Raw genomic sequence first — 141,558 nt, forward strand, 5'->3', positions numbered from 1 at the left:
GTGCTCCATCCCCACTCTGATTGTATTGGAGCCTGTGTGTGTCATTGTTACACTGAGACTCTGTCACTGTGATTATTGGACAAACAGCAAGTTACCGTCACAATGCCCAGCTGATTGACGGCAGCGCGGACCAATGGGAAGAGGGGGCAGTACTGGAGGCCCGATCTGGAGCGGTCGGTCCTCCAACCAATAGAAGTGAATGAGGGGCGGGGCCAGCTTTGACTTGAGCATGCGCAGTGTGAGTAATGGCAATGGAGGCGGCTTTTGTTTTGGGCTCGGAAATCTGTTCGAGGTGATTGGCGGTACGGAGAGAGCAATGGATCGCCCAGGTGGGTGGAAACGCTGCGTAAGCATGTTGTGTAAGCCGCAAACCGCGGAAGAGAGCTTCCCGGACCCAGTTTGTATCGAGCAGGAATGCAGCTCCTCATGTTCGTTAACGTTCGCCATCTTTATTGGGGGCAATATGCAGCAGTGCGCACGTGCGGCCGCCATGTTTGTAGAGGGCAATGTTGTCAATCAGTGGGAGGCGCTTGTTCCCCAGTGTTCAGAATGGAGACAACTTGTCCATCAAACTGCATCAACCCTCTGAGTCCCAATGTCTTATTGATGAGGCAGAGCAGTGACAGAGAAGGAAAAAGAAAGGGAAAGTAAAACAGAAAATGCTGGAAAATCTCAGCAGATTTGATAGCATAGAACATAGAATGTTACAGCGCAGTACAGGCCCTTCAGCCCTCGATGTTGCGCCGACCTGTGAAACCAATCTAAAGCCCATCTAATCTACACTATTCCAATACCATCCATATGTTTATCCAATGACCATTTAAATGCCCTTAATGTTGGCGAGTCCACTACTGCTGCAGGCAGGGAATTCCACACCCTTACTACTCTCTGAGTAAAGAACCTACCTCTGACATCTGTCCTATATCTATCACCCCTCAATTTAAAGCTATGTCCCCTCGTGCTAGCTATCACCATCCGAGGAAAAAGGCTCTCACTGTCCACCCTATCTAATCCTCTGATCATCTTGTACGCCTCTATTAAGTCACCTCTTAACCTTCTTCTCTCGAATGAAAAATTACACCATAGATAAGTAAGCCCCACCAACGCCTCTACTTTCTCAGAAGACTAAGGAAATTCGGCATGTCCGCTACGACTCTCACCAACCTTTACGGCTCCCGAGTCAAGGTCAGGGTCGGAGGATAAACATTCTCTCCACCTCCGGCACCACCCCCGCGCCCCCCCCTCCCCCCGTCCCCGCACGCCCCCAAAGGTCTGCACTCACTGGGGAGTGAGAATAGAACCAACGTTTCGAGACTGGACGACCCATAGTCAGAGTGTACACGCGTAAACAGAGCATGTAAACTTCAACACCCTCCACGTACCCTTGTACACCTCTATCAATCTACTTTGCTCCAAGGAGAACAACCCCAAGTTATCCAGCCTAACATTGTAACTATAATTCCTCATCCCTGGAACCATTTTGATAAATCTCCTCTGCACCCTGTCAAGGAGCCTCGCATCCTCCATAATGTGTGGTGTTCACTGGTTTGCACAGACCCAGGTATTCTGTGTTCCTGTCTGTGATCTCATCACATACTTACAATTGCACAGTGACACCACCCCCACTCCCTGGGGATTTCCCCAACTGGGAGATTTTTCTCTGATGCCAATGCTTCTGATATCTTTCCAGCTGCAGGCTCCAGCAGGAGATTTTAATATTAAAATCAGTTAAATTGTTTCAGAGGTGAGTGTTTGTGACCATTCACAGGCACGGGTTCTCGTCATAAACCAGCTGGTCGCCTCCATGCTGTGGTACCGGCTGGTCCCTTTGACCCCTCCCCCTGGCTTTGTCGCTGATATCCAGAAAACCCTCCTGCGGTTCTTCTGGGGCAATCGACTGCACTGGGTCCCTGCTGCGGTTCTGCATCTCCCGCTTGAGGAGGGCGGACAAGGTCTGGTGTGCCTCCGCACTCAGATAGCGACCTTCCGCCTCCAGGCCCTGCAGAGGTACCTTTACGTTGAGCCCCCTCCACAATGGTGAGCCATGGCGACGTATTTCTTCCGCCAGTGGCACAGCCTCAATTATGACGTGCAGCTCCTGCATATCGAACTGGGGCGTGCTCCGACCGCCCTGCAGGAGTTGCCCGTCTTTTCCAAGGACCTCCTCACTGTCTGGAACAAGGTCGCCTCGCGACACAGCTCTCCCCCGTCAGGAGTAGCAGCTCTCGTGCGAGAGCCGCTGCTCAGGAATCCGCTCCTCCAGCCGTATAACTTCAGGTGGCTGGCGGAGAGGGGGGCTGTGGACGCCGGGGTGACCAGAATCGGGGACGTGCTCGATGGCGGAGGAGCGGGCTGGATGAGCCCCCACGTGCTGGCTGAGCGCGCGGGGACGTCCGTCCGGCACGCGGCCAAAGCCATCCTAGACCTTAGGACGGTCGTGCTCGGCCCCAAAAGTGCACGCAAACTTGAGGCGGCGCAGGCGTGCGGTGGGATCCCGCCCGAGCGTTCCCCTGTTCGGGCGGAATTCCACATTGGCCCAAAACTTCAACCCTCCTCCTCGGGTCAGGTGCCCCACAGCCTGAGCCGTCTCGCGGAAATGTCCTCCGTGCCTTTTTCTACCGCGCGGAGGCGTTTCCTGTGCGGGCTGCTGCTGCACACCTTCCACTATCGCCTGTCGCCCGGATACACCTTGGCGGGCCTTGTTTCCGTAGAGGTCCCTCTATGGAGAGATTGCCCCAATTACATCGGGGACCTGGGGTGAAGGGTGATGCATGCAGCAGTTCCGCACAACTGTAGGATTCACTGGTTCACGGGCTATGAAGCTTGCCCTTTCTGTGGCCTTGTGAAGTCCGTGGACCATGTCTATGTTTGGTGCCTTAGGTGGCACTCTCTTTTTGTTGGGGTCGGGATGGCGACCTCCTCGTGAACCTGCTCCTGGGCCTGGCGAAACGCGCCATTTACCGGTCCAGGCAGCGGGCGATCGAGGGGGCCGTCCATCCTGACTGTCTGCCCCTCTACCGCAGCTACGTTCGCGGCCAGGTGTCCCTGGAGAGGGGGCATGCGGTGTCCACGGGCGCGGTTGACGCCTTCCGTGCCCGTTGGGCACCGCAGGGGTTGGGGTGCGTTATTGACCCGAATAATCACATTTTAATTTGATGTTTTTAAGTTTCCTTTGTACTTTGATTTTGTTCGGGCTGTTCCCCCTCCTTTTGGGGAGCTGCCCCTTTTACTTTGTCCTGATTTAACTTGAGTTTGTTTATTTGTTTTGACCTAAAAGAGGCCAACATTCGTGAGTAAAACACTTTCTTTTCTCATTCTGGGGGAAATTGGGGACTTGCAGCAACTGAAGGGAAAAGACGTGAATCCAGGGAGGCTGCAGACTCTGTGAAGATTGGCCCAGGTCTCTCTCTCTCTCTTAAAGACATTGATATAGAAACATAGAAGATAGGAGCAGGAGGAGGCCATTTGGCCCTTCGAGCCTGCTCCGCCATTCATTACGATCATGGCTGATCATCCAACTCAGTAGTCTCATCCTGCTTTTTCCCCATAACCTGTGATCCCATTCGCTCCAAGTGCTTTATCCAGCCGCCTCTTGAATACCTTCAATGTTTTGGCACCAACTACTTCCTGTGGTAATAAATTCCACAGACTCACCACTCTTTGGGTGAAGAAATGTCTCCTCACCTCCGTCCTAAATGGTCTACCCTGAATCCTCAGACTGTGACCCCCGGTTCTGGACTCCATCGGGAACATCCTCCCTGCATCTATCCTGTCTCGACCTGTTAGAATTTTATCAGTCTCTATGAGATTCCCCCCTCATTCATCTGAACTCCAACGAAAACAATCCTAACCTGGTCAATCTCTCCTCCTACATCAGTCCCGCGATTCCCTGAATCAGCCTGGTGAACATCCTTTGCTCCCTCAGCTTGACACATTTATTTGTCTGTCTAAAAGGATGGTCTTTTTCCTCATGTTCACATTAAAGGACAGCTTTCCTCAGGAGATGGCTGACATTTAAGGGGACAGAACGTTAATATAGGACAGAGATATGTCTGGTGTTATTATATGGTACCCAGATTAGATATATTATTTATGTTTCTGTAATAAAATACTTTTATTATTAGTTCTTGCATTGTAATATAATGCTGTAGCGATGTTATACATTTCCAGTCATAAAGTCATTACAGCACAGAAGGAATCCATTCGGTAACTCGAGTCCATGCTGACTCTCTGTATAACATTCCAGTCCCAATCCCCCTCTATATCCCCATTCTCCTGAAAGTTTATTTCCTTCAAATGCCCAACCACTTTCATTTTTAAATAGAATCCATAGATATGGATGGAGAGTTACAACTTTTTGGGAATGAAATAGGAAAGAATGTTCCATAGAAACTAGAAATGTCTGCTCTGAATTTCTATCCTATACTGACTGTGATGACTTTTGCAAACTCATTTCAGAGGATATTGAATGAGGAATCAAAGGCAAAAATCTCAACCGTCACGTCTAGACAGAGTCATATTCCTTGGGATCTGAATATCTTGTAATATGGAACTGTAGTTACGTTATATATTTCCAGACATCTCTTCCCTCAGAGGGTTGTTAGTCTTTTGGATTTCTCTTCCACAGGGACCAGTGGAGGCTGAGGATCATTGAATATATTCCAGTTAGACAGATCTTTGACTGACAAAGGTGTCAAGAGTTATGGGGAACAGACAAGAAGATGGAGCAAAAGCTAATATGTGAGGGGATTTCTTCACTCAAGGATGTGCTAAAGCTTTGGAATTCTCAACCCCTGAGGACAGTGAAGCCTCAGTCATCAACTATTTTCAAGAGAGAGATTGATTGGTTTCTAGATATTGAAGCTATCAAGGGATATGGGTTTAGTGTGGGGAGAATGATGCTGAGGTAGATGAACGAATTATCTCATTGAATAGTTTAAAAGGCTCGATGGACCAAATGGCCGACTGCAGCTCCAATTTGTTATGGTCTCTGTGTCCAGGACAGGAAGCAGTGAGCATGGATCTGTCAATCAGCCTCAATCAGCACCTTCAGGAGAATTGGGAGGGTGAATATTAGATACAGCAGAGTGAGAATGGAGGGAGAGTGTGTGGGATGGAGATTCACAGCTTTTTGGGACTGAAATAGGAAAGAATGTTCCATAGAAACTCGAATTGTCTGTTTTGAATTTCTATCCTGCACTGACACTGATGACTTTTGTAAACTCATTTTCCAGGATACTGAAAGAGGAATCACAGACTGAAATCTCAAACTTCACGTCTAGATCTGACAGAGTCATATTCCTTGGGAGCTGAATATCATCGGCCTTTGAATCCAGAAGGAGAAATGATTGCCCGGTCTGTTGATTTGAAAAGATTTCAAACATCAGTGTGACTGGAAAAGCATCGACACACTGCCACACTAGAGTGAGAGTGTTCCAGTGCACTGACTAAAGAGCTTTAAGCAGTTACACAGCCTGAATAAATATCACACCATTCACAGCGGGGAGAGACTGTACCCGTGTTCTGTGTGTGGACGAGGCTTCAACTGATTGGTCACCCAAGGGAGAGGCAAGGACACCTGCACCATGGAGAAACCATGGAAATGTGTGGACTGTGGGAAGAGGTACAGAGTCCCATCTCAGCTGGAAGCTCATCGGCGCAGCCACACTGGGGAGAGGCCGTTCACCTGCTCTCAGTGTGGGGAGGGATTCACTCGGTCATCCGAACTGCAGAGACACCAGCGAGTTCACACTGGGGAGAGACCGTTCACCTGCTCTCAGTGTGGGGAGGGATTCACTCAGTCATCTGACCTGCAGAGACATCAGCGAGTTCACACTGGGGAGAGGCCGTTCACCTGCTCTCAGTGTGGGAAGGGATTCACTCGATCATCCTACCTGCAGTCACACCAGCGAGTTCACACTGGGGAGAGGCCATTCACCTGCTCTCAGTGTGGGAAGGGATTCACTTGTTCATCCAGCCTGCGGATGCACCAGCGAGTTCACACTGGGGAGAGACCATTCACCTGCTCTCAGTGTGGGGAGGGATTCACTTGTTCATCCCACCTGCGGAGGCACCAGCGAGTTCACACTGGGGAGAGACCATTCACCTGTTCTCAGTGTGGGAAGGGATTCACTCGGGTATCCAACCTGCGGGCACATCAGCAAGTTCACACTGGGGAGAAACCGTTCACCTGCTCTCAGTGTGGGAAGGGATTCACTCGGTCATGCAACCTGCGGACGCACCACCGAGTTCACACTGGGGAGAGGCCGTTCACCTGCTCTCAGTGTGGGAAGGGATTCAGAGTTTCATCCGACCTACTGAGACACCAACAAGTTCACAAGTGATTCCAGGGGTTGGATTCTGCTGTTATTGTTTCTGCTCTCAATTCCATCCAGGACTGCATTTTGTTCATTCTCACAGTTGGTCAATGGGGAGGATGCTCTGATTGTGGGAAGGGATTCACTGATTCATCCAACCTGCTGAAACACCAGAGAATTCATAACGGGGAGAGGCCATTTATCTGCTCCGAGTGTGGGATGGGATTTACTCAGTCATTCAACCTGCTAAAACACCAGCGAGTTCACACTGGAGAGAGGCCATTCACTTGCTCCAGTTGTGGGAAGGGATTCATTGATTCATCCACCTTGCTGAGACACCAGCGAGTTCACACCAGGGAGAGACCATTCACCTGCTCTGATTATGGCAAGGGATTCAGTCAATCATCCAACCTGGTAAAGCACCAGCAAATTCACACTGGGGACAGGCCATTCACCTGCTCCGTGTGTGGGAAGGGATTCACTCAGTCACCTCACCTGCTGAAACACCATCATGTTCACGAGTGACTGCAAGGACTGAATTTTGCTGTTAATCACATCGAGGTCCCAACCATTTTCATTGGTGTCTGTTTCTGCTGATGTTAATAAACCCTGGCCCAGTTGTAAGATTTGTATTGTGGATTGTCTTGTCTGAGTCCTGAACTCGTAAATAAAAACAAGAAGTGCTGTAAAAACTCAGCAGGTCTGACAGCATCTCTGGAGAGAGAAACAGAGCTAATGTTTTGACACTGAAGAAGAGTCACATTCAACTGGAAACATTAACTGTTCCTGTCTTTACAGATTCTGTCAGACTTACTGAGATTTTGCAGCAACTTCTGTTTTTAGAATGACGGTGAATGCTGGATACATGAATCAGAGATTGGTGTAAAACTGGGATCTGCTCCTAAATCAAAGTGAAACAGCAGGTTAAAGTTTCCAGTCTGAAAAGTACTTTGGTTATTATACTATATCTACCATTTTAAGGCTGGTTTTAACTCATTTAAAATAAACCTATTTAAAATATATTTGTTCAAGTCAGTATTAAAATACGAGTTGGATGAGTTCACAGGAGCCTGTTAACCGCTGGGACAATTATTCAACAAACATTGGATCTCCAGATAGAGAAGAAGCTGCAGTTTGTTTGCAGGAATTCCCTGTTTTATTGATGTGCGTGTGTTAGACATCAGGATAACTAAAACTACACAAACCTGGACATCAATGGTGATCTGATTGACAGTTACTCTGGGAATCACTCCCACTGTGAAACTTCAGCACTGACACTGCTGAATTTTGTCGGCTCAGGGAGTGGGACCTCCAGGAGTGGACTGTAAGAAAAGCTGGGTTTCAGTATCCTGACTAATATATGGTGAGGAACCAGAAAAATCCTTACTGAGGAACTGTCTGGGGTTTTACCAGTGTAGGTTCAGGGGCGAATGATTCCTGACTCCCTGAAATGTCTGATATTGAACCCAGTTTGGAACAAGATTCATTCAGTTTCCAGGAGAATAGGGACAAATATCACCCACAACTGAGAGAGAGAAAAACAGCCACCTTGATCAATGACTTGGATGAAGCCAGAATTGATGATACAAAGATAGGTAGAAAAGCAAGTTGTGAGGGTGTTACAAAAAATCTGTAAGGGACACAGATAAGTTACCTGAATGGACAGAAAAATGGCAGATGGAGTATAGTGCGGGAAAGTGGGAGCTTTTCCACTTTGGCAGGAAGAATAGAGAAGCAGAAAATTGTTTAAATATACAGAAACTGAAGAATACTGCCGTAGAGAGGAATCTGGGTGTCCTTGTACATGAATCGTGAACAAGTAGGATGAAGGTACAGCAAGTAAAGAAGAAGGCAAATGGAGTGTTGGACTTTACTGCAAGGGGGTGGAGTTTGAAAAAGGGAACTTGCTGCACCTACACAGGACATTGCTGAGATAGCAGCTGGAATACTGTGTACGGTTCTGGTCTCCCTACTGATGGAATGACATGTTTTCATTGGAATGAGTTCAGAGAAGGTCCATTCCTCAGATGAAGGTGTTGTCTTTTGAGGAAAGATTGTAAGGTGTAGGTGAGAATTCTCCCATCCCGCCCACCACAGGTATCGTCGCGGGCAGAGGGGCGGGACCACAAAGGCCCATTGACCTCGGGCAGGATTGTCCAGTTTTGGGGTGAGCGCGGCCGGAGAATCCAACTCATTGTCTTTTGAGGAAAGGTTGCACCTCTAATCATTAGGTTTAGAAGAATGAGCAGTGAACTTTCTGAAACATATAAGATTCTCATGGGGGGTTGACAGGCTAGAGGCCAAGAGGATGATTCATGAAGGAGTCTTGAACTTGGTGCCACAGATCAACAAGAGTCAAGGGTATTGTTTCAGCCCTTACAGACACCAATACTTTATCCTCAGTTTTAGTCATGTTAGCTGGTGTTGTCCACCCAATGGGACAGGCTCTGTTTCACGTGAGAGTTTTTGATTTGATTTGATTTACTATTGTCACATGTATTGGGATACAGTGAAAGGTATTGTTTCTTGTGCGCTATACTGACAAAACATACATTCTAAAGTACATCGGGGAAAAGGAAAAAAGAGGGTGTAGAATATAGTGTTACAGTCATAGCGAGGGTGTAGAATAAGATCAATTTAATATACGTTGGTCCATTCAAAAGTCGGATAGCAGGGAAGAAGCTGCTCTTGAGTCAGTTGGTACATCACGTGGGTGGGTGGGTGGGAGGATGGCTGCGTGTGTTAGTTTTTGTGCATGAGGATGTTGGTATCTGAGTGAAGCTGCTTCTCATCAGCTGCAACACAACCTTCGTCCAAGCAGACAATGATAGGTCTCTGATTTTCCAACTGAGTGATTTGAGTGATCCAGAGATTCTCCATCCAGGCTGACTGTGTGCTGCGTAAAACCTGACATCTACACAACCTGACCCCACTTCTCCTGCAACAATATGAAGTGTCGGCTGCTTTCCTGATCCCTTCCTTTCCCCTCACCATTATCCTCAGATAGTTCACAAATTCCATTGTACCTCATCCTCCAATGGTCTCCATTTTAAATATTTCCATCAGTCTTGCCAACAGATAGCAATGGGATTGCTGCTATCACAGTGATAAACTCTGAAATACTGCCTCTCTGATCTAGATCTCCCCACCATATCATCATGTGTTCCACTTTTTAATATGAGGAAATTAATATAATTTAACTTTCAACAGTACCTTCCAACACTGCGACCTTTACCTTCCAATCCTACAAACTCTACCACCTCGAGACAAGGGCAGCAGATAATTGGCAACATGGACAACTGACGTTATCAAAGAATGAAGAACAGTACAGCAGAGGAACAGACCCTTCACCGAAAAACAATGGCACCCAAGACATAAACAATCCTGACTTGGAATCATGTTGCTGTCTTTTCACTGTCGCTGATCAAAAATCCTGGAAATCCCTTCCTAACAGCATCTTCGACTGCGGCAAACTTATAAATATAGGAGAGAAGATCATTCAGTCCCTTGACCCATTTAATTAGATCACGGCTGATCTGACAGTAACTTCAAATCTGCAGTTCAAGAAGGCAGCCCCAACCACCTTCTCAAGAATAATTTGGGGTGGGCGACTGATGCTGGTTGAGTCAGCAATGCCCACATTGTATAAACAAATATAAAACCCCATTAAAACTGATTCAGCGCACCCCCTCCCCACAGAATGAAAAAGATTGGCTTTAAGATCAGTTAGAACCACAGAACCGTAGGACATTACAGCACAGAAACAGGCCATTTGTCCCTTCTTGGCTGTGCCGAACCATTTTTCTGCCTAGTCCCACTGACCTGCACCTGGACCACATCCCTCCACACCCCTCTCACCCATGTACCTGTCCAAGTTTTTCTTAAATGTTAAAAGTGAGCCCACATTCACCACTTCATCTGGCAGCTCATTCCACACTCGCACCACTCTCTGTGTGAAGAAGCCCCCCCCCTAATATTCCCTTCAAACTTTTCCCCCCTCACCCTTAACCCATGTCCTCTAGTTATTTTCTCCCCTAGCCTCAGTGGAAAAAGCCTGCTTGCATTCATTCTATCTGTACCCATCATAATTTTATACACCTCTATCAAATCTCCCCTCATTCTTCTACGCTCCAGGGAATAAAGTCCTAACCTTTCTCTGTAACTCAGTTTCTCAAGACCCGGCAACATCCTTGTAAACCTTCTCTGCACTCTTTCAACCTTATTAATATCCCTCCTGTAATTAGGTGACCAAAACTGCACAAAATACTCTAAATTCGGCCTCACCAATGTCTTATACAACTTCACCATAACATTCCAACTCCACACACAGCCTTTCTATTTGTGATTTTGCATGAACTATTAACATCATTTATTTTCACCAACGCTCCACTATCTGCTCTGGCACTCTGGTTCCCATCCCCCTGCAAATCTAGTTTAAACCCTTCCCAATAACACTAGCAAACCTTCCTGCAAGTATATTGGTCCCCTTGTAGTTCAGGTGTAACCCATCTCTCTTGTACAGGTCCCACCTGCCCCAGAAGAGGTTCCAATGATATAGAAATCTGAAACCCTGCCCCCTACACCAGTTCCTCAGCCACGTGTTCATCCGCCTGAGCATCCTACTCTTACCCTCACTGGCACGTGGCACAGGTAGCAATCCTGAGATTACTCCCCTCGGGGTCCTGCTTTTTAACTTCCCACCAAGTTGTTCCTTTGTAGTCACTGATATTTAACTGATATTCCTTTATAGTCACCTGATGAAGGAGCAGCGCTCCGAAAGCTAGTGGCTTTTGCTACCAAATAAACCTGTTGGACTTTAATCTGGTGGTGTGAGATTTCTTACTCTATTCTCTCTCCACAGATGGTCAGTCCTGCTGAGATTTTCCAACATTTACTGTCTTTATCTCAGTGATAAATGTTGATGTGTTTGCTCCGCACCCACAGGGCTCCATCTGTTTGCTCCGCACCCACAGGGCTCCATCTGTTTGCTCCACACCCACAGGGCTCCATCTGTTTGCTCTGCACCCACAGGGCTCCATCTGTTTGCTCCGCACCCACAGGGCTCCAGCTGTTTGCTCCGCACCCACAGGGCTCCATCTGTTTGCTCCGCGCCCACAGGGCTCCATCTGTTTGCTCCGCACCCACAGGGCTCCATCTGTTTGCTCCGCACCCACAAGGCTCCATCTGTTTGAAGCCACAAACAGAAAGGTCCAGTTTTCTCCTGGAGTTTCTCTTCCCCGGATTGAGGCGCGAGATGGCGGACAACCAGACTGAGAGAGCTTACCAAAAGCAGCCCACCATCTTCCAGAACAAGAAGAGGGTACTTGTGGGCGAAGGCAGCAAGGAAAAGCTTCCCCGCTACTATCGTAACGTAGGCCTGGGTTTCAAGACTCCACGCGAGGCCATTGATGGGACCTACATTGACAAGAAGTGTCCATTCACAGGCAATGTGTCAATCCGGGGCCGGATCCTGACAGGTGTTGTGACTAAGATGAAGATGCAGCGGACCATTGTTATTCGCAGAGACTACCTGCACTACATCAGGAAGTACAACCGCTTTGAGAAACGACACAAGAACATGTCTGTTCACCTATCGCCCTGCTTCAGGGATGTACAGAATGGGGACAGTGTGACTGTGGGGGAGTGCCGGCCCCTCAGTAAGACTGTGCGTTTCAATGTCCTCAAGGTCACTAAAGCCGCAGGAGCCAAGAAACAGTTCCAGAAATTTTGAATATGATGTAAAGAAAATCAGCCGCAAAAAATCCTTTGTGAACAGACAAAACAAAAACAGCTTTCACAATGATGCAGTTTCAGCCAATGAGGGAGACCCGGACTCAGCCCCGCCCCCATTCACTCTGGTTGGTTGGAGGACCAGCTGCTCCTGCTCGATCCTCCAGCCCCGCCCCCTTTTCCTTGGTCCGGAACCGCTGTCAATCACTGTCCGGTCATTGTGATGTGGAGCATGCGCAGTGCCGCTGGGAGCTCAGGATTGCGGCGGTGGGAATTTTCAGCTGATCCGACACCGCCGGGTGGGGAATGAGGGGGGGATGGAGCCGGCGGGTGGGTAATGAGGGGGGGATGGAGCCGGCGGGTGGGTAATGAGGGGGGATGGAGCCGGGGGGTGGGTTCGAGGCTTCATAAACACCCCGAGTCGGCCCCAAGCACCGAATACAAAGCTCGGGTGCGGGTTGTGAAGCGGGGAAATCAGCTCCCGCTTTTCCCCGGAACAGGCCCAGAATCCCCGCCGCCGTCTTCATCGGGAGCCTCTCCGGCTCGACGCATGCGCACTGAGGAAGCCTCGAGCGAGGCTCCTCCCCTCATTCACTCCGATTGGTTGGAGGACCAGCCGCTCCCGCTCGGTCCTCCAGCCTCGCCGCCTCTTCCTATTGGTCCGGACCTGCTGTCAATCACCCCGGGGCATTGTGATGTGGGCGGGGAGGATTCACAAACACCCGCTGGAGGCCCCAACACCCCCAATAAGACCCATTGGTATTATTGTCAGTCTGCAGACAGGAGCTGGAGAACTGTTCACAATAAGAAGTCTCAACACCAGGTTAAAGACCAACAGGTTTATTTGGTAGCAAATGCCATAAGCTTTCAGAGCGCTGCTCCTTCGTCAGATGGAGTCTGACGAAGGAGCAGTGTTCACCCCAGTCCAACGCCGGCATCTCCACATCAGAACTGAACACAGGCAGAGGAGAGGGAGGGAGAAAACTGGGGGTGGAGGAAAGAAATGGTGGAGATGGGTTTGGATTTCAGCCCAGGGAGGAGGGAGAGTGTGTGGGATGGGGATTTACAGATTTGGGGGAACAAGAGAGGAAAAAATGTTCCAGAGAAACTAGAATTGTCTGTTCAGAATTTCTATCCTGGACTGACGGTGATGACTTTTGTAAACTCTTTTTACGGGATCTTAGAAACGATGATTGCAGATGGGAAACTCAAACCAAACTTAAGTTTGACAGTCAGTTGGTTCATCATGACCTGAATATCATCACCTTTGAGGTTGAAAGGATAATTGTTCGTTTGTTCTGTCTGAGGGAAAATATTTTAAACATCAGTGTTACTGGAAAAGCACCAAGAGACACACGCACAGCTGAGTGAGAATGTTCCAGTGAACTGATTGCAGAAAGAGCTTTAACCAGTTCCACAGCCTGATAAAACATCACACCATTCACAGTGTGGACGAGCCTTCAACTAATCATCCAACCTGGAGAGACACAAGGACACCGGCACCATGGAACTGTGAGGACTGTGGGAAAGAATTCAGTTATAGATCCCAGCTGGAATATCATAGACACAGTCACAGTGGGGCCGATGCCTTGGAGAAACCGTGGAAATGTGAGGATTGTGGGAAAGGATTCAATTACCCATCCCTGTTGGACAACCACTGGCGCACTCACACTGGGGAGCGGCCATTCACCTGTTCTGTGTTTGGAAAGGGATTTACTCAGCCAACTGGCCTCATGTTACACCAGCGCATTCACACTGAGGAGAGGCTGTTCAGCTGCACTCACTGTGGAAAAAGGTTCAGGTCTTCATCAGACCTCAGTCAACATCATCGCGTTCACACTGGGGAGAGGCCATTCACCTGCTCCATGTGTGGGAAGGGATTCACAAAGTCCTCCAACCTGGTGACACACCAGCAAATTCACTCTGAGGAGAAGCTGTTCAGCTGCACTTTCTGTGGAAAGAGGTTCAGGTATTCACACAGCCTCGAAGAACACCAGCGAATTCACACTGGGGAGAAGCCTTTCACCTGTTCAGTCTGTGGACAGGGATTCACTCAGTCATCCAGTCTGGTGAATCATCAGCGAGTTCACACTGGGGAGAGGCCATTCAGCTGCACCTCCTGTGGGAAGAGTTTCAAGCAGGCATATGCCCTCATTGAACACCAGTGAGTTCACACTGGGGAGAGACCATTCACCTGCTCGGTGTGTGGGAAGGGATTCACTGTGTCATCCAGCCTCAAGGCATACCAGCAAATTCACGCTGAGGACAAGCCATTCAGCTGCTCTGACTGTGGGAAGAGTTTCAGGACTTCATCTGCTCTCTTTGTACACCAGCGAGTTCACACTGGGGAGAGACCATTTGCCTGCTCTGTGTGTGGGAAGGGATTCACTCGGTCCTGCAACCTCGTGACACATGAGTGAATCCATATGTGACTGAGAGATTGGATTCAGCTGTTTCTGCTAATGTTCATTACATCCAGGATTGATAGTTGGACAATTTTAAGTTTGTTCCTGTTGATGTAACAACCCTATAACTGGCTGAAGTTTAATATTCTGTAGATGTCACTGACCTTCGAGGCTACAGTGTCCCTTTTTAAAGGCACCATCTGTGATCTTTCAGCTGAATTCAAGAACTCTCAACGGAAATTTGGTTGCAATAAGACTGAACTTTTTACTTCAATCCTAAATTGACCTTTGATGCAAAATCTACAATTCATTGTCTCCCAAGAATGTGGGTTCTCATCAAGTGGAGGTGACTTTGCCAGCTTGGGTACATTCACAGGATAGAGGATGGTCACTCCAGCGGCTCAGCAACAAGAGCCAACATCGAAAACAACAACCCACAACCAGACCTGAGAACCACTTCATATGTGGCACTTGAAGCAGAACCACCTCTCACAGATTGGTCTCTGCAGCCAACAGTATCAGTGAACCAGGGAGTGGGTGGGCCTTGAGGGTGCCAGTGACCAGGAGAGAAAACAATCTTCTTGATTTTGCACAGAGGGGCAAGAGAACTGAAGCCAGACAGACTGGAGGGAGGGAGGAAACAGGGAGTGGAGGACAGAAATGGTGGAGATGGTGAGATGGGTTTGGATTTCGGCCCAGGGAGGAGGGAGTGTGTGTGAGACGGGGATTTACAGATTTGGGGGAACAAGAGAGTAAAGAATGTTCCAGAGAAATTAGAATTGTCTGATATGAATTTCTATCCTGGACTGACCCGTGATTAATTTTGTAAACTCTTTTTACAGATCTTACAAGGGAAAGATTTTTAGATGCAAAACTCAAAACGAACATTTTGGTTTAACTCAATTATTCATCAACCTTTCAATGTGGAAGGAGAAATGTTTATCTGTGGAAAATATTTTAAACATCAGTGCAACTGGAGAAACACCGAGACACACACACCCGGGTGAGAGTGTTCCAGTGAACTGATTGCGGAAAGAGCTTTAACCAGTTACACATCCTGAAAAAAACATCACACCATTCACAGTGGGGAGCAAACTCGTGTTCTGTATGTGGACGAGGCTTCAACTGATCTCTAGGCTGGAGAGACAGGAAGAGACCCAGACCATGGAGAAACCTTGGAAATGTGGGGACTGTGGGAAGGGATTCAAGTCTTCTTTCCGGCTGGAAATCCATCGACGCAGTCACACCGGGGAGAAGCCATTCGTCTGTTCTGTGTGTGGGAAGGGATTTACCAAGACAACCTACCTGATGTTACACCAGAGAATTCACACTGAGGAGAGGCCCTTCAGCTGCACTCACTGTGGGAAGAGGTTCAACAGCACATCCAGTCTCGCTACACACCAGCGGATTCACACTGGGAAGAAGCCGTTCACCTGCTCTGTGTGCGGTGAGAGATTCACTCGGTCATCCGGCCTTTGGACACATCAGCGAATTCACACTGAGGAGAAACCGTTCAGCTGCACTTCCTGTGGAAAGAGTTTTGGACAGTCATCCACCCTGACTGCTCACCAACGCACTCACACCGGGGAGAGACCGTTCAGCTGCTCCATTTGTGGGAAGAAATTCTCCCAGTCATTCGATCTGGTGAGACACCAGCGACTTCACACCGGGGAGAGACCATTCACCTGCTCGGTGTGTGGGAAGGGATTCGCTCGGTTATTCACCCTCCAGTCCCACCACCGCACTCACACTCAGGAGAATCCATTCAGCTGCAGTACCTGTGGAAAGAGTTTCAAGCAGTCATCCAACCTTCTGACTCACCAACGCACTCACTCTGGGAAGAGGCCTTTCACCTGCTCCTTGTGTGGAAAGGCATTCACAAGTTCCTCCAGCCTGCTGAGACACCAGCAAATTCATAATAGACTGAAAGGATTGGATTCTGCTTTTAATCACAGCCAGGATTGATAGTCTGACAATATTAGTTCGATTTTCCTGATTAACATCCCTATAACTGGCTGGAGTTTAATATTCTGGAGATGTCATAGAAACATAGAAACCCTACAGTGCAGAAGGAGGCCATTCGGCCCATCGAGTCTGCACCGACCACAATCCCACCCAGGCCCTACCCCCACATATTTTACCCGCTAATCCCTCCAACCTACGCATCCCAGGACTCTAAGGGACAATTTTTAACCTGGCCAATCAACCTAACCCGCACATCTTTGGACTGTGGGAGGAAACCGGAGCACCCGGAGGAAACCCACGCAGACACGAGGAGAATGTGCAAACTCCACACAGACAGTGACCCGAGCCGGGAATCGAACCCGGGACCCTGGAGCTGTGAAGCAGCAGTGCTAACCACTGTGCTACCGATGTCACTGATTTTCAGGACTGCAATGTCCCTTTTTAAAAACACCTTGTGTGATCTTCCACCTTAATTCTAGAATCCTCAACAGAACCTGTTTAAACTAAAATTATGAACTTTACCTCAATCCTAAATTAATCTTTGATGCAAATCAGTGTGTGAATCATTCCTGATTAACATCCCCTATTGGAAAGTGCTGATTAATCCTTGCTGACAATTCTGAGTGACGTCTTCTCAATGACACCTCCATTATGAAGGAACCTAAACAAAATTCCATGAATTCCAATGAAAGGTTATACAGACACGGTAAACATTTACATAAAAACTTTAACAATCAGCATTGATATTGATGAAACTTGGAAGTTGCTGAGTTCAATCATTTCTGACACAGCAGCAGCAACATTTGGTAAAGGTGGAACCCACAACAAAGACCGGTTTGAGACCCACTCAGCAGAGATGACACCTGTCATTGAAGCAAAAAAAAGCCAACCTGATAGACAACATAAACCCAACAGCTGGAACATTGCATCAGTTGAAAGAAGTGTTGAAACAGGGAGATACGCGGCTAATAAACACCGGACAATCCGACACCAATAATTCCAAACTGCCTGTGATAATGAATATCTCTGTTGTGTTTGATGGGATCAAGAAAGTGGTGCTACCAGCACCAAACTTGGCCCCCTGAAATTGGCAGATGGTGATGTTTTCATCGACAGAAGTCCCGCTGGTTTGAAGTTTAAAGTTTTAAAATTTATTTATTGTCACAAATAGGCTTACGTTAACACTGCAACGAAGTTACTGTGAAAATACCCAAGGCGCCACATTCCGGCACCTGTTCGGGTGCACTGAGCGAGAATTTCAAATTGTGGGAGGAAACCGGAGCACCCAGAGGAAATCCATGCAGACATAGGGCGAACATGCAGACTCCGCACAGCCAGTGATCCAAGCCGGGAATCAAACCTCAGTCCCTGCGCTGTGAGGCAGCAGTGTTAACCACTGTGCCACCGGGCCTGTGAACTATACTGAGACACAGACATCACACAGTCTCTGTTTGATTCTCCTGCAGTTTCCTGTCATGGTTGAGTTCTGATGTGGAGATGCCGGCGTTGGACTGGGGTAAACACAGTAAGAGTTTTAACAACACCAGGTTAAAGTCCAACAGGTTTATTTGATAGCTAATGGCATTTGCTAACAAATAAACCTGTTGGACTTTAACCTGGTGTTGTTAAAACTCTTACATGGTTGAGTTCAACAAGGAACCCTCAACATTTGAGCTGGAAAAGGCCATTGATTGCTGAGCAAGTAGAAAGGCTCCCAGCAAGGATGGAATTCCAGCTGAACTGCTCAAACACAAAGTCCCATCCACTGCCACATCTTCACAACCTCCTCCTCTTTTGGGGTGTGAGACTGGTTCACAGGAGATATGTGACATGAAAATTTTCACAATATACAGAAACAGCAGTGATAGAGATTGCAACAACTACAGGGACATCTCACTCCTTAGCATCACTGGGAAGGCCTTCGCAAGGGTCATGTTTAAAAGACTCCAGCTACTTGCAGACTGAGTGTATCCAGAAGCACAGTGCGGTTTCTGTGCTGACAGATCTGCAGCGAACATGATCTTCTCCACACACCAGTGACAAGAGAAGTGAACAATTGGTATTGAATCTAAAATGCTGCCAGCTCCTGTGCTGAGAAAAGTGAAATGTTCTAATTACTGAGTGAAAGTGAACCTGAAAGTGAATCACAATTTACTTGTACAATTGGAAAAGGTGCGAAAATGTTTGATTCCCTGAAAATCAACTTCAGCTTTGAAGTTTTGTCTCGAAACTCACAAGCTGTGAGAGGGTCCACCCTCTTTAACTCTTTCGTCTAAGAAGGTTGAAGAGGTACCTTTTTTGGTTTATTTTTTCTTGAGTTATACCAGTTATTTGGAAAGACACTTGAAGAAAAACAAAAAAAACATTTGGGCAAAATAAGATCGAAATGGTGATAGGTTCATTTTTGACCTGAGAATCAAATTGACACAATTGTGCATACTTGTGAGCATTTGCTTCACCCTTTTACGATCAGGCAGCACGGTGACAATTTAATCCAAAGATTCTGTTTTTGAAGATTTTATTTCATCTGATTTGTTGTCATTTAAGACAGAATTCCTGGGAACGGGAGATTTGAGTGTTCCCCCCCCCCCCCCCCCCCAAACTGATACATCTGTCTCTGATCTCAATTACACCATTGTGTGAGAGTCTAACTGGACAGTAAAGTTTCCGCAGTCTCCTGAAACAGACAGAATGGGAAGCCCCATTTGGAATCAAAGATGGAAAAAATTCACACCAGCGATTGGGATTTGGAATAATTCACTCTGGGACTCGTTCAATGGAACAGACGAACTGGATATCCACGTACATTCTAGTGAAGTTAGGAAAGTGGAGATGAGACAAGTAATAGTTTTCCCTTGGAGATGTTTGTATTCTTGCTTGTGAACTTAAAATCAAAACTGAATCTGATAATCTGGCCACTACCTGAAGGAAGAAACTATTGGAACCAAAGAGAGAGATAAGCAAACATCTTCATAGAGAGACCACCTTAATATCACTTGAAAATTTGAGTGACTGTCTTAGACAGCACATGGACCCATTATTTTGGGATACCGGTGTGAGTGTGCAGATGTGATATGTTTCTCGGACCGGGGACACAGATTCAAGATAAGTGGCAGTAGGTGTAGAGGGGACATGAGAAAAAACTTTTTTATGCAGAGGGTGGTGGGTGACTGGAATTTGCTGCCTGAGGTGGTGGTGGAGGCAGAGACCCTAAACTCTTTTAAAATGTACCTGGATCTGCACCTTAAGTGCTGCCAGCTACTGAGCTATTGGCCGGGTGCAGGAGGTGGGATTAGAAAGGGCAACGGGGTGTCCTCGGGCTGGCATGGACAAGATGGGCCAAATGACCTCCTTTTGTGCTATAACTTTTCTATGGTTCTATGTGGTGTAACTAACTCTGCCATTCGATCATGGCTGATATGCTCCTCATCCCCATTTTCCTGCCTTCTCCCCATAATCCTTCATCCCATAACCAATTAAAAATCTGTCTAACTCCTTAAATTTACTCACTATCCCAGCATCCACTACACTTCGGGGTAGCGAATTCCACAGATTCACAATCCTTTGGGAGAAGTAGTTTCTCCTCATCCTTATCCTGAGACTATGATTTCTCATCCTAGAATGCCCCACAAGAGGAAGCATCCACTCCACGTCAACTTTATCCATACCTTTTATCATCTTGTAAACCTCAATTTGATCTCGCCTCATTCTTCTAAATTCCAGAGAGTATAAGCCTAAACTGTTCAATCTCTCTTCATACAACAAACCCCTCATCTCTGGAATCAATCTGGTGAACCTCCTCTGAACTGCCTCCAATGCAACAACATCTTTCCTCAAATAAGGAGGCCAAAACTGTGCACAATACTCCAGGTGCGGCCTCACCAATGCCTTGTACAGTTGCAACAATACTTCCTTACATTTATAATCTATTCATTTAACTATAAATGCCAACATTCTAATTTGCTTTCTTTATTATCTGTTGTACCTGCATGCTAGTTTTCTGTGACTCATGAGGACACCCAGATCCCTCTGCACCGGAGCATCCCTGAGTCTCTCACCATTTAGATAATAAGTTGCAAGGGAGAAGATGGAATAGAATCTGGAGAAAGGTGAGAGTTCAGAGCTCAGAAAAAGAGTCTGGTCCGGCTGGTATAGTGGAAGGGAGGGAAGCAGCAGAGGCAGCTGATCAGGTTGTCTCAATCTTACAAAGAAGCTCCATGAGCTCCTCACACTTGTTAGAGGTGAGGATGGAGGAGACAGGGGAGAGGGAGAGATTTTTAAAAGGAGCTAACTCGTGTTAGAGATATTAAAAAGACTCGACACACTGCGTGTTTAACACAAAGCTGATTTATGTGACTTTTATCCAGAACATTATCCCCTGTAACTGGGCTGGCATTTATAAATACCAGCAGAAACAGACTCCAATGAGCATTGCTCAGTGCTGGATGTGATTATCTACACAATCCAATCACTGTAATTACTTGTGAACTCGCTGGTGTCTCAGCAGGTTGCCTGAGTGAATGAATCCCTTCCCACACTTGGAGCAGGTGAATGGTCTCTCCCCAGTGTGAACTCGCTGGTGTACAGTGAGTTGAGATGATCGTCTGAACCCAGTCCCACAGTAAGAGCACCTGAATGGCTTCTCGTTAGTGTGAACATGTTGGTGGGACACCAGTTCCCCAGAACTTTTAAAGCATTTCCCACAGCCTGGGCATTGAAAAGGTCTCTCATCCGTGTGAACTCTTTGATGCGACACTTGTTCCCGAGAACTCTTAAAGCACTTCCCACATTTTCTGCATTTAAAAGGTCTCTCATCAGTGTGAATCTGCTGGTGTTTCAGCAGGTGGGTTGACTGAATGAATCCTTTCCCACACTCGGAACAGGTGAAAGGCCTCTCCCCGGTGTGAACCCGCTGGTGCAGGAGCAGGCTGTATGACTGAGTGAAGCCTAGCCCACACTCGAGGCAGATGAACGGTCTTTCCCCAGTGTGACTGCGTCGATGCGTTGCCAGTTCAGACGGGTAATTAAACGCCTTCCCACAGTCCCCACATTTCCATGGTTTCTCCTTGCTGTGACTGCGAATGTGTTTCGCCAGGCCAGATGATCGACTGAAACCTCGTTCACACACACAACACGTGTACAGTTTCTCCCCACTGTAAATAGAGTTTTTTCCTTCCATCTTCAAAATCCAATAATATTCAGGTTATGATAAACTCCACAACTCTGTCAGATTTTGATGTGATGCTTGGGTGGAATTTCCCAACTGCAAATACTCCTCTTCTAATTGCCTGTGAAATTGATTTAAAACGGAAAAAAGGGAGTGAGAAAGAGCCCACAAAAACACAAAGGCAGATTGTGAAATTGAGCTGAATGAATCTGGTAATTTGTGGGGCCGGCACAAGGAAAAAGTGACCATGAAAATTGCTGAATTGTCATAAAAACCAACTGGTTTACGCATGGCCGTACCTGGGGTTAGAGAAAATGGGCAGGGTTTTTGCTCGCTCTCTGCGCTGTGTTTTGTGGAGATGGGAGGCCGCAGGCCGCCTGCTGGTGACAGGATCTTATGATCTCACCGTTGTCAATGGGGCTTCCTGTTGAACACACCCCTCACTCTGGGAGACCCGCAGCAGGGGTGCACTGTCGGCGGAACCGTAAGATCCTGCCGGTGAGAACAGCAGCAAGATTTCGACGAATGTTTCATGATGTACATAATGATTTCCAGGAGTAAAAACAGTGCAGAATTTGATGGTCAATGTAAGATTAGAAGTGGAAGAGAAATGGACAAGAACACAGAAATAAACCATTCCTGACTGAAAAATACTGTGGGTTAGGTTGATCGGCCATGGTAAATTGTCCCGTAGTGTCAGGGGATTAGCAGGGTAAATACATCGGATTACAGGGATAGGGCTTGGGTGGGATTGTTGTCGATGCAAGCTCAACAGGCCAAATGGCCTCCTGCACTGTAGGCATTCTATGATTCTAAGATAAAGCTACTAAACCAGCAGCATAACTAAAATACAACCATTATTAGAGGCAGAGGAAGTTAGACAATGACAGAGAGGTGATCAGGGAGGGCAGAGGTGAAACAGAGCAATGAATGGACATGGAATCAGATCCACAGTAGTCAGAACAGCCCCAGAGAGGTGGAACCAGAGTACAGATAACAGAGCACATCATTTAAAACTCTAAATTGTGGGTGAATGGTCACAAACACTCACCTCTGAAACAATTTAACTGATTTCAATATTAAAATCTCCTGCTAGAGCCTGCAGCTGGAAAGATATCAGAAGCATTGGCATCAGAGAAAAATCTCCCATTTGAAGAAATCCCCGGGGAGCGGGGGTGATGTCACTGTGCAATTGTAAGTATGTGATGAGATCACAGACAGGAACACAGAACATCTGGATCTGTGCAAACCAGTGATCACCACACATTATGGAGGATGTGAGGCTCCTTGACAGGGTGCAGAGGAGATTTATCAAAATGGTTCCAGAGATGAGGAATTATAGTTACAATGTTAGGCTGGATAACTTGGGGTTGTTCTCCTTGGAGCAAAGTAGATTGATAGAGGTGTACAAGGGTACATGGAGGTGTCAAAGTTTACATGCTCTGTTTACACGTGTACAAGCTCTGACTATGGGTCATCCAGTCTCAAAACATTGGTTCTATTCTCTCTCCACAGATGCTGTCAGATCTGCTGAGATTTTCCAGCATTTACTGTTTTTATTTCCCTTTCTTTTTCCTTCTCTGTCACCGCTCTGCCTCATCAATAAGACATTGGGACTCAGAGGGTTGATGCAGTTTAATGGACATGTTCGCTTCTCGGCCTTTTGGCTAAGATCAAGTGTAGTATTGACATGCTGTGCTTGGTTGAAGTCATGAGGTTACATTTTAGCTGCATTTGAAGCAATTTTTAAAAGCGGCATCTCGGCCTTTTGGCTAAGATGCAAATGAGATCAAGCCTTGGAGGAGGAGCTATGCCTACTCCAATCAGCTTGGATCAGGTAGATCAAGCCCAATAAGAAGTTTAACAACACCAAGTTAAAGTCCAACAGGTTTATTTGGTAGCAAATGCCACGAGCTTTCGGAGTGCTGCCCCCTCGTCAGGTGGAGTGGAGATCTGCTTACAAACAGGGCATGATGTGGAGATGCCGGCGTTGGACTGGGGTAAGCACAGTAAGAAGTCTCACAACACCAGGTTAAAGTCCAACAGGTTTATAAACCAGTTGGACTTTAACCTGGTGTTGTGAGACTTCTTACAAACAGGGCATACAGAGACATAAACTCAATTTACAGAATAATGATTGGAATGCGAATCCTTACAGGTAATCAAGTCTTAAAGGTACAAACAACGTGAGTGGAGAGAGCGTTATCACAGGTTAAACAGACGTGAATTGTCTCCAGACAGGACAGCCAGTGAGATTCTGCAAGTCCAGGCAAGCTGTGGGTTTACAGACAGATCAAGCCCAAGACAGGAGGTGAGAGCCCTGTCTTGTCAGCTTGGATCGGGAATGTCTCAACTTGTTGAGACTCTGAATTGGACTTAATTTGATTGAATTGGAATAGAAACAAAAAAAATGGACAAGCTGTCTCCATTCTGAACTGGGGGAACAAGCTCCTCCCACTGATTGACAACATTGCCCTCGACAAACATGGCGGCCGCACGTGCGCACTGCTGCATATTGCCCCCAATAAAGATGGCGAACGTTAACCCGGGACGAACATGAGGAGCTGCAGCCCTGCTCGGTACAAACTGGGTCCGGGAAGCTCTCTTCCGCGGTTTGCGGCTTACACAACATATTTACGCAGCGTTTCCACCCACCTGGACGATCCATTGCTCTCTCCGTACCGCCAATCACCTCGAACAGATTTCCGAGCCCAAAACAAAAGCAGCTGTCCATCGCCATTACTCTGTGCGCATGCGCCGGTCAAAGCTGGCCCCGCCCCTCGGTGCTGGAGGACCGGCCGCTCCAGATCGGTCCTCCAGCACTGCCCCCTCTTCCCATTGGTCCGCGCTGCCGTCAATCAGCCGGGCATTGTGACGGTAACTTGCTGCTTGTCCAATAACAAGTGACAGAGTCTCAGTGTAACAATGACACACAGGCTCCAATACAATCAGAGTGGGGATGGAGCACAGAGACAACACAGCAAACACTGACTTACTCTGAATGTAACAAATACAATGTTTGTTCAAATAATAAGTCACGTTGCAGTATGTTCGTGAACACAGCATTAGATCCAATGTAATGGTAATACAGTCAGTATCTAGTGCACCATAACCAGAGTTTAGGTTTCATTTGATAGTGTGAGTGAGTCATGGTCCATTGATATAATGTATTTAGATTCCGGTGTGTGTTACTCTCCCACTGTCAGTATCAGACAATAACCTGTCTGTTATTCCAATTCTGCTGTATTTTACAACTGCAGCTCCTGGGGCTGATTGGAGTCTGGTATAATAATCACAAAGGTCGGTTTCAGTGTCTCTGAGGTCATTTAACTGCAGACATTAAGGGAGACAAGAGGCCCAACAAACATTTGATTACAATAGGAGAACAAGGTGTAAGGGAGCAATGATATTTTAAGGTGTCTGTGTTATGGTGAGTGATAAAATAGAAGTGGAAACATCATGACAGATACATGTGACTGACTCGGCCTGACTGAGAGCTGTTATACTCGAGGCGAGACTAATGAGGACATGGGGAACTCCAGGGATTTCTGATATCTGAGGTGTGTCTGTTAGAGGAACTAAAAATAATCAGTTCCTTCTCATGGTTATCTGCAGTTCTCAAGTTACACAGACACACAGGAAACAGGTCTGATAGCTCATCAAACCCAATGTTTTAATATTCAGTTTGAGACACATTGTGACTGAAAAGATCAAATATTAAAACCTTAGGGGAGAAACATTCAGAATGTCACAAAGATGAGTGAACTGTCCAATTAATCCCATTCACCATAACTCTGCCAATTTACCTTCTGCAAGTATTTATCCAATTCCCTTTGAAAGTTAATATTAAACCTGCTTCTAGCACCTGTCAGTTTGTGCATTCCAGATCATATCAAGTTATTGTGTAAAAAATTCTCCTTATCACCCCTTCCAGTTCCGTTGTTAATTATATTAAATCTCTGTGTCCTCTGCTTACAGACCCTCCTGCACCTGGGAAATAGATTCTCTCCATCGACAGACTTCCTGCTCCTGGGAAATAGTGTCAATGGAGAGAAACTATCATAAATCATTTGTCATTTTAAACATCTCTATTAAATCACCTCATCACATTCCCTAATCTAAGATGGAAAGCCCATGTTTTTCCTGCCCTGAAGAATTATATGGACTCAAAATGTTAACTGTTTCTCTCTGAACAGATGCCGCCGGACCTGCCGGGTTTTTCTGCTTTTCTCCCTGCTTTTCCTTCGAAAATCAATCAGAAACTCTTCATGATTTTGAACATCTTGATTAAATAGGAACACACAGAGCCTGAGAAAGATACAGAGGGGGAGAGAGAGACGGAAAGACTGAGAGAAAAATTGAGGAAGAATTTAAAAAGCAGAAAGATGAGGTGGTCAAAAATAAAAGTTGAGAAACAGAAGAAACAAGCAATACAGAGAGAACAATCTAGAATAAAAGGGAGCAGGCTATCAGTTCCCAGCTGTGGGGAGCAGAGGGAACTCAGTAACTGATCCACAGACACAGCTGGTTATATCTGCGAATGGAAACTCTGAACAGAAATAACAGGCTCATTTGTAAATGTCACCACAATGTGATCTGTGTGACTCTGCCCTGACTCTGTGGACAGATATAGGTCACATTGACAGATGTTCTCACCAGATTGTGGTCCCTGGATTTATTTTCTGCTCAGAAGTGAGATGTGAGGTTTGGAACCGGCAGCAGAGAAACAGGAAGTTGTGTTACCTGAGAATGAAACAGCCGGTGTCAGTTTGATGTTATCACCGTGAACAGTCTTCCTGTCTGTGAGGGTGAACTCACTCTGACAGCACCAAGAACAACCACACAGATTGCTACCGGTCTCAGCATTACATTCACCTCCATTCCCATTTTAAACAATAAAGAAAGGAGATTATTTGGACTTTTAACACATTCACTGAATTGGGAGATGGACTGAGGGTCATCACTGGGAGAAATGAGGAGGAATTAGAGAACAAATGAGTTTTCCCAAAGAGGGTTATTAGAAAAGAGGAGATTTAAAGTGAGTCAGGGCCTGTCAGAGGAAGTGGGAGAGAGAAACAGAGAGGATTGAATCTCCATCAATTAGATGTTTTCTCAGACAGCGAAGAGAGATGAAGTGTGTTTGTGCTTTTTCAGAGAGAGGTAATGAGAGAGAGAAAACAATGAATAAGTTTAAGCAGATCTGAAATAGGAAGGTTAAACGAGTGAGTGTTTGAAAGAAAGATAGAGAGACATTAAGTGACAAAGACAGTTTCTGAGAGGAGTGCGGTTAAGGATGGCAGTTCAGGCAGTATGCTGCATCTCCTGTGGGATGTATGTGGTGAGGAAATCCAGTAGTGTTTCAGGAGATTTTAGTTGTAAGAAGTGCATTAGATTGCAGCTTCTGGAGGAGCGTGTAAAGGAGATGGAGGGGGAGTTAGAGGAACTCCGCATAATTCGGGAGGCAGAGGTGGAAGTTGATAGGAGTTATAGAGAAATAGTAACTCCTAGAAATGAGGCTTGGGTCAATGCCAGGAGGAGGGGTAAGAAGCAATCGGGAAGACAATCCCCTGGGGCGGTTCCCCTCCATAATAGGTTTTCGGTGCTGGAGGCTACAGTTGAGGAGGAATCAACTGAGCATAGAGAGCAGATCTCTGGGGGTGAGCCGAGTGAGAAAGCTCAGGTGGTTAGGGGCTGTAAAAGACTGGGCCTTGTGATTGGGGACTCCACAATTAAGGGGACAGATAGGAGGGTCGGAACTAAAGGTAGGGACTCAGGGTTGGTGTGTTGCCTACCAGGGGCTGGGGTCCGGGATGTGTCTGACAGGGTATTCAGGACTCTTAGGGGGGAGGGAGATAAACCACAAGTTATTGTACATGTGGGGACACACGACATAGGGAGGATAGGGGAAGGGGATATTAGGCAGGGATTTATGGAGTTGGGGTGGAAACTAAAGGCCAAGACTGACAGAGTGGTTATCTCTGGACTCTTGCCTGTACCACGGGATAGTTTAGAGAGGAATAGGGAGAGGGAAGGTTTGAATTCATGGCTGAGGGGATGGTGCAGGAGGGAGGGGTTCAGGTACTTAAGCAATTGGGGCTCGTACTGGGGAAGGTGTGACCTCTATGAGAAGGATGGTCTACACCTTAATCAGAAGGGGACCAATATCCTGGGGGGTAAATTTGCTAAGGCCATGCAGGGAGGTTTAAACTGATTCGGGGGGGGGGAGGGATCCTGAGTAGTGGGGCTGAAAGTGAGGGATGCATGGATGGGGACTGCAATGCACGGCATTGCAGAGGTGGGGTGGAGCAGGGTTTGAAATGTGTATACTTCAATGCCAGGAGTATTCGCAATAAAGTGGGTGAACTTGCAGCGTGGATCAGTACCTGGGACTTCGATGTTGTGGCTATTTCAGAGACATGGATAGAGCAGGGGCAGGAATGGATGCTGCAGGTCCCGGGGTTCAAATGTTTTAGTCGAAGTAGGGAAGGAGGTAGAAGAGGGGGAGGGGTAGCATTATTGGTCAGAGATTGTATCACAGTGTCAGAGAGGAGGTTTGATGAGGACTTATCTGTTGAGGTAGTATGGGCGGAGATTAGAAATAGGAGAGGAGAGGTCACCCTGTTGGGAGTCTTTTATAGACCTCCTAAAAGTTCTAGAGAGGTTGAGGAAAGGATTGCGGAGTCAATCCTGCTTAGGAGTGAAAGTAATAGGGCAATTGTTATGGGGGATTTTAACTTGACTAATATTGACTGGAATTGTTATAGCTCTAGCTCGTTAGAGGGGTCAGTTTTTGTTCAAAGCGTGCAGGAAGGTTTTTTGACTCAGTATGTAGACAGGCCAACTAGAGGTGAGGCTATATTGGATCTGGTGCTGGGAAATGAGCCAGACCAGGTGCTAGACTTGGAAGTTGGTGTGCATTTTGGTGATAGTGACCACAATTCGGTTACGTTCACCTTAGTGATGGAAAGGGGTAGGCATGAACCTCGGGCCAGTGGTTTTAGCTGGGGGAAGGGTAATTATGAGGCTATTAGGAGAGAATTAGGAAACATAGGTTGGACTAGGAGATTACAGGGACTGGGAACGTCCGACATGTGGAGTTTTTTCAAGGAGCAGCTACTGCGAGTCTGTGATAGGTATGTCCCTGTCAGGCAAGGAGGAATTGGTAGGGCTAGGGAACCGTGGTGCACCAAAAAAGTTTCTTTGTTGGTTAAAAAGAAAAAGGAGGCTTATGTTCGGATGAGACGTGAGCACTCGGGTAGTGCACTAGAAAGCTTTAGATTGGCTAAGAGGGAGTTGAAGAGCGAGCTTAGAAGGGCTAAAAGGGGACATGAGAAGACTTTGGCGGATAGGGTTAAAGAGAATCCTAAGGCGTTCTATAGGTATGTCAAGAACAGAAGGTTGGTTAGGGCAAGTTTAGGGCCAGTTATAGATGGCAGAGGGAAGTTATGTGTGGAACCGGAGGAGATTGGTGAAGCATTGAACCAATATTTCTCTTCGGTGTTCACGCAAGGGGACATGAATATAGCTGAGGAGGACACTGGGTTGCAGGGGAGTAGAATAGACAGTATTACAGTTGATAAGGAGGATGTGCAGGATATTCTGGAGGGTCTGAAAATAGATAAATCCCCTGGTCCGGATGGGATTTATCCAAGGATTCTCTGGGAGGCAAGAGAAGTGATTGCAGAGCCTCTGGCTCTGATCTTCAGGTCGTCGTTGGCCTCTGGTATAGTACCAGAAGATTGGAGGTTAGCGAATGTTGTCCCATTGTTTAAGAAAGGGAACAGAGACTTCCCCGGGAATTATAGACCGGTGAGTCTCACTTCTGTTGTCAGCAAGATGTTGGAAAAAATTATAAGGGATAGGATTTATAGTTATTTGGAGAGTAATGAATTGATAGGTGATAGTCAGCATGGTTTTGTGGCAGGTAGGTCGTGCCTTACTAACCTTATTGAGTTTTTTGAGAAAGTGACCAAGGAGGTGGATGGGGGCAAGGCAGTGGACGTGGTATATATGGATTTTAGTAAGGCGTTTGATAAGGTTCACCATGGTAGGCTTCTGCAGAAAATGCAGATGTATGGGATTGGGGGTGATCTAGGAAATTGGATCAGGAATTGGCTAGCGGATAGGAAACAGAGGGTGGTGGTTGATAGTAAATATTCATCATGGAGTGCGGTTACAAGTGGTGTACCTCAGGGATCTGTTTTGGGGCCACTGCTGTTTGTAATATTTATTAATGATCTGGATGAGGGTATAGTTGGGTGGATTAGCAAATTTGCTGATGACACCAAAGTCGGTGGTGTGGTAGACAGTGAGGAAGGGTGTCGTAGTTTGCAGGAAGACTTAGACAGGTTGCAAAGTTGGGCCGAGAGGTGGCGGATGGAGTTTAATGCGGAGAAGTGTGAGGTAATTCACTTTGGTAGGAATAACAGATGTGTTGAGTATAGGGCTAACGGGAGGACTTTGAATAGTGTGGAGGAGCAGAGGGATCTAGGTGTATGTGTGCATAGATCCCTGAAAGTTGGGAATCAAGTAGATAAGGTTGTTAAGAAGGCATATGGTGTCTTGGCGTTTATTGGTAGGGGGATTGAATTTAGGAGTCGTAGCGTTATGTTGCAACTGTACACAACTCTGGTGCGGCCGCACTTGGAGTACTGTGTGCAGTTCTGGTCCCCACATTACAGGAAGGATGTGGAGGCTTTGGAGAGGGTGCAGAGGAGGTTTACCAGGATGTTGCCTGGTATGGAGGGGAGATCCTATGAGGAGAGGCTGAGGGATTTGGGATTGTTTTCGCTGGAAAGGAGGCGGCTAAGAGGGGATCTTATTGAAACATATAAGATGATTAGAGGTTTAGATAGGGTGGATAGTGATAGCCTTTTTCCTCTGATGGAGAAATCCAGCACGAGGGGGCATGGCTTTAAATTGAGGGGGGGTAGTTATAGAACGGATGTCAGGGGTAGGTTCTTTACCCAGAGGGTGGTGAGGGATTGGAATGCCCTGCCAGCATCAGTTGTAAATGCGCCTAGTTTGGGGGCGTTTAAGAGATCCGTAGATAGGTTCATGGACGAAAAGAAATTGGTTTAGGTTGGAGGGTCACAGTTTTTTTTTAACTGGTCGGTGCAACATCGTGGGCCGAAGGGCCTGTTCTGCGCTGTAATGTTCTATGTTCTATGTTCTAAGTGAATGTGAGAGAGGAGCGAGGTTAGAGTGTAAGAGAGGTGGAAGGTAAGGTGTGAGTGAATGCCTGGAGAGAGAGAGCGACGTTCAGTGAGTGTGAGAGAGATGAGAGATGTTGAGTGATTGAGTTTCTGAGAGAGAGGAGATGTTAAGTGAGTGAATGTCTGAAAGAGAGGAGAGCAGGTTCACACCCAGGGGTCACTGAGAATGATCAAAATAAGGAGATCACCCAGAAAACTACCAACAGGAAACTTCAGCTGAACACATCACTCATTCTTAAATGGTCAGTCGGGGCTCCGATGCTGCTCAGCTTCTCTCTGTTCTGTTTATAATGGTTAAAGGCTGATAGGAGTGAGGTTTATTTAAAAGGATAGTGTATGGGAAGCACACAACAAAACTGAGAATTCTTGGACACACACTGCAGCTCCTTCTCTGTCTGGGAATCAAATTGTTGTCTAATTGTCCCAGCAGTTAACAGGCTCCTTTGAACTTCTCCAGCTGCTACTTTAATGCAGACTTCAACCAATTTATTTGAAGCCAGTTTCTGTTCAATAAACCAGGACTGACACACACACATTAAAATGTTTTAGACTTTTTTGCATTTTTAGTCTGGAAACATAATCCTGCCGTTTCACTCTCAGTCAGGAATAGATCCCAGTTTTACACCAATCTTTGACAGCACGTTTCCAGCATTCACCACTGTTCTTCCTGACTCTAAACACAGTTGTAAAGGAGCTTCTTTTCCGTGTCGAGGAGCTCTGAACCATGGAAAAGAACGACTGGGACACATTTCTCACACACCTCAGGATTCACCCACACGGGGACTTTGCTGTCAGTGAAAAGTGACGAAAAAGACCAAAGTGCTGTTTGTCCCTCTCAGCGTGACCCTGAAGGACTGTGTCAAGAATGAAGTTCTGTTCCTACTGTGTGATCCTCCCTCAGATTGCCCTTTCTGAGCTCCAGCCTGGTGACGTTAAACACTCAAATGGAAAAGACAAAAATCTACAACAATGATTCAATCAAATGTCTATTTCACATTTATTCAGAATATCAAACCTCAACAGAAGAAAAAAGTCAGAGTGAAGATGATTCAGACCTGGATATGATTAACAGCATCAATAAGTGTAGAATCCAAACCTTGCAGTCGTTTGTGAACTCGCCGGTGTGTTAGCAGGTGGGATGACTGAACAAATCCCTTTCCACAGACATTACAGGTGAACGGCCTCACCCCAGTGTGAACTCGCTGGTGTTTCAGAAGATAAGATAAATGAGAAAATCCCTTCCCACAGACAGAGCAGGTAAATGGCCTCTCCCCACTGTGAACTCTCTGATGTGTCAGCAGGTTGGATGACTGACTGAATCCCTTCCCACACATGGAGCAGGTGAACGGCCTCTCCCCAGTGTGAACTCGCTGGTGATTCAATAGGTTGGATGAACGAGTGAATCCCTTCCCACACACGGAGCAAGTGAATGGCCTCTCCTCACTGTGAACCTGCTGGTGTGTCAGAAGGTTGTATGAACGGGTGAATCCCTTCCCACATTCAGAGCAGGTGAACGGTCGATCCCCTGTGTGGAGTTGCTGGTGTATCAGAAGGTTGGATGAATTAATAAATCCCTTCCCACAGTCGGAGCAGGTGAAGGGCCTCTCCCCAGTGTGAATTCTCTGGTGGTTCAGTAGGGCAGATGGACGGCTGAATCCCTTCCCACACACACAGCAGGTGAATGGCCTCTCCCCAGTGTGAGCATATTGGTGCGTTAGCAGATCCTTTTTGTTTTTAAAGCTCTTCTCACAGTTAGAACAATGAAAAAGTTTGTTATCAGAGTGAACAAGTTGATGTGTCTGCAGGTGGGATGACTGAATGAATCCTTTCCCACACACAGAGCAGGTGAACGGTCTCTCCCCAGTGTGAATACGTTGGTGCATCAGCAGATCCTTTTTGCATTTAAAACTCTTCTCACAGTCAGAACATGGAAACAGTCTCTCATCAGTGTGAACAAGTTGGTGTGTCACAATGTGGGATGAGCGAGTGAATCCCTTCCCACACACAGGGCAGGTGAACGGCCTCTCCCCAGTGTGAACCCGTTGGTGAGTCAGAAGGTTGTATGAATGGGTGAATCCCTTCCCACAAACAGAGCAGGTGAACGGTCTCTCCCCAGTGTGACTGCGCCGATGAACTTCCAGTTGTGATGGGAAACCGAATCCCTTCCCACAATCCACACATTTCCACGGTTTCTCCATGGTGCTGGTGCCCTTGTGTTTCTCCAGGTTGGATGATCAGTTCAAGCCTCATCCACACACACAACATACACGTAGTTTCACCCTGCTGTGAACTGTGATGTTTTTTCAGGCTGTGTAACTGGTTAAAGCTCTTTCCACATTCAGTTCACTGGAACACTCTCACTCGGGTGTGTTTGTCTCGATGCTTTTCCGGTCATACTGATGTTTAATTTCTTTGCCCACAGGCAGAACAGACAAATATTTCTCTTTCTAAATTCAAAGACCAATGATGTTCAGCTCCGAAGGAACTGAATGACTTTGTCAGATGTGATGTCCGGTTTGAGTTTTCTGTCTGCCAATCTTTCACTTCCAATATCCTGTAAAAACAGTTTAGAAAAGTCATCACTGTCAGAACACGATACAAACTCTGAACAGACAATTCTAGTTTCTCTGGAACATTTTTTCCTTTCTTGTTCCCCCAAATCAGTAAATCCCCGTCCCACACACTCTCCCTCCTCCCTGGGCTGAAATCCAAACCCATCTCACCATTTCTTCCCTCCACTCCCAGTTTTCTCCCTCCCTCTCCTCTGTCTGGATTCAGTTCTCCAGCTGCTGTCTGCAGACTGACAATAAAACCAATGGGTCTTATTGGGGGTGTTGGGGCCTCCAGCGGGTGTTTGTGAATCCTCCCCGCCCACCTCCCAGGGTTTCCTTCCTTCCCAGAGATCAGAGTCCTCATTGATTTGAGGTCAAAGTGTAACCTCTTATTTATTGTCCCCCTCCCCCATCCTCTGATGTGAACCATCCTCCAGTGGCTGAGCCAGGATGGGGCCGTTAACCTGGGCCTGTTCCCGGGAGGGAGGGAGGGAGAAGCCCCGCAGCTGCAAACCAGGGAGCTGACAATGATTCTGAAGGGTTTGCGGATCCACAAAGTGTTTCCAAATCCTCCCAGCCACCGCCTAACGCTGACTCCGCTTCTCCGGGACAAACAAGCGCCAAGGACAGCAATGACACTGCGCATGCTCCACATCACAATGCCCGGGCATTGATTGACGGCAGCTCCGGACCAATAGGAAGAGGGGGCGGGGCTGGAGGACTGAGCGGCAGCAGCTGGTCCTCCAACCAATCGGAGTGAATGAGGGGCGGGACCTGAAGCATGCGCAGTGCGGGTAATGGCGACGGACAGACGGACGGTTTTCATGTGGAAGCGAGATCAATCCGAGGTAGAGGGCGGCGTGCGGGGAATGATAAATGTGGCGGGTGGGTGGAGAGACTTTGTAAACATGTTGTTCAAACCCAAACCCCGGAAATGAACTTCCCGGTCCCCCCCTTTGTACCAAATGGAGCTGCAGCTTGTAGTGTTAGACCCGGGCTGACTGCCGCCATTGAGGCTGCATGTGGGAGGCCGGCAGGGATTGTGATCTGAGAGTGAAGCCCTGACGTCACAATGGAATGGGTGAGAGTGTGACATCACAATGGAATGGGTGAGAGTGTGACGTCACAATGGAATGGGTGAGGGTGTGACGTCACAATGGAATGGGTGAGGGTGGGACGTCACAATGGAATGCGTGAGGGTTCCAGATGAGCTGAGACTGGGCTGGAGTCGGGCAATGGCACTGACATGTGGCCCGGTGCCACAGTGGTTAGTGCAGCTGCCTAACAGCGCCAGGGACCCGGGTTCAATTCCAGCCTCGGGTCCCTGTCTGTGCAGAGTTTCTACATTCCCCCCGTGTCTGTGTGGGTTTCCTCCGGGTGTTCCGGTTTCCTTCCACAGTCCAAAGGGCCCTGGCAGATATATTTAAAATGTTGGTATCCACGGGTGAGGTGCCGGATGATTGGAGGATAGCTCATGTTGTTCCGTTGTTTAAAAAGGCTCAAAAAGTAATGTGGGAAATTATAGGCTGGTAACTTTGATGTCAGCAGCAGATAAATTATTGGAAGGAGTACTAAGAGATAGGATCTGCAAATAGTTGGATAGACAGGGACTTATTAGGGAGAGTCCAGCTTTGTGCGTGGTCGGTCATGTTTAACCAATCTATTAGAGTTTTTCGAGGAGTTTACCAGGAAAGTGGATGAAGGGAAGGCAGTGGATGTTGTCTCCATGAACTTCAGTAATGCCTTTGACAAGGTCCCACATGGGAGGTTAGTTAGGATGGTTCAGTCGCTAGGTATACATGGAGAGGTAGTAAATTGGATTCGACATTGGCTCAATGGACGAAGCCAGAGAGTGGTAGTGGAGGATTGCTTCTCTGATTGGAGGCCTGTGACGAGTGGTGTGCCACATGGATCAGTGCTGGATCCATTGTTGTTTGTCATCTATATCAATGATCTGGATGATAATGTGGTAAATTGGATCAGCAAATTTGTTGTTGATACAAAGATTGGAGGGGTAGTGTTTAGTGAGGAAGGTTTTCAAAGCTTGCAGAGGGATTTGGACCAGCTAGAAAAATGGACTGAAAAATGGCAGATGGAGTTTAATGCAGACAAGTGTGAGGTATTGCACTTTGGAAGGACAAACCAAGGTTGAACATACAAGGTAAATGGTAGGACACTGAAGAGTGCAGTAGAACAGAGGGATCTGGGAATACAGATACATAATTCCCTAAAAGTGGCGTCACAGGTAGATAGGGTTGTAAAGAATGCTTTTGGTACAATGGCCTTTATAAATTAAAGTATTGAGTAGAAGAGATGGAATGTTATGATGAGGTTATATAAGACATTGGTGAGGTTGAATTTAGAGTATTGTGTGCAGTTTTGGTCACCTAATTACAGGAAGGATATTAATAAGGTTGAAAGAGTGCAGAGAAGGTTTACAAGGATATTGCCGGGACTTGAGAAACTGAGTTACAGAGAAAGGTTGAATAGGTTAGGACTTTATTCCCTGGAGCGTAGAAGAATGAGGGGAGATTTGATAGAGGTGTATAAAATTATGATGGGTATAGATAGAGTGAATGCAAGCAGGCTTTTTCCACTGAGGCTAGGGGAGAAAAAAACTAGAGGACATGGGTTAAGGGTGAAGGGGGAAAAGTTTAAAGGGAATATTAGGGAGGGGGCTTCTTCACGCAGAGAGTGGAGGGAGTGTGGAATGAGCTGCCAGATGAAGTGGTGAATGCGGGCTCACTTTTAACATTTAAGATAAACTTGGACAGGTACATGGATGAGAGGGGTGTGGAGGGATATGGTCCAGGTGCGGGTCAGTGGGACGAGGCAGAAAAATGGTTCGGCACAGCCAAGAAGGGCCAAAAGGCCTGTTTCTGTGCTGTAATATTCTATGCTTCTATGTGCCGGTTAGAAAGATTGGCCATGATAAATTGCCACTTGCTATCAGGGGGTTAACAGGGAAATATGTGGATAGGGCCTGGATGGGATTGTTGTCGGTGCAGGCTCGATGGGCTGAATGGCCTCCTTCTACACTGTATTTTATTATTCATTATTATTAATTAATTACTATTAATGATTCTATGAATGAAGGTGGTCTTGATGATGATGTGGACGTTTGGCTGGAAGCTCATCTTGGGATGAACTATTTCACCCTGGTTGTGAACAGCCTGGTTCAGCCTCAGACAGTTGCCAGGAGGAGAGATAAAGTTGTTGGCGAGGGAGTGGAGTTTGTAGTGGGGACTGAACACAATGGGTTCAGTCTTCCCAGTATTTATATGAAATAAATTTCTGTTCTTTCAGTACTGGATGTCAGACAAGTCAGGATGGTGTGTGAGTTGGATAGGAACTTGGAGCTGATGGTGTTTACAGGGTTTGGAAATTCTGTCAAAGTTCCTGTTGAGTTGTAGATGTATAAAATCTCTCGCCTCACCTCCGGCCTCTCCTAATTCTCTCTGTTTCCACTCAGAGTGTGGAGATGCCGGCGTTGGACTGGGGTAAGCACAGTAAGAAGTCTCACAACACCAGGTTAAAATCCAACAGGTTAATTTGTTAGCATAAGCCACTAGTTTTCGGAGCGCTGCCCCTTCATCAGGTGAGTGGGAGTTCTGTTCACAAACAGGGCACAAAGACACAAACTCAATTTACAGAATAATGGTTGGAATGCGAGTCTTTACAGGAAATCAAGTCTTAAAGGTACAGACAATGTGAGTGGAGAGAGGGTTAAGCACAGGTTAAAGAGATGTGTATTGTCTCCAGCCAGGACAGTTAGTGAGATTTTGCAAGCCCAGGCAAGTGGTGGGGGTTACAGATAGTGTGTCATGAACTCAAGATCCCGGTTGAGGCCGTCCTCATGTGTGATTGACAGATCCATGCTCACTGCTTCTTGCTCTGGATGCAGAGAGCTGAAAATTTCCATGCAGGCTGCCAGACAGAGAAATGTCTACATTACTGGAGTAGAAATGTGTGGAATATACAGACCGAATTCACTTCATTCCCTTCAGTTGCTGCAAGTCCCCAATTTCCCCCAGAATGAGAAGAGAAATGGAAAGGGGGAAACATTGATTTCCTCCCAGGTGTGGCCCAGAGGAGGAAGTTTCACTCTGAAGCTCATTGGTCAACTTCCACATTGTGATGTCACAATGGAGCCCTGCCTGAATCAGCCAATAGGAATCTCTCTGCTCCGCGGTGACGTCTCCGGGTTCCAGTGCGCAGGCCCGGGCGCGCGGACCCGGGAGCCCCGCCCCCACCCATTGTTCCCCCTCCCCCTACACCTCCATGAGCCAAGGTTTCCAGGCAACCGGCTGACGGCTCCGGCCAGAGCGAGAAGCCGCTCGGTGAGCTCCCCCTCCCCCCGGCCCAGGACTGCACATGTCTAAGGGAGGGGGAAGCTGCGCATGTGCGGGGGAGAGCCCACCCTCTGATCTTCATACTGAGATGTTGACCAATGGGAAGAGTTGGAGGACCAGAAGGACTCTGGTCTTCCAGCCAATCAGAGCGCGGGTTTTGTGTGAATGAAGATTGATCTTCAGACAAACTCAAACCTCCTCCTGTCTCCACATCGGAGGTCCCGGCTGACCTGCGGAGGATGTGAGAATGCCAGGCGGTGTACTCCGCCGCGTCCTCTGCCAGGATCAACTGGGCTAAGTGCTCCGGACTCGTCGGTCCTTGGGAGACGGAGCTCAGGCCTTTCACCTGGAGCAGGACCAACCTCCTCTACTTGGGGGCCCATCTCTGCCCAGCCGAGGAATCCTGGCCGGCGAACTGGCGGGAGCTGGAGGCCAAAGTCTCCGCCCGCCTGAGTCGCTGGACAGGACTGCTCCGAGTGCTGTCCTACGCGAGTTCGCGTCATAAACCAGCTGGTCGCCTCCATGCTGTGGTACCGGCTGGTCCCTTTGACCCCTCCCCCTGGCTTTGTCACCGATATCCAGAGAACCCTCCTGCGGTTCTTCTGGGGCAATCGACTGCACTGGGTCCCTGCTGCGGTCCTGTATCTCCCGCTTAAGGAGGGCGGACAAGGTCTGGTGTGCCTCCGCACTCAGATAGCGACCTTCCGCCTCCAGGCCCTGCAGAGGTACCTTTACGTTGAGCCCCCTCCACAGTGGTGTGCCATGGCGACGTATTTCTTCCGCCAGTGGCACGGCCTCAATTATGACGTGCAGCTCCTGCATATCGAACTGGGGCGTGCTTCGACCACCCTGCAGGAGTTGCCTGTCTTTTACCAGGACCTCCTCACTGTCTGGAACAAGGTCGCCTCGCGACGCAGCTCCCCGCCCCCCCTGTCAGGAGTAGCGGCTCTTGTGCGAGAGCCGCTGCTCAGGAATCCGCTCCTCCAGCCGTATAACTTCAGGTGGCTGGCGGAGAGGAGGGCTGTGGACGCCGGGGTGACCAGAATCGGGGATGTGCTCGATGGCGGAGGAGCGGGCTGGATGAGTCCCCGCGTGCTGGCTGAGCGCGCGGGGACGTCCGTCCGGCACGCGACCAAAGCCATCCTAGACCTTAGGACGGTCGTGCTCGGCCCCGAAACTGCACGCAAACTGGAGGTGGCGCAGGCGTGCGGTGGGATCCCGCCCAAGCTTTCCCCTGTTCGGATGGAATTCTGCATTGGCCCAAAGCCTCAGCCCCCTCCCCTGGGTGAGGTGCCCCACAGCCTGAGCCGCCTCGCGGAAATGTCCTCCGTGCCTTTTGCTACCACGCGGAGGCATTTCCTGTGCGGGCTGCTGCTGCACACCTTCCACTACTGCCTCCTCGCCTGTCGCCCGGATACACCTTGGCGGGCCTTGCTGCCGCCGGGCGGCGGAGGTCCCCGCTGGAGGTCCCTCTACGGAAGGATCTCCCCCAATTACGTCGGGGACCTGGGGTGGAGGGTGATGCATGCAGCAGTGCCGCACAACCGTAGGATTCACTGGTTCACGGGCTCCGAAGACTGCCCTTTCTGTGGCCTTGTGGAGTCCGTGGACCATGTCTATGTTGTGTGTCTTAGGCTGCACTCCCTTTATGTTTTCCTGAAGAACTTTTTATTGATGTTTTGTCTGCACTTCAGTCCCACGCTCCTGATCTACGGACACCCGGTGCGGAGAGGGGAGGGTCGGGATGGCGACCTCCTCGTGAACCTGCTCCTGGGCCTGGCGAAACGCGCCATTTACCGGTCCAGGCAGCGGGCGATCGAGGGGGCCGTCCATCCTGACTGTCTTCCCCTCTACCGCGGCTACGTTCGCGGCCAGGTGTCCCTGGAGAGGGAGCATGCGGTGTCCACGGGCGAGGTTGACGCTTTCCGCGCCCGCTGGGCACCGTAGGGGTTGGGGTGCATTATTGACCCCAATAATCACATTTTAATTTGATGTTTTTAAGTTTCCTTTGTATTTTGATTTCTGTTCGGGCTGTTCCCCCTCCTTTTTGGGGAGCTGCCCCTTTTACTTTGTCCTGATTTAATCTGAGTTTGTTTATTTGGTCCTGCAGCCAATCAGAGCTCCCCATTGTCTGAATGCGGAAGTTAGTTGGCCAATGAGCTTCAGACCAAACCTCCTCCTCTCAGCAACACCTGTGAGCAAATCCAGAGGTGTTCTGTCAGTTTATTAAGAGCAGGAGGTATCGCTTCTCGGCCTTTTGGCGAAGATCCAGTGTAGTATTGACATGCTGTGCTTGGTTGAAGTCATTTGGTTACATTTTAGCTTCAACTGAAGCAATTTTTAAAAGCGGCATCTCGGAATGCACAATGAATAGTCAGATCCTCGGAGGTACAGAGGATCAGAGGGACCTTGGTGTGTATGTTCATAGATCTCTGAAGACAGTAGGACAGCGACATAAGGTGGTCCAGAAGGCACATGGGATACTTGCCTTTATTAACCGAGGCATTGACTATAAGAGCAGGGAGGTTATGATGGAGCTATATAAAACACTGGATAGGCCACAGCTGGAGTACTGTGTGCAGTTCTGGTCGCCACACTATGGGAAGGATGTAGTTGCACTGGAGAAGGTGAAGAGGAAATTCCCCAGGGTGTTGCCTGGGCTGGAGTGTTTCAGCTATCAAGAGAAACTGGATAGGCTGGCGTTGTTTTTCTTGGAGCAGAGAAGGGTGAGAGGGACCTTATTGAGGTGTATAAAATTCTGAGGGGCACAGATGGAGGGGGACAGGAAGGAACTTTTCTCTTTAGTAGAGGGGGCAATAACCAAAGGCATGGATCTCAGTTCAGGGGCAGGAGGTTTGTAGAAGATGTGAGGAAAAACTTTTCACTCAGACGGTGGTGGGAATCTGGAACTCACTGCATGAAACATTTAAGAAGTATTTAGATGAGCTCTTGAAATGTCATAGCATACAAGGTTACACACCAAGAGTGGAAAATGGGATTAGAATAGAAAGGTGTTTGATGGTCGGCGCAAACACGATAGGCCGAAGGGCCTCTTTCCGTGCTGTCAAACTCTATGACCACCCTCACAGGCAGCAAGTTCAAGACTATCATCAGTCACAACCCCCTGTATCTTCACTAATTGAAACAATCCATTTAAAACATTCTTAGTCGAGGAATATAGTCATATTTCTGTTCGGCCGGAAGCCTGCATGGAGATTTCCAGCTCTCTGTGTCCAGGACAGGAAGCAGTGAGCATGGATCTGTCAATCAGCCTCAATCAGCACCTTCAGGAGAATTGGGAGGGTGAATATTAGATACAGCAGAGTGAGAATGGAGGGAGTGTGTGTGGGATGGAGATTTACAGCTTTTGGGGAATGAGAGAGGAAAGAATATTCTATAGAAACTAGAATTGTCTGTTCTGAATTTCTATCCTGTACTGACTGTGATGAATTTTTCAAACTCGTTTTACAGGATATCAGAAGGTGAGGATTTACAGACAAAAACTCAAAACAAACATCACGTCAGCATTCAATTTATCGGGACCTGAATATCACTGACCTTTGATTCTAGAAGGTGAAATGTTTCTCTGTTCTTTCTGCTTCAGAAGATTCTCAACATCAGTGTGACTGGAAAAGCACCGAGACACACACACACACCCGAGTGAGAGTGTTCCAGTACACTGAGTGTGGAAAGAGCTTTCACCAGTTACACAGCCTGAAAATACATTGCAGCATTCACAGCGGGAGAGACTGTACCCGTGTTCTGTGTGAGATTTAACTGATTGTTTAACCTGGAGAGTCACAAGGACACCCGCACCATAGAGAAACCGTGGAAATGTGGGGAATGTGGGAAGGGATACAAAGCCCCATCAGAGCTGGAAACTCATCGACGCAGTCACACTGGAGAGAGACCGTTCAGCTGCTCTGTGTGTGGGAAGGGATTCACTCAGTCATCCAGCCTGCAGAGACACCAGCGAGTTCACACCGGGGAGAGACCGTTCACCTGCTCTCAGTGTGGGAAGGGATTCACTCGCATTTCCCACCTGCTGAGTCACAAAGTCACTCACACCAATGAGAGACCCTTTAAATGTACTGACTGTGGGAGTGGATTTAAAAGTTCTCGAGAACTGGTGTCCCACCAACGCACTCACACTGAGGAGAGACCGTTCAGCTGCTCTCACTGCTCAAAGAAGTTTAGAACGTCATTCCACCTGCGGAAACACCAGCGAGTTCATACTGGGGAGAGGCCATTCACCTGCTCTGTGTGTGGGAACGGGTTCACTCAGTTATCCATCCTGCTGAGACACAATCTCATTCACAGCAATGAGAGACCCTTTAAATGTTCTGACTGTGGGAGCGGATTCAAAAGCTCAGTGGATCTGGTGTCCCACCAGCGCATTCACACTGAGGAGAGACCGTTCAGCTGCTCTCACTGCACAATGAGATTTAAATGGTCATCTGCACTGCGGATACACCAGCGAGTTCACACTGGGGAGCGGCCGTTCACCTGCTCTGTGTGTGGGAAGGGATTGACTCGGTTATCCAACCTGCAGAAACACCAACAGATTCACAAATGATTATCGAGTTGGTTTCTGCTGTTAATCACATCCAGCACTGAACCATGTTCATTCTGACAGTTGGTGAAGTGGAAGGTTGAAGGGTTTTCTTTCTGCTGGACTGGCTGGTTTCACCCCTCTGCTTCCAATGAGCTGAGGCTCTTTGAGCCTGGGAGAGCACATTTCCAATGAAATAAGAACAAAGAAAATTACAGCACAAGAACAGGCCCTCCAAGCCTGCACTGATCATGCTGCCTGACTTAACTAAAACCCCCTACCCTTCCGGGGACCATGTTCCCCTATTTCCATCCTATTCATGTATTTGTTCAGATGCCCCTTAAAAGTCACTACCGTATCCGCTTCCACTACCACCCCCGGCAGCGAGTTGCAGGCACCCACCACCTTCAAGAACAAAGAACAATGCAGCACAGGAACAGGCCCTTCGGCCCTCCAAGCCCGTGCTGCTCCCTGGTCCAAACTAGACCATTCTTTTGTCTCCCTCCATTCCCACTCCGTTCATATGGCTATCTAGATAAGTCTTAAACGTCCCCAGTGTGTCCGCCTCCACCACCTTGCCTGGCAGCGCATTCCAGGCCCCCACCACCCTCTGTGTAAAATATGTCCTTCTGATATCTGTGTTAAACCTCCCCCCTTCACCTTGAACCTATGACCCCTCGTGAACGTCACCACCGACCTGGGGAAAAGCTTCCCACCGTTCACCCTATCTATGCCTTTCATAATTTTATACACCTCTATTAAGTCTCCCCTCATCCTCCGTCTTTCCAGGGAGAACAGCCCCAGTTTACCCAATCTCTCCTCATAACCAAGCCCCTCCATACCAGGCAACATCCTGGTAAACCTCCTCTGTACTCTCTCCAAAGCCTCCACGTCCTTCTGGTAGTGTGGCGACCAGAACTGGACGCAGTATTCCAAATGTGGCCGAACCAACGTTCTATACATCTGCAACATCAGACCCCAACTTTTATACTCTATGCCCCGTCCTATAAAGGCAAGCATGCCATATGCCTTCTTCACCACCTTCTCCACCTGTGACGTCACCTTCAAGGATCTGTGGACATGCACACCCAGGTCCCTCTGCGTATCTACACCCTTTATGGTTCTGCCATTTATCGTATAGCTCCTCCCTACATTATTTCTACCAAAATGCATCACTTCGCATTTATCAGGATTGAACTCTATCTGCCATTTCTTTGCCCAAATCTCCAGCCTATCGATATCCTTCTGTAGCTTCTGACAATGCTCCTCACTATCTGCAAGTCCTGCCAATTTTGTGTCGTTCGTAAAGTTACTGATCACCCCAATTACACCTTCTTCCAGATCGTTTATATAAATCACAAACAGCAGAGGTCCCAATACCGAGCCCTGCAGAACACCACTAGTCACAGGCCTCCAGCCGGAAAAAGACCCTTCCACTACCACCCTCTGTCTTCTGTGACCAAGCCAGTTCTCCACCCATCTAGCCACCTCCCCCTTTATCCCATGAGATCCTACCTTTTTCACCAGCCTACCATGAGGGACTTTGTCAAACGCTTTACTAAAGTCCATTCTAAAGTACACTCTGTGTAAAAAATCCGCCTTATACATCTCCTTTAAACCTTGCCCCTCGCACCTTAAAGCTGTGACTCTTCCACCCTGGGAAAAAGCGTTTGACTATCCATTCCACCCATGCCCCTCATAATATTGTAGACTTCAATCAGGTCGCTCCTCAACCTCTGTTGTTCCAGTGAGAACAAACCAAGTTTCTCCAACCTCCTCATAGCTAAACAAACAAATAAACAAAATGATCCACAAAAATTGATGAAAGGCATTTATTTTATCCTGGATAATAAATAGTGTTTTTCCTCCACTGCAGGTAGATCTAAAATAAATACAGAAAGAACTGGAAAAACACAGGTCTGGCAGGCATCTGTGGGGAGGGAAACTGAGTTAATGTTTCACGTCCAATGTAACTCTACTTCAGAACTAGAGGGAGAAATGTGATGGGTTTGATACCGGTGAGAAAGGGGGAGGGTCAGGTCGAACAAAAGGGAAAGTCAGGGATTGGTTAGAGGGCAACGAGATTAAATGTCAAAAATGTCCTGGAACAAAAGGCAAAGGGAGAGGTAATGGTTGTAGTGAAGAAAGAAAGCAGTTTTGTCACTAGATTAATTGTATCCTCAATTACTTGCCCCATTTTCTGTCATTATCAGGAATACAATAGAATAATTTCACACCATCACTTTATCTGATTCTATACAATCCCTGTACAAATGTTGAGGCTAATCAGAGCTGGAAGGTCTCTCTCGCCAGTACATTTATCTTCACTGCACATTCTTTACATACACAGCAATTAAGCTTTTACATTTGACTGCAAATAAAACTCAATCTTTCATTATAACTACTGATTCATTATTGATTCATTAACTTTAACTCAATTATGGCTCACAACTTATTCAACCATCTGTTACTGACTGGTAGCTAATTATTACAGTAATCTTTAATTAATACATTTGGTTAATACAAGATACAATGGTTCAAAAATATACTTTGTGAAAGACACAAAGCTTTCTTACTAATCTTGATCAGGTTGAACAATCAGCCTCATTCTTGAGCCAGACTTTAGCAGAATATAGTGTCCTCTAACTTATCAAAATGATTGAAGAATTCCTTAATTGCTTGCTCAGCAGTGTCTGGAAGCTTTTAGCTTTATGATATAAAGTTCTCATCACATGTTAGAGTTTAACATGGCTTCCTTGACCTAGTTATATTTAACTGTTAATACAGATGGAAGTGATCATTTTCATTTCTGAGGCACCCCTACATTTACCCACATCACAACAGTGACTACACTTCAAAATAACTTGACCGTAAAACACTTTCCAAGATCTTGTGGTCATGCAAGAAGCTGCAGAAATGTAATTTCCTTTTTAGGAATAGTCCCCAACTTGGATACATCACACTCAGTCCACTCATGGAGATCATTAATAAAGACTGAGTCTCAATTTTGAGTAACAACCATGTCTTTCACTCCGTTTCCAAATCCCCTGTGAAAATCCAAACACAATATATCGTGAAATTATTTGGTTTAAAACAGAATGAGTTGTTGTGATTTGGAATTCACTGTCTGAAAATGGTGCAGGAAGCAAATTAAACTGGATCTTTCAAAAGGGAACTGGACAGATTCTAAATGAAATATGGGATTAATGGAGGATCTTGTTCAAAGGGATATCATGGGTACAATGGCTGGAATGGCCTCCTTCTCTGCTCTCAGATTCATTTTCATTTGATGAAAGTGATAAATATCTGGAACCCACTTCCTACGATGGGCAGAGAAACAGAGATGATGGAATCTTTCCAAAAGGAAATTGGATGGGCAATTGAGGGAAATAAACCGACAGGGGTACGGGGATAGAACGGGGCAATGGTTTGATTCACAGGGAACCAGCATGGACTTAATGGGGCGGATGGCCCCATTCGTGACCCTAATTCTTGACTGATCTAAAGAGAGTATAACCTGATGCATAACCATAAAGCAAAGGCTGATGGTTAGAAGAGCTAACTCTGTATCAGGCTGAGTACTGTGGGAGGATCAGGCTGAAGGAGTTCTGCACTGAGGAATGGACACAGGAGCTCATTGATTGGGGGCAGTCGCTCTGCCTCGAACAGACATTGAGTGAACATAGACCCTTGTGTGTTGTGCTCCTGAGAGAAATGCCACCCCCTGAGAGAGGCATGACTCCCTCAGCCTTTGTGACTAAAAGACAGTGATCCATATGACCATAAGATATCAGGGCAGAATTAGGCCATTTGGCCCATCGAGTCTGCTCTGCCATTCAATCATGGCTGATATGATTCTCATCCCCATTCTCCTGCCTTCCCCCCATAACCTTTGATCCCCTTATTGATCAAGAACCTATCCATCTCTGTCTTAAAGACACTTAATGACCTGGCCTCCACAGCCCTTTGTGGCAATGAGTTTCACATTTGCCACCCTCCTCTCGAGAAATTCCACCTCATCTCAGTTTTAAAGGAGCGTCCCTTCACTCTGAGGTGTCCCACTAGTGGAAACATCCTCTCCACGTCCATTCTATCTCGGTCTCTCAGTATTCTGTAAGTTTCAATTAGATCCCCTCTCATCCTTCTGAACTCCATCGACGATAGACCCAGACTCCTCAACTGCTCCTCATATGACAAACCCTTCATTCCTGGGATCATTCCTGTGAACCTCCTCTGGACCCCCTCTAAGGCCAGCACATCCTTCCTTAGGATGGGGCCCAAAACTGCTCACAATATTCCAAATGGGGTCTGACCAGAGCTTGATACCGCCTCAGCAGTACATCACTGCTCTTGTATTCTAGCCCTCTAGAAGTGAATGCTAGCATTGAATTTGCCTTCGTAACTGCCAACTGAACCTGCATGTTAACCTTAAGAGATTCCACAACCAGCACTCCCAAGTCCCTTTGTGCTTGAGATTTCCGAAACCTTTCACCATTTGGAAAATAGTCTATGCCTCTGTTCTTCTGACCAAAGTGCATAACCTCACACTTCCCCACATTATATTCCATCTAGCACTTCTTTGCCCATTTGCCTAGCCTGTCCAAGTCATTCTGCAGCCTCCCAACTTCCTCAACACTACCAGTCCCTCTACATATCTTTGTATCATCCGCAAATTTAGAAAGGGTCAAGACCTTTCAGGTGTCCAGATCACCAACAATCTGCCCTGGTCCCCCCCATGCTGACACTATAGTTAAGAAAGCCCACAAATGCCTCTACTTTCTCAGAAGACTGAGGAAATTTGGCATGTCAGCTATGACTCTCACCAATTTTTACAGATGCACCACAGAAAGCATTCTTTCTGGTTGTATCACAGCTTGATATGGCTCCTGCTCTGCCCAAGGTCACAAGGAACTACAAAAGGTCGTAGTGTAGCCCAATCCATCATGCAAACCAACCTCCCATCCATTGACTCTGTCTACATTTCCCGCAGCCTCGGCAAAGCAGCCAGCATAATTAAGGACCCCACGCACCCCGGACATTCTCTCTTCCACCTTCTTCCATTGGGAAAATGATGCAAAAGCCTGAGGTCACGTACCAACCGACTCAAGAACAGCTTCTTCCCTGCTGCCATCAGACTTTTGAATGGACTAACCTTGCATTAAGTTGCTCTTTCTCTATACCCTAGCTATGACTGTAACACTACATTCTGCACTCTCTCATTTCTTTCTCTGTGTACGGTATGCTTTGTGCGTATAGCGCACAAGAAACAGTACTTTTCACTGTATGCTAATACATGTGACAATAATAAATCAAATCAAAACAAAATCAAATCAAAATAAATTTAGCAATTATGCCCTCATTCCATCTTCCAGATCATTAATGTGTAACAGTGCATGTTCTGTGAATATGTGACTGAAAGCACATCTCAGCCAGCGAGACCCCGAGCAGAAGAAGATAAAGGAGATTTGCCAGTGTTGACCTGCAGGAATAACCAAAGCACAAAGAAAGGTCCCCAAGTCTGGGACTCAGAAATATTGGAACAAAAGCCTATCGGCAGGGAGCCTGATCAACTTGCCTTTTTGGTTTGATTTGATTTACTATCGTCACATGTATTAACATACAGTGAAAAGTTTTGTTTCTTGTGTGCTAAACAGACAAAACAAAACATTCATAGAGAAGGAAATGAGAGAGTGCAGAATGTAGTGTTACAGTGATAGCTTGGGTGTAGAGAAAGATCAACTTAATGCAAGGGAAGTCCATTCAAAAGTCTGACAGCAGCAGGGAAAAATCTGTTCTTGAGTCGGTCGGTACGTGACCTCAGACTTTTGTATCTTTTTCCCAATGGAAGAAAGGGGAAGAGAGAATGTCCAGGGTGCGTGGGGTGCTTAATTATGCTGGCTGCTTTGCCGAGGCAGCGGGAAGTGTAGACAGAGTCAATGGATGGGAGGCTGGTTTGCGTGATGTATTGGGCTACATTCACTACCTTTGGTAGTTCCTTGCGGTCTTGGGCAGAGCAGGAGCCGTACCAAGCTGTGATATGGTGCATCTGTAAAAGTTGGCGAGAGTCGCAGCTGACATGCCAAATTTCCTTAGTCTTCTGAGAAAGTAGACGAGTTCCTTGCACTGGGTAGTATTTGAGTCCAAGCTGTGAGTTTTGTGTTTTTTAATCAGTATTTTAGCAAGTGTTGAGTAAAAAGGCAGTTTCAATGGTTTTTGAATGTTCGAAGATAAGTTAAGAAAGGAATAGTTCATTGGTGAACCCTTCAGCATGCAGGTCAGCGGCAGCACCCCCGCACATGCGCAGCTTCCCCTCTCCCTTGGACATGCGCAGTCCCGGGCCGGGGGGAGGGGGAGATCACCCAGCGGCTTCTCGCTCTGGCCGGAGCCGTCAGCCGGTTGCCTGGAAACCTTGGCTCGAGGAGGTGCAGGGGGAGGGGAACAATGGGTGGGGGCGGGTCTCCCGTGTCCGCGCGGCGGAGATCCCACCCCCTGACCTTCATGCTGAGGGGTTGACCAATGGGAAGAATTGGAGGACCGGAAGGACTCTGGTCCTCCAGCCAATCAGAACGCGGGTTTTGTGTGAATGAAGATTGAGCTTCAGACAGACTGAAACTTCCTCTGTGCAACATCTGTGAGTAAAACACTTTCTTTTCTCCCCCTTTCCATTTCTTTTCTCATTCTGGGGGAAATTGGGGACTTGCAGCAACTGAAGGGAAAGGAAATGAATCCAGGGAGGCTGCAGACTCTGGAAAGGTTGGCCCAGGTTTCTCTCTCTCAAACCAGAAAATGATCCATTTCTGCCCACTGTTTGCTGTTAGCCAATTTTCTATCCACGCCAATATGTTATCCCCACAGCATGAATTTTTATTTGCTGCAATAATCTTTAATGTTTCACCTCATCAAATGTCTTCTGGAAATCTAAGTACAGCACATCCACTGATTCCATTTATCCAATTCCCAATGGGGAATTTTAGAAAATTAAACAACACATCAATGATCTCACTCTGTTAAGACCCGAGAATGGAGCCCAGCAGGACCCGAGGACTCATCAGCCCACAGCTCCAACAGTTTGCTGAGGACCACTTCCCTGGTAATTGTGCTTTTTCAGAGTTCATCCCACACTTCTGTTTTCTGATTTCCAGCTGTTTCTGAGTTTTAACTGTATCCTCTATTGTGAACACCGAGGCAAAATACTTGTTCAATTAATTTCCCAGCTCCTTATTTTTCATTTTTAATTGCTGGACTCACTTTCTATAAGACTCTTAAGAAATGAAGTAGGGCAAGTGAATGAAGTGTCAGTCGGAGAGCACTTTGTGTCCAGTGACCAGAACACTATTAGTTTTTAAATAGTTCTGGAAAAAGATAGGAGTGATCCACAGGTTAAGGCCCTAAACTGGAGCAGGGCCAATGTTGTGGGCATTAGGCAGGATCTAGCAGATGTTGATTATGTGAGTCTGTTTGAAGAGAAAGGAATGACTGGCCAATGCGAAGCTTTTAAAAGTGTGATATCAAGAGTCCAGGAGAAGTATATTCCTGCTCAGATGAAGGGAGAGAATGGTAAACACACATTTATATAGATGATCTGGAGGAGGGGACGGAGTGTAGGGTAACGAAGTTTGCAGACGACACAAAGATAAGTGGAAAAGTGAATCGTGTGGAGGACGGAGAAGATCTGCAGAGAGATTTGGACAGGCTGAGTGAGTGGGCGAGGATATGGCAAATGGAGTATAACGTTGAGAAATGCGAGGTTATACACTTTGGAGGAAATAATAACAAATGGGATTACTATCTCAATGGAAACAAATTAAAACATGCTACCGTGCAAAGGGACCTGGGGGTCCTTGTGCATGAGACGCAAAAGCCCAGTCTGCAGGTACAACAGGTGATCAAGAAGGCAAATGGGATGTTGGCCTATATTGCGAGGGGGATGGAATATAAAAGCAGGGATGTCTTGATGCACCTGTACAGGGCATTGGTGAGGCCGCAGCTGGAATACTGTGTGCAGTATTGGTCCCCTTATATGAGGAAGGATATATTGGCATTGGAGGGAGTGCAGAGAAGGTTCACCAGGTTGATACCGGAGATGAGGGGTTTGGATTATGAGGAGAGGCTGAGGAGATTGGGTTTGTACTCGTTGGAGTTTAGAAGGATGAGGGGGGATCTTATGGAGACTTATAAGATAATGCGGGGGCTGGATAGGGTGGAGGCGGAGAGATTCTTTCCACTTAGTAAGGAAGTTAAAACTAGAGGACACAGCCTCAAAATAAAGGGGGGTCGGTTTAAGACAGAGTTGAGGAGGAACTTCTTCTCCCAGAGGGTGGTGAATCTCTGGAATTCTCTGCCCACTGAGGTGGTGGAGGCTACCTCGCTGAATATGTTTAAAGCGCGGATGGATGGATTCCTGATCGGTAAGGGAATTAAGGGTTATGGGGATCAGGCGGGTAAGTGGTACTGATCCACGTCAGATCAGCCATGATCTTATTGAATGGCGGGGCAGGCTCGAGGGGCTAGATGGCCTACTCCTGCTCCTATTTCTTATGTTCTTATGTTCTTATGTTCACAGCCATGGAGCATTAAACTTGCCTCGCAGGGCCTCTCATATCAGCGCAAAGACAGCTGCTTTGTGAGACTGCGAGCAGCACAGACAAGTCAGAGATAAGAGTGTCTTGAGAAGAGGGATTCATTGTGAAGGCTCAGGGACGGTTGATAAGATGTAAGAATTCTATTATTTTAATGAACATTCTTTCCTCTCTCGTTCCCCAAAAGCTGCAAATCTCCATCCCACACACTCTCCCTCCATTCTCACTCTGCTTTATCTAATATTCACCCTCCCAATTCTCCTGAAGGTGCTGATTGCGGCTGATTGACAGATCCATGCTCACTGCTTCCTGTCCAGCAGTCAAAAAATCATAAGATTTCGGAGCTGCAGTTGGCCATTCAGCCCATCGAACTGCCTCAAACATTCATGGAGAATTGGCTGATCTACCTCAGCACCATTTCCCACACTATCCCCTAGATAGAGAGAGAATAGAGCCAACGTTTCGAGTCTGCAGAGAGGAAGGAATGTTCAATAGAAACTTGAATTGTCTGTTCTGAATTTCTATCCTGCACTGTCACTGATGACTTCTGTAAACTCATTTTACAGGGTATCGAAAGAGGAATCACAAGCTGAAATCTCAAACGTCACATCTCGATCTGACAGAGTCATATTCCTTGGGACCTGAATATCATCAGCCTTTGAATCTAGGAAAAATGGTTGTCTGGTCTGATGACTTGAAAAGATTTCAAACATCAGTGTGACTGGAAAAGCGCCAACACATTGCCAGACTGGAGTCAGAGTGTTCCAGTGCACTGAGCTTGAACCAGTTACACAGCCTGAATAAATATCACACTGTTCACAGCGGGGGTGGGGGGACTGGTCTGTGTGTGGACGAGTCTTCAACTGAAGAGAGAGGCAAGGACACCTGCACCATGGAGAAACCATGGAAATGTGGGGACTGTGGGAAGAGATACAGATACCCATCCCTGCTGGAAGCTCATCGGCGCAGCCACACTGGGGAGAGGCCATTTACCTGCTCTCAGTGTGGGGCGGGATTCACTCGGTTGTCCCAGCTGCAGACACACCAGCGAGTTCACACTGGGGAGAGACCGTTCACCTGCTCTCAGTGTGGGGAGGGATTCAGTCAGTTATCCAGCCTGCAGACCCACCAGCGAGTTCACACTGGGGAGAGGCCCTTCACCTGCTCTCAGTGTGGGGAGGGATTCAGTCAGTTATCCAGCCTGCAGGCACACCAGCGAGTTCACACTGGGGAGAGACCGTTCACCTGCTCTCAGTGTGAGAAGGGGTTCAGTCAGTTATCTAACCTGCAGACGCACCAGCGTGTTCACACTGGGGAGAGACCGTTCATTTGCTCTCAGTGTGAGAAGGGGTTCAGTCAGCTATCTAACCTGCAGACACACCAGCGAGTTCACACTGGGGAGAAACCGTTCATCTGCTCTCAGTGTGAGAAGGGATTCACTCATTTATCCAGCCTCCAGACGCACCAGCGAGTTCACACTGGAGAGAGACCATTCACCTGCTCTCAGTGTGGGAAGGGATTCACTGATTTATCCACCCTGCGGAGACACCAGCGAGTTCACACTGGGGAGAGACCATTTATCTGCTCTCAGTGTGGGAAGGGGTTCAGCCAGTTATCCAACCTGCAGGCACACCAGCGAGTTCACACTGGAGAGAGGCCATTCATCTGCCCTCAGTGTGGGGAAGGATTCACTCGGTCATCCAACCTGCAGACACACCAGCGAGTTCACACTGGGGAGAAACCATTCACCTGCTCTCAGTGTGGGAAGGGATTCACTCGGTTATCCAACCTGGGGACACACCAGCGAGTTCACACTGGGGAGAGGCCGTTCACCTGCTCTCAGTGTGGGAAGGGATTCAAAGTTTCATCCCACCTGCTGAGACACCAAAAAGTTCATGAGTGATTCCAGGAGTTTGGATTCTGCTGTCATTGTTTCTGCTCTCAATTACATCCAGGACTGCATTTTGTTCATTCTCACAGTTGGTCAATGGGGAGGGTCGGAGGGTTTCTTTCTGCTGGACTGGCCGGTCTCACCACTTTGCCTCCAGTGGGCTGATGCTCTTTGAGTCTTGTTGCGAATACCTGGTTTCAAATTTCACACGGATCACAGAGTGACAGGGTGTTAGGAAGTTAGGAATCACTATTTCTGTTTGAAACTTCCCAAATGCTCATCCAATTTCCTTTGTAATTGTTTATTGTCTCCACTTCCTCCATCCTCGTAGGCAGCGAGTTCCAGGTCATTACCATTCACTGCATCAAAATATTCTTCCTCACATCACCCCCTGCATCTCTGACCCAAACCTTAAACCTATGTCCCCCTCATCCTTGTCCCATCAACTCATGGGAACAGCTTTTCTTTGTCCACCTTATCTAAACCTGTCAGAATCTTGTCCACCTCCATCAAATCTCCCCTCAACCTCCTTTGCTCCAAGAGGAACAACCCCAGCCTGACATCGACAATAAAGAACAAACTAACAGAATATGTTAATACCTGAAATCAAATGGGAATGTTTAATTTCTGTTTTAAAGATATTGTGAATATACTTTCCTGGACAATAAAGGAATTGGAATAACTCATCTTGGGAGTGGTTGAATGAAATATATCAATCTGGAACTATCTACAGTCTTGTGAAAGTCTGGAATGTGTAGCTGGAAATCCCTCCCTCACAGTACTGTGGGTGTACTTACACCTCAGGCATTGTAGCAGTTCAGGAAGGCAGTGTTGGGGTTGACCATGGCCGAGGCAGCTACATACAGCCACATATTCTGTTATAATTGATTCATTGTTTGAAATTTACAAGCTGTGAGAACCTGTGTTTCATTTGTTTTATGTGGATGTTTGTAGATGTGTTTATCATTGTTTTGGGCGACATTTGTTAAGGTTTATCTTCCTCGAGAATTAACTTTATCTTTAATTAAAGGCATTTCTGAAAGTTTAAAAACAGAACCACAAGAACGCTTAAGGAATTCATTCTGGTTGTTGTTGTAAAGCACATGCTAAGTTTCTCTGCTTGTGTGTGGATGATATTTGTGGGTTGCTTCAAGCTTTGAGGTTTTCTGTCTGTGATTTAAATCAAACAGATTTTTTTTAAAGTAAGTGTAATTGATAAAGTTTTTTTTTCAAAAGTTATGAACCTGGAACAATAGTTACATGATGCCAGGATATTTTACTAAACATGCAGGAATGTTAATCCGGATACAATTCACACATGTGAGAATGAGAGTTTTAATTTGTAATGGTTATTTAAAATTTGGGACATGTGAAATGATTCTGACCAATCCTGTGTTGGATTAAACTTCCGATCAGGTCCAAAGATTTATTGCTGACATAAGAATGGTTAAAATGCTGTGGGAATTATAAGTTGAAAAGGAGAGATTATTAAATAGAAATGATTCCCAGACCGTGTGGTCATTAGATTAAAACAAAGGAAGGGTGCTGACATCCATTTGAGAACTTTTAATCCACCCCTTTTCAAACTAAGGGAGTCTATGTCCAAAGAAAACCCCAAGGATGGTAGATGAGGGGGTCTGGAAAACATCATGATGGGGGCACCTATCTGTTCACGAGATGCTCACAAAGCCCCATGATGCCCAGATACTAATTTAATTGCACCTATATATAATGTATGTAATCTATCACCATTCTGATTGGATTGTGTCCAGCCGGGATGGGCTGAGTAACTGGATAAGAATTGATGATATTCTTTGTTGGGTGGAGTTACACATGGTCAGCCCCTGTGGCTTCTCCCCGCTGGCGTAACTCAATAAACTGTTTGTCGATTGAATCAGGTTTGAGTGTTGAATGATTCTTCTGAGTTCATTCCCCCCCAACACACTGGGTACATTGCAAATTCATCCTCGGGAGTGGCCTGATAGGCCGTGGTCCAGACTACATGTGGCCCTTGGGGGGCCTTTCATGAATCACATGTGTTTGCTTGTTGTAGATGCACATTCAAAATGGTTGGAAGCACAGATCATGAGTAATATTCCAGGGCAATTAGGACTAAAACTGGGCGGCATGGACAAGTTGGGCCGAAGGGCCTGTTTCCATGCTGTGAACCTCTATGACTCTAACTACCTTTTTTGTGGCCTGAAGTTCCCACAATTGGAAAGCAGCCAGATTAGTTAAATAGACAGCATTAATTGTGAGACAATTAAATAATAAATGATTCATTAATACAAATGTTATAAAGGCTGGAAATGTAAATTTGAACACAAGTTTATAACTTTTAGAATTGTAAACACATTAAGAATGGTTAAAATGCTGTGCGAATTATCAGATGTTCCCTTCCCATGCTGACAGAATAAAAAAAGCTGAAAGGACTTGTTAACCTTTACTGGAGGGAATGAATCGGCTCCTGTTCAAGATGTCTCAACATTGAATGACTGATGTGAACCAATTATCGGTCGACACTTTCTTTTCTCCCCCTTTCCATTTCTTTTCTCATTCTGGAGTTCAATTTTTAACTTCCAGGTCACCACTCGCTGCCTCAATAAAAATCCTCCTCACATTCTTCATGTCTCTCTAACCAGGTAATACAGTGCATTACTGTACGGCAGGGCAAGGTTTACAATTGGGGGAGAGAGAATTATGATGCGATTAGGCAAGAATTAGGGGGCATAAGTTGGGAACAGAAACTGTCAGGGAAAGGAACTAATGAAAAGTGGAACTTTTTCAAGGAACAAATACTGTGTGTCCTTGATAGGTATGTCCCTGTCAGGCAGGGAGGAAATGGCCGAGTGAGGGAACCATGGTTCACGAAAGAGGTGGAATGTCTTGTGAAAAGGAAGAGGGAAGCTTATGTAGGGATGAGGAAACAAGGTTCAGATGGCTCGATTGAGGGTTACAAGTTAGCAAGGAATGAGCTGAAAAAGGGGCTTAGGAGAGCTAGGAGGGGACATGAGAAGTCCTTGGCGGGTCAGATCAAGGAAAACCCCAAGGCTTTTTACTCTTATGTGAGGAATAAAAGAATGACCAGGGTGGGGTTAGGGCCGGTCAAGGACAGTAGTGGGAACTTGTGTATGGTGTCAGTAGAGATAGGCGAGGTGATGAATGAATACTTTTCTTCAGTGTTCACCAAGGAGAGGGGCCATGTTTTTGAGGAACAGAAGGTGTTACAGGCTAATAGGCTGGAGGAAATAGATGTTCTGAGGGAGGATGTACTGGCAGTTTTGAATAAAGGTCGATAAGTCCCCTGGGCCTGATGAAATATATCCTAGGATTCTTTGGGAGGCAAGGGATGAGATTGCAGAGCCGCTGGCTTTGATCTTTGGGTCCTCGCTGTCCACGGGGATGGTGCCAGAGGACTGGAGAATGGCGAATGTTGTTCCTCTGTTTAAGAAAGGGAATAGAAATGACCCTGGTAATTATAGACCGGTTAGTCTTACTTCGGTGGTTGGTAAATTGATGGAAAAGGTCCTTAGGGATGGGATTTATGACCATTTAGAAAGATGCGCATTAATCCGGGATAGTCAGCACGGATTCGTGAAGGGCAAGTCGTGCCTCACAAATTTGATAGAATTTTTTGAGGAGGTAACTAAGTGTGTTGATGAAGGTAGGGCAGTTGATGTCATATACATGGATTTTAGTAAGGGGTTTGATAAGGTCCCCCATGGTCGGCTTATGATGAAAGTGAGGAGGTATGGGATAGAGGGAAAGTTGGCCGATTGGATAGGTAACTGGTTGTCTAACCGAAGACAGAGGGTGGTGGTGGATGGAAAATTTTCGGATTGGAGGCAGGTTGCTAGCGGAGTGCCACAGGGATCAGTGCTTGGTCCTCTGCTCTTTGTGATTTTTATTAATGACTTAGAGGAGGGGGCTGAAGGGTGGATCAGCAAATTTGCTGATGACACCAAGATTGGTGGAGTAGTGGATGAGGTGGAGGGCTGTTGTAGGCTGCAAAGAGACATAGATAGGATGCAAAGCTGGGCTGAAAAATGGCAAATAGAGTTTAACCCTGATAAATGTGAGGTGATTCATTTTGGTAGGACTAATTTAAATGTGGATTACAGGGTCAAAAGTAGGGTTCTGAAGACTGTGGAGGAACAGAGAGATCTTGGGGTCCATATCCACAGATCTCTAAATGTTGCCACTCAAGTGGATAGAGCTGTGAAGACGGCCTATAGTGTGTTAGCTTTTATGAACAGGGGGTTGGAGTTTAAGAGCCACGGGGTTATGCTGCAACTGTACAGGACCTTGGTGAGACCACATTTGGAATATTGTGTGCAGTTCTGGTCACCTCACTATAAGAAGGATGTGGAAGCGCTGGAAAGAGTGCAGAGGAGATTTACCAGGATGCTGCCTGGTTTGGAGGGTAGGTCTTATGAGGAAAGGTTGAGGGAGCTAGGGATGTTCTCTCTACAGTGGAGGAGGCTGAGGGGAGACTCAATAGAGGTTTATAAAATGATGAAGGGGATAGATAGAGTGAACGTGCAAAGACTATTTCCTCGGGTGGATGGAGTTATTACAAGGGGGCATAACTATAGGGTTCGTGGTGAGAGATACAGGAAGGATATCAGAGGTAGGTTCTTTACGCAGAGAGTGGTTGGGGTGTGGAATGGACTGCCTGCAGTGATAGTGGAGTCAGACACTTTAGGAACATTTAAGCGGTTATTGGATAGGCACATGGAGCACACCAGGATGATAGGGAGTGGGATAGCTTGATCTTGGTTTCAGATAAAGCTCGGCACAACATTGTGGGCCGAAGGGCCTGTTCTGTGCTGTACTGTTCTATTACACACATCATCAATCTGCTTATTTATGTCCAAATGTAAAGCTTTAACATGGCTGGCAGCTTGAAGATTTTCAGCTTTTTGTGTCCAGGACAGGAAGCAGTGAGCATGGATCTGTCAATCAGCCTCAATCAGCACCTTCAGGAGAATTGGGAGGGTGAATATTAGATACAGCAGAGTGAGAATGGAGGGAGAGTGTGTGGAATGGAGATTTATGATTTTTGGGGAATGAGAGAGGAAAGAATGTTCCATAGAAACTGGAATTGTCTGTTCTGAATTTCTATCCTGTACTGACACTGATGACTTTTGTAAACTCCTTTTACAGGATATCAGAGGGTGAGGATTTACAGACAGTGTTCCAGTGCGCTGAGTGTGGAAAGAGCTTTAACCAGTTACACAGCCTGAAAAAAACATCTCAGCATTCACAGTGGGGAGAGACTGTACCCATGTTCTGTGTGTGGATGAGGCCTCAACTGATAGCCAAACCTGGAGAGTCACAAGGACACCCGCACCATGGAGACACCGTGGAAATGTGGGGACTGTGGGAAGGGATTCAGGTTCCCATCTCGGCTTGAAGTTCATCGACACATTCATACTGGGGAGAGACCATTCACCTGTTGCGTGTGTGGGAAGGGATTCATTCAGTCATCTGACTTGCTGACACACCAGCAAGTTCATACCGGGGAGATGCCGTTCACCTGAAGCATGTGTGGGAAGGGATTCATTCGGTCATCCCACCTGCTGAGTCACAATCTCTCTCACACCAGTGAGAAACCCTTCAACTGCTCTGACTGTGGGAGTGACTTCAAAAGTTCTTGGGAACTGGTGTCCCATCAACGTGTTCACACTGAGGAGAGGCCGTTCAGCTGTTCTCACTGCACAAAGAGATTTAAAAGGTCATCCAACCTGCGGGTACATCAGCGAGTTCACACTGGAGAGAAACCATTCACCTGCGCCATGTGTGGCAAGGGATTCACTGCTTCATCCAGCCTCATGAAACACAAAGGTACTCACAGCAATGAGAGACCTTTTAAATGTGCTGATTGTGGGAGCGGCTTCAAAAGTACTGCAGTTCTTCGAGACCATGAGCGCATTCACACTGAGGAGAGACCGTTCAGCTGCTCACAATGTTCAGTGAGGTTTAAAAGGTCATCCACGCTGCAGAGACACCAGCGAGTTCACACTGGGGAGAAACCGTTCACCTGCTCTCAGTGTGGGAAGGGATTCACTGATTTATCCACGCTGCAGAGACACCAGCGAGTTCACACTGGGGAGAAACCGTTCACCTGCTCTCAGTGTGGGAAGGGATTCACTCGGTCGTCCGCCCTGCGCACACACCAGCGAATTCACACTGGGGACAGACCGTTAAGCTGCTCTGTGTAGAAAGTATTAACTCGGTTATCCAGCTTGCTGAAACCCAAAGTCACTCACACCAAGTAGAGACCCTTTCAATGCTTTGAATGGGGGAGTGACTGTGCACAGTTCTGGTCACCCGATTATAGAAAAGATATTATTAAACTAGAAAGAGTGCAGAAAAGATTTACTAGGATGCTACTGGGACTGGATGGATTGAGTTATAAGGAGAGGCTGGATAGACTGGGACTTTTTTCTCTGGAGCGTAGAAGGCTGAGGGATGAACTTATAGCGGTCTATAAAATAATAAGGGACATTGATAAGGTAGATCGTCAATATCAAGGTAGGGGAGTCTAAAACTAGAGGGCATAGGTTTAAGGTGAGAGGGGAGAGATACAAAAGGGTCCAGTGGGGCAACGTTTTCACACAGAGGGTGGTGAGTGTCTGGAACAAGATGCCAGAGGTAGTAGTAGAGGCGGGTACAATTTTGTCTTTTAAAAAGCATTTAGACAGTTACATGGGTACGATGGGTATAAATGCGGGCAATTGGGACTAGCTGAGGGCTTTTAAAAAAAAGGGGCTGCATGGACAAGTTGGGCCAAAGGACCTGTTTCCATGCTGGAAAGCTCTATGACTTCACAAGGTCTGCAGAACTGATGTCCCACCAGTGCAGTCTCACAGAGGAGAGACTGTTCAGCTGTTCTCACTGCACAGAGGTTTTAAAGCTCATCAAACCTGTGGATTCACCAGTGAGTCCACACTGGGGAGAGACCATTCACCTGCTTTGTGTGGGAAAGGATTCACTCAGTTATCCACTCTGCTGACACCCCAGCGAGTTCACATCTTTCCTAAAGTGTGGGGCCCATATATAGGGTTCCATTTCAGAGGCATAGAATTGAAAAGCAGGGAGGTTATGGCCAACTTGTTTAGAACCAGGGTTAGAGTAAACTGGGAGCCCTGTCAAAATTAGTGATCTGCATTTAGAAGAAGGAAAGAGAGGCACTGGAGATGGAGCAACATAGATTGACAAGAATAATCCCAGAGCTGAGAGCTTTTAACCCTCAGGAAAGTCTGAGGCTGCTTTTCCCTCGAAAAGAGAAGTCTGATGGGTGACTGAAATGTAATGGAGGACATGCCCTTGTCGACATCAAAGGTGATGAAGTGGAGATGGTTCGAGAGCTTCAAGTTTCGAGGTGTTCAGATCATCAACAACCTGTCCTGGTCCCCCCATGCCCGGGTGGGGGAGATGGCCTGGGTAAGGTGCTCTGTCAGAGAGTCAGTGCAGGCTCAGTGGCCTCTTCTGCACTGTATGAGTGTGGAAGAGAGGAGACAGACATTTGGGGATTGCAAGCTGATCTGTGGGTCAAATGGGAAAAAAGGTTGTGAGTTCTCTGGTTCAGCCCCAGGCACTGACGAGGAGAAGGATGGAGTCATTGGCTAGGGGACAGCGTCTGTGTCTGACACAGAATATAAACGCTTCACTCTTCCCAGTGTTTGATCTGAGATTTCTGTTACTCAGGAAATATGTCAGACGCTCAATGTGAGAATTCAGAGTCAGTGGAGAGGGTCATGAGAAGTGATGTTGAGGGAGAGCTGCCTGCCAAACCCACTTCACCGATGGAGATTCTGATCACTGCTCTGAACACCTCCTTCTTTGGCTCGGTAAACTCAGTTCTATCTGATTTTAAAAAAATACTTTTCCAATTCAATCAAATCAAATCCAATTCAGAGTCTCAACAAGTTGAGACATTTCAGATCCAGGCTGACATAAGAACATAAGAACATAAGAAATAGGAGCAGGAGTAGGCCATCTAGCCCCTCGAGCCTGCCCCGCCATTCAATAAGATCATGGCTGATCTGACGTGGATCAGTACCACTTACCCGCCTGATCCCCATAACCCTTAATTCCCTTACCGATCAGGAATCCATCCATCCGGGCTTTAAACATATTCAGCGAGGTAGCCTCCACCACCTCAGTGGGCAGAGAATTCCAGAGATTCACCACCCTCTGGGAGAAGAAGTTCCTCCTCAACTCTGTCTTAAACCGACCCCCCTTTATTTTGAGGCTGTGTCCTCTCGTTTTAACTTCCTTACTAAGTGGAAAGAATCTCTCCGCCTCCACCCTATCCAGCCCCCGCATTATCTTATAAGTCTCCATAAGATACCCCCTCATCCTTCTAAACTCCAACGAGTACAAACCCAATCTCCTCAGCCTCTCCTCATAATCCAAACCCCTCATCTCCGGTATCAACCTGGTGAACCTTCTCTGCACTCCCTCCAATGCCAATATATCCTTCCTCATATAAGGGGACCAATACAGCTGCGGCCTCACCAATGCCCTGTACAGGTGCATCAAGACATCCCTGCTTTTATATTCTATCCCCCTCGCGATATAGGCCAACATCCCATTTACCTTCTTGATCACCTGTTGTACATGCAGACTGGGCTTTTGCGTCTCATGCACAAGGACCCCCAGGTCCCTTTGCACGGTAGCATGTTTTGATTTGTTTCCATTGAGATAGTAATCCCATTTGTTATTATTTCCTCCAAAGTGTATAACCTCGCATTTATCAACGTTATACTCCATTTGCCATATCCTCGCCCACTCACTCAGCCTGTTCAAATCTCTGACAAGACAGGGCAGGCGACCAAACCACCCTGTCCTGAGCCTGATCTACATGAGCCAAGCTGATTGGAGAAGGGGGAGGTTCCTCCTCCAAGACTTGAGCTCATTTGCATCCCAGCCAAAAGGCCGAGATGCCGCTTTAAAAAATTGCTTCATATGAAACATATGAAGCTTCAGTGTAACCTAATGACCTCAACCAAGCGCGGCCGACTATGGGCTGCCGACCATACTACACTTGATCTTAGCCAAAAGGCCGAGAAGCGATCATCTATCTGACGTTGCACACACACGTGATATCCCTCGGGAGATTTTGTTTCTTTAACTCTATTGTTGAGGGTTTTATGTGGATGGTTCCGGTGTGGGAGGGTGGATTTTATTGTTCCCGCCCACTGAATACCTCATCAGAACCAGGAACTGAAAGTGAAAGTGAGGAGCTAAGATTCCCGCCGGCTCTAATATAGAGTGTTGCCGATTCAAACATTCAGCCACCTCTGGGACATCACAGGATATCACATGATGAATCAAACATCTATTCAGACATCATTCTTGACCAGCCATTTCAAACTGAAGATTCAGTGGTATGTTACCTTTTTCCCAAAAGGTCAAAGGATCCAGCGGCTGAAAAACAATCATCGCAATCGCATGCGATATGATGAGATTCAGCAAGAGGATGAGTTGTCAACTCTCTCTGTCTCAGTAAATGATTATGATCCAGCTGGCAAGACATATTCTCACAAGCTGAGCATTCTGCTTTACCAATGTGTCAATGGTGTGTGGTTTGTGAATGATGTGAAGACCCTCCAGGTCCCACACTCGGGGGAAGCTGAGATTAAAGATCTGATCCCCTTGTCAGAGCGAGATAAATACATCAGTGACGGCACAATGAAGCTGCACCTCATTGGACAGACCATCGAGGAGAAATGTCAGGGGATTAGGGCGACATTGAATTGAGGTGTTCAAGCCATGAGGGGTTTGATAGGAGTAAATGGGGAGGAACTGTTCCAACCAGCAAGAGGGTTGGTAACCAGAGGATGAATGGATTTAAAATGTGCAAAGAAACAAGAGTCCAGATTGAGGAGATGTCTATTTGACACGGTAAGATGTGATCTGGTTGGTGCGCACTGCCTGAATGGGTTGTGGAATCAGATTCATTAATTAATTTTGAAAAAAACAATTCGATACATTCTTAAAGTGGCAAAATTGCAGGGCTATTGGGAAAGATTTGGGCTTAATTGGATAGCTATTTAAATCTCCATTTAGTTCAACAGGACAATAATGTACCGCTGGGGAGAAGGGCCGTAAAATCCTGGTTCCCATCTCTGGTTATTTTAAGTTGGGCCCTGTCTCAGTTATTATTATCTGTTATTATTACACCTGAGCCTTTTTGAACTACTCCAGACCCTGTCTGAGTTCACATTGTTCACAGCTCTGTCTCAGTTACTGTGCCAGCCGTGCTCCTATTTAAATTACTGCAGCCCCTCCCTTTGTTAATACTGCTTCTAGACCATGTTCATATTTCAAAGCATAGAATCCCTCTCATGGAGAAAGAAGCCATTCAGCTCATCGAGCCTGCACCGACAATCCCACCTAGGTCCGAGCCCTATAACCCCACGTATTTACCCTGCTAATCCCCCTGACACTAAGGGGCATGGCCAATCAACCGAACCCACACATGTTTGGAGTGTGCAAGGAAACAGAAGCACCCAGAGGAAACCCAAGCAGACACGGGGAGAATGTGTAGACTCCGCACAGACAGTGACCCAAGCCGGGAATCAAACCTGGGTCCCTGACACTGTGAGGCAGCAGTGCTAACCACTATATTTATGTTAAACCAGGTTGTGTCTCAGTTTATGTTACACTAGACAATTGCTCTATTCTACATTTAACTCTCCTTATTAATAATTAGGCAAAACATCTCTCTGTTTAGACCACAGGAGGCCTTGGTTTTATTACCACTGAAGATCAAGTCTCGGTTTATACTTCATGTTTACACTTCAGATCTCTCTTAGTTACTGTTACATTAGATTCTGATTCAGCTTACATTAGACTGGATATTCTGTTAAAACTGCACCAGACACATCTCAGTTTTAACTTTACAATTGACCCTTTCTCACTACTGCTGCTTTCAATCATGTTTCTCACTGTACGTAGGTCTGATTGGTCAGACCTGAATTTGACGTGACCATTTTTATATTGTATCTGCTGTAATAACTGACAAGGTCAAGGAAGTCAGACTAACATGTGATGAAAGAGGTCATTTTGTTTTCTGTATTAACCACATATATTAATCAAATTACTGTATGATGGGAGGAACCAGTCATGAAACAGATGATTGTACAATTGATGAACCTTGATTAAGTTATAAATAATGAATCAATAATCATATTGGAAAGACTGGATTTTCATCCAAAAATTGTTAAGTTGAATTATTGCATGTCTCTCTGTGTGAGAAACGGCAATTTCAGACAAACTATTCTAATAATGAAGGATCCCTGATAAAGGTCCCAAGGAATACAAAGAACAAAGAACAATACAGCACAGGAACAGGCCCTTTGGCTCTCCAAGCCCGCGCCGCTCCCTGGTCCAAACTAGACCATTCTTTTGTATCCCTCCATTCCCACTCCGTTCATGTGGCTATCTGGATAAGTCTTAAACGTTCCCAGTGTGTCCGCCTCCACCACCTTGCCCAGCAGCACATTCCAGACCCCCACCACCCTCTGTGTAAAATACGTCCTTCTGATATCCGTGTTAAACCTCCCCCCACCTTCACCGAGAACCTATGACCCCTTGTGAACGTCACCACCGACCTGGGGAAAAGCTTCCCACCGTTCACCCTATCTATGCCTTTTATAATTTTATACACCTCTATTAAGTCTCCCCTCATCCTCCGTCTTTCCAGTGAGAACAACCCCAGTTTACCCAGTCTCTCCTCATAACTAAGCCCTTATTATAATGGTACATTATAATCTTTAGTTTGATCCAGTGGATAGCGAGATAGTTCAAAATCAAGAGATTTTAACTCTCTTGTATTCTTGTCTGATGTACTGAGGCTGGGTGGCCACTGTGCCTGAGAACTAATTGGATTTACCCGAGCAGCAGCTTGAGGTAATTATTCACTGAGGAAAAGGTTGACTCTGACACAGGGTGCTGGCCACTCAGGGGTGAAAAGTCAGGGCTCTGTAATGATTTGTTGCTGGCTGATTACTGAAGACACTTACCCGAGGCAAGAATCACATGTACATCTCAGCAAGTGGGATTGTGTCTGAGACAGAGTCTTGAGAGGGGAACGCTGTGATGGATCAACACCAAGATAAAGTTGTAAAAATCATTGTCTGATTTGATTTGATTTATTATTGTCACATGTATTAGCATACAGTGAAAAGTATTGTTTCTTGTACGCTATGCAGACAAAGAGTACCGTACGTAGAGAAGGAGAGGATGCTGAATGTAGTGTTACAGTCATAAGAGTTAGAATAAAGTTTTAGAAGCATAGAACAAGTAGAAGATAGAATTAGAGGGTATGCTGGGCACAGCTTGCAAGAAGTCGCCTCACTCCAGCACCATCTTGGAAATTTTCCTGAATTGATATGCAAATCTCTTTCCTTTAATAATAATTTTAATGTTAATTTAATGTTGTAAAATGTATTATTCAAAGAATCCTGTCCTGCCTTAATTAAGTCTTGTTTGAACAGACATTTTCTTTTCATGGGGTGTGGGTGTCACTGGCCAGACCAGTATTTTTATTACCTGTTCCTAATTGCCCTTGAGGTGGTGGTGAGCTGCCTTCCTGAACCGCTGCAGTCCCTGTGGTTTGAGGGACACTCGCAGTGCTGTTAGGGAAGGGATTTACTAAGTCATTCGCAGATTTCATCCGGCCTCGGCATTCTGCTACGGGGGGGCAACTTCACCGTCTCCGATGTTAAGGAGGTGGTGGGAGGACGCCTCCTCGTAGCAGACGTCACGTACAAAAACTGCCCTCTCAGACTGATTAATGTGTATGCCCCTGCCGTCAAGACCGAGCGGCTGGCACTTTTTGAACAGCTGCCACTGCTACTCACCACCTCCAGGCCAATCATACTGGGTGGGGACTTTAACTGTATCATTGACAAGGCCGGCCGATCCAACAGGGCCGAAAGTAAACTGGACGCTACATCCAGAGCCCTGCTGGAAACAGTCAAAGATGCCAAGCTGCTCGACGTCTTCAGCGATCCAGCAGACGGAGGGCAGCGTAGATACACGTGGTCGCGGCCAGACGGGTCTGTCCGCTCCAGGATCGACTTCATGTTTGCATCCCGCGCGCTCACGGTCAGGTCCACCGACGTCAAGCCGGTGTTCTTCTCTGACCACTGCCTCCTGCTGGCAGACTGTCAGCTGGAGGAAAACCAGAAAGTGGGCAGGGGGTCCTGGAAGCTTAATGTCGAACTGTTGACCCCAGAGAACCTCGAGGAACTCAAGAGGGTTTACCACGGTTGGAGAACCGTGAAACCCTTCTTTGAGTCTCCATCGCTCTGGTGGGAAACCATCAAGGGCAACATCAAGAGGTTCTTTATCCGAAAAGGGGTTTAGAAGGCCAGGGAGAGACGGGGGGAAATGTCCCGACTCCAGAAAAGCATGCAGGAGCTACTCCAACTGCAGTCGATGGGGGTGGATGTCAAGGAGGACCTCCGGGAGGTGAAGAGCCAGCAAGCCTCGCTCTTTGCCTCAGAGGCCTCCAAGGTTATCTTCCGGTCCAGGGTCCGCTCCGTGGAGCAGGACGAAACGTGCTCGCGCTTCTTCTTCCAGAAGGTGCACAGAGAAACCTCTGTGATCACAAGCCTGAAGGAAGAAGATGGCTCTGTAGGGTCATCGCAGTCTGACATCCTGAGGATTTGCAAATCCTTCTATGCCGGACTGAATGACCTGAAGCCAACAGACAGCACGGCCTCCCAGTCTTTCCTGTCGTCTATCACACAAGTCTTGGACGACGGCGAGCGGGAGAGCCTGGACAGGCCGGTAGCTCTGGATGAGCTGACAAAGGCCGTCGAGTCCCTTCAGAAGGGTAAAACTCCCGGTAGCGACGGCTTACCGGCTGCGCTTTACTCGGCATTGTGGGACTTGACGGGCCCGGACCTCCTGGAAGTATACGAGAGTATGCTTCTGGAAGGCAGCATGTCAGAATCCATGAGGAAAGGCATCATTACCCTCATCTACAAGCAGAAGGGGGAAAGGGGAGAAATTAGAAATTGGAGACCTATTTCACTATTGAATGTGGATTACAAGATTCTGGCCAAGGTCATCGCCAACCGGGTCAAGTCTGCTCTGGGGTCAGTGATCCATCCTGATCAAACCTGTGCTGTACCCGGCAGGAAGATCTCTGATAGCCTCGCGCTACTCAGGGATACGATCGCCTACGTGCAGGACAGGCAGGTGGACACCTGCCTCATCAGTCTAGACCAGGAGAAGGCGTTTGACAGAATATCGCACAGCTACATGATGGATGTGCTCTCCAAAATGGGCTTTGGGGAGGGAATCTGCAATTGGATCCAACTGCTCTACACAGACATCAGTAGCGCAGTTTCAATCAATGGGTGGGAATCAGATATGTTTCAAATCAGGTCTGGAGTCAGGCAGGGCTGCCCTCTCTCCTCCGTCCTTTTTGTGTGTTGCATTGAACCCCTTGCCGAGGCCCTCAGAAGCGACCCAGGCATCAAAGGGGTTACAATCCCAGGCAGCGGAGGGACGCAAGTCAAAGCCTCCCTCTACATGGATGACGTGGCTGTTTTCTGCTCGGACCCCTCGTCTGTTCGCAGGCTTCTTCGAGTCTGTGAGCAGTTCGAGCTGGCCTCGGCGGCCAAAGTCAACCAGGGTAAGAGTGAGGCCATGTTCTTTGGGAACTGGCCTGACACATCCTTTATCCCCTTCACCATTAGGGCAGACTACCTCAAGGTGCTGGGGATATGGTTCAGAGCGGCAGGGGCATGCGCCAAAAACTGGGAGGAGCGCATCGCCAAAGCCAGACAAAAATTGGGATTGTGGGAGCAACGCTCCCTCTCCATTACTGGGAAGAACCTTGTGATCCGATGCGAGGTTCTGTCCGTGTTGTTGTACGTGGCGCAGGTGTGGCCTCTCCCCAAGTCCTGCGCAGCAGCAATGACCCGGGCCATCTTCAAGTTCATCTGGAGATCAAAGATGGATCGTGTCCGGAGGGAGGCGATGCACAAATCTCCAGAGAACGGAGGGAAAAACGTTCCCAACGCCGCCCTCATCCTGATGGCCACCTTTGTGTGCGGCTGCATCAAGCTGTGTGTAGATCCTCGGTACAGTAACAGCAAGTGCTACTATTTTTTGAGGTTCTACCTGTCCCAAGTGTTGCGGAGGATGGGTCTGGCCACATTGCCGCGGAACGCTCCAAGTAGTTGGACCGTACCGCAGCACCTGTCCTTCGTGGAGAAATTCTTCCGGAAACACACCTTTGACCACATGGCTATCAAGCAGTGGTCAGCACGTAATGTCCTTGAGGCCCTGAGAGAAAAGGAGATGGCAGATCCTGTCGGATGGTTCCCTGAGCGGACTGTCAATGTCATTTGGCAGAATGCCTCATCACCAGAACTCACAAACAAGCACCAAGACCTGGCTTGGCTGGTGGTGAGAAGGGCACTCCCCGTCAGATCCTTTATGCACGCCCGGGGTCTCAACCTCACCGCACGCTGCCCTCGAAGTGGCTGCGGGGCTGATGAGACGGTCGCACACCTCCTTGTGGAATGTGCCTTTGCAAAGAAGGTCTGGAACGAGATGCAGTGGTATTTGTCGCGGTTCGTCCCGAGCAGCTCGGTGACACAGGACTCTGTGCTCTACGGGCTGTTTCCGGGGACGCACACCGAGACAAATATCAACTGCTGCTGGAGGGTCATCAACTCGGTGAAGGACGCACTTTGGTCCGCCCGAAACTTGCTGATCTTCCAGCTGAAAGAATTGTCCTCGACCGAGTGTTGCAGACTGGCACATTCCAAGGTCCAGGACTACGTGCTCAGGGACGCGCTCAAGCTTGGGGCAGCCGCCGCCAAGGCACAATGGGGAAAGGCCACCGTGTAAAGCCTCTCAACCGAGGCAGACCGAGGGCCCAGTAACTGCAGAATACCCTCGGCCTGCGTAACTGTGTGCTGAACTGAAAAATAACGGCACACAGTAAACTCTGATGTATGTACATAGTTTTAAGAAATGAAATGTAACGAAATGTAATGTTTTTGTAAATAAGCACTGTATTGTCCTGTAAAAATGATTCTTTTTTGCACTGTTTATGACTTTTGGATCTGTCATTTTGCAATGTTTTATTGGAGAGTTTTTTTTTGTGAATAAAGTATATTTTTGAAATTAAAAAAGAGTGTTTGTAATCTCTGTCTCACTGTCTCGGTAATGGGGGCAATTTCCAGCGTTTTCCGTTTTATGTCAACCAGAGAATGTGTAAGAATTGTCACACCCGAAACAGATGTCTCTTACTCAGGACACCCCAGCTCGGGTCTCGTTGGGGGGGCGGGGGGAGGGGGGGCGGGGGGTAACGTTCACAATTTTGTGTTTATGTCTGGTGCGAATAATACTTTGGATTAAACGGAGAAGTTTTTTAAACTGAGGAAAGTAACTGCATTTGGGCGCTGACTTTAAACAACATTAACAAGCCAGGGCTGCTGGAGAAACATTTAGGGATTTGTGAGCAGTCAGTTCCGGCTGGTTTGAAGTGAAATCCTGTCGGTGCTGCGGCAAATCTGAACTCAAACCAGACAAACTGGAACCGCTGGGTTAGAGATTCCGGGTGTTGGGATGTGGAGGCTGGGGGAGGGGGAGATGGCGCTAAAACTCTGAGCCTGAGTTTCGAGCGGGATGTGAGCGGGATAAAGGGAAGGAATGACAGTTAATGTGGGAGTCAGGAACAATAGCAGAAGGTGGGAAGCTCTGGAAACGAGCACGGAGGGTAAAGGCCATCAAAGAATGCTTGTTTAAATGAAGATAAAAGTAAAATACTGCGGATGCTGGAATCTGAAACAGAAAATGCTGGAAAATCAAAGCAGGTCTGACAGCATCTGTGGAGAGAGAATGGAGTTAATGCTTCCAGTCTGGATGATCACAGATGCGATCAGACCTGCTGAGGTTTTCCAGCACTTTCTGTTTTTGATTAACTGAAGGTTCAGCAGGGAAAGAAGCAGCGAACTGAACACACTGAACCCAGGGGGAGGGGTTGACCCAGGATAAGGGACAGGCGCAGCTCAGTTAGGCTCTGCAATGTCCATCAACACATCCACATTGAGAGCTGAGAGCGCCAAGGGGGAGGGGAAGGAGAAACTATTTGGGACACAGCAGGAGGTCACCCCTCCCCCCACTCTGTGGTTCCACATCCCTCCCACCCCTGGGCAGGGTTGGCTCAAGGTGCAGGAAGCTGCAAGCTGAGAGGCTGAGCTGTGAACTGGGCCGGGTTGGGGGTTTGAGTGACAGTCCTGGGGCTATTTCAGGACAGGAACTGCCACAGATTCCCCCTTTTTCCTGGGACGTTTCAGTGGAGCTGTGTTGGTGAGTGTTTGTAATCTCTGTCTCACTGTCTCGGTAATGGGGGTGGGTTGTAGATTGCTGTGAGTGTTAGACTAAATAACCTCTCCTCATGCTGCCAGTTCCAGTCTGCAGACTCCATTTCTCAGTCTGCTGCTCTGTCTCTCTGTACTTTGCTGCAGTGCTCCACATTCTGAGCAACATCCAGTCCATTGTTATCACCCGAAATTTGCGGCAAACTCCCTTCACTGTGGCACAGCGGTTAGCACTGCTGCCTCACTGAGTCTGGGTTCGATTCCAGCGGTGGGTGACTGTCTATGTGGAGTTTGCACAGTAAGAAGTCTCAGAACACCAGGTTAAAGTCCAATAAGTTTATTTGGAATCAAAGCAAATTACTGCGGATGCTGGAATTTGAAACTATGTTCTGTGGAACATCGTTTCCTCACTTGTTCCTGTGCAGCAGTAAATCCTCATCCTGAACACTTTCCCTCCTCCCTGTCCTGCAACCAACTCCCACACTGACCAACCAGCTCATATTTCAATGGATTGTCCCATGACTCCAGTGTGCCAGGCTGCATGGCGTATGGGCGCTGTTTCACCCATAAGATGGATCTGTGCAGCACCCTCTTCCAACTGTTCTGGCTGCCAACCAGCCCCTGTCCACCCACACAGTTCCAGCAGCACCGCACACAATACTGCTCACCTGCTTCGACAGACTCATGAAGGATGTCCTTTCATTTTCTCAGAGAGTTGGTCAGCCTGGCAAACCCAGTGTGAAATATCTTCACAAATCTTTTCTCCCACCCTCTATTCTGGCTGGGTTCAATTCTCTTTTGTACAGAGTGAAAATAAAATCAATTATTTTCTCTCCTGGTCACTGCAGGGAGCTGCAGCTTCTTATTGGGGGCGTTGGGACCTCCAGCGGGTGTTTGTGAATCCTCCCCGCCCACCTCCCAGGGTTTCCTTCCTTCCCAGAGATCAGAGTCCTCATTGATTTGAGGCCAAAGTGTAACCTCTTATTTATTGTCCCCCTCCCCCATCCTCTGATGTGAACCATCCTCCAGTGGCTGAGCCAGGATGGGGCCGTTAACCTGGGCCTGTTCCCGGGAGGGAGGGAGAAGCCCCGCAGCTGCAAACCAGGGAGCTGACAATGATTCTGAAGGGTTTGCGGATCCACAAAGTGTTTCCAAATCCTCCCAGCCACCGCCTAACGCTGACTCCGCTTCTCCGGGACAAACAAGCGCCAAGGACAGCACTGACACTGCGCATGCTCCACATCACAATGCCCCGGGACTGATTGACGGCAGCTCCGGGCCAATAGGAAGAGGGGGCGGTGCTGGATGACCGAGCGGGAGCGGCTGGTCCTCCAACCAATCGGAGTGAATGAGGGGCGGGACCTGAAGCATGCGCAGTGAGGGTAATGGCGACGGACGGTTAAGAAAATTGAACATCAACGATCTCCCTCTGTTAAGACCCGGGAATGAAGCCCAGCAGGACCCGAGAATGAAGCCCAGCAGGACCCGAGAATGAAGCCCAGCAGGACCCGAGAATGAAGCCCAGCAGGACCCGAGAATGAAGCCCAGCAGGACCCGAGGACTCATCAGCCCACAGCTCCAACAGTTTGCTGAGGACCACTTCCCTGGGAATTGTGCTTTTTCAGAGTTCATCCCACACTTCTGTTTTCTGATTTCCAGCTGTCTCTGAGTTTTAACTGTATCCTCTATTGTGAACATCGAGGCAAAATACTTGTTCAATTCATCTCCCAGCTCCTTATTTTTCATCATCAATTCCTGGACTCACTTTCTATTAGACAGTTAAGAAATGAGGTCGAGCAAGTGACTGAAGTGGCAGTCAGGGAGCACTATTGGGAGCACCAATAGTTTCAAAATAGTTCTGGAAAAAGATAGGACAGGTCCACAGGTCAAGGCCCTAAACTGGAACAGGGCCACTTTTGTGGGCATTAGGCAGAATCGAGCAGATGTCGATTAGGTGAGTTTGTTTGAAGGGAAAGGAATGACTGGGAAATAGGAGGTTTTAAAAAAGTGTGATATCAAGAATCCAGGGGCAGTATATTCCTGTTAAGATGCAGGGAAAGAATGGTGAATTTAGGGATCTCTGGCAGACAAGGGACATTGAGGCTCTGGTCAGGTAAAAGAAGGAAGCATACATTGGGTTTCGGAAATCGGGGACAAGTGAATCACTCTGACGATAAAAAGTGTAAGAAAATACTGAAGAGGGAAATCAGGAGGACAGAAAGAGGGTATGATATGGATCTGGCAGGTAAGATTAAAGAAAATTCCAAGAGGTTCTATAGCTATATTAAGAGTAAAAGGGTGGCTAGAGAGAGAATAGATCCCCTTAAAAATCAGTATGGCCATCTGTGTGTGGAGCCGCAGGAGATGGGTGAGATTTTTAATGAATACTTCTCCTCTGTGTTTACTGCGGAGAGCACCATGGGTGCTAAAGAAATAAGGGAAACAAGTGGTGATGTCTTGGGCACACGCATGTTACTTGGGAGGAGGTATCTGCAGCCTTATAAAAGCAAATTACTGCGGATGCTGGAATCTGAAACCAAGAGAGAAAATGCTGGAAAATTTCAGCAGGTCTGGCAGCATCTGTAAGGAGAGAAAAGAGCTGATGTTTCTTGTCTCGATGACCCTTTGTCAAAGCTCTGAAACATCAGTTCTTTTCTCTCCATGCAGATGCTGCCAGACCTGCTGAGAATGGGGAGAGAGTGTGTGGGATGGAGATTTACAGCTTTTGGGGAATGAGAGAGGAAAGAATGTTCCATAGAAATTGTCTGTTCTGAATTTCTATCCTGTACTGACACTGATGACTTTTGTAAACTCATTTTACAGGATATTGAAAGAGGAATCACAGGCCGAAATCTCAGACGTCACGTCTCGATCTGACAGAGTCATATCCCTTGGGACCTCAATATCATCGGACTTTGAATCCAGAAGGAGAAATGATTGTGCAGCCTGTCGATTTGAAAAGATTTGAAATGTCTGTGTGAGTGAAAAAGCATCAACACACTGCCACACTCGAGTGAGAGTGTTCCAGTGCACTGACTAAAGAGCTTTAACCAGTTACACAGTCTGAATAAATATCACACCATTCACAGCGGGGAGAGACTGTAATCTTGTTCTGTGTGTGGACGAAGTTTCAACTAATTGTTCACCCAAGAGAGAGGTAAGGACACCTGCACCATGGAGAAACCATGGAAATGTGTGGACTGTGGGAAGAGATACAGAGCCCCATCTCTGCTGGAAGCTCATCGGCGCAGCCACACTGGGGAGAGACCATTCACCTGCTCTCAGTGTGAGAAGGGATTCATTCAGTTATCTACCCTGCGGACACACGAGCGAGTTCACACTGGGGAGAAGCCATTCACCTGCTCTCAGTGTGGGGAGGGATTCACTTGTTCATCCAACCTGCGGACACACCAGCGAGTTCACACTGGAGAGAGGCCATTCACCTGCTCTCAGTGTGGGAAGGGATTCACTTGTTTATCCACCCTGCGGACACACCAGCGAGTTCACACTGGGGAGAGGCCATTCACCTGCTCTCAGTGTGGGAAGGGATTCACTTGTTCATCCAACCTGCGGACACACCAGCGAGTTCACACTGGGGAGAGGCCGTTCACCTGCTCTCAATGTGGGAAGGGATTCACTTGTTTATCCACCCTGCGGACACACCAGCAAGTTCACACTGGGGAGAGACCATTCACCTGCTCTCAGTGTGGGAAGGGATTCACTTGTTTATCCACCCTGCGGACACACCAGCGAGTTCACACTGGGGAGAGGCCATTCACCTGCTCTCAGTGTGGGAAGGGATTCACTTGTTCATCCAACCTGCGGACACACCAGCGAGTTCACACTGGGGAGAGGCCGTTCACCTGCTCTCAATGTGGGAAGGGATTCACTTGTTTATCCACCCTGCGGACACACCAGCAAGTTCACACTGGGGAGAGACCATTCACCTGCTCTCAGTGTGGGAAGGGATTCACTCGGTTATCCAACCTGCAGACACACCAGCGAGTTCACACTGGGGAGAAACCATTCACCTGCTCTCAGTGTGGGAAGGGATTCACTTGGTTATCCAACTTGCAGGCACACCAGCGAGTTCACACTGGGGAGAGACCGTTCACCTGCTCTCAGTGTGGGAAGGGATTCACTCAGTTATCCCACCTGCAGAGACACCAGCACGTTCACACTGGGGAGAGACCGTTCACCTGCTCTCAGTGTGGGAAGGGATTCACTCGGTTATTCCACCTGCAGGCACACCAGCGAGTTCACACTGGGGAGAGACCATTCACCTGCTCTCAGTGTGGGGAGGGATTCACTCAGTCATCCAGCCTGCGGGCACACCAGCGAGTTCACACTGGGGAGAGGCCGTTTACCTGCTCTCAGTGTGGGAAGGGATTCAGAGTTTCATCCCGGCTGCTGAGACACCAGCGAGTTCACGAGTGATTCCAGGGGTTGGATTCTGCTGTTATTGTTTCTGCTCTCAGTTGCATCCAGGATTGCATTTTGTTCATTCTCACAGTTGGTCAATGGGAAGGGTCAGAGGGTTTCTTTGTGCTGGACTGGCTGGTCTCAGCCTCCAGTGGGCTGATGCTCTTTGAGTCTTTTTGCAAATATCTGGTTTCAAATGTCACAAGGATCACAGAGTGACAGGGTGTTAGGAGGTTTCGAGATATTTAGAGGAAAACAGAGGTTGGCATTGCAAAGGTACATTTCTGAATGGAGGGCTGTGACAAGTGACATTCCTCAGGGATCAGTGCTGGGACTTTTGCTGTTTGTAATATATATATAAATGATTTGGAGGAAAATGTAACTGGTTTGATTGGTCAGTTTGCGGATGACACAAAGGTTGGTGGAATTGCGGATAGCGATGGGGACCGGCGGAGGATACAGCAGGATATCGATCAGTTGGAGACTTGGGCGTAGAGATGGCAGATGGAGTTTAATTCAGACAAATGTGAGGTAATGCATTTTGGAAGGTCTAATACAGATGGGAAATATACAGTTATCGGCAGAACCCTTCAGAGTATTCATAGGCAGAGGGATCTGGGTGTACAGGTACACAGGTCATTGAAAGTGGCAATGCAGGTGGAGAAGTTAATCAAGAAGGCATATGGCATGCTTGCCTTCATCGGCCGGGGCATTGAGTTTAAAAATTGGTAAGTCATGTTGCAGCTTTATAGAACCTTAGTTAGACGGCACTTGGAATCTAGTGTTCAATTCTGGTCACCACACTACCAGAAGGATGTGGAGGCTTTGGAGAGGGTACGGAAAATATTTATCAGGATGTTGCCTGGTGTGGAGGGCATTAGCTATGAGGAGAGGTTGGAGAAACTTGGTTTGTTCTCACTGGAACAACGGAGGTTGAGGAGGGCAACCTGATAGAAGTCTACAAGATTATGAGGGGCATGGACAGAGTGGATAGTCAGAAGCTTTTTCCCAGGGTGGAAGAGTCAATTACTAGGGGCATAGGTTTCAGGTGTGAAGGGCATGGTTTAAAGGAGATGTACGAGGCAGGTTCTTTACACAGAGGTTGGTGGGTGCCTGGAACTCGTTGCCGGGGAAGGTAGTGGAAGCAGATACGATAGTGACGTTAAGATGTGTCTTGACAAATATATGAATAGCATAGGAATAGAGGGATATGGTCCCCGGAAAGGTAGGGGGTTTTAGTTCAGACGGGCAGCATGGTTGCTACAGGCTTGGAGGGCCAAAGGGCTTGTTTCTGTGCTGTAATTTTATAGAGAATATAATAGAATCCCTACAGTACAGAAGGAGGCCATTCAGCCCATCGAGCCTGTTCCGACCACAATCCCACCCAGGCCCTACTCCCGTAAACTCACATTTACCCTGCTAATCCCCCTGACACTCGGATCAATTTAGTATGGCCAATCAACCTAACCTGCACATCTTTGGACATTTATTGGTGAAACTAACAATGCAATAACACGAAGGGCCGATAGTTAACAGTGCTATAAAACAGGTGGATGTGATCGTCAACAGAGCCCAATTCCCTAAACCTTTCTCATATAGACTTTCACCCGTGTCCTCCTGGCGACCCCACAACATCTCCATCTCCCGTGGTCCAGCGCCACATCAACACGTCCCCCCAGGATGCACATCAGAACTGGAGGCAGGCAGCTGCACTCCGCACCCATTTGCCTGTGATGCCGCTGGCAGGCGTCTGCTGGAGAGCTGGGACCTAGAGGGGTCCAGCCGTCTTCCTGGTGATATAGATGTATCCTTGCCTTGCTGTTCACCCTGCTGCTCTTGAGATGCACCGGTGTCAGGAAAGGGGGAGTCGGAAAGCCCTGCATCCCATCGGCCGGAATCCCCCGGGTGGAAGGCCCCAGCACCGTCCCCAGGCCCCCCTCCTCCCTCGAGGCGCCAATGGACCCCTGGGTCACTCCGTGGGACGGTGAAGCTGACTAGGGGGAGGGAGTGGTGATTGGGAAATTCTGCAGGGGTGGTGATTGAGGAGGGGGTTATCGGGGGGGAGCTCTGCAGGAGTCCTGATGGGGGAGAGAGCTGGTGATTGGGGAAACTCTGCAGGGGTGGTGATTGAGGAGGGGGTTAGCGGGGGGAGCTCTGCAGGAGTCCTGATGGGGGAGGGAGCTGGTGATTGGGGAAACTCTGCAGGGGTGGCGATCGGGGAGGGGGCGAGAGGGGGAACTCTGCAGGGATGCTGATTGCGGGGAGGGGTTGGTGATTTGGGGGAAACGCTACAGATGAGGAGATTGGTGGGGCGATTTCTGTGGGGAGGGGGGGATGTCCACTGAAGCTGGAAACTGGGAGGATGGAGCGCATGAACAATGACACCCCTCCAGATCAGCAGCTGGCTTCCCCAGCAAGTTTAGGTTCCTCCCCTTCCTCCTGCAGTGAGGATTATATTGTGACTGTTTTTGACTCAGTGCCACAAGATTTTTTTTTTAATTTGCCCAAGAAACGAGTTTGAAACTTTTCTCACTCATTCAGCACTTCGAATTTTTTTCATGAAATTCCACCCGATGTCTTTTGGTTAAAAACCAGTGGAAACAGACATGCATTTTATCAAAACCTCTCAAAAGTTTGAATATCTCTATTAAATCTTTCCTTAACCTTTCCTGCTCTATAGAGTGCAATTCCAGCTTCTCTAATCTCTCCATATGGATTATCCATTCTGAGGTCCCTCGTATCACAGATGCCCATCTTCAGCCAATTCGATTCACTTCAAGGGATATCAATAAACAGCTGAAGGCAATGGATAAGGAAAAATCCAAACTGGCCAACTGCCCTCCAATGTCTCTCGTCTCGATCATCAGCAAAATGATGGAAGATGTTGTTGCCAACGGTGCGATCAAGCAGCATTTATACAGCAATAACCTGCTCACTGATGCTCATTTTGGGTTCCACCTTGGACCACTCACCTCCTGCCTCATTTACAGCCTTTGTCCAAACATGGACAAAAGAGTTGAACTGGGTGATGTTGGAGTGATTGCCATTGACATCAAGGCAGCATTTGACCCTGCGTGGCATCAAGCAACCCTATTGACATTGAAGTCAATGGGAATCAGGGGGAAACTCTCCACCGGCGAGAGCCACATCCCGCACAGAGGAGGATGATCGCGGTTGTTGGAGGCCAATCATCTCAGCCCCAGGGTAGTGTCCGAGGCCCATCCATCCTCAGTTGCTCCACCAATGACCTTCCCCCCCCATCATAAAGTCGAAAGCGGAGCTGTTCATTGATAATTGCAGTCCTCATGACTGGGAATGATACCAGGGATGAGGATTTTGTTTTATTCTTTCAGGGGATGTGAATGTGACTGGCAAGGCCAACATTCATTGCGCATCACTGATTGCCCTTGTGAAGAAAGTGAGCCACTTTCTTGAATCGCGGCAATCCATCTGGTGTAGGTATACCCACAACGCTGTTAGAGAGTTCCAGGAATTTGATGCAGTGACAGAGAAGGAATGGTGATTGATTTTCAAGTCAGAATGGTATGTGATGTGGAGTACAATTTGCAGATGGTAGCATTCCCATACGCTGGCTGCACTTGTTTTTCAAGTGGTAGAAGTTAGGGTTTGGAACATGCTGTGAAAACAGCCTTGGTGATTTCTTGCAGTGTATCTAATATGTGGGATACACTGCCACCACTGTGGGCTAATGGTGGAGAGTGAATGTTTAAGGTGGTATTTGAGATGCTGATCAGGCGAGCTACTTTGTCCTGGATATGATCTACAAAATTGTTGCAGGTACACTCATCCAGGTAGGGAATATTCCACCTTACTCCTGATTTATACCTTGTGAATCATGGCAAGCCTTTGGGGAGTCATTAAGTGAGTAACCTGCCACAAAACTCCCAACCTCTGATCTGCTCTTGTAACCACAGTATTTAAATGACTGGTCAATGGTAACCCCAAAGTTATTGCTGGTGGGACATTCACTGATGGTAATGCCATTGAATATCAAGGGAAGATGGTTAGATTTTCTTGCTGGAAATAGATATTTCCTGATAATTATGTGGTGTCAGTATGAATTGACAATCAGCTCCAACCTGAATGTTGTCCTGGTCCTGCGCTGCATGCAGGCAGCTTCAGTATTCAGAGTTGTGAATGGTCATATACACTGCAATCATCAGTGAACATCCCTGTTTCCCACCCTACGGTGGGGAGATGGTAATTAATGAAGCAGCTGAAAATGATTAGGCCCAGGAGACATGAGGAACAACAAAATATATTTATATAGCGCCTTAAAGTAATAAAACATCCAAGGAGCATTGTAAAATAAAGTATGATATTGAGCCACAACGAAGATATTAGGTTAGATGACCAAAGGTTTGGTCTCAAAGTGGTAGATTTTAAGGGGTGTCTTCAAGGAGTAAAGCGAGGTGGAGAGTTGGAGACGTGTAGGGATGGTATTCCAGAGGTTGGAGCCTAAGCAACTGAAGGTAGAGCTTGCAATGGTGAAGCAAGGTTAGGGACAAACTAAAGACCAGAATTAGAGCAGTGTCATATATTGAGGGTTGTGGGGCTGATAGGAGATTATAGATATTGGGACAGGCAAGGTCATGGAGTGATTTGAAACCAAGGATGAGAATTTTAATATTAAGTTGTTGCTTTACTGGGTGGATCATCGTGCACAAGGGTGATAGTGGAATAACACTTAATGTGAGTTTAAACATGGCCAGCAGAGTTTTAGATGAACCCTGCAGTGACCTTTGCAGTGATGACTGACCTCCAACAACCACAGCCATCCTCGTCTGTACCTGGTATATCCCCAACCGGCGGAGAGTTCCCCCCCCCCGTCCAACTCCCACCGATTCCAACCCTGTGTAGGTCCCTTTCTGCCACACTCAGTCAAATGATGTCTTGATGGATTTTCTTTGTTTTTTTTTGTTTTGTTTTGTTTAAAGAAAACAAAATTTTCTTTGTTCTTCGTTCCGTCTGGAACATCCCAAATGCCCATCCAATTTCCTTTTTAATTGTTTATTGTCTCCACTTCCTCCACCCTCGTAGGCAGCGAGTTTCAGGTCATTACCATTCGCTGCATCAGAATATTCTTCCTCACATCCGCGCCCCCCCCCCCACTCCCCCCCCCCCCCCTTACATTCTGACCCAAAACAAGAAATCTGTGTCCCCCCTCGTCCTTGTCCCATCAGCGAATGGGAACAGCTTTTCTTTGTCCACCTTATCTAAACCTGTCAGAATCTTGTCCACCTCTATCAAATCTTCCTTCAACGTACTTTGCTCCAAGGGGAACAACCCCAGCCTGACATTGACAATAAAGAACAAACTAACAGAATATGTTAGGGCAGCACGGTAGCACAGTGGTTAGCACTGCTGCTTCACAGCTCCAGGGTCCCGGGTTCGATTCCCGGCTCGGGTCACTGTCTGTGAGGAGTTTGCACATTCTCCTCGTGTCTGCGTGGGTTTCCTCCGGGTGCTCCGGTTTCCTCCCACAGTCCAAAGATGTGCGGGTTAGGTTGATTGGCCAGGTTAAAAAAAAATTGCCCCTTAGAGTCCTGAGATGCGTAGGTTAGAGGGATTAGTGGGTAAATATGTGGGGGTAGGGCCTGGGTGGGATTGTGGTCGGTGCAGACTCGATGGGCCGAATGGCCTCCTTCTGCACTGTAGGGTTTCTATTTCTATGATTTCTATGTTAATACCTGAAATTAAATGGGAATGTTTAATTTCTGTTTTAAAGATATTGTGAATATATTGTCCTGGACAATAAAGGAATCAGCTATAACTGAGCAAGAAGAAGACAGTTTCAATGTGGAATTGAGTGGAATATTCTCTCTGGATTTAAACAATGGAGGAACTACAAACATGGAAGAAAATAAATTTCAAAATGTGAACTCTGTACAGACTGTTTTCAAAATAGAACTTGAAAATTCACAAATGAACAGCAATGAAGACTCTCCTTTTGCAGGAGGAACTTTGGACTATAATTATTGTAAAAAGAAAACTTTCAGAAAAGACTGCAAGCAGTAATTTCCATCTTCAGTGGACTGAGATTCCTGGACATGGAACCCAGCAGTGTGCTGTTACCAAGCTGGACTTGTGAATGTGAAGTGGACAATGGAGGGATTATTATGTCTGTTGCAGGTTATAAGATAGATCAACAGAGGAAAACAGTGGATTTAGGAACAGGAGGAGGCCATTTGGCCCTTCGAGCCTGCTCCACCATTCAATAAGATCATGGCTGTTGTTAAGATATACAGCATGTTGTATATTGTAATATTCTAAATGGGATATTATGTAGGTGATACGTTTTCATTTCTTCCTGTTTTTGTTCCAAAAATCCAATTTCATAATTCCTATGTTTTGGAAATATGAATTAGTTGCAAGAATTGCTTTTAAAAAATGGAAAACCTGGGTTGAGAATCTGATGAAAACACCCTCAGGGAATTCGCAGTCACAAAGCATGGCCCGTGTTGGTTTAAGAAGTCAAAACTCGAGAGGTAAGAACTGTAAAAGGTCAGCTGGATCTTTTAGCTGGAGACATTGGGTCTGACAATTATTGTACTGTTTTTGTTTGGTGAATTCTTCATGCAGAGCTCAGGAAAAAGGTTTAGTTTTGAAGCGAAATATCTGTCGGACATTCCACCTGGTCTCTGTTACCATGGGGATATGTGATTCAGGGTGGAGCCTTGGTTAGAATTAGACCATAAGATATAGGAGCAGAATTAGGCTATTCGGCCCATTGAATCTGCTGTGCCATTCGATCATGGCTGATAAATCTCAATCCCATTCTCCTGCCTTTTCCCCGTAACCTTTTGAGTCCTTTCCAATCAATGACCTGGTTCCACAGATAGACAGCGGACAGTCTGCAGTTAGCTTGGAAGCCACCAGTTGTGGGATCAGGAGCTGTGAACCAGCTGTGAGACTAGAAGCTGAGAGGACCATTAGAAACCAGGGGTGTTTCCAACATTTAAATCCCTCAGCAAGAATGCAGTGAAGCCCATGTTTGGACTGAGGAGTCCACAGTTTGAGAGCTTAAAGGAAAATTGGAGACTTGTTTAGTGAAAAGATAATGGATGGACTCCCATAAACTCTTGGAGCTTGGAGAATATCTGGAGTACTGGGGAGAATTAAAGTGAATTGAGAGCTTTGACATACCTTTGGGATGGTCCTAGGAACAGAAGTGAATGAAACTTCAAGATATCATTAAGTATAAAGAAACTCTTGGGGTGAGGTAAAAAAATAGAACTAGGTTTATATCATAAATCTTTATTGACTGTAGTATTCAATTTGTCGTGTTATCTTTTTAAATTTTATTTAAACATACGGTAAAGTTTGTTTTTGTTTAACAATGTGGAATCTTGTGATGTAATTCTTTCAGTTAATCACTGGGTGTTCGAATTTCTCTGCAAACGTTAACAGTCCTGACCGGGATCGCAAAAATTCACACAGTGTTTCAAAACAAATCGAAGAAAAAGATGTTTTTTCTTCTTCAGTCCAAACGTTACACATGAAGAAACCCTCTTCTGGTATCTCCAATAATTTGTTGCTTCGAGCAATTCTTTTCATGGAACAATCAGATAATTGATGACTGAAAATGGAACTAATTGTATCCCTTTAAAGCAGGAGGGCGATCGCCCGGCACAGAGGGGAATTTGGGATTTCTCCCATAGACCAATTGACAGGGATTCTACCCTCCAACCACCTGAAGTGAATTCTTTACATGAATCATCCGTGCCAGTGCAGTTATCAACTTGCAGTTTGGCTGATCAGAAAATGCTTTGTTGCTGATTTTCCTTGTGTTAGGAAGTGACAGTGCCAAGGCCAGATCTTGTTTCCTCCTTGATCGGGATGTAACCCGTGTCCACATCGCCACTTCATTCTTCCACTGGTTGTATGGTTCAGACTCCGAGAGCATCAGCAGGTAATCAGACCCTGACAATTCCCACTGCCTTTCAGTCATTTCTCACAAAAGCTGCTGGGATTGGAAGCTTCTGTCTGAATTATACTTTCTTTTAGTTTCCAACCTTCACCATGAGACAAGCATTTTCTGTTACCATGTTATAATCCTGACAGCCTTGGGGTGGAGTCAATCTTTATTTGGTCTAGATTTGTTCACAGAATCAAACATTACAGGTTCAACTCTGACTCCAAGCTATATTAGTGAGTCCCACTTTTTACCTGCTCATTATAACTATCTAATCAATACCCTCCATCTGAATAAACTTCACCTCCATTGATATAATTAACAGCCACAGTCAGAGCACCGGAAAGGTCACTAATGGGTGTGACTGCCATGGTGTCTCAGCAGCTTGGGTGAACAAGTGAATCCTTTCCCACACACTGAGCAGGTGAATGGTCTCAGTTTGGAAACTAAGGGAAAATAAAATTTCAGGCAGAAGCTTCCAATCTGGTAGGTTTTATGAGAAATCGCTGAAAGTGAGTGGGAATTATCAGGGTCTCTTCCCAGTGTGAATTCCCTGATGTTTCAGTAGGTCAGATGATGTTCTAAACCTCTTTGCACAGTGAGAGCGCCTGACATTTCAGTCATCCTCAGTGTGAATGCGCTGGTCGACCCTCAGGTAGGCTCAGGTTTTAAAGCAGCTCCCACAGTCAGAGCATTGAACAGGTTTCTTATTGGGGGAGGAGCCTCAGTATTCCAGCAGACTGGATGATTGACTGAGTCACTTCCCACACACACATCAGATGAATGGCCTTTCCCCAGTGTGTAATCCTTTGTGTCTCAGCAGACTCGATAATTGAGTGAATCCCTTCCCACACTCGGAGCAGATGAATGGCCTCGGCCCAGTGTGAATGGGTTGGTGTGTCAGCGGGAGGGATGAGTGAGTGAATCCCTTCCCACACTCTGAGCAGGGGAACAGCCCCTCACCCGTGTGAAATCGCTGGTGGTTCTGCAGGGTAGATGACTGAGTGAATCCCTTTCCACACACACAACAGGTGAATGGTCTCTCCCCATTGTGAACCCGCTGGTGTGTCAGCAGGGCAGACGAATCGCTGAATTTCTTCCCACACTCAGAGCAGGTGAATGGCCTCTCCCTGATGTGAAGTCGCTGGTGATTCCTCAGGGTGGATGAATCACGAAATCCCCTTCCAAACTCAGAGCAGGTGAACGGTGTCTCCACAGTGTGGCTGCATCGAAGGGTTTCCAGCTTCGAGGGACAATTGAATCCCTTCCCACAGTCCCTACATTTCCATGGTCTGAGTGTCTTTGTACATCTCCAGGTTCAGATGAAGGTTTGACCCCACAGATGACACATACATGGTCTCTCTCCTCACTGTGAATCCTTCAATCTTTTCCAGGCTGTGTAACTGGTTAAAGCTCTTTCCACAGTCAGTTCACTGGAATACTCTCACTCGAGTGTCTGTGTCTCAGTGATTTTCCAGTCACACTGATGTTTAAACAGTTTGAAGGAACAGACAAACATTTTCCATTCTAGTTTCAAATGCCGATGGTATTCAGATCCTGAATAATTGGGTGACTCTGTCAGATCCTAACGTCATGTTTGTTGAGATTTGTGTCTGTAAATTCTCCCCTTCTAATAGCCTGTGAAAGAAATTCACAAAAATCATTGCTGTCAGTACAGGATAAAAACTCAGAACAGACAATTCTAGTTTCTGTGGAACATTCTTTCCTCTCATTCTTGAAAATTTGTAAATCTCCATCCCAAACACTCTCCCTCCATTCTCACTTTGCTGGACCTGAAATAGACATTGTCCTGAGGGTGCTGATTCATCCTAATCGACAGATCCGTGCTGACTGTTTCATGTACTGGACACATATTCCTGAAATCTTGTGTCTTAGCATATAAAAAATTTGCATATTTAGTGAACTAAAAATGTAAGCAATATTCAGCACTCTATTACATGATTAGAGATACAGATGGGTGCGGAAGAACTTGACTTGGGGAGCAAGCAATCATGTTCTGGAACTCACTAATGATGAGAGTGGTGGAAGTGGAGATGACCAGTGATTTCAAAATAAAATTGGTTGGGCACTTGAAGGAATGAAACTTACTGGGGAACAGGGATATCGAGGAAAAATGGCACTGAGTGGATTCCCCGACAGAGACTTGGCACGGACTCAAGCAGCTGAATTGATTTATCTTGTGCTCTGCTGACTCTGACTGGAAAATATACAGTGTAGTTACAATACTATTCTGGAATTAAACAACATCAACTGTAATACAAATCCATAAATTATATACCCATTATGCACCATATAGTAAGAAGTATCACAACACCTGGTTAAAGTCCAACAGGTTTATTTGGAATCACAAGCTTTCAGAGCACTGCCCCTTCATCAGGTGAGAAGGAGCAGCGCTCTGAAAGCTCGTGATTCCAAATGAACCTGTTGGATTTTAACCAGGTGTTGTGAGACTTCTTACTGTGCCCACCCCAGTCCAACACCGGCATCTCCACATCATCTGCACCATATAACAACACCAGACATATCAATGTTGTTACGATCCTCATGGTCACCTTATAATAAGCAAATTCCCACAAATCCCAATAGAATAAACTAAAAGACAATGTTTCATTTAAAAAAAATTTTACTTTAAAAATTAATCTAAAATTAACATCACTGAATCATGCATTAAGAAACAGTATTTGAACAGACAAGATAAATTACACATTAAAAAGCTCAGACAATAAAAACAGGTTCCACAAAATTACAAACATTTCCCCCCTCAGTATATTTGGCTCTAATTCCAGTTCCAGAGAATTTCTCTGTCTCTGTATTTCCCAGGGGGGGAAAGAAAGTGTTTTCCTCACAGATGTTGTCCAGAGGATGAAGTTTGAGTCTGTGTGTGAAGTTTGAGTCTGTGGTGAAGTTGGAGTCTGTGTGTGAAGTTTGAGTCTGTGGTGAAGTTTGAGTCTGTGGTGAAGTTTGAGTCTGTGGTGAAGTTTGAGTCTGTGTGTGAAGTTTGAGTCTGTGTGTGAAGTTTGAGTCTGTGGTGAAGGTGGAGTCTGTGTGTGAAGTTTGAGTCTGTGGTGAAGTTTGAGTCTGTGGTGAAGTTTGAGTCTGTGGTGAAGTTTGAGTCTGTGTGTGAAGTTTGAGTCTGTGTGTGAAGTTTGAGTCTGTGTGTGAAGTTTGAGTCTGTGTGTGAAGTTTGAGTCTGTGTGTGAAGTTTGAGTCTGTGGTGAAGTTTGAGTCTGTGTGTGAAGTTTGAGTCTGTGTGTGAAGTTTGAGTCTGTGTGTGAAGTTTGAGTCTGTGGTGAAGTTTGAGTCTGTGTGTGAAGTTTGAGTCTGTGTGTGAAGTTTGAGTCTGTGGTGAAGCTACAAACAGAAGCTGTTCTGTTTCAAATCAAACTGCGGGACTTGGAAGAAAATGATGGGAAGAGATTTTGCAAAGTTCCCTCCCCCACTCCCTCAGCTGGCAGCCCAGCACGCAGGCGCAGAGAGCGCTGCTGAGCCGAGCTGTCCGGAGCAGGCGCAGAGAGCGCTGCTGAGCCGAGCTGTCCGGAGCAGGCGCAGTGCGGCTGCCGCCAGCGGCCGCTCTCGATCTCTTTTTGGAGCAGCAGCCGCCGGAGAGAGAGGGGGGGGGAGGGGGAGATCACCGAGCGGCTTCTCGCTCTGGCTGGAGCCGCCAGCCGGTTGCCTGGAAACCTTGGCTCGAGGAGATGGCAAGGGGCGGGGGAATCAATGGGAGGGGGCGGGACTCCCATGTCTGCGCGCCCGGGCCTGCGCACTGGAACTCCAGGACGTCACATCGGTACAGACTTATTCCTATTGGCCAATTCAGGCTAGGTTCCATTGTGACGTCACAATGCGGAAGTTGGCCAACGAGGTTCAGAGTGAAACTCCCGCTTCTCGACAACATCTGGGAGGAAATCGATATTTCCCCCTTTCCATTTCTTTTCTCATTCTGGGAGAAATTGGGGACTTGCAGCAACTGAAGGGAAAGGAAGTGAATCCAGGGAGGCTGCAGACTCTGAAAACGTTACAGACGAACATCGGAATTAGGAGCAAGACTAGGCCCAGGTATCTTTTTCTTTCTCTCTCAAAGACATTGACATCCTTTAGCTCCCTCACTTTGACACGTTTATATATCTGGCGAATAGGATGGCCTCTTCCCCAATGTTCATAATTCAAGGGGGAGTTTTCTCAGGAGAGGGCTAACATTTTAATGAACAGTAAATTTGTATGGGAGAGAGATATGTTTAATGTAGTTACATGGTATATACTATGTTATTTACGATTCCCTATTTCTTGTCTTAAAATATATAGCACTGTATCAACATTATCTATTTTCAGTGATGGAAACATTACAACATAGAATAGGCAACTCAGATCCATGCCAACTCTCTGTGGAGCAATTCAGTCAGTCCCATTCCCTCTCTGTATCCCCATTCCCCTGTGTTTCACGTCACAATGGAATGGATGAGAGTTCCAAAGGAGCTGAGACTGGAGTAGAGTTGATCAATGGCACTGAGGTGGAAATAGGCGGTCTTGATGATGATGTGGCTGGAAGCTCAACTTGGGGTGAAATATTTTACCATGGTTGTAAACAGTTTGGTTCAGCCTCAGACAGTTGCCAGGAAGAGGGAGAGAGTTGCTGGCGAGGGAGTGGAGTTTGTAGTGGGGACTGAAGACAATGGGTTCAGTCTTCCCAGTGTTTATATGAAAGAAATTTCTGTTCTTTTAGTACTGGATGTCAGACAAGTCAGGGTGGTGTGTGAGTTGGAGGGGAACTTGAAGGTAATGGTGTTCCCATCTAGTTGCTACCCTGGTCCTTCTAGGTGGGTGGAGGTTGAGGGTTTGGGAAACTTTCTGTCAAAGTTCTAATTGAGTTGTCAATGTACAAAATCCCTCTCCTTCACCCTGACCTCTCCTACTTCTCTCTGTCTTCTCTCAGTGTCCAGAGTCTTGTGTCCAGACCGTGTGGCAGATTTCCTGCCCTGAAGGATATCAGTGAACCCGCTGGGTTTTTATGACAATCCAGCAGTTTTCATGAACACTTTTTCCGAGTGCCAGCCCCACAAATGACCAGATTCATTCAGCTCAATTTCACAAACTGCCTTTGTGTTTTTGTGGGTTCTCTCTCACTTCCTTTTTTCTGTTTTAAATCAATTTCACAGGGTTTAGAAGAGGAGGATTTGCAGTTGGGAAACTGAAACCAAATATTATATCAAAACCTGATGGAGTTAGCCAATTTGTTGTAACCTGAATATCATTGTGTTTTGAACATGGAAGGAAATAGCACCGTTCACAGTGAAGAGAAACTGTACACGTGTTCTGTGTGTGGACAAGACTTTAACCAATCATCCAGCCTTTCGGAACATAATTGCAGTCGCAACAGGGAGAAGCTGTGGAAATGTGGGGACTGTGGGAAGGGATTTGATTACCCTTCCCAGCTGGAGATTCATTGGCGCAGTCACAGTGGGGAGAGACCATTCACCTGCTCCCAGTGTGGGAGGGGATTCACTCAGTCAAACAGCTTACATATACACCAGAGAACTCACACTGAAGAGAGACCATTCAACTGCTCCCAGTGTGGGAAAGGATTCAGTGCCTCATCCCATCTGCTGAAACATCAGCGAATCCACACTGGGGAAAGGCCGTTCACCTGCTCTGTGTGTGGGAAGGGATTCACTCAGTCTTCCAACCTCGCATTACACCAGCGAATTCACACTGGGGAGAGGCCATTCACTTGCTCCCAGTGTGGGAAGAGATTTGCTCAGTCAGCCACCCTCTTCACACACCAGCGGATTCACACTGATGAGAGACCTTTTAAATGTCCAGACTGTGGGAAATGCTTTAAAAATTCTGTAAATCTGCATTACCATCAACGTGTTCACACTGATGAGAAACCATTCAGGTGCTCTCACTGTGGGACTGGGTTCAAGCAATCATCTCAACTCACTGTACACCAGCGCACTCACACTGGGGAGAGACCGTTCACCTGCTCCCAGTGTGGGAATGGATTTGCTCACTCATCCACTCTGCTGACACACCAGCGAATTCACACCGGGGAGAAGCCATTCACTTGTTCCAAGTGTGGAAAGGGATTCAGTCAGTCATCCAATCTGCTGAGACACCAGCGAGTTCACAAGTAACTGTTGTGATTGGATTTTGCTGTTTTCATGTTCAGACTGGATCATGTACCTTTGGGTCTGTTTCTGTTGAATTGTAAAGTGACTCCAGCTCTGTTATAGGTGTTGATATAATTGGTCTTGGAAGGGGAGGATTTGGGGTCAGGAAACTTGCACAAAACATCAGATCAGGATTGGATGGAATTGCACAATGTATTGTAACCTGAACAGCAGAGAATTTTGAACATGGAAGGAAATAGCACCATTTTAATTATCTAAAAGTCGCGAGATTTGAGGAAGATTCCAGTAGATTGCAAAGTAGCAAATGTAACTCCTTTATTCAAAAAAGGAGGGAGGCAAAAAGGAAACTAAAGACCACTTAATATAAAACCTGATGTAGGGAAAATATTAAAGCTTTATTAAAGATATCATGAGAATGAGAAAAATTCAGACAACCAGAGAGAGTCAGCACGGTTTGAGAAAGGGAATTCATATTCAACCTATTTATTGAAGTTCTTTGAAGGAGTCACATATACTTTGGATAAAGGGGGTCGGTTCGCTCAGTTGGCCGGGTGGCTGGTTTGTGATGCACAGCGACACCAACAGTACAGTTTCAATTCTCGTGCCAACCAAGGTTATTCATGAAGGTGCCGTCTCCTCAATCTTGCCCCTCACGTGAGGTGTGGTGATCCAAGATGATGAAAGGTGTGGATAAAGTAGATGTGGAACGGATGCTTCCTCTTCTGGGGCATTCTAGGATGAGAGGTCATAGCCTTAGGATAAGGGGCAGCAAAGTTAAAACAGAGTTGAGGAGAAACTGCTTCTCCCAAAGGGTTGTGAATCTGTGGAATTCGCTGTCCCAAAGGGTGGTGGATGCTGGGACAGTGAGTAAATTTAAGGATGAGTTAGACAGATTTTTAATTGGTAATGGGGTTGAAGGGTTATGGGGAGAAGGCAGGAAAATGGGGATGAGGAGCTTATCAGCCATGATCGAATGGCGGAACAGACTCGATTGGCCAAATGGTCTAATTCTGCTCCTATATCTAATGAATTTATGATCCTCAGGTTAAGTGACCACCAGTCAGCTCTCCCTCTCAAGGGGACATCTGGGAGATGGTGACTTTATATATTGGATAATGGGGCAGCAAAGGTGAATGTACTGTACTTTGATTTGCAAAATGCATTTCATAATCTGCCACATCAAAGCTTAACGTGGAAAATAGAATCTCACAGTGTGGGGGTAATATGGCATGGAAAGAAGATTGGCGAGCTAACGGGAAACAGAGTTGGCAACACATGGATCTTTATCTGGTTGGCAGGATGTGACGAGTGGTGTGCCAAAGCGATCAGAACTGGAACCTCTACTTTTAACAATTTATATAAATGACTTGGATGCAAGCATGGTCGCTAAATTTGCTGAGGACACAAAGGTAGAAAAGTAAGTTGTGAAGAGGATGTAAGGAGGCTACAAAGGGATGGAGATAAGTTCAGCTAGTGGGCAAAGATTTGGCAAATGGAGTATAACGTGGGCAAATGTGGAATTATCAATTTTGGCAGGAATTCCTGCCAAATTTAAAAAAAAACGTTAAATGGTGAGAGATTGCAGAGCTCTGAGATTCAGAGGTGTCCTAATACATGAATCACAAAAGGCTGGAATGCAGGTACAGCAAGTAATGAGGAAAGTTAATAGAATGTCATTGTTTATTGTGAGGAAAGTGGTTACAAAAGGAGTGAGTTTATGTTTCAGTCATACAGGACACTGGTGAGACCACATCTGGAGTGTTGTTAAAGTATTGAACTCCTTATTTAAGGAAAATGTAAATGCATTGGAAGCAGTTCAGAGAATGTCTACCAGACTAATACCAGAAATTGGCAGGTTGTCTTATGAGGAAAGATTGGAGAATCTGGGCTTGTATCCACTGGAGTTTAGAAGAGTAAGAGGGGCCTTGATTGAAACCTTTTACGTTTCTGAGGGCTATTGACTGGGTTGATGTGGAAAGGATTTTTTTTTCTTGTGGGAGAATCTTGAACAAGGAGACACTGTTTAAAAATGTGTTTCAGACAGAGATAGGGAGAAGTGTTTTCTCTCAGAGGATCATGGATCTTTGGAACTCTCTTCCTCAAAAGGCAGAGGAAGAAGAATCTTGGAATATTTTGAAGAAGAGCAAGGTGGTCTCCTGATTAAAAAGGAGATGGAAGATTATTGGTGAGGGTAGTGGGCAGGAATGTTGGGTTGAGGTTACAATCAGATCAGCCACGATCCTATTGAATGGCGGAACAGGCTTGAGGGGCCGAGTGGCCTCCTTCTGTTCTTAATTATTATGTTCGAATGGGTCTGTTTCCATTGCTGTTAATAAACAACAGTCCATTTATAGGTGTTAATATTGTGGATAATAGTCAAATAAATTGACTTTGTGTTAAACACATGGCCTTTTTAATATCTTCAACACAGGTTCATCCAATGATTGGCCGTGGTAAAATTGACCTTAGTGTCAGTGGTAATAGCAGGGCCAGTAAATGGGGTTACAGGAATAGGGCCTGGGTGGGATTGTGGTTGGTGCAGACTGGATGGGCTGAATGGCCTCCTTCTGCACTGTAGGGATTCTATGATTCTAGTCTTGTAATAGAATATTGTAACTATGTTAATATACTTCCAGGCATTGTTATTCCGATAGAGAAGGAGACAATATCAACTTCTTATAGAGCAATCCAGTCAGACCCATTGCCCCTCCATCTACCCATTCTCCTGCAAGAATATTTCCTTCAAGTGCGCATCCAATTTCAGTTTGAAATCTTTAATTGTTTTCACTGCCACAAGATCCGTGGGCACCCAGTTCCAGATCATGATCACTCGCTGCACCCACCATATCTCCAACCAAGTAATGAGTGCTGCATATTACACACATTTGAACAGGAAGTGATGAGCATGGATTCATTAACCAACATGAATTGGCACCTTTAGGAGAATTGGGAGGGTGTATAGTGCGATACAGCAGGGTAAGAATAGTGGGGAAAAGTAAAGAATTTTCTATAAAAACTGGAATTGTCTTTTCTGAATTTCTAAGTTGCACTGACAGTGATGAATTTTGGAAATTCGTGTTACAGGATATCAGAAGAGGATTTCCAGACAGAAATCTCAAAACAAACACTCATGGTGATCTGACAGATTAACTCCATTCATCGGGACCTGGACAACATCAGCCTTTGGAATCTACAAAGAGAAATATTTGTCTGTTCTTCTGCTTCAAGAGATTTCAACCATAAATGTGATTGGAAAAGCAAGAACACATCTTGAAAAGACAGCACCAGTCACATTGGGGTGAGACCATTCGGGTGTTTTGTTGTGGATGAGGCTTCAGCTGACTGTCAAACTGGGAGAGACACATGGACACCAGCACCATGGAGAAGCCGTGGAAATGTGGAGACTGTGGTAAAGGATTCAATTTCTCACACCAACTGGAAACTCATCGATGTAATCACACTGGGGAGAGGCCGTTCATTTGTTTGGAGTGTGGGAAGGGATTTGCTCATTCATCCTCCCTGCAGACACACAAACGAGTTCACACAGGGGAGTGGCCATTCACCTGCCCCGAGTGCGGGAAAGGATTCACAAGTTCATCCCACCTGGAGACACACAAGCGAGTTCACAGCGGGGAGAAGCCATTCACCTGCTCCGATTGTGGGAAGGGATTCAGTGAATCATCCAACTTGCTGATGCACCAGCGAGGTCACACCGGGGAGAAATGGTTCACGTGTTCAGAGTGTGGGAAGGGATTCACTCAGTTATCCCACCTGCAGACACACGAGCGAGTTCACACCGGGGAGAGGCCATTCATCTGCCCTGAGTGTGGGAAAGGATTCAGTAATTCATCCAACCTGCAGAGACACCAGCGAATTCACACCAGGGAGAGACTGTTCAGCTGCTCCGAGTGTGGGAAGGGATTCACTGATTCATCCTATCTGCTGATACATCAGCGAGTTCACACTGGGGAGAGGCCGTTCACCTGCTCCGAGTGTGGGAAGCATTTTCCTTATGCATCAAATCTGCAGAGACACCGACGATTGCACACTGGGGAGAGACCATTCACCTGCTCCTATTGTGGGAAAACATTCACTCAGTCATCCCACCTGCAGATACATCAGCGGGTTCACACTGGAGAGAGACCATTCACCTGCTCTCAGTGTGGGAAAGGATTCAGTAATTCATCCAACCTGCGGACACACCAGCGAGTTCACACTGGGGAGAGACCAGACTCCTGTTCCACATGTGAGAAGGATACAATCGATCATCTAATTGGCTGACACACCGGCGAGTTCAGCAGTGATTACTGGGATTGGATTCTGCTGCTGTTGCTGCTGTTAATGACACCCAAGACTGAACTCTGTTCATTCTGATAGTTTGGGTTTGTTTCTGTTGATGTTTACAATCTCTGTAACTGGACTGGATGTTTAATATTCTGGAACTTGGCTTGTTTTACCTTGTGACCCTTACTCTTCTAATAAAGTATCTTTCTTTGGTCTATAGCAAATAGTGATTTACTTGTAATTTTTTTCAACTGAGTCAGAGCAGAGGAATAACCTCTCCCCAGTGTGAATCTGCTGGTGTACTGTGAGGTGAGATAATCGCCTGAACTCAGTCCCAAAGTGAGAGCACCTGAACAGTCTCTCAGCAGTGTGGACACGTTGATAGGATATCACTTCCCTGGAACTTTTGCAGCTCTTCTCGTAATCTGGGTAATTAACAAAATCACTCAAGTGTGAACACGTTTGTGTGTCATATGTTGGGATGACTGAATGAATCCCTTTCCATCTCTGGAGCGTTTGAACAATCTCCCCCCAGTGTGAATATGTCAGTGAGCCAACAGGTTGGCTGATGGAGTGAAATCAGTCCAATACACAGAGCCGGTGAACGGCCTCTCCCCGGTGCCCGATGAGCTTCCAGCTCAGACGGGTAACTGAATCCCTCATCACTGTCCTCACTCTTCCATGGTTCCTCCCCAGGATGTTTATATTTGTAGCTCCTGAGGCCAGATGATCAACTGAAGCCTCGTCCACGCAGAGAACAGTTTCATCTACTGTGAACAATGCTTTTTCCTTCAATGTTTAAAATCCGAATGATAATCAAGTTACCGTTAACTGGGCAGCTCCGTCAGATCCTGATGTGATGTTTGTTCGAAGATTCCTGACTGCAAATCCTCCGCTTCTAAAACTCTGTGACACTGAATTTAAAAGAAAAAAAAGTGAGAGAGAACCCACAAAAACACAAAGGCAGGTTGTGAAATGGAGCTGAATGAATCTGGTCATTTGTGGGGCCGGCACCAGGAAAAAGTGACCATGAAAATTCTGGAGTGTCATAAAAACCCAAGTGATTCACTGATGTCCTGCAGGGAAGGGATTGAATGTCACCCATTCAATAGGATCATGGCTGATCTGACATTCCTCATGTCCACTTTCTTGCCCTTTTCCCGTAACCCTTGATTTCCTTACTGTTCAAAAATATACACAAGGGCTTTGCCCCCACAGCTCTCTGTGGCAAGGAGTTGCAAAGACTCTCAACCCTCTGGGAGAAGAAATTGCTCCTGATCTCAGTCTTAAATTGGCACCTTTTATTCTGAGACTGTGCCCTCTGGTCCCAGACTCTCCCATGAGAGGAAACATCCACTCAGCATTTACCCTCTCAAGTCCCTTAAGAATCCAACCTGCTTCAATGAGATCACCTCTCATTCTTCTCAATTCCAATGAGGAGAGTCCCAACCTGTTTAACCTTTCCTCATAAAACAATCCCTCCATAACAGGGATAATCCAAGTGAATCTACTGTGAAGTGCCTCCAATGAAATAATATTTTTCCTGAAATAAGGAGACCAAAACTGCTCACAGTCCTCCAGATATGGTCTCGCCAGTACCTTGTACAGTTGCAGCAAGACTTCCCTACTCATATACTCCAACCACGGTGGCACTGCAGTTAACACTGCTGCTTCACAGCGCCAGAGACCCGGGTTCGATTCCTGGCTTGGGTCACTGTCTGTGCAGAGTTTCTACATTCTCCCTGTGTCTGCGTGGGTTCCCTCCGGGTGCTCCGGTTTCCTCCCACAGTCCAAAGATGTGCAGGTTAGGTGAACTGGTCATGCTAAATTCTCCCTCAGTGTACCTGAACAGGCGCCGGAGTGTGGCGACTAGTGGATTTTCACAGTAACATCATTGCACTGTTAATGTAAGCCTACTTGTGACAAATGAATAAACTTTACTTTAAATAAGGGCCAACATTCTATTAGGCTTCCTGATTACCAACTGCACCTATGTGCTAGGTTTCTGTGTTTTGTGCAGAAGTCCCCCAAGTCCTGTTGTGTTGCAGCTTTACAGTTTTTTCCCCATTTAAATAATACTCCCCTGATCTCCCTTCCAAAATGAACAATTTCACATTTTCCCACATTATCATAGAGTCCCTACAGTGCAGAAGGAGGCCATTCAACCCAATGAGTCTGCACCAATTCTCTCACATAGTATCTTACCCAGAGCCTCTCTCCCACCCTATCCCCATACCCTCACATATTTACCATGGCTAATCCATCTAACCTACATGTCTTGGGACACTAAGGGGAAATGGCCAACCCACTTAATCTGCACATCTCTGGACTGTGGGTGGAAACCAGAGCACCTGGAGGAAACCCACACAGAGGAAAGCTGCTGGATTATCATAAAAACCCAAGTGGTATGCTGATGTCTGTCAAGAAAGGAAATCTGGCACCTGGTCTAGATAAGAATCTGGGCACTGAGTGGAGACAGAGAGAAGTAGAAGGGGCCGGGGTGAAGGAGAGGGATTTTATACATCTAGAACTCAATGAGAACGTTGACAGAATCTCCCAAACCCTCAACCTCCACCACCTAGAAGGACCAAGGTAGCAGGTAGATGTGAACACCATCACCTCCGAGTTTCTCCCCCCACAACTCGCATCCTGACTTGTCTGACATCCAGTACTAAAAGAACTGAAACTTCGTTCATATAAACACTGGGAAGACTGAACCCATTGTCTTCAGGCCCCACTACAAACTCCACTCCCTCACCAGCAACTCTATCTTCCTGGTAACTGTCTGAGGCTGAACCAAACTGTTCACAACCATGGTGAAATATTTCACCCCAAGATGAGCTTCCAACCACATATCCACATCATCATCAAAACCGCCTATTCCCATCTCAGTGATATCGTCCGATTCCACCCCAGTCTCAGTTCATCTGGAACCCTCATCCATTCCAATGTGACGTGGAACTCAAGGGAATGGAACTGACCAAATTGCTCCACAGAGAGTTCAGTAAGTCTCACAACACTAGGTTAAAGTCCAACAGGTTTATTTGGAATCACGAGCTTTTGGAGCACTGCTCCTTCCTCAGGTCACTCACCTGATGGACTTTAACCTGGTGTTGTGAGACTTCTTACTATGTCCAACCCAGTCCAATGCCAGCATCTCCACATCATGGCTACCACGGAGAGTTAGCATGGATTTAAGTTGCCAAATGCATTTCCTTCTATGTTGTAATCTCTGCATCACTGGAAATTGATAAAGCAGCCACACTGCTGTATATTTCAAGACAAAAAATATGGGATCATAAATAACATATCTCTCTCCCATACAAATTTACTGTTGATTTAAATGTTAGCCCTCTTCTGGGAAAACTGAATTGTGAACATTGGGTAAGAGGCTCCCCTATTAGCCAGATAAACTGAGGGAACTAAAAGATGTCAATGTCTTTGAGAGAGAAACAAAAATATACCTGGGCCTAGTCCTGTTCCTGAATCCGGTCTTCATCTGTAACCTTTCCAGAGTCTGCAGCCTCCCTGGATTCACTTCCTTTCCCTTCAGTTGCTGCAAGTCCCCAATTTCCCCCAGAATGAGAAAAGAAATGGAAAGGGGGGGGGGGGGGGGGGGGGGGGGGGTGGGTGGAGGGAAGAAAGCGTTTTCCTCCCAGATGTTGCCCTCTTTTTAGGTCAAACCAAATAAACAAACTCAGATTAAATCAGGACAAAGTAAAAGGGGCAGCTCCCCAAAAAGGAGGGGGAACAGCCCGAACAGAAATCAAAGTACAAAGGAAACTTAAAAACATCAAATTAAAATGTGATTATTAGGGTCAATAACGCACCAACCCCTGCGGTGCCCAGCGGGCGCGGAAGGCTTCAACCGCGCCCGTGGACACCGCATGCTCCCTCTCCAGGGACACCTGGCCGCGAACGTAGCCGCGGTAGAGGGGAAGACAGTCAGGATGGACGGCCCCCTCGATCGCCCGCTGCCTGGACCGGTAAATGGCGCGTTTCGCCAGGCCCAGGAGCAGGTTCACAAGGAGGTCGCCATCCCGACCCTCCCCTCTCCGCACCGGGTGTCCGTAGATCAGGAGCGTGGGACTGAAGTGCAGACAAAACATCAACAAAAGGTTCTTCAGGAAAACATAAAGGGAGTTGCAGCCTAAGACACACAACATAGACATGGTCCACGGACTCCACAAGGCCGCAGAAAGGGCAGTCTTCGGAGCCCGTGAACCAGTGAATCCTACGGTTGTGCGGAACTGCTGCATGCATCACCCTCCACCCCAGGTCCCCGACGTAATTGGGGGAGATCCCTCCATAGAGGGACCTCCAGCGGGGACCTCCGCCGCCCGGCGGCAACAAGGCCCGCCAAGGTGTATCCGGGCGACAGGCGAGGAGGCAGTAGTGGAGGATGTGCAGCAGCAGCCCGCACAGGAAACGCCTCCGCGCAGTAGAAAAAGGCACGGAGGACATTTCCGCGAGGCGGCTCAGGCTGTGGGGCACCTCACCCAGGGGGGGAGGGGGGCTGAAGCTTTGGGCCAATGTGGAATTCCGCCCGAACAGGGGAACGCTCGGGCGGGATCCCACCGCACGCCTGCGCCGTCTCGAGTTTGCGTGCAGTTTCGGGGCCGAGCACGACCGTCCTAAGGTCTAGGATGGCTTTGGCCGCGTGCCGGACGGACGACCCCGCGTGCTCAGCCAGCACACGGGGACTCATCCAGCCCGCCCCTCCGCCATCGAGCACGTCCCCGATTCTGGTCACCCCGGCGTCCGCAGCCCTCCTCTCCGCCAGCCACCTGAAGTTATACGGCTGGAGGAGTCGTTTCCTGACGGGGGAGAGCTGCGTCGCGAGGCGACCTTGTTCCAGACAGTGAGGAGGTCCTGGTAAAAGACGGGCAACTCCTCCGCCATCGAAGCACGCCCCAGTTCGATATGCAGGAGCTGCACGTCATAATTGAGGCCGTGCCTCTGGCGGAAGAAATACGTCACCATGGCACACCATTGTGGAGGGGGCTCAACGTAAAGGTACCTCTGCAGGGCCTGGAGGCGGAAGGCCGCTATCTGAGTGCGGAGCCACACCAGACCTTGTCCGCCCTCCTCAAGTGGGAGATGCAGAACCGCAGCAGGGACCCAGTGCAGTCGATTGTCCCAGAAGAACCGCAGGAGGGTTCTCTGGATATCGGCGACAAAGCCAGGGGGAGGGGTCAAAGGGACCAGCCGGTACCACAGCATGGAGGCGACCAGCTGGTTTATGACGCGAACTCGCCGTAGGACGGCACTTGGAGCAGTCCTGTCCAGCGACTCAGGCGGGCGGAGACTTTGGCCTCCAGCTCCCGCCAGTTCACCGGCCAGGATTCCTCGGCTGGGCAGAGATGGGCCCCCAAGTAGAGGAGGTTGGTCCTGCTCCAGGTGAAAGGCCTGAGCTCCTACGGAAGGGGGTCCGTCTCCCAAGGACCGACAAGGAGTCCGGAGCACTTGGCCCAGTTGATCCTGGCAGAGGACGCAGCGGAGTACATCGCCTGGCATTCTCGCACCCTCCGCAGGTCAGCCAGGTCCTATTATTACTCATTGCTGCAATTACAGACACTGTACTGTGTAAGGGTGGGTTTTATGACTTTGATTCTTTCTTGCTAAGATGAAGATTAGATAGGGGAGCGCCCAGATTTGAACTGGGGACCTCTTGATCTGCAATCAAATGCTCTACCACTGAGCTATACCCCCGCATGCCAGAGGAGGAGGTTTTGGTCTGAAGCTCATTGGACAACATCCGTATTTTGACGTCACAATGCAGCCCTGCCTGAATCAGCCAGTAGGAATCAGTCTCTTCCGCGATGACGTACAGGGGTTCCAGTGCTCAGGCCCGGGCGCGCGGACACGGGAGCCCCGCCCCCACCCATTGTTCCCCTCCCCCTCCACCTCCTCGAGCCAAGGTTTCCAGGCAACCGACTGATGGCTCCGGCCAGAGCGAGAAGTAACTCGTTGATCGCCCCCTGCCCACGGCCCGGGACTGCGCATGTCCAAGGGAGTGGGGAAGCTGCGCATGTGCGAGGGAGTGCCCACCCCCTGACCCTCATGTTGAGGTATTGACCAATGGGAAGAGTTGGAGGACCGGAAGGACTCTGGTCCTCCAGCCAATCACAGCCCCCCATTGTCTGAATGCGGAAGTGGACAATGAGCTTGTTCAGCTGCTCATTAAGGCCCAGCAAAGCTGCTGCTCTCTTTGAATGAAGATTGAGCTTCAGACAGACTCAAACTTCCTTCTGTCTTCAACATCTGTCAGTAAAACAGTTTCTTTTCTCCCCCTTTCCATTTATTTTCTCATTCTGGGAGAAATTGTTGACTTGCAGCAACTGATCACGAGAAATAGAAGCATGAGCGGCCACCAGGCCCTTGAAGCCTGTCCCGCCATTCAATCTGATCATAGCTGACTGATGCCGGTTTCATCTCCTTTACTGTGCCATTTCCCCATAGCCCTCTATTCCCCGATCTATCAAATATGTATCCACCTCCACTTTAAATACTTCTAACGATCCAGCCTCCACCACCCTTTGGGGCGGGGAATTCCAGAGCTTCATCATCCTCTGTGAGAAGAAATTTCTGCACACCTCAGTTTTAAATGACTGACCCTTTATTTTGTTTGAAAATATCTCACCATCTACCCTGTCAAGCCCCCTCAGGATCTGAAATGTTTCAATAACTCCTTTGTCTTCAAAACTTCAAGGAACACAGACCTTGACAATTTACTCCCTCGTGACAGGACAAACCTCCTATCCCAGGAAGTAGCCTGGTGAATTTCCTTTGGACTCTGTCCAATATTACTATATCCTTGTTTAGATAAGGGGATCAAAACTGTATGCATTATCCCGGGTGAGGCATCACCAACACACTATACAGTTGCAACAAAACCTCCCTGTTTTTAAACTCCAACCCCTTTGCAATAAAAGCCAAAATGCCATTTTCCTTCTTAACTCGTGTGGGACCTGCCTGCTCGCTTTTTGTGATTCATAGAGAGAAACAGACTCAAACTTCCTCCTGTCTCCAGCATCTGTGAGTAAAACACTTTCTTTTCTCCCTCTTTCCATTTGTTTTCTCATTCTGGACTTCAGTTTTTAACTTCCAGGTCAGTAGTGGCTGCCTAAATAAAAATCCTCCTCACATTCTTCATGTATCTGTAACCAAGTAATACAGTGTATTACACGCATCATCTGCTCATTTATATCCAAATGTAAAACTGTAATGTGGCTGTGAGCTTGAAGATTTTCAGCTCTCTGTGTCCAGGACAGGAAGCAGTGAGCATGGATCTGTCAATCAGCCTCAATCAGCACCCTCAGGGGAATTTTTTAAAATTATTCATTCATGAGACATGGGCATCGCTGGCTGGCCAGCATTTATTGCCCACCCCTAGTTGCCCTTGAGAAAGTGGTGGTGAGCCGCCATCTTGAATCGCTGCAGTCTATATTCTGTGGGTTAACCCACAATGCCATTAGGCAGGGAATTCCAGGATTTTGACCCAGTGACTGAGAAGGAATGGCGATATATTTCCAAGTCAGGATAGTGAGTGGCTTGGAGGGGAACTTGCAGGTGGTGGTGTTCCCATGTATCTGCTGCCCTTGTCCTTCGAGATGGAAATGGTCCTGGGTTTGGAAGATGCTGTCTAAGCATCTTTGGTGAATTGGGAGGGTGAATATTAGATACAACAGAGTGAGAATGGAGGGAGAGTGTGTGAGATGGAGATTCACAGCTTTTGGAGAATGAATGAGGAAAGAATGTTCCATAGAAACTAGAATTGTCTGTTCTGAATTTCTACCCTGGACTGACAGTAATTACTTTTGTAAACTCTTTTACAGGATGTTAGAATGGAAGAATTTTCAACAAGAAACCTCAAACCAAATGTCATATCAAGATCTGACATTTGCAGTTGATTCATTTGCAAAGTGAATATCAATGGCCTCTGAATCTAGAAGGTGAACATCTTTGTTTGTTCTGTTTGCTTCAGAAGGCTTTAAACACCAGTGTGACTGGAAAAGGACCGAGACACACACCCTCGCCGAGTGCGAGTGTTCCAGTGAACTGACTGTGGAAAGAGTTATAACCAGTTCAAGGACAACATCTGGGAGGAAATCAATGTTTCCCCCTTTCCATTTCTTTTCTCATTCTGGGGGAAATTGGGGACTTGCAGCAACTGAAGGGAAAGGAAGTGAATCCAGGGAGGCTGCAGATGAAACAAAAACCACACGGTTACCAGCAGAAGGAAACTGTAACACTCTGAGGCTTCAACTGATTGTCTGACCTGGAGAGACACAAGGACACCCACATCATGGCGAAACAATGGAAATGTGGGGACTGTGGGAAGGGGTTTAAGTACCCATCCAGACTGGAAACTCATCAGCACAGTCACACTGGGTTGAGGCCATTCACCTGCTCTCAGTGTGGGAAGGGATTCAGTGATTCATCCAGCCTGCGGATACACCAGCGAGTTCACACCAAGGAGAGACCGTTCACTTGCACAATGTGTGGGAAGGGATTCACTCAGTTGTCCAATCTGCAGACACACCAGCGTGTTCATTCTGGGGAGAGGCCATTCACCTGCTCTCAGTGTGGGAAGGGATTCACTCAGTTATCCCACTTGCAGAGACACCAGCGAGTTCACACAGGTGAGAAACCGTTCACCTGCTCCAAATGTGGGAAATGTTTCACGCGGTCATCCAGCCTGTGGACACACCAGCAGGTTCACACTGGGGTCAGGCCATTCAACGGCACCAAGTGTGGGAATGAGTACACTCAGTCATCCCACCTGCTGACGCACAAAGTCACTCAAACCAATGAGAGACCCTTTAAATGCTCTGACTGTGGGAGTGGTTTCAAAAGGTCTCAGGAACTGATGTCCCACCAGCGCATTCACACTGAGGAGAGACCGTTCAGCTGCTATCACTGCTCAAAGAGATTCAAAACATCATCAAACCTACGGGTGCACCAGCGAATTCATACTGGGGAGAAACCATTCACCTGTTCTCACTGTGGGAAGGGGTTCAGTGATTCATCCACCTTGCAGACACACCAACGAGTTCACACTGGGCAGAGGCCATTCACCTGCTTTGTGTGTGGACAGCGTTTCGCTCAGTCATCCGCCCTGCTGAGACACAAAGTCACTCACACCAATGAGAGACCCTTTAGATGCGCCGATTGTGGGCGTGGATTCAAAAGCTCCCAGGTACTGATGATTCACCAGCGCATTCACACTGAAGAGAGACCATACAGCTGCTCTCACTGCACAAAGAGGTTTAGAACATCATCCGCCCTGCGGACACACCAGCGAGTTCACACTGGGGAGAGACCATTCACCTGCTCTGACTGTGGGAAGGGATTCACTCAGTCATCTGCCCTGCTGAGACACCAGCGAGTTCACAAGTGATGACAGAGGTTGGATTCAGTTGTTATTGCTGCTGTTAATCATATCCAGGACTGAACCATGTTCATTCTGATAGTTGGTGAAGTGGGAGGGTCGGAAGGTTTCTTTCTGCTGGACTGGCCGGTCTCACTACTTTGCTCTCAGTAGGTTGATGCTCTTTGAGTTAGGGATTGGTGAGAGGGTGAGTGAGATCAAATGACAAAAAATGTCCTGGAACAAAAGGGAGAGGTAATGGTTGTTGTAAAGAAACAAAGCATTGGTCCAGAGTAAGTGTTAGTGGCAGAATAAAGGACATCTCCGTCTGGAAGCAAAAAAACATGAAAACAAGATGCAGGCCGCCGCTTGGCAAAAAAAGAGAGTAGATTGATGCAATGTTTGTAAACTGAGTGAGAGGAGTTCTTTCACAGAAAATGAATCCCTCACAGATTTCTCATGTGTCTCTTTTTCCTCAGTTGATTGTGGTGCAAGGGTCAACACTTGGCGTGCCTGGGTGGACACGGTTAAGTAATAGCCAGACCCCTAAAAGAAACGGCATGTAAGCAAGTTGATAAGAACCATGCAGGTTCAAAATCAAACTCCACAGAGACGGGCAGTGATAGAATGTCACCAGGGAAAGAGGAACAGAGTGCCATGGAGTTTGATTGGGGAGCTCAGGGCTCTATCAAGATGTTGATAGCAGAACAATACCCCAGATTGTAGATAGTAAATCATCGAATCCCTCCAGTCCAGAAGGAGGCCATTTGGCCCATCAAGTCTGCACCGACTCTCTCTTACAGAGACCTTCCCCAGGCTCTTTGTCCCATCCTATGCCCATAACCTCACACATTTAACACGGCTCATCCATCCAACCTACACATCCTGGGACATGAAGATGGAATTTAGCATTGCAAATCCACCAAACCTGCACATCTTTGGTCTGTGGTTGGAAACTGGAGCACCCGGAGGAAGCCCATGCGGACAAGGAGAACGTGCAAACTCCGCACAGTGACTCAAGTCCGGAATTGAACCCAGGTCCCTGACGCTGTGAGGCAGCAGTGCTTGCCACTGTGCCACCCTATAGTTGAGGTCAAAACATTGACTGATTTCAAGAAGAAATTAGATATAGCTCTCGGGGTAAGAGGATCAAGGAATATGGGAGGAAGAGGGACTCAGGATATTGAATTCGATGATCAGCCATGATCAAGATGAATGGTGGAGCAGACTGGAAGGGCCGAATGGCCTACTCCTGCTTCTAGCTTCTATATTTCTATACACTGGGCCAGCATTCCATCCAGTGGCACAGTGGTTAGCACTGCTACCTCAAAAAAGCAAATACAACAATGGCTTTGGCATCTGCTACAATGTGACTGACAGTTTGACAACGGAGTCAAGGGCACCAGGAGCAAAAGATACCCTGGGAGGTGGAGAAGAATGTGACGGAGATTACGAGCGTGTCCTTGATAGATTTTCTAGAGATTCAGAAAGGAAGCAGCAAGTGGGAAAAAGTCCAGAATAAATTAATTTCCAGTTACATTGGAAACCTGTTGCCTCACAGCTGAGTACAAAATATAAAGAGTTGAGGGAACTGGTGGATAAGCTGCAGAATGGAGCTGATTGCTGGCAGGAGAGCACGTCTGACCTGGACAATCAGTTACATTGGGAACAGGGGGCAGATGATAGGGTGAGTGGAGCTCAGAAAAATCTACTGCTGTTCGGCCAAACTCTGGAACAAGAATCATAGAATAGAATCATAGAAACACTACAGTACAGAAGGAGGCCAATCGGCCCATCGAGTCTACACCGACAACAATCCCACCCTATCCCCGGCACCCCACATGTTTACCCACTAATCCCTCTAACCTACGCATCCCAGGACACTAAGGGGCAATGTTAGCATAGCCAATCAACCTAACCCGCACATCTTTAGACTGTGGGAGGAAACTGGAGCACCCGGAGGAAACCCACGCAAACACAGGGAGAATGTGCAAACTCCACACAGACAGTGACCAAGCCGGGATTCGAACCCAGGTCCCTGGAGCTGTGAGGCAGCAGTGCTAACCACTGTGCCATCGTGCCGCCCCAAGATATTGATTTACAGTCAGAAAATGTCAGATCAAGTGAAGAGTTAGAAGATGCCTTGGGGACTTTGAGGAAATTAATTTTCAGATAAAGCTCGGCACATTTCAGATAAAGCTCGGCACAACATCGTGGGCCGAGGGGCCTGTTCTGTTCTGCACTGTTCTATGTTCTAATTCAGCCACAAAGTGACATCTCCCCTGAAGCAGACCATTCCCTGTGTTTAGCTAAAATCAAACAACCTGAGCCACAAATCAGACACCAGTGAGCAGATGTAGTTGTTATCTCCAAAAGCAGGACCACTGAAAGCGCTCCCCCCTCTCCTCCAACTCTCCTGTGTGATAAGGGAATGCAGGTGTGTGAGGTTAGCCATGACTTCTGCACCGTCATGATCCACAACGCTTACTCCAAGTTTATTTGCCCAGTTGAAGGAATACCATACATTTGAGTCGTAATTGTTGAAGCAGGGTGTTGTTTGAAAGCATCATCGATTCGAAGAATTAGTTTGGAAAGGGAATAAAATTAATTTAATTTGAACTGCCGTGTGTTTTTGTTTGAAATAAAGTTTGAAACAAAACTAACTAAAATAAATTCATTTGCTTTAAGCAGTTGAATTCTCCTTTTCCCTCTCGTAGAATCCTTACGGTGCAGAAGGAAGCCATTTAGCCCACCGAGTCTGCACCCACAATAATTCCAGGCCCGATCCCCATAACCTCATCAACAGCAAGTAACTGAGGTGTCAGTCACAGAGCACTTTGTGTCCAGTGACCAGAACACTATTAGTTTTAAAATAACTATGGAAAAAGATAAGACTGGTCCACAGGTTAAGGCCCTAAACTGGAGCAGGGCCAATTTTGTGGGCTTCAGCAGGATCTAGCAGAGGTCGATTAGGTGAGTATGTTTGAAGGGAAAGAAATGACTGGCTGAGGCTCTTATTTCTTATGCTTTCTGTCTGCTGGACAGGAGCAGTGGCATGGATCAACCTCAGTCCCCAGGGCCTGATGGGATATACCCCAGAATACTGAGAGAGGTAAGGAAGCAAATTGCTGGGGCCTTGAGAGAAATCTTTGTATCCTCACTGGCTTCAGGGGAGGTCCCAGAGGATTGGAGAATAGCCAATGTTGTTCCTTTGTTTAAGAAGGGTAGCAAGAATAATCCAGGTAATTACAGGCCGGTGAGCCTTACATCAGTGGTAGGGAAATTATTGGAGAGGCTTCTTCGAGACAGGATTTATTCCCACTTGGAAATAAGTGGACGTATTAGTGAGAGGCAACATGGTTTTGTGAAGGGAGGTCGTGTCTTACGAACTTGATCAAGTTTTTCGAGGAAGTGACGAAGATGATTGATGAGGGTAGGGCAGTGGAGTTGTCTACATGGACTTCAGTAAGGTCCCTCATGGCAGACTGGTGCAGAAGGTGAAGTCACATGGGATCAGAGGTGAGCTGGCAAGGTGAATACAAAACTAGCTCGGTCAAAGAAGACAGAGGGTAGCAGTGGAAGGGTGCGTTTCTGAATGGAGGGCTGTGACAAGTGGTGTTCCTCAGGGATCAGTGCTGGGACCTTTGCTATTTGTAATATATATCAATGATTTGGAGGAAAATGTAACTGGTTTGATTAGTACATTTGTGGACGACATACAGGTTGGTGGATTTGCAGACAGCGATGAGGACCATCAGAGGATATAGCAGGATATAGATCGGTTGGAGATTTGGGCGGAGAGATGGCAGATGGAGTTTAATCCAGACAAATGTGAGGTAGTGCATTTTGGAAGGTCTAATACAGATAGGAAATATACAGTAAATGGCAGAACCCTTAAGAGTATTGATAGGCAAAAGGATCTGGGTGTACAGGTACACAGGTTGTTGAAAGTGGCAATGCAGGTGGAGAAGGTAGTCAAGAAGGCATATGGCATGCTTGCCTTCATCGGCCAGGGCATTGAGTTTAAAAATTGGCAAGTCATGTTACAGCTTTATAGAACCTTAGTTAGGTCGCCCTTGGAGTATAGTGTTCAATTCTGGTCGCCACACTACCAGAAGGATGTGGAGGCTTTGGAGAGGGTACAGAAAAGATTTACCAGGATGTTGCCTGGTATGGAGGGCATTAGCGATGAGGAGAGATTGGAGAAACTTGGTTTGTTCTCACTGGAACAACGGAGGTTGAGGGGAGACCTGATAGAAGTCTACAAGATTATGAGAGGCATAGACAGAGTGGATAGTCAGAAGCTTTTTCCCAGGGTGTAAGAGTTAATTACTAGGGGGAAAAGGTTTAAGGTGAGAGTGGCAAGGTGTAAAGGAGATGTATGAGGCAGATTTTTTACACAGAAAGTAGTGGGTGCGTGGAAATCGTTGCTGGGGGAGGTAGTGGAAGCAGATACGGTAGTGACTTTTAAGGGGCATCTTGACAAATACATGAATAGGATGGGAATAGAGGGATATGGTCCCCGGAAGGGTCGGAGGTTTTAGTTAAGTCGGGCAGCATGGTTGGTGCAGGCTTGGAGGGCCGAAGGGCCTGTTCCTGTGCCGTAATTTTCTTTGTTTTTTATTCTTTTGTTCTCAATCTGCACCATCAGGAGAATTGGGAGGGTAAATATTAGATACAGTAGAATGAGAATCGAGGGAGTGTCTGTGGGATGGAGACTTACAGCTTTTGGGGAATGAGAGAGGAAAAATATTCATAGATACTAGAATTGTCTGTTCTAAATTTCTATCCTGTATTGCTCGTGGTGAATTTTGTAAACTCCTTTTACAGGCGATCAGAAGGTGAGGATTTACAGACAGAAATCTCAAACAAAGCGTCACATCAACATCTGACAGAGTCACTCAAGCCACCAGGACCTGAATATCATCGGGGCCTTTGAAACTAGAAGGAGAAATGTTTCTCAGTTCTGTCTGTTACAGAAGATTATAAACATCAGTATGACTGGAAAAGTACCGAGACACATACATACAACCGAGTCAGTGTTCCAGTGCACTGAGTGTGGAAAGAGCTTTAACCAGTTACACAGCCAGAAAATACATCGCAGCATTCACAGCGGGAGAGACTGTACCCGTGTTCTGTGTGAGATTTAACCCGAGAGTCATAAGGACACCATGGAGAAACCGTGGTAATGTGGGAACTGTGGGAAGGCATGCAGGGTCCCATCCGCACTGGAAACTCATCGACGCATTCACACTGGGGAGAGGCCGTTCACATGCAGAGTGTGGGAAGGGTTTCACTTGCTTATCCAATCTGCAGACACACCAACGCATTCACACTGAGGAGATAATATTCAGCCACTCTCATGCACAAAGAGGTTCAGAGAGTCTTCGACCCTCTGGCACACCAGCGAGTTCACACTGGGGAGAACCCATTCCCATGTTCTCAGTGTGGGAAGGGTTTCGCTCAGTTATCCATCCTGCTGAACCACAGAGTCACTCACACCAATGAGAGACCCTTTAAATGCTCTGACTGTGGGAGCAGCTTCAAAAGCTCTCAGGTATTGATGGTCCACCAGTGCATTCACACTGAAGAGAGACCGTTCAGTTGCTCTCACTGCACAAAGACATTTAGAAGATCATCCACACTGCAGGCACACCAGCGGGTTCACAGCAGAGTGAGGCCATTCACCTACTCTGTGTGTGGGAAGGGATTCGCTCAGTTATCCAATTTGCGGAGTCACCAGTGAGTTCACAAGTGATGACAGGAGTTGGATTCTGCTGTTATTGCTGCTGTTAATCACATCCAGGACTGAACCATGTTCATTCTGACAGTTGGTGAAGTGGGAGGGTCGGACGGTTTCTGCTGGACTGGCCGGTCTCATGACTTTGCTTCCAGTGGGCTGATGAGCCTGGGAGAGCACATTTCCACTGAAATTATCCACAAAAGCTGTTTGTCCAGCTTGTGTTGGGCTTCTCCGGAACATTGCAGCAGGCCGAGGACATAAATGTGAGCGTGAGAGCAAGGTGGTGAATTCCAATGGCAAGCAAGCGGAAGGTCAGGGTCATGCTTGTGGACTGAGCGGAGGTGTTCCACAAAGAGGGCAGGGAACAGGCTACAGATGAATTAAAGAGAAACCATTTGTGTCCAGAACATTGTGAACATCCTTTTCCTCTGGTTGTCTTTGATCCTCAAGTCATTTTCTGTTTGTTTTAACCATGTTCTGTTTCATTAATAAACTTTTATCAGTAAAAATATTTGACTCTCTGGATTTTTCCTGATGAGATTGATGCACTTTAGGGAAAGTGGGTGAGAGGGGTTGGCAGGCTCTTTAACAGAAAGTGAGTCCCTCTAAGGTAATTGGCAAAGGAGCCAGAGAGGGAGATGAGATTTTATTTTATTTTTTGACACAGCGAGTTGTTCTGATCTGCCTGAAAGCAGATTCAATAGAATCTTTCCAAAGGGTAAAGACTTGAAAGGGAAGAATTTGCAGGGCTGTGGGGAAAGAACAGAGCAGTTGGATGAATCAGAGTCCTTTCAAAGAGATAGCAGGGTCACGATGGGCTGAATGGACTCCTCCTGCAGACTGTCAATCTCAGCCTCCTGCTTTTGTGCAGGTTAAAAGGGACAGATTTCATTGCAGCCTCTTCCCTGTATATGTATTTAAATAGATGGGTTACTCTTTAGCTCTGAGTGACCGATATAACAATTGGTTGGAGGCCCATTTCCCACTCAGTCCTCCAGCACCTTCCTGTCTCTGTATTAGTGCGACACCCATGGCAGTTTCTCAACTGGGGTGCAGGCCCCGTTATTCTCAGCTAAATTCAGCCCTCAGTTCCATCGCCTGACTGTCATGGACACATGCAACAGAGAGACAGAAAGGTGCCCCAGGCTCAAATGGGAAGTTGAAACTTGTGGCTCTAAACCAACACTTCAACATTTGTCATCAAATCCATGTTATTTATACTGAAGTTGTTATTATTAGATTTAGACACTGGAGGCAAAGGCTGGGGGTTTTTAAAGGGTAACTTTCACTTTCTAACTTTGTGTTGTCTATAATATCAGCCGTGGTTCAGTGGGTACCATTCTCACCTCTGAGTCAGAAGGTTCTAGGTTCAAATCCCAGTCCAGGGACCTGAGGCAAAAATCAAATCCAACATTCCTCATCCAGCACTGAGGGAGCGCTGCACTGAGGGAGCGCGGCACAGAGGGAGCGCCGCACTGAGGGAGCGCCGCACTGAGGGAGCGCCGCACTGAGGGAGCGCCGCACTGAGGGAGCGCGGCACTGAGGGAGCGCCGCACTGAGGGAGCGCCGCACTGAGGGAGCGCTGCACTGAGGGAGCGCCGCACTGAGGGAGCGCCGCACAGAGGGAGCGCCGCACTGAGGGAGCGCCGCACTGAGGGAGCGCCGCACTGAGGGAGCGCCGCACTGAGGGAGCGCCGCACTGAGGGAGCGCCGCACTGAGGGAGCGCCACACTATGGGAGTACTACACTGTCAGAACAGCCTTCTTTCAAATAAGATGTTAAACTGAGGCCCGGTCTGCCCCTCTTAGGTGGATGTAAAGGATCCCACAGCCACTATTTGGAAGAAGAGCAGGGGAGTTATCCCCGGTGTCCCGGTCAATATTTATCCCTCAATCAACATCACTGAAAACACATCATCTGCTCATTATCACATTGCTGTTTGTGGGATCTTGCTGTGTGTAAATTGGCTGCTGCGTTTCCTACATTACAACAGGGATTACCCTTCAAAAGTACTTCATTGGCTGGAAATCATTTTGGGACATCCTGTGGTTGTGAAAGGCGCTATCGAAATGCAAGTGTTTAAATTGAAGATTTCTGTTCTCTGATCTTGTTATCTGGAACTGAGTTGATTTCAGCCACTCCCCAACTTACCATTGAATAAATTCACTTTGGTTCAGACAAGACTTTAACCAATTAAGGCAAAGGCAGAATTCTCTGGATAGTAAATTTAAAAAGAAGTTTACTCAATGAAAAGATTTTGTGAACAACTTTAAGACATTGACTTTTATAACTTCATGCAGATGATCAGTCCGTAGAAGCGTAACCCTCTCTGGTTCCTTCTCTGACAGGAATTTCCTTGGAACTCAGCCTCGGGAGTTTTCAGTATTTGGCTCGCAAGGAAGACCTTCGGAACCTCTACTTTTATCCACAAGGTGACCATTACCTCACGTCAGAGTTGGGCCTGTTGCAACATGACAATTGGTCAATTTGATCACGAGATTAATTTAATTGGTATCTAATTACTTGGACCACCCTTGCTCATTATCTTAGACAGGAATACAATAGAACTGGTTCATGCTGTCCCTTTATCTGATTCTGTACAATCCCTTATTCACACAGTTTCAAATGTTGAGGCTAATCAGAGCTTGAAGGTCTCTCTCACCAGTACATTTATCCTCATTGCACATTCTTTACATACACAGCAATTAAACTTTTAAATTTTTACAGCAAATAAAACTCAATCTTTTACGATAACTACTGATTTGTTATTCATTGATTAACTATAACTCAATTAAGGCTCACTACTTACTCATCTGTTCATGACCAGCAGCTAATAAATACAGTAAGACAATGTGGTTGACTCTCAACTGCCCTCTGAACAAAGGCATCTAGGGATGGGCAATAAATGTTGGCCAGCCAGCGACGCCCATGTCCCACAACTGAATACGGTTAATACAAGATATACTGGTTCGAAAAGACACTTGCTGCAAGCCAATAGCTTTCCTTCTTACTTGAACTGAACAATCAACCTTATTCTTGAGCCAGATTTGACAGAATATAATTCCTCTAGCTAATCAAATTAATAGAATAAATTATTCATTTATACAATTCTTGCTAGCTATGCAGCTTCCACAAGCAATTAGGTGAATACAACATTCATTTTTAAAATAAAGCTCCAGTCACATGTTAGCATATAACATGACTTCCTGGACCTTGTTGCTCATAATGTGCAAAGAACCAGCATGGGCACAATGGGTCAAACTGTCTCCTTTTGTGCTCTCAGTCCCTCTTTTGTATTTGAAGAAAGTGGTAAATATCTGGAACTCACTTCCTACAAGTGGGGGAGAAGCAGAGATGATGGAATGTTTCCAAAAGGAGATTGGACGGGCATTTCAGGGAAATAAATCCACAGGCATACGCAGTGAGAACAGGGAAATGGTTTGGTCTGCAGAGAGTCGGCATGGACTCAATGGGATGAATGGCCCCATTCCCAATCCTAATGCCTGTCTGATCTAAAGAGAGAAATTTCAGCTGTTCCAGTCCCTCCAACTCACTGAAGTCCCTCATCACTGGAGTCATTCTCGTAAAGCCCCTCTGCAACCTGTCTTAAGAATTTCACATCTTTCCTAAAGTATGAGGCCCATATACAGGGTTCCATTCTAGAGAGATAGAATTGAACAGCAGGGAGGTTCTGTTCAACTTGTTTGGAGCCAGGGTTAGACTGCACTGGGAGCACTGTCAACACTTGTGATCGTCATTGATGAAATGGAAATAGAGGCACTGGAGAAGGAGCAACAAAAATTCACAAGAATAATCCCAGAACTGAGAGCATTTAACCCTCAGGAAAGGCTGGGGCTGCTTTTCTCTAGAAAAGAGAAGACTGAAGGGTGACCTGATACGATCATAAAGGGGTTCAATAATCCAATCATGATTTCTAGGGCGGCACAGTGCTTAGCACTGTTACCTCACAGCGCCAAGGACCTGGGTTCGATTCCCAGCTTGGGTCACTGTCTGTGCGGAGTTTGCATGTTCTCCCTCTGTCTGCGTGGGTTTCCTCCGGGTGCTCCGGTTTCCTCCACAGTCCAAAAAGACGTACAGGTTAGGTTCATTGGGGCGTGCTAAATTCTCCCTGAGGTGTACCCGAACAGGCGCCTCAGTGTGGCAATGAGGGGATTTTCACAGTAACTTCACTGCAGTGTTAATATAAGTCTACTTGTGACTAATAAATAAACTTTAACAGGAGAAACCTCTTTACCAGCGAGTGGTGAGAATGTGGAACTCACTATCACAGCGAGTGGTTGAGGTGAACAGCATGAATACATTGAAGGGGAAGCTCGATACATACATGAGGGAGAGAGGAATAGAAGGATATGCTGATGGGGGGAGATGAAGAGGGGTGGGTGGAGGCTCATGTGGAGCATAAATACTGACACAGACCAATTGGGCCGACTGGCCTGGCCCTGTGCTGTAGACTCAATGGAACAGAGACAAATGTATTTATTGTACATCTATCTGTAGTGGGAGGAAAAACACTATTTACTATCCAGGGTTAAATGAATGTCCTTCATCAGCTTTTGTGGATCATTTCAGCGGAAATATCCTGCTGTACTCTCATGGATAACTTGTAAAACCAACAGCTCTCCACACCTCTCTGTAAACATATCTCTCTCCACCTCTCTCTACCAAATTGCCTTCTCAAGATCACTTTTTTATACTTTAAAAATGTCAAAAGACCATCTTAGCCAATTCCCATAAATCTTCAATTATAAATTAAAATAGACACGAGGTTTCGGGCGATTTAAAAACAAATGAACTGTCTGCTGAAAGGGTTAACTTTTCTACAGAACCTAAAGGGGTGGGAAGTGAGCAGCAAAAACTTGGCCCACAATTACATCACTTTACACAAGTTTAAAACAAAACAAATGATTTTAAACTTCACCTGTTAATTTTTTTTGTTATATTCCTCAACCTATTTAATTTGATCAGTTTTTGTTAGGGATTGGTAACTTCTGTTCTTTATAAACTGATTCACTCATTTTGTTTATTCTACATGGGCTCGGAGAATCAGGACCCAGACGTTATCATCCTGATCCTTTTTCTCCTTCTGCCACCACTCCCTCTGTTTTGCGGGAGGGTCATGGGGATTCCAATCAGACCGAATTATTTTATCTTAAAAATAAAATACTGCGGATACTGGAATCTGAAACAAAAATAGAGAATGCTGGAAAATCTCAGCAGGTCTGACAGCATCTGTGGAGAGAGAATAGAGCCAATGTTTCGAGTCTGGATGACCCTTTATAAGTGCTCTTATGAAGTGTCATCCAGACTTGAAAGATTGGCTCTATCCTCTAATCATTTTAATCGATAAGTTTCTTGTTCTTAGTTTCCAAACGGCAGGTAAGAGACCTGTCCGGTCCCCACTCGAGCTCTGATTTTTCACTGGCCATGCTTGGGTAGGATTATAACCATTAGAATCTACTCTCAGAGATCTGCTTTTCAGTCCAGTGCTACTTGGAGTGTACCGTCACTTCACCAACTATCAGGTCACAAGTCCCTCACAGTTCTGAGCACAAATTTATAAAATAATTTAAACATGCCTGAGAATGCTTCTTCACCTCTTAGTCAGCGACCTACCACTGTTTATTGATTAGTCAGACCCCTTTTTTACAGATTCCAGGTTTCGCAGCTGCTGAACACCAGCCGGTCCTGCAATAATCTCATAGAATCTCTACAGTGAAGAAGGAGGCCATTCAGCCCATGAAGTCTACACCAACCACAATCCCACCGACCCTATCACCATAACCCCATGCATCCCCCTGACACTAAGGGGCAATTTAGCATGGCCAATCCACCTAACCCGCACTTCTTTGTACTGTGGGAGGAAACCGGAGCACCCGGAGGAAACCTACACAGACACGGGAAGAATGTGCAAACTCTACACAGACAGTGACCCAAGCTGGGAATCGAACCCGGGTCCCTGGCGCTGTGAGCGAGCAGTGCTAACCACTGTGCCACATGCCGCCCCAGTTTAATTCCAACTCATTCTGAGTAAATATTCTCACCAGGTCCTCTGTCAGGGCCCTGCTAAGCAGCTTTAATGGCCCTGTGATTGCAGAAACTGAGCAGTCACAGGAATGTGGTCAAGATAGTCCAGTCCCATAATGCCTCACATTCAATCTGCAGTCCTTCAATTATAACAGAATATGTGGCTGTATGTAGCTGCCTCGGCCATGGTCAACCCCAACACTGCCTTCCTGAACTGCTACAATGCCTGAGGTGTAAGTACACCCACAGTGCTGTTAGGGAGGGATTTCCAGCTACACATTCCAGACTTTCACTCACTGTTGGTGGATATCAGATTGAGGTATTCCATTCAACCACTCCCAAGGTGAGTTATTACAATCCCTTTATTGTCCAGGACAATATATTTACAATATCTTTAAAACAGAAATTAAACATTCCCATTTGATTTCAGGTATTAACACATTCTGTTAGTTTGTTCTTTATTGTCAATGTCAGGCTGGGGTTGTTCCTCTTGGAGGAAAGGAGGTTGAGGGGAGATTTGATAGAGGTGGACAAGATTCTGACAGGTTTAGATAAGGTGGACAAAGAAAAGCTATTCCCATTAGCTAATGGGACAAGGATGAGGGGGGTCACAGATTTATGGTTTTGAGTCAGAGATGCAGGGGGGGATGGGAGGAAGAATATTTTGATGCAGCGAATAGTAATCACCTGGAACTCGCTGCCTACGAGGGTGGAGGAAGTGGAGACAATGAACAATTACAAAGGAAATTGGATGGGCATTTGAGGGGGTTTCCAAACAGATATAGTGACTCTGAACTTCCTCACACCCTGTCACTCTGTGATCCTTGAGAAATCTGAAACCAGGTATTCGCAGCAAGACTCAAAGAGCATCAGCCCACTGGAGGCAAAGTTGTGAGACCGGCCAGTCCAGCAGAAAGAAACCCTCCGACCCTCCCCATTGACCAACTGTGAGAATGAACAAAATGCAGTCCTGGATGTAATTGAGAGCAGAAACAATAACAGCAGAATCCAACCCCTGGAATCACTCGTGAACTCGTTGGTGTCGCAGCAGCTGGGATGAAACTCTGAATCCCTTCCCACACTGAGAGCAGGTGAACGGCTTCTGTCCAGTGTGAACTCGCTGGTGTGTCCGCAGGGTGTATAATCGAGTGAATCTCTTCTCACATTGAGAGCAGGTGAACGGCCTCTCCCCAGTGTGAACTCGCTGGTGTCTCAGCAGGCTGGATGGATCACAGAATCCCTTCCCACACTGAGAGCAGGTGAACGGCCTCTCCCCAGTGTGAACTCGCTGGTGTCTCAGCAGGCTGGATGAACAAGTGAATCCCTCCCCACACACAGAGCAGGTGAATGGCCTCTCCCCAGTGTGAACTCGCTGGTGAGTGCGCAGGGTGGATAAATGACTGAATCCCTCCCCACACTGAGAGCAGGTGAATGGCCTCTCCCCAGTGTGAACTCGCTGGTGTGACTGCAGGCTGGATGACTGAGTGAATCCCTTCCCACACTGAGAGCAGGTGAACGGTCTCTCCCCACTGTGAACTCGCTGATGATTCCGCAGGTTGGATAACCGAGTGAATCCCTTCCCACACTGAGAGCAGGTGAATGGTCTCTCCCCAGTGTGGCTGCGCCGATGAGCTTCCAGCTGTGATGGGGCTCTGTATCTCTTCCCACAGTCCGCACATTTCCATGGTTTCTCCATGGTGCAGGTGTCCTTGCCTCTCTCTTGGGTGGACAATCAGTTGAAGCCTCGTCCACACACAGAACACGAGTACAGTCTCTCCCTGCTGTGAATGGTGTGATATTTATTCAGGCTGTGTAACTGGTTAAAGCTCTTTAGTCAGTGCACTGGAACACTCTCACTCGAGTGTGGCAGTGTGTTGCTGCTTTTCCAGTCACACTGATGTTTGAAATCTTTTCAAATCAACAGACTGGACAACAATTTCTCCTTCTAGATTCAAAGTCCGATGATATTCAGATCCCAAGGAATATGACTCTGTCAGATCTGACGTGACGTTTGAGATTTCGGCCTGTGATTCCTCTTTCAATATCCTGTAAAACGAGTTTACAAAAGTCATCAGTGTCAGTACAGGATAGAAATTCAGAACAGACAATTCTAGTTTCTATGGAACATTCTTTCCTCTCCCATTCCTCAAAAGCTGTGAATCTCCATCCCACACACTCTCCCTCCATTCTCACTCTGCTGCATCTAATATTCACCCTCCCAATTCTCCTGAAGGTGCTGATTGAGGCTGATTGACAGATCCATGCTCACTGCTTCCTGTCCTGGACACAGAGACCATAACAACTAGGAGTTGCAGTCGGCCATTTGGCTCATCGAGCCTTTTAAACTATTCAATGAGATAATTTGTTCATCTACCTCAGCATCATTCTCCCCACACTAAACCCATATCCCTTGATATTTTCAACATCTAGAAACCAATCAATCTCTCTCTTGAAAATAGTTGATGACTGAGGCTTCACTGTCCTCAGGGGTTGAGAATTCCAAAGCTTTCCCACATCCTTGAGTGAAGAAATCCCCCACATCTTAGCTTTTGCTCCATCTTCTTGTCTGTTCCCCATAACCCTTGACACCCTTGTCAGTCAAAGATCTGTCTAACTGGAATATATTCAATGATCCTCAGCCTCCACTGGTCCCTGTGGAAGAGAAATCCAAAAGACTAACAACCCTCTGAGGGAAGAGATGTCTGGAAATATATAACGGAGCTACAGTTCCATATTACAAGATATTCAGATCCCAAGGAATATGACTCTTTCTAGATGTGACGGTTGAGATTTTTGCCTGTGATTCCTCGTTCAAAATCCTGTGAAATGAGCTTGCAAAAGTCATCACAATCAGTATAGGATAGAAATTCAGAGCAGACAATTCTAGTTTCTCTGGAACATTCTTTCCTATTTCATTCCCAAAGAGTTGTAAATCTCCATCCATATCTATGGATTCTATTAAAAAATGAAAGTGGATGGACACTTGAAGTAAATAAACTTGCAGGAGAATGGGGATATCGAGTGGAATGGGACTGGAATGTTATACAGAGAGTCAGCATGAAATCAAGTTACGAAATGGATTCCTTCTGTGCTGTAATGACTTTATGACTGGAAGTGTATAACATCGCTACAGCATTATATTACAATGCAAGAAATAATAATTAATGTATTTTATTACAGAAGCATAAAGAATGTATCTAATCTGGGTACCATATAATAACACTAGACATATCTCTGTCCTATATTAATTTACTGTACGCTTAAATGTCAGCCATCTCCTGGGGAAAGCTGCCCTTTAATTGTGAACATGAGGAAAAAGACCATCCTTTTCGACAGACAAATAAATGTGTCAAGCTGAGGGAGCAAAGGATGTTCACCAGGCTGATTCAGGGAATCGCGGGACTGATGTAGGAGGAGAGATTGACGAGGTTAGGATTGTTTTCGTTGGAGTTCAGATGAATGAGGGGGGAATCTCAAAGAGACTTATAAAATTCTAACAGGTCGAGACAGGATAGATGCAGGGAGGATGTTCCCGATGGAGTCCAGAACCGGGGGTCACAGTCTGAGGATTCAGGGTAGACCATTTAGGACGGAGGTGAGGAGACATTTCTTCACCCAAAGAGTGGTGAGCCTGTCGAATTTATTACCACAGGAGGTAGTTGGTGCCAAAACATTGAATGTATTCAAGAGGCGGCTGGATAAAGCACTTGGGGCGAATGGGATCACAGGTTATGGGAAAAAGCAGGATTAGGCTACTCAGTTGGATGATCAGCCATGATCGTAATGAATGGCAGAGCAGGCTCGAAGGGCCAAATGGCCTCCTCCTGCTCCTATCTTCTATGTTTCTATATCAATGTCTTCAAGAGAGAGAGAGAGACCTGGGCCAATCTTTCCAGAGTCTGCAGCTTTCCTGGATTCACTTCCTTTCCCTTCAGTTGCTGCAAGTCCCCAATTTCCCCCAGAATGAGAAAAGAAATGGAAAGGGGGAGAAAAGAAAGTGTTTTACTCACAGATGTTGGCCTCTTTTAGGTCAAAACAAATAAACAAACTCAGATTAAGTCAGGACAAAGTAAAAGGGGCAGCTCCCCAAAAGGAGGGGGAACAGCCCGAACAGAAATCAAAGTACAAAGGAAACTTAAAAACATCAAATTAAAATGTGATTATTAGGGTCAATAACGCACCCCAACCCCTGCGGTGCCCAGCGGGCGCGGAAAGCGTCAACCGCGCCCGTGGACACCGCATGCTCCCTCTCCAGGGACACCTGGCCACGAACGTAGCCGCGGTAGAGGGGAAGACAGTCAGGATGGACGGCCCCCTCGATCGCCCGCTGCCTGGACCGGTAAATGGCGCGTTTCACCAGGCCCAGGAGCAGGTTCACGAGGAGGTCGCCATCCCGACCCCAACAAAAAGAAAGTGCAACCTAAGACACAAAACATAGACATGGTCCACGGACTTCACAAGGCCACAGAAGGGGCAAGCTTCATAGCCCGTGAACCAGTGAATCCTACGGTTGTGCGGAACTGCTGCATGCATCACCCTCCACCTCAGGTCCCCGATGTAATTGGGGCAATCCCTCCGTAGAGGGACCTCTACGGAAACAAGGCCCACCAAGGTGTATCCGGGCGACAGGCGAGGAGGCGGTAGTGGAGGGTGTGCAGCAGCAGCCCGCACAGGAAATGCCTCCGCGCGGTAGAAAAAGGCACGGAGGGCATTTCCACGAGGCGGCTCAGGCTGTGGGGCACCTGACCCGAGGAGGAGGGTTGAAGTTTTGGGCCAATGTGGAATTCCGTCCAAGCAGGGGAACGCTCGGGCAGGATCCCACCGCACGCCTGCGCCGCCTTGAGTTTGCGTGCACTTTCGGGGCCGAGCACGACCGTCTTAAGGTCTAGGATGGCTTTGACCGCGCGCCAGACGGACACCCACATGCGCTCAGCCAGCACGCGGGGACTCATCCAGCCCGCCCCTCCGCCATCGAGCACGTCCCCGATTCTGGTCACCCCGGCGTCCACAGCCCTCCTCTCCGCCAGCCACCTGAAGTCATACGGCTGGAGCAGCGGATTCCTGAGCAGCGGCTCTCGCACAAGAGCCGCTACTCCTGACGGGGGAGAGCTGCGTCGCGAGGCGACCGTGTTCCAGACAGTGAGGAGGTCCTGGTAAAAGACGGGGAGCTCCTGCAAGGAGGTTTATGACGAGAACCCGCGCCCGTGAATGGTCACAAACACTCACCTCTGAAAGAATTTAACTGATTTTAATATTAAAATCTCCTGCTGGAGCCTGCAGCTGGAAAGATATCAGAAGCACTGGCATCAGAGAAAAATCTCCCAGTTGAGGAAATCCCCGGGGAGTGGGGGTGATGTCACTGTGCAATTGTAAGTATGTGATGAGATCACAGACAGGAACAGAATACCTGGGTCTGTGCAAACCAGTGAACACCACACATTATGGAGGATGCGAGGCTCCTTGACAGGGTGCAGAGGAGATTTATCAAAATGGTTCCAGGGATGAGGAATTATAGTTACAATGTTAGGCTGGATAACTTGGGGTTGTTCTCCTTGGAGCAAAGTAGATTGATAGAGGTGTACAAGGGTACGTGGAGGGTGTTGAAGTTTACATGCTCTGTTTACCCGTGTACAAGCTCTGACTATGGGTCGTCCAGTCTCGAAACGTTGGTTCTATTCTCACTCCCCAGTGAGTGCAGATCTTTGGGGGCGTGCGGGGACGGGGGGAGGGGGGGGCGCGGGGGTGGTGGCGGAGGTGGAGAGAATGTTTATCCTCCGACCCTGACCTTGACTCGGGAGCTGTAAAGGTTGGTGAGAGTCGTAGCGGACATGCCGAACTTCCTTAGTCTTCTGAGAAAGTAGAGGCGTTGGTGGGGCTTACTTATCTATGGTGTAATTTTTCATTAGAGAGAAGGTTAAGAGATGACTTAATAGAGGCGTACAAGATGATCAGAGGATTAGATAGGGTGGACAGTGAGAGCCTTTTTCCTCGGATGGTGATAGCTAGCACGAGGGGACATAGCTTTAAATTGAGGGGTGATAGATATAGGACAGATGTCAGAGGTAGGTTCTTTACTCAGAGAGTAGTAAGGGCGTGGAATGCCCTGCCTGCAGCAGTAGTGGACTCGCCAACATTAAGGGCATTTAAATGGTCATTGGATAAACATATGGATGATATTGGAATAGTGTAGGTTAGAGGGGCTTTAGATTGGTTTCACAGGTCGGCGCAACATCGAGGGCCGAAGGGCCTGTACTGCGCTGTAATGTTCTATGTTCTATGCTATCAAATCTGCTGAGATTTTCCAGCATTTTCTGTTTTACTTTCCCTTTCTTTCTCCTTCTCTGTCACCGCTCTGCCTCATCAATAAGACATTGGGACTCAGAGGGTTGATGCAGTTTGATGGACAAGTTGTCTCCATTCTGAACAATGGGGAAGAAGCTCCTGATGTGGAGATGCCGGCGTTGGACTGGGGTAAACACAGTAAGAAGTTTAACAACACCAGGTTAAAGTCCAACAGGTTTATTTAGTAGCAAAAGCCCCACAAGCTTTCGGAGCTCTTAGCCCCTTCTTCAGGTGAGTGGGAATTCTGTTCACAAACAGAGCTTATAAAGACACAGACTCAATGTACATGAATAATGGTTGGAATGCGAATACTTACAACTAATCAAGTCTTTAAGAAACGAAACAATGTGAGTGCAGAGAGCATCAAGACAGGCTAAAAAGATGTGTATTGTCTCCAGACAAGACAGCCAGTGAAACTCTGCAGGTCCACGCAACTGTGGGAGTTACAAATAGTGTGACATGAACCCAATATCCTGGTTGAGGCTGTCCTCGTGTGTGCGGAACTTGGCTATCAGTTTCTGCTCAGCGACTCTGCACTGTCGTGTGTCGCGAAGGCCGCCTTGGAGAACGCTTACCCGAATATCAGAGGCCGAATGCCCGTGACCGCTGAAGTGCTCCCCAAAAGGAAGAGAACAGTCTTGCCTGGTGATTGTTGAGCGGTGTTCATTCATCCGTTGCGACTGCGACAATGGATGAATGAACACCGCTCGACAATCACCAGGCAAGACTGTTCTCTTCCTGTTGGGGAGCACTTCAGCGGTCACGGCCATTCGGCCTCTGATATTCGGGTAAGCGTTCTCCAAGGCGGCCTTCGCGACACACGACAGCGCAGAGTCGCTGAGCAGAAACTGATAGCCAAGTTCCGCACACACGAGGACGGCCTCAACCGGGATATTGGGTTCATGTCACACTATTTGTAACTCCCACAGTTGCGTGGACCTGCAGAGTTTCACTGGCTGTCTTGTCTGGAGACAATACACATCTTTTTAGCCTGTCTTGATGCTCTCTCCATTCACATTGTTTCGTTTCTTAAAGACTTGATTAGTTGTAAGTATTCGCATTCCAACCATTATTCATGTAAATTGAGTCTGTGTCTTTATAAGCTCTGTTTGTGAACAGAATTCCCACTCACCTGAAGAAGGGGCTAAGAGCTCCGAAAGCTTGTGGGGCTTTTGCTACTAAATAAACCTGTTGGACTTTAACCTGGTGTTGTTAAACTTCTTACTGTGAAGAAGCTCCTCCCACTGATTGACAACATTGCCCTCTGCAAACATGGCGGCCGCACGTGCGCACTGCTGCATATTGCCCCCAATAAAGATGGCGAACGTTAACCCCGGACGAACATGAGGAGTTGCAGCCTTGCTCGGTACAAACTGAGCCCGGGAAGTTCTCTTCCGCGGTTTGCGACTTACACAACATGCTTACGCAGCGTTTCCACCCACCTGGACGATCCATTGCTCTCGCCGTACCGCCAATCACCTCTAACAGATTTCCGAGCCCAAAACAAAAGCTGCTGTCCATCGCCATTCCTCACACTGCGCATGCTCCAGTCAAAGCTGGCCCCGCCCCTCGTTCGCTCCTATTGGTTGGAGGACCGGCCGCTCCAGATCGGTCCTCCAGCTCTGCACCCTCTTCCCATTGGTCCGCGCTGCCGTCAATCAGCCGGGCATTGTGACGGTAACTTACTGTTTGTCCAATAATAAGTGACAGAGTCTCAGTGTAACAAAGACACACACAGACTCCAATACAATCAGAGTGGGGATGGAGCACAGAGACAACACAGCAAAGCACTGACTTACTCTGAGTGTAACAATGACACACACAGGCTCCAATACAATCAGAGTGGGGATGGAGCACAGAGACAACACAGCAAAGCACTGACTTACTCTCAGTGTAACAATGACACACACAGGCTCCAATACAATCAGAGTGGGGATGGAGCACAGAGACAACACAGCAAAGCACTGACTTACTCTCAGTGTAACAATGACACACACAGGCTCCAATACAATCAGAGTGGGGATGGAGCACAGAGACAACACAGCAAAGCACTGACTTACTCTCAGTGTAACAGTGACACACACAGGCTCCAATACAATCAGAGTGGGGATGGAGCACAGAGACAACACAGCAAAGCACTTACTTACTCTGAGTGTAACAATGACACACACAGGCTCCAATACAATCAGAGTGGGGATGGAGCACAGAGACAACACAGCAAAGCACTGACTTACTCTGAGTGTAACAGTGACACACACAGGCTCCAATACAATCAGAGTGGGGAATGGAGCACAGAGACAACACAGCAAAGCACTGACTTACTCTGAGTGTAACAATGACACACACAGGCTCCAATACAATCAGAGTGGGGATGGAGCACAGAGACAACACAGCAAAGCACTTACTTACTCTGAGTGTAACAATGACACACACAGGCTCCAATACAATCAGAGTGGGGATGGAGCACAGAGACAACACAGCAAAGCACTTACTTACTCTGAGTGTAACAATGACACACACAGGCTCCAATACAATCAGAGTGGGGATGGAGCACAGAGACAACACAGCAAAGCACTGACTTACTCTCAGTGTAACAGTGACACACACAGGCTCCAATACAATCAGAGTGGGGATGGAGCACAGAGACAACACAGCAAAGCACTTACTTACTCTGAGTGTAACAATGACACACACAGGCTCCAATACAATCAGAGTGGGGATGGAGCACAGAGACAACACAGCAAAGCACTGACTCTGAGTGTAACAAATACAACGCTTGTTCAAATAATAAGTCACGTTGCAGTATGTTAGTGAACACAGCATTAGATCCAATGTAATGGTGATACAGTCAGTATCTAGTGCACCATAACCAGAGTTTAGGTTTCATTTGATTGTGCGAGTGAGTCATGGCCTATTGATATAATGTATTTAGATTCCGGTGTGTGTTACTCTGCCACTGTCAGTATCAGACAATAACCTGTCTGTTATTCCAATTCTGCTGTATTTTACATTCTGCTGTATTTCTGCACTTTAACCTGGTGTTGTTAAAACTCTTACTGTATTTTACAACTGCAGCTCCTGGGGCTGATTGGAGTCTGGTATAATAATCACAAAGGTCGGTTTCAGTGTCTCTGAGGTCATTTTAACTGCAGGTAATCTGACCTGAAGGGAGACAAGAGGCCCAACAAACATTCGATTACAATAGGAGGACAAGGTGTAAGGGAGCAATGATATTTTAAGGTGTCTGTGTTATGGTGAGTGTCACTGGGAGGTGAGTGATAAAATACAAGTGGAAACATCATGACAGAGACACATGTGACTGACTCGGCCTGACTGAGAGCTGTTATAGTCGAGGCGAGAATAATGAGGACATGGGGAGCTCCAGGGATTTCTGATATCTGAGGTGTATCTGTTCAAGGAACTGAAAATAATCAGTTCCTTCTCATGGTTATCTGCAGTTCTCAAGTTACACACAGGAAACAGATGTGACAGCTCATCAAACCCAATGGTTTAATCTTCTGTTTGAGACACATTGTGACTGAAAATATCAAATATTAAAACCCCAGGAGAGAAACATTCAGAATGTCACAAAGATGAGTGAACTGTCCAATTAATCCCATTGACCATAACTCTGCCAATTTACCTTCTGCAAGTATTTATTCAATTCCCTTTGAAAGTTACTATTCAACCTGCTTCTAGCACTTGTCAGTTTGTGCATTCCAGATCATATCAAGTTATTGTGTAAAAAATTCTCCTTATCACCCCCTTCAGTTCTGTTGTCAATTATATTAAATCTCTGTGTCCTCTGCTTACAGACCCTCCTGCACCTGGGAAATAGATTCTCTCCATCGACAGACTTGCTGCTCCTGGGAAATAGTGTCAATGGAGAGAAACTATCATAAATCATTTGTCATTTTAAACATCTCTATTAAATCACCCCATCACATTCCCTGATCTAAGATGGATAACCCATGTTTTTCTTGAAGAATTATATGGACTCAAAATGTTAACTCTCTCAACAGATGCCGCCGGACCTGCCGGGTTTTTCTGCTTCTCTCCCTGTTTTTCCTTCGAAAATCAATCAGAAACTCTTCATGATTTTGAACATCTCGATTAAATAGGAACACACAGAGCCTGAGAGAGATACAGAGGGAGAGACAGAAAGACTGAGAGAAAAATTGAGAAAGATTTTAAAAAGCAGAAAGATGAGGTGGTCAAAAATAAAAGTTGAGAAACAGAAGAAACAAGCAATACAGAGAGAATGATCTGGAATATAAAGGAGCAGGCTATCAGTTCCCAGCTATGGGGAGCAGAGGGAACTCAGTAACTGATCCACAGACACAGCTGGTTATATCTGCGAATGGAAACTCTGAACAGAAATAACAGGCTCATTTGTAAATGTCACCACAATGTGATCTGTGTGACTCTGCCCTGACTCTGTGTACAAATAAAGGCCGCATTGACAGATGTTCTCACCAGATTGTGGTCCCTGGATTTATTTTCTGCTCAGAAGTGAGATGTGAGGTTTGGAACTTGCAGCAAGAAACAGGAAGTTGTGTTACCTGAGAATGAAACAGCCAGCGTCAGTTTGACGTTATCACCGTGAACAGTCTTCCTGTCTGTGAGGGTGAACTCACTCTGACAGCATCAAGAACAACCACAGATTGCTACTGGTCTCAGCATTACATTCACCTCCATTCCCATTTTAAACAATAAAGAAAGGAGATTATTTGGATTTTTAACACATTCACTGAATTGGGAGATTGACTGAGGGTCATCACTGGGAGAAATGAGGAGGAATTAGAGAACAAATGAGTTTTCCCAAAGAGGGTTATTAGAAAAGAGGAGATTTAAAGTGAGTCAGAGCCTGTCAGAGGAAGTGGGAAAAAGAAACAGAGAGGATTGAATCTCCATCAATTATATGTTTTCTCAGACAGCGAAGAGAGATGAAGTGTGTTTGTGCTTTTTCAGAGAGAGGTAATGAGAGAGAGAAAACAATGAATAAGTTTAAGCATTATCTGAAATAGGAAGGTTAAATGAGTGAGTGTTTGAAAGAACGATAGAGAGACATTAAGTGACAAAGACAGTTTCTGAGAGGAGAGCGGTTAAGTGAATGTGAGAGAGGAGCGAGGTTAGAGTGTAAGAGAGGTGGAAGGTAAGGTGTGAGTGAATGCCTGGAGAGAGAGAGCGACGTTCAGTGAGTGTGAGAGAGATGAGAGAGGTTAAGTGATTGAGTTTCTGAGAGAGAGGAGATGTTGAGTGAGTGAATGTCTGAAAGAGAGGAGAGCAGGTTCACACCCAGGGGTCACTGAGAATGATCAAAATAAGGAGATCACACAGAAAACTACCAACAGGAAACTTCAGCTGAACACATCACTCATTCTTAAATGGTCAGCTCTGATGCTGCTCAGCTTCTCTCTGTTCTGTTTATAATGGTTAAAGGCTGATAGGAGTGAGGTTTATTTAAAAGGATAGTGTATGGGAAGCACACATCAACAAAACTGAGAATTTTTGGACACACACTGCAGCTCCTTCTCTATCTGGGAATCAAATTGTTGTCTCATTGTCCCAGCAGTTAACAGGCTCCTTTGAACTTCTCCAGCTGCTACTTTAATGCAGACTTCCACCAATTTATTTTAAGCCAGTTTCTGTTCAATAAACCAGGACTGACACACACACACATTAAAATGTTTTAGACTTTTTTTCATTTTAAGTCTGGAAACCTAAACCTGCCATTTCACTCTCAGTCAGGAATAGATCCCAGTTTTACACCAATCTTTGTCAGCACGTTTCCCGCATTCACCGTTGTTCTTCCTGACTCTAAACACAGTTGTAAAGGAGCTTCTTTTCCGTGTCCAGGAGCTCTGAACCATGGAAAAGAACGACTGGGACACATTTCTTACACACCTCAGGATTCACCCACACGGGGACTTTGCTGTCAGTGAAAAGTGACGAAAAAGACCAAAGTGCTGTTTGTCCCTCTCAGCGTGACCCTGAAGGACTGGGTCAAGAATGAAGTTCTGTTCCGACTGTGTGATCCTCCCTCAGATTGCCCTTTCTGAGCTCCAGCCTGGTGACGTTAAACACTCAAATGGAAAAGACAAAAATCTACAACAATGATTCAATCAAATGTCTATTTCACATTTATTCAGAATATCAAACCTCAACAGAAGAAAAAAGTCAGAATGAAGATGATTCAGTCCTGGATATGATTAACAGCATCAATAAGTGTAGAATCCAAACCTTGCAGTCCCTTGTGAACTCGCCGGTGTGTTAGCAGGTGGGATGACTGAATAAATCCCTTTCCACAGACATTACAGGTGAACGGCCTCTCCCCACTGTGAACTCGCTGGTGGTTCAGAAGATAAGATAAATGAGAAAATCCCTTCCCACAGACAGAGCAGGTAAATGGCCTCTCCCCACTGTGAACTCTCTGATGTGTCAGCAGGTTGGATGACTGACTGAATCCCTTCCCACACATGGAGCAGGTGAACGGCCTCTCCTCACTGTGAACCTGCTGGTGTGTCAGAAGGTTGTATGAACGGGTGAATCCCTTCCCACAGTCTGAGCAGGTGAAGGCCTCTCCCCAGTGTGAATTCTCTGGCGGTTCAGTAGGGCAGATGGACGGCTGAATCCCTTCCCACACACACAGCAGGTGAATGGCCTCTCCCCAGTGTGAGTATATTGGTGCGTCAGCAGATCCTTTTTGTTTTTAAAGCTCTTCGCAGTCGGAACAATTAAAAAGTTTGTTGTCAGAGTGAACAAGTTGATGTGTCTGCAGGTGGGATGACTGAATGAATCCTTTCCCACACACAGAGCAGGTGAATGGTCTCTCCCGTGTGAATACGTTGGTGTGTCAGCAGATCTTTTTTGCATTTAAAACTCTTCCCACAGTCAGAACATGTAAACATTCTCTCATCAGTGTGAACAAGTTGGTGTGTCACAATGTGGGATGAGCGAGTGAATCCCTTCCCACACACAGGGCAGGTGAACGGCCTCTCCCCAGTGTGAACCCGTTGGTGAGTCAGAAGGTTGTATGAATGGGTGAATCCCTTCCCACAAACGGAGGAGGTGAATGGTCTCTCCCCAGTGTGACTGCACCAATGAACTTCCAGTTGTGATGGGAAACTGAATCCCTTCCCGCACTCCACACATTTCCACGGTTTCTCCATGGTGCTGGTGCCCTTGTGTTTCTCCAGGTTGGATGATCAGTTGAAACCTCGTCCACACACACAACATACATGTAGTTTCACCCTGCTGTGAACTGTGTGATGTTTCTTCAGGCTGTGGACTGGTTAAAGCACTTTCCACAGTCAGTTCACTGGAACACTCTCAATCTGGTGTGTGTTTGTTTCAATGCTTTTCCGGTCACACTGATGTTTAAAATCTTTGCCGACAGACAGAAGAGTCAAACATTTCTCCTCCCACATTCAAAGACCAATGATCTTCAGCTCTGAATGAACAAAGTGACTTTGCCAGTCATGATGTTCGTTTGAGTTTTCTGTCTACCAATCCTCCTCTTCCAATATCCTGTAAAAAAAAATTTGGAAAAGTCATCACTGTCAGTCCAGAATAGAAATCCTGAACAGACAATTCTAGTTTCTCCGTAACATTTTTTCCTCTCTTGTTCCCCAAAATCTGTAAATCCCCGTCCCACACACTCTCCCTCCTCCCTGGGCTTAAACCCATCTCACCATCTGCATCATTTCTTTCCTCCACTCCCAGTTTTCTCCCTCCCTCTCCTCTGTCTGGGTTCAGTTCTCCAGCTCCTGTCTGCAGACTGACAATAAAACCAATGGGTCTGATTGGGGGTGTTGGGGCCTCCAGCGGGTGTTTGTGAATCCTCCCCGCCCACCTCCCAGGGTTTCCTTCCTTCCCAGAGATCAGAGTCCTCATTGATTTGAGGCCAAAGTGTAACCTCTTATTTATTGTCCCCCTCCCCCATCCTCTGATGTGAACCATCCTCCAGTGGCTGAGCCAGGATGGGGCCGTTAACCTGGGCCTGTTCCCGGGAGGGAGGGAGGGAGAAGCCCCGCAGCTGCAAACCAGGGAGCTGACAATGATTCTGAAGGGTTTGCGGATCCACAAAGTGTTTCCAAATCCTCCCAGCCACCGCCTAACGCTGACTCCGCTTCTCCGGGACAAACAAGCGCCAAGGACAGCACTGACACTGCGCATGCTCCACATCACAATGCCCGGGGACTGATTGACGGCTGCTCCGGACCAATAGGACGAGGGGGCGGGGCTGGAGGACCGAGCGGGAGCGGCTGGTCCTCCAACCAATCGGAGTGAATGAGGGGCGGGACCTGAAGCATGCGCAGTGCGGGTAATGGCGACGGACAGAAGGACGGTTTTAATTTGGAAGCGAGATCAATACGAGGTAGAGGGCGGCGTGCGGGGAATGATAAATGTGGCGGGTGGGTGGAGAGGCTTTGTAAACATGTTGTTCAAACCCAAACCCCGGAAATGAACTTCCCGGTCCCCCCCTTTGTACCAAATGGAGCGGCAGCTTGTAGTGTTAGACCCGGGCTGACTGCCGCCTCTGGTAAACCACTGTTAAGCTTATTGCCTGTGTGTGTGTGACATGTCTGAGCATGCCCCTGCCAGCCCTACATGAGACTCCTCCCCCCCCCCCCCCCCTGTCCAGGTATGAAGGTGACTGCTCCCCACCCTCCTGCCTCAGTTGCTGGACCAGTTCATCAGCATGGGTGTGTGCTCCAAGTCTTTTGCGAATAAAAGCCTATTTGTTCTTGCAAACAAACTAGTCTTTACTTGATTGATAGATAGTGCATCACCGCCATTGAGGCTGCATGTGGGAGGCCGGCAGGGATTGTGATTGGAGAGTGATGTCACAATGGAATGTGTGAGGGTGTGACGTCACAATGGAATGTGTGAGAGTGTGACGCCACAATGGAATGGGTGAGAGTGTGACGCCACAATGGAATGGGTCGGAGTGTGATGTCACAATGGAATGGGTGAGGGTGTGACGTCACAATGGAATGGGTCGGAGTGTGAGGTCACAATGGAATGGGTGAGGGTTCCAAATTCGCCCGACTTCGGTCATTGCCAAGATTTTCGAGTCCATTATTAAAGCTGAGATCGCAGAGTACTTGGAAGTGCAGGATAAAGTAGGACTGAGTCAGCACGGCTTTGTCAAGGGGAGGTCATGTCTGACAAATCTGTTAGAGTTCTTTGAGGAGCTTTTGATTTGATTTATTATTGTCACATGTATTAACATACAGTGAAAAGTATTGTTTCTTGCGCGCTATACAGAGAAAACATACCGTTCATAGAGAAGGAAATGAGAGAGTGCAGAATGTAGTGTTACAGTCAGAGTGAGAGTGTAGAGAAAGATCAACTGAATGCAAGGTAAGTCCATTCAAAAGACTGACAGCAGCAGAGAAGAAGCTATTCTTGAGTCAGTGGTATGTGACCTCAGACTTTTGTATCTTTATCCCGAGGGAAGAAGGTGGAAGAGAGAATGTCCGGGGTGCTTGGGGTCCTTAATTCTGCTGGCTGCTTTGCCGAGGCAGCGGAAAGTGTAGACAGAGTCAATGGATGGGAGGCTGGTTCGCATGATGGATTGGGCTACATTCGCAACCTTTTGTAGATCCTTGCAGTCTTGGGCAGAGCAGGAGCCATACCAAGCTACAACCAGAAAGAATGCTTTCTATGGTGCATTTGTAAAGGTTGGTGAGAGTCGTAGCTGACATGCCAAATTTCCTTAGTCTTCTGAGAAAGTAGAGGCATTGGTGAGCTTTCTTAACAAGAGTGTCGACATGGGGAGACCAGGACATGTTTTTGGTGATCTGGATACCTAAAAACCTGAAGCTCTCGACCCTTTCTACTTCGTCCCCATTGATGTCAACATGGGCATGTTCTTCTTTACGCTTCCTCAAGTCGATGACAATCTCCTTTGTTTTGTTGACATTGAGGGAGAGATTATTGTTGCCGCACCAGTTCACCAGGTTCTCTATCTCATTCCTGTACTCTGTCTCATCATTGTTTGAAATCTGACCCAGTACTGGGGTGTCGTCAGCAAACTTGAAAATCGAATTGGAGGGAAATTTAGTCGCACAGTCATAGGTGAAGAAGGAGTATGTTAGGGGGCTGAGAACACAGCCTCGTGGGGCACCGGTGTTGAGGATGATCGTGGAGGAGGTGTTGTTGCCTATCCTTACTGTTTGTGGTCTGTGAGTTAGGAAGTTCAGGATCCAGTTGCAGAGGGAGGTGCCGAGACCCAGGTCACGGAGTTTGGAGATGAGTTTCGTGGGACTAATAGTGTTGAAGGCTGAGCTGTAGTCAACAAATAGGAGTCTGACATTGGTGTCCTTGTTATCTAGCTGTTCCAAGGTTGAGTACAGGGCCAGGGAAATGGCGCCTGCTGTGGACCTGTTGCGGCGGCAGGCAAACTGTAGTGGATCGTCCGGGAGGCTGGAATTGATTCGTACCGTGACAAACCTTTCGAAGCACTTCATAATGATGGATGTCAGAGCCACCGGCCGATAGTCATTAAGGCACGCTGCTTGGTTTCTCTTAGGTACCGGGATGATGGTCATCTTTCTTGAAGCAGATAGCGACCTCAGATTGTTGTAAAGAGAGGTTGAAGATGTCTGTGAATACCTCTGCCGGCTGATCCGCACAGGATCTGAATGCACATCCGGGTATCCCATCCGGGCCAGTTGCTTTCTGTGGGTTGACCCTGAAGAAAGCTGCTCTGACATCTGCAATGGAGATCCCAGATACAGGTTCATCCAGGGCTTCCAGGGTGGAGAGCATGCTCTCGCTGACCTCTTGCTCAAAGCGAATGCATTGAGCTCATCAGGGAGAGGAGCGTTGGAGCCGGCGATTTTACATGTCTTCATCTTGTAGCCTGTTATGTCTTGCAGACCTTGCATAGTCAGCGGGGATTGGTGTGGCTAGCCTGGGACTCTAGCTTGGTCCAGTATTGTCTTTTGGCATCTTTGATGGATCTCCTTAGATCATATCTGGTAACAAAGAAGTTAGATAAAGGAGAACTATTGGACCTGATTTATTTAGATTTCCAGAAGGCCTTTGACAAGGTGCTGCAGAGGAAACTGTTAAATAAGTTAAGTGCCCATGGTGTTAAGGGTAAGATCCTGGCATGGATAGAGGATTGGCTGGCAGAAGGCAGAGAGTAGGGATAAAGGGGTCTTTCTCAGGATGGCAGCTGGTGACCAGTGGTGTGCCTCAGGGGTCAGTGCTGGGACCACAACTTTTCACAATATACATTAACGATTTGGAGGAAGGAACTGAAGGCACTGTTGCTAAGTTTGCAGATGATACAAAGATATGTAGAGGGACAGGTAGTATTGAGGAAGCAGGGGGGCTGCAGAAGGACTTGGACAGGTTAGGAGAGTGGGCAAAGAAGCGGCAGATGGAATACAATGTGGAAAAGTGTGAGGTTCTGCACTTTGGAAGGAGGAATGGCGACAACAAGTATTTTCTAAATGGGGAAATGCTGAGGAAATCAGAAACACAAAGGGACTTGGAAGTCATTGTTCAAGATTCTCTTAAAGTTAACGTGCAGGTTCAGTCGGCAGTTAGGAAAGCAAATGCAATGTTAGCATTCATGTCGATAGGCCTAGAATACAAGAGCAGGGATATATTTCTGAGGCTGCATAAGGCTCTGGTCAGTCCCCATTTGGACTATTGTGAGCAGTTTTGGTCCCCATATCTAAGGAAGGATGTGCTGGCTTTGGAAAAGGTCCAGAGGAGGTTCACAAGAATGATCCCTGGAATGAAGAGCTTGTCCTATGAGGAACAGTTCAGGACTCTGGGTCTGTACTCATTGGAGTTTATAAGGATGAGGGGGGATCTTATTGAAACTTACAGGATACGGCGAGGCCTGGATAGAGTGGATGTGGAGAGAATGTTTCCACTAGTAGGAACAGCGAGAAATAGAGGGCACAACCTCAGACTAAAGGGCCGATCCTTTAAAACAGAGAGGAGGAGGAATTTCTTCAGCCAGAGAGTGGTGAATCTGTGGAACTCTTTGCTGCAGAAGGCTGTGGAGGCCAGGTCATTGAGTGTCTTTAAGACAGAGATAGATAGGTTCTTGATTAATGAGGGGATCAGGGGTTATGGGGAAAAGGCAGGAGAATGGGGATGAGAAAAATATCAGCCATGATTGAATGGCGGAGCAGACTCGATGGGCCGAGTGGCCTAATTCTGTCACTGTGTCTTATGGTCTTATGAGTTGAGACTGGGGTGGCGTCGGACGATGTCACTGAGGTGGAAATAGGCAGTCTTGGTGATGATGTGGCTGGAAGCTCATCCTGGAGTGAAATATTTCACCATGGTTGTGAACAGCCTGGTTCCGGCTCCGACAGGGAGTGGAGTTTGTCGTGGGGACTGAAGACAATGGGTTCAGACTTCCCAGTATTTATATGGGTGAAATTTCTGTTCTCTTAGTCCTGGATGTCAGACAAGTCAGGATGGTGCGTGAGTTGGAGGGGAACTTGGAGCTGATGGTGCTAACCCCTGTGCCACCGTGCTGCAGAATGCTAAATGGAATGAGAGAGAGAGAGTATGTGTGAGGGGCGTGGGTGGAGATTTAAAGAATGTTCCATAGAAACTACAATTGTCTGTTTTGAATTTCTATCATGTGCTGACAGTGATGATTTTTGTAAACTCCTTTCAGTGGATATTGGAAGGAGAGGTTTGGAAAATGGAAATCTCAAAAGAGTCACTTGATTCATAAGGACGTGAAAATCATCAGCCTTTTTAACATCAGTGTGAGTGGAAAAGCACTGAGATTCACACACCCGTATCAGAGTGTTCCAGTGCCCTGATTGTGGAGAGACACAAGGACTCCGACACCATGGAGAAACCATGGAAATGTGGAGACTGTGGGAAGGGATTCAGAGCCCCATCTGAGATGGAATCTCATCGACGCAGTCACACCGGGGAGAGACCGTTCAGATGCTCCACTTGTGGGAAGGGATTCAATCATTCATCGAATCTGCTGAGACACCAGCAAATTCACACTGAGGAGAGGCTAGTCACCTGCTCACCGTGTGGGAAGGGAGTCATAGATTCATCCACCCTGCAGGGGGGGGGGGGAGGGGGGGGGAGGGAGGGGGGAGGGGGGGGAAGGGGGAGGGGGGGGGGGAGAGCAGGGGGGAATAGAGCGGCGGGGGGGGGAAAGGAGCAGGGGAGGGGAAAGAGCGGGGGGGGGGGAAGAGCGTGGGGGGAAAGAGCGGGGGGCAAAGAGCGGGGGGGGAGAGAGCGGGGGGGAAAAAGCAGGGGGGGGAAAGAGAGGCGGGAAGAGCAGGGGGGTGGAAGAGCAGGGGGGGATAGACCGGGGGGAAAGAGCAGAGGGGGGGAAAGGAGCAGGGGGAGAAAGTATAGAATTCGTGTTTCGGAAGTCGGATCAAAAACTGAAGAGACACAGGTTTCTCCGAAAGCCGCCTTTATTGCATCGGAGGAGAGATCGCAAGACCATGCACATCCAGCATGGGTTTGTGAGTCTCTGTCTGGCTTACAAAACAGTTTCAGTTATACACGACGGAGATACATCCACATACTTCTGTTAGCCAATAAGGGCATAGCTGTATTGTTACATTTTGATTAGATTACTTTCAAGAACAAAAGACGATAGCCACGTAAGGACATGGCTATTAAAGTTTCTGATTAGATTACTTGCAAGGACAAAAGGCCAATCGATAAGGCCCTGCCCTCCGAAGCCAGAACCACAATTACCTATCAGCAGTTTCTTTAACGTGATCATTAGTTTCACTTGTCGCCCTCGCCTCAGGCCCTTTCCAAAACCAGTTTATCCCTCAACTGATTTCTAGTTACGCATCCCAATTTTAACCCTTTCCTCTTCTCAATCCACCTTATACACATTCTCAAAAGAGCAAGGGGGGGAAAGGAGCAGGGGGAGGGGTGGGGGGGGGGGGGGGGGGAGAGCAAGATTGAGAGAGAGAGAGAAAGATTGAGAGAGAAAGAATCCAACCCCTGTAATCACTTGTGAACTTGTTGGTGTCTCTGCAGGTTGGATGACCAATTGAATCCCTTCCCACACACAGAGCAGGTGAACGGTCTCTCCCCGGTGTGAACTCGTTGGTGTCTCCGCCGTGTGGATGACCTCCTAAACCTCTTTGTGCAGTGAGAGCAGCTAAACGGTCTCACGTCAGTGTGAATGGGTTGGTGGTTCATCAGTTCCTGAGGGCTTTTGAAGCCACTCCCACAGTCAGAGCATTTAAAGGGTCTCTCCTGGGTGTGAGTGACCTTGTGGCTCAACAGGTTGGGCAACTGAGTGAATCCCTTCCCACACACAGAGCAGGTGTACGGTCTCTCTCTGGCATGAACCCGTTGGTGTGTCAACAGATTGTTAACCGAGTGAACTCTTTCCCACAGTCAGAGCAGGTGAATGGCCTCTCCCCAGTGTGAACTCGCTGGTGTACCCGCAGGCTGGATGACCTTCTAAACCTGTTTGTGCAGTGAGAGCAGCTGAACGGTCTCTCCTCACTGTGAATGCGCTGGTGGGACACCAGTTCCCCAGAGCTTTTGAAGCTACTCCCACAGTCAGAACATTTAAAGGGTCTCTCCTGGATGTGAGTGAGATTGTGTTTCAGCAGGTTGGATAACTGACTGAATCCCTTCCCACACACAGAGCAGGTGAATGGTCTCTCCCCAGTGTGACTGCGCCGATGAGTTTCCAGTGCAGATGGGTACCTGAATCCTTTCCCACAGTCCCCACATTTACACAATTTCTCCATGGTGCAGGTGTCCTTGTGACTCTCCAGGCTTGACAATCAGTTCAGTTACAACATAACATGGGTGCAGTCTCTCTGCTGCAATGTATTTTCAGGCTGTTTAACTGGTTAAAGTTCTTTCCACAGTCACTGAGGTGTGTGCACGTTTCAGTGTGTGTGTGTCTCGGTGCTTTTCCAGTCACACTGATGTTTAAAATCTCCTGAAGCAGACAGAGCAGAGAAACATTTCCATTCTAGATTCAAATGTCGATGATATTCAGGTCCCAATGAACTGAGTGACTATGTTAGATTTTGATGTGAAGTTTGGTTTGATATTCGTCTTTAAATTTTCGCCTTCTGATATCCTGCTAAAGGAATTTACAAAAGTCATCAGTGTCAGCACAGGATAGAAATTCAGAACAGACAATTCAAGTTTCTATGGAGCATTCTTTCCTCTCTCATTCCCCAAAAGCTGTAAATCTCCATCCCACACATTCTCCCTCCATTCTCACTCTGCTGTATCTAATATTCAACCTCCCAATTCTCCTGAAGGTGCTGCTTGAGGCTGATTGACAGATCCATGCTCACTGCTTCCTGTCCTGGACACAGAGAGCTGAAAATTTCCATGCAGGCGGCCAGACAGATAAATGTCTACATTACTGGAGGAAAAATGTGTGGAATATACAGACCGAATTCACTTCCTTTCCCTTCAGTTGCTGCAAGTCCCCAATTTCCCCCAGAATGAGAAAAGAAATGGAAAGGGGGAAACATTGATTTTCTCCCAGATGTTGCCCTCTTTTTCGGTCAAACAAAATAAACAAACTCAGATTAAATCAGGACAAAGTAAAAGGGGCAGCTCCCAAAAAGGAGGGGGAACAGCCCGAACAGAAATCAAAGTACAAAGGAAACTTAAAAACATCAAATCATAATGTGATTATTAGGGTCAATAATGCACCCCAACCCCTGCGGTGCCCAGCGGGCGCGGAAGGCGTCAACCGCGCCCGTGAACACCGCATGCTCCCTCTCCAGGGACACATGGCCGCGAACGTAGCCGCGGTAGAGGGGAAGACAGTCAGAATGGACGGCCCCCTCGATCGCCGGCTGCCTGGACCGGTAAATGGCGCGTTTCGCCAGGAGCAGGTTCACGAGGAGGTCGCCATCCCGACCCGCCCCTCTCCACACTGGGTGTGCGTAGATCAGGAGCATGGGACTGAAGTGCAAACAAAACATCAATAAAAGGTTCTTTAGGAAAACATAAAGGGAGTGCAACCTAAGACACACAACATAGACATGGTCCACGGACTCCACAAGGCCGCAGAAAGGGCAGTCTTCGGAGCCCGTGAACCAGTGAATCCTACGGTTGTGCGGAACTGCTGCATGCATCACCCTCCACCCCAGGTCCCAGACGTAAGTGGGGGAGATCCCTCCGTAGAGGGACCTCCAGCGGGGACCTCCGCCACCCGGCAGCAACAAGGCCCGCCATGGTGTACCCGGGCGACAGGCGAGGAGGCGGTAGTGGAAGGTGTGCAGCAGCAGCCCGCACAGGAAACGCCTCCGCGCGGTAGAAAAAGGCACGGAGGACATTTCCGCGAGGCGGCTCAGGCTGTGGGGCACCTCACCCAGGGGGGGGGGGCTGAGGCTTTGGGCCAATGTGGAATTCTGCCCGAACAGGGGAACGCTCGGGCGGGATCCCACCGCATGCCTGCGCCGTCTCGAGTTTGCGTGCAGTTTCGGGGCCGAGCACGACCGTCCTAAGGTCTAGGATGGCTTTGGCCGCGCGCCAGACGGTCGTCCCCGCGCGCTCAGCCAGCACGCGGGGACTCATCCAGCCCGCTCCTCCGACATCGAGCACGTCCCCGATTCTGGTCACCCCGGCGTCCACAGCCCTCCTCTCCGCCAGCCACCTGAAGTCACGAGAGCCGCTACTCCTGACGGGGGAGAGCTGCGTCGCGAGGCGACCGTGTTCCAGACAGTGAGGAGGTCCTGGTAAAAGACGGGCAACTCCTGCAGGGTGGTCGAAGCACGCCCCAGTTCGATATGCAGGAGCTGCACGTCATAATTGAGGCCGTGCCACTGGCAGAAGAAATACGTTGCCATGGCACACCACTGTGGAGGGGGCTCAACGTAAAGGTACCTCTGCAGGGCCTGGAGGCGGAAGGTCGCTATCTGAGTGCGGAGGCACACCAGACCTTGTCCACCCTCCTCAAGCGGGAGATGCAAAACTGCAGCAGGGACCCAGTGCAGTCGATTGCCCCAGAAGAACCGCACGAGGGTTCTCTGGATATCGGTGACAAAGCCAGGGGGAGGGGTCAAAGGGACCAGCCGGTACCACAGCATGGAGGTGACCAGCTGGTTTATGACGTGAACTCGCGCCCGTGAATGGTCACAAACACTCACCTCTGAAACAATTTAACTGATTTTAATATTAAAATCTCCTGCTGGAGCCTGCAGCTGGAAAGATATCAGAAGCATTGGCATCAGAGAAAAATCTCCCAGTTGAGGAAATCCCCGGGGAGCGGGGGTGATGTCACTGTGCAATTGTAAGTATGCGATGAGATCACAGACAGGAACACAGAATACCTGGGTCTGTGCAAACCAGTGATCACCACACATTATGGAGGATGTGAGGCTCCTTGACAGGGTGCAGAGGAGATTTATCAAAATGGTTTCAGGGATGAGGAATTATAGTTACAATGTTAGGCTGGATAACTTGGGGTTATTTCTATGATTCTTGGGGTTATTTCTATGATTCTATGAACTTGGGGTTGTTCTCCTTGGAGCAAAGTAGATTGATAGAGGTGTACAAGGGTACATGGAGGTGTCAAAGTTTACATGCTCTGTTTACACGTGTACAAGCCCTGACTATGGGTCATCCAGTCTCGAAACGTTGGTTCTATTCTCTCTCCACAGATGCTGTCAGATCTGCTGAGATTTTCCAGCATTTATTGTTTTTATTTTCCTTTCTTTTTCCTTCTCTGCCACCGCTCTGCCTCATCAATAAGACATTGGGACTCAGGGTTGATGCAGTTTGATGGACAAGTTGTCTCCATTCTGAACACTGGGGAACAAGCCCCTCCCACTGATTGACAACATTGCCCTCTACAAACATGGCGGCCGCACGTGCGCACTGCTGCATATTGCCCCCAATAAAGATGGCGAACGTTAACCCGGGACGAACACGAGGAGCTGCAGCCCTTCTCGGTACAAACTGGGTCCGAGAAGTTCTCTTCCGCGGTTTGCGGCTGACACAACATGCTTACGCAGCGTTTCCACCCACCTGGACGATCCATTGCTCTCTCCGTACCTCCAGTCACCTCTAACAGATTTCCGAGTCCAAAACAAAAGTCGTTTCCCATCGCCATTACTCACACTGCGCATGCTCCAGTCAAAGCTGGCCCCGCCCCTCTTTCGCTCCCATTGGTTGGAGGACCGACCGCTCCACGTCGGTCCTCCAGCACTGTCCCCTCTTCCCATTGGTCCGCGCTGCCGTCAATCAGCCGGGCATTGTGACGGTGATTTGCTGCTTGTCCAATAATAACAGGAAGAAGTTTAACAACACCAGGTTAAAGTCCAACAGGTTTATTTGGTAGCAAACGTCACACAAGCTTTCGGAGCCTCAAGCCCCTTCTTCAGGTGAGTGGGAATTCTGTTCACAAACAGGGCTTATAAAGACACAGACTCAATTGACAGAATAATGGTTGGAATGCGAATCCTTGCAGCTAATCAAGTCTTAAAGGTACAAACAATGTGAGTGCAGAGCTTCCACTCTAAACACGTTAAAGAAGCCATCCCCTACGGACAAGCCCTCCGTATACACAGGATCTGCTCGGATGAGGAGGATCGCAACAGACACCTCCAGATGCTGAAAGATGCCCTCATAAGAACAGGATATAGCGCTCAACTCATTGATCGACAGTTCCGACGCGCCACAGCGAAAAACCGCACCGACCTCCTCAGAAGACAAACACGGGACACGGTGGACAGAGTACCCTTTGTCGTCCAGTACTTCATCGGAGCGGAGAAGCTACGGCATCTCCTCTGGAGCCTTCAACATGTCATTGATGAAGACGAACATCTCGCCAAGGCCATCCCCACACCCCCACTTCTTGCCTTCAAACAACCGCACAACCTCAAACAGACCATTGTCCGCAGCAAACTACCCAGCCTTCAGGAGAACAGTGACCACGACACCACACAACCCTGCCACAGCAACCTCTGCAACACGTGCTGGATCATCGACACAGATGCCATCATCTCACGTGAGAACACCATCCACCAGGTACACGGTACATACTCTTGCAACTCGGCCAACGTTGTCTACCTGATACGCTGCAGGAAAGTATGTCCCGAGGCATGGTACATTGGGGAAACCATGCAGACACTGCGACAACGGATGAATGAACATCGCTCGACAATCACCAGGCAAGACTGTTCTCTTCCTGTTGGGGAGCACTTGAGCGGTCACGGGCATTCAGCCTCTGATCTTCGGGTAAGCGTTCTCCAAGGCTGCCTTCACGACACATGACAGCGCAGAGTCGCTGAGCAGAAACTGATAGCCAAGTTCCGCACACGAGGACGGCCTCAACCGGGATATTGGGTTCATGACACACTATCTGTACTCCCCACAGCTTGCCTGGACTTGCAGAGTCTCACTGGCTGTCCTGTCTGGAGACAATACACATCTCTTTAGCCTGTCTTGATGCTCTCTCCACTCGCATTGTTTGTACCTTTAAGACTTGATTAGCTGTAAGTATTCGCATTCCAACCACTATTCTGTAAATTGAGTTTGTGTCTTTATATGCCCTGTTTGTGAACAGAATTCCCACTCACCTGAAGAAGGAGCTTAAGGCTCCGAAAGCTTGTGGCTTTTTCTACCAAATAAACCTGTTGGACTTTAACCTGGTGTTGTTAAACTTCTTACTGTGTTTACCCCAGTCCAACGCCGGCATCTCCACATTAGCAATAACAGAGTCTCAGTGTAACAATGACACACACAGGCTCCAATACAATCAGAGTGGAGATGGGGCACAGAGACAACACAGCAAAGCACTGACTTACTCTGAGTGTAACAAATACAATGTTTGTTCAAATAATAAGAGTCACGTTGCAGTATGTTAGCGAACACAGCATTGGATCCAATGTAATGGTAATACAGTCAGTATCTCGTGCACCATAACCAAAGTTTCGGTTTCATTTGATAGTGTGAGTGAGTCATGGTCTATTGATATAATGTATTTAGATTCCGGTGTGTGTTACTCTGCCACTGTCATTATCAGACAATAGCCTGTCTGTTATTCCAATTCTGCTGTATTTTACAACTGCAGTTTCAGTGTCTCTGAGGTCATTTTAACTGCAGGTAATCTGACATTAATGGAGACAAGAGGCCCAACAAACATTTGATTATAATAGGAGGACAAAGTGTAAGGGAACAATGATATTTTAAGGTGTCTGTGTTGTGGTGAGTGTCACTGGGAGGTGAGTGATAAAATACAAGTGGAAACATCATGACAGAGACATGTGACTGACTCGGCCTGACTGAGAGCTGTTATACTCGAGGCGAGAATAATGAGGACATGGGGAACTCCAGGGATTTCTGATATCTGAGGTGTATCTGTTAGAGGAACTGAAAATAATCAGTTCTTCCTCATGGTTATCTCCAGTTCTCAAGTTACACAGACACACAGGAAAGAGATCTGACAGCTCATCAAACCCAATATTTTAATCTTCTGTTTGAGACACATTATAATCGAAAAGATCAAATATTAAAACCTGAGGAGAGAAACATTCAGAATGTCACAAGGATGAGTGAACTGTCTAATTAATCCCATTCACCATAACTTTGCCAATTTATCCTCTGCAAGTATTTATCCAATTCCCTTTGAAAGCTACTATCAAACTTGCTTCTAGCACCTGTCAGTTAGTGCATTCCAGATCATATGAAGTTATTGTGTAACAAATTCTCCTTATCACCCCCTCCAGTTCTGTTGTCAATTAAATTAAATCTCTGTGTCCTCTGCTTACAGACCTTCCTGCACGGAGGAAATCGATTCTCTCCATCGACAAACCCTCGTGCTCCTGGGAGATAATTTCTCTCCATTGACACTATCATAAATTATTTGTCATTTTAAACACCTCTATTAAATCTCCCAGCACATTCCCCAACCTAAGATGGATAACCCATGTTTCTCCTGCCCTGAAGAATTATATGGACTCAAAATGTTAACTCTGAACAGATGCCGCTGGACCTGCCGGGTTTTTCTGCTTTTCTCCCTGTCATTCCTTCCATAATCAATCAGAAACTCTTCATGATTTTGAACATCTTGATCAAATAGGAACAATCAGACCCTGAGAAAGATACAGAGGGAGAGACAGAAAGAAAAATTGAGAGATTTTAAAAAGCAGAAAGATGAGGTGGTCAAAGATAAAAGCTGAGAAACAGAGGAAACA

General features: G+C 47.1%; 7 protein-coding genes, 2 non-coding genes and 3 pseudogenes across 11 annotated transcripts; 8 read left to right on the forward strand and 4 right to left on the reverse strand.

The window, feature by feature from the left end:
- Positions 1–229: 229 nt before the first annotated feature.
- Positions 230–7,165, forward strand: LOC144483875 (uncharacterized). Its single transcript, XM_078202452.1, has 2 exons — positions 230–329; positions 5,235–7,165. Exon 2 carries the CDS (start codon positions 5,586–5,588, stop codon positions 6,342–6,344), a length of 759 nt encoding a protein of 252 aa, XP_078058578.1. The 5' UTR covers positions 230–329; positions 5,235–5,585; the 3' UTR covers positions 6,345–7,165.
- Positions 7,166–11,552: 4,387 nt separating this feature from the next.
- LOC144483882 (small ribosomal subunit protein uS17) lies at positions 11,553–12,090 on the forward strand. The gene has a single exon (XM_078202460.1). The coding sequence runs from the start codon at positions 11,572–11,574 to the stop codon at positions 12,046–12,048; it is 477 nt and encodes a 158-aa protein (XP_078058586.1). The 5' UTR covers positions 11,553–11,571; the 3' UTR covers positions 12,049–12,090.
- Positions 12,091–13,780: 1,690 nt separating this feature from the next.
- Positions 13,781–14,479, forward strand: LOC144483910 (uncharacterized; annotated as a pseudogene).
- A 1,082-nt stretch (positions 14,480–15,561) lies between these two features.
- On the forward strand, positions 15,562–44,484 carry LOC144483911 (uncharacterized). Its single transcript, XM_078202491.1, has 2 exons — positions 15,562–16,363; positions 41,494–44,484. Exons 1-2 carry the CDS (start codon positions 15,617–15,619, stop codon positions 42,277–42,279), a joined length of 1,533 nt encoding a protein of 510 aa, XP_078058617.1. The 5' UTR covers positions 15,562–15,616; the 3' UTR covers positions 42,280–44,484.
- On the reverse strand, positions 20,745–24,363 carry LOC144483876 (uncharacterized). Of its 3 annotated transcripts, none has more exons than XM_078202455.1 (3): positions 24,240–24,340; positions 22,636–22,689; positions 20,752–21,705 (listed from the first exon to the last, which is right to left on the reverse strand). In XM_078202455.1, exon 3 carries the CDS (start codon positions 21,594–21,596, stop codon positions 20,895–20,897), a length of 702 nt encoding a protein of 233 aa, XP_078058581.1. In that variant the 5' UTR covers positions 21,597–21,705; positions 22,636–22,689; positions 24,240–24,340; the 3' UTR covers positions 20,752–20,894. The 3 variants fall into 3 exon arrangements, with proteins under 3 accessions (XP_078058579.1, XP_078058581.1, XP_078058580.1); XM_078202454.1 differs by lacking the exon at positions 22,636–22,689 and adding an exon at positions 21,884–22,076 and having other exon boundaries at positions 24,240–24,338; XM_078202453.1 differs by lacking the exon at positions 22,636–22,689 and having other exon boundaries at positions 20,745–21,705; positions 24,240–24,363.
- LOC144483923 (U2 spliceosomal RNA) lies at positions 23,232–23,430 on the forward strand. Its single transcript, XR_013496051.1, has one exon. It is a non-coding gene; the product is annotated as a U2 spliceosomal RNA (small nuclear RNA).
- Positions 44,485–49,727: 5,243 nt separating the features above from the next.
- LOC144483912 (uncharacterized) lies at positions 49,728–58,949 on the forward strand (annotated as a pseudogene).
- Positions 58,950–61,604: 2,655 nt separating this feature from the next.
- On the reverse strand, positions 61,605–61,810 carry LOC144483924 (U2 spliceosomal RNA; annotated as a pseudogene).
- Positions 61,811–71,469: 9,659 nt separating this feature from the next.
- On the forward strand, positions 71,470–93,087 carry LOC144483886 (uncharacterized). The gene is made up of 6 exons (XM_078202464.1): positions 71,470–72,048; positions 72,918–74,527; positions 87,929–88,600; positions 91,588–91,596; positions 92,072–92,307; positions 92,392–93,087. The coding sequence occupies exons 2-6, from the start codon at positions 73,269–73,271 to the stop codon at positions 92,880–92,882; spliced, it is 2,667 nt and encodes an 888-aa protein (XP_078058590.1). The 5' UTR covers positions 71,470–72,048; positions 72,918–73,268; the 3' UTR covers positions 92,883–93,087.
- Positions 93,088–98,525: 5,438 nt separating this feature from the next.
- Positions 98,526–98,597, reverse strand: trnac-gca (transfer RNA cysteine (anticodon GCA)). Its single transcript has one exon. It is a non-coding gene; the product is annotated as a tRNA-Cys (tRNA).
- Positions 98,598–100,729: 2,132 nt separating this feature from the next.
- LOC144483913 (uncharacterized) lies at positions 100,730–102,288 on the forward strand. The gene has a single exon (XM_078202493.1). It carries the CDS (start codon positions 101,194–101,196, stop codon positions 102,286–102,288), a length of 1,095 nt encoding a protein of 364 aa, XP_078058619.1. The 5' UTR covers positions 100,730–101,193.
- Positions 102,289–114,391: 12,103 nt separating this feature from the next.
- Positions 114,392–121,931, reverse strand: LOC144483877 (uncharacterized). The gene is made up of 2 exons (XM_078202456.1): positions 121,831–121,931; positions 114,392–116,092 (listed from the first exon to the last, which is right to left on the reverse strand). The coding sequence occupies exon 2, from the start codon at positions 115,740–115,742 to the stop codon at positions 115,068–115,070; it is 675 nt and encodes a 224-aa protein (XP_078058582.1). The 5' UTR covers positions 115,743–116,092; positions 121,831–121,931; the 3' UTR covers positions 114,392–115,067.
- Between the last annotated feature and the right edge of the window lie 19,627 nt (positions 121,932–141,558).

The sequence above is a fragment of the Mustelus asterias genome, unplaced genomic scaffold (assembly GCF_964213995.1).
Source record: "Mustelus asterias unplaced genomic scaffold, sMusAst1.hap1.1 HAP1_SCAFFOLD_84, whole genome shotgun sequence".
In the NCBI taxonomy this organism is placed as follows: Eukaryota; Metazoa; Chordata; class Chondrichthyes; order Carcharhiniformes; family Triakidae; genus Mustelus; species Mustelus asterias.

What these genes read in the sequence shown, in the direction of transcription:
- LOC144483875 (XM_078202452.1), top strand. Translation starts at nt 5,586, where the DNA reads ATGGAGAAACCATGGAAATGTGTGGACTGTGGGAAGAGGTACAGAGTC.
- LOC144483882 (XM_078202460.1), top strand. Translation starts at nt 11,572, where the DNA reads ATGGCGGACAACCAGACTGAGAGAGCTTACCAAAAGCAGCCCACCATC.
- LOC144483911 (XM_078202491.1), top strand. Translation starts at nt 15,617, where the DNA reads ATGGAGAAACCTTGGAAATGTGGGGACTGTGGGAAGGGATTCAAGTCT. An exon ending in GCCTGCTGAGACACCAGCAA is followed by an intron (nt 16,364 to 41,493) that starts ATTCATAATAGA and finishes TGATTGTTTAAC; the next exon opens with CTGGAGAGTCACAAGGACAC.
- LOC144483876 (XM_078202453.1), bottom strand. Translation starts at nt 21,596, where the DNA reads ATGGAAGGAAAAAACTCTATTTACAGTGGGGAGAAACTGTACACGTGT.
- LOC144483886 (XM_078202464.1), top strand. Translation starts at nt 73,269, where the DNA reads ATGGAGAAACCATGGAAATGTGTGGACTGTGGGAAGAGATACAGAGCC. An exon ending in AGACACCAGCGAGTTCACGA is followed by an intron (nt 74,528 to 87,928) that starts GTGATTCCAGGG and finishes GCGCAGTCACAG; the next exon opens with TGGGGAGAGACCATTCACCT. An exon ending in CTTGCTGATGCACCAGCGAG is followed by an intron (nt 92,308 to 92,391) that starts GTCACACCGGGG and finishes CACACGAGCGAG; the next exon opens with TTCACACCGGGGAGAGGCCA.
- LOC144483913 (XM_078202493.1), top strand. Translation starts at nt 101,194, where the DNA reads ATGGCGAAACAATGGAAATGTGGGGACTGTGGGAAGGGGTTTAAGTAC.
- LOC144483877 (XM_078202456.1), bottom strand. Translation starts at nt 115,742, where the DNA reads ATGGAGAAACCATGGAAATGTGCGGACTGTGGGAAGAGATACAGAGCC.